This window comes from Macaca nemestrina, chromosome 20 (assembly GCF_043159975.1).
Source record: "Macaca nemestrina isolate mMacNem1 chromosome 20, mMacNem.hap1, whole genome shotgun sequence".
Lineage (NCBI taxonomy): Eukaryota > Metazoa > Chordata > Mammalia > Primates > Cercopithecidae > Macaca > Macaca nemestrina.
The window spans coordinates 31,274,312-31,418,490 of record NC_092144.1 but is presented as its reverse complement, the minus strand read 5'-3'; positions in this window follow the sequence as shown (position 1 = coordinate 31,418,490).

Below are 144,179 nucleotides of genomic sequence, written 5' to 3'. Positions count from 1 at the left end.
TTCTTGAGGGGAAAGCTGTAACTCTGTGAGATGATTTCACAGAACACAAAGAAGTTTCTCAGAAAGCTTCTTTCTCTTTGTTATCGTAGGATATTTCCTTTGGCCCTTTAGTCTTCAATTGTTTCCGAAATATCTGTTCTCAGATTCCACAGAAATAAGACTAGCAAAGAGATCCACGAAATACAGATATAACTCTGTGAGATGAATTAACAGAACACTAAGCAGTTTCTCAGAAGGCTTCTTTCCAGATTTCATCTGAGGATATTTCTTTTTCACCATAGCCTTCTATGGGCTTCCAAATATCACTTTGCCAATTCCACAAGAACTGTCTTAGCGAAAGGCTTCTTGAGGGGAAAGCTGTAACTCTGTGAGATGATTTCACAGAACACAAAGAAGTTTCTCAGAAAGCTTCTTTCTCTTTTTTATCGGAGGATATTTCCTTTGGCCCTATAGTCTTCAATGGGATCCGAAATATCTGTTCTCAGATTCCACAGAAATAAGGCTAGCAAAGAGATCAACGAAATACAGATGTAACTCTGTGAGATGAATTAACAGAACACTAAGCAGTTTTTCAGAAAGCTTCTTTCCAGATTTCATCTGAGGATACTTCCTTTTTCACCATAGCCCTCTATGGGCTTCCAAATATCACTTTGCCAATTCCACAAGAACAGTCTCAGCGAAAGGCTTCTTTAGGGAAAGCTGTAACTCTGTGAGATGATTTCACAGAACACAAAGAAGTTTCTCAGACAGCTTCTTTCTCTTTGTTATCGGAGGATATTTCCTTTGGCCCTATAGTCTTCAATGGGATCCGAAATATCTGTTCTCAGATTCCACAGAAATAAGGCTAGCAAAGAGATCCACGAAATACAGATGTAACTCTGTGAGATGAATTAACAGAACACTAAGCTGTTTCTCAGAGAGCTTCTTTCCAGATTTCATCTGAGGATATTTCCTTTTTCACCATAGCCCTCTATGGGCTTCCAAATATCACTTTGCCAATTACACAAGAACTGTCTTAGCGAAAGGCTTCTTGAGGGGAAAGCTGTAACTCTGTGAGATGATTTCACAGAACACAAAGAAGTTTCTCAGAAAGCTTCTTTCTCTTTGTTATCGGAGGATATTTCCTTTGGCCCCATAGTCTTCAATGGGATCCGAAATATCTGTTTTCAGAATCCACAGAAATAAGGCTAGCAAAGAGATCCACGAAATACAGATGTAACTCTGTGAGATGAATTAACAGAGCACTAAGCAGTTTCTCAGAAAGCTTCTTTCCAGATTTCATCTGAGGATATTTCCTTTTTCACCATAGCCCTCTATGGCCTTCCAAATATCACTTTGCCAATTCCACAAGAACTGTCTTAGAGAAAGGCTTCTTCAGGGGAAAGCTGTAACTCTGTGAGATGATTTCACAGAACACAAAGTAGTTTCTCAGAAAGCTTCTTTCTCTTTGTTACCGAAGGATAATTCCTTTGGCCCTATAGTCTTCAATGGGATCCGAAATATCTGTTCTCAGATTCCACAGAAATAAGGCTAGCAAAGAGATCCAAGAAATACACATGTAACTCTGTGAGATGAATTAACGGAGCACTAAGCAGTTTCTCAGAAAGCTTCTTTCCAGATTTCATCTGAGGATATTTCCTTTTTCACCATAGCCCTCTATGGGCTTCCAAATATCACTTTGCCAATTCCACAAGAACTGTCTTAGCGAAAGGCTTCTTCAGGGGAAAGCTGTAACTCTGTGAGATGATTTCACAGAACACAAAGAAGTTTCTCAGAAAACTTCTTTCTCTTTGTTATCGGAGGATATTTCCTTTGGCCCTATAGGCTTCAAAGGGATCCGAAATATCTCTTCTCAGATTCCACAGAAATAAGGCTAGCAAAGAGATCCACAAAATACAGATGTACTCTGTGACATGAATTAACAGAACACTAAGCTGTTTCTCAGAAAGCTTCTTTCAAGATTTCATCTGAGGATATTTCCTTTTTCACCATAGCCCTCTATGGGCTTCCAAATATCACTTTGCCAATTCCACAAGAACTGTCTCAGCGAAAGGCTTCTTGAGGGGAAAGCTGTAACTCTGTGAGATGATTTCACAGAACACAAAAACGTTTCTCAGAAAGCTTCTTTCTCTTTGTTATCGGAGGATATTTCCTTTGGCTCTATAGTCTTCAAAGGGATCCGAAATATCTGTTCTCAGATTCCACAGAAATAAGTGTAGCAAAGAGATCCACGAAATACAGATGTAACTCAGTGAGATGAATTTACAGAACACTAAGCAGTTTCTCAGAAAGCTTCTTTCCAGATTTCATCTGAGGATATTTCCTTTTTCACCATAGCCCTCTAGGGGCTTCCAAATATCACTTTGCCAATTCCACAAGAACTGTCTTAGCGAAAGGCTTCTTGAGGGGAAAGCTGTAACTCTGTGAGATGATTTCACAGAACACAAAGAAGTTTCTCAGAAAGCTTCTTTCTCTTTGTAATCGTAGGATATTTCCTTTGGCCCTGTAGTCTTCAAAGGGATCCGAAATATCTGTTGTCAGATTCCACAAAAATAAGGCTAGCAAAGAGATCCACGAAATGCAGATGTAACTCTGTGAGATGAATGAACAGAACACTAAGCAGATTCTCAGAAAGCTTCTTTCCAGATTTCATCTGTGGATATTTCCTTTTTCACCATAGCCCTCTAGTGGCTTCCGAATATCACCTTGCCAATTCCACAAGAACTGTCTTAGCGAAAGGCTTCTTGAGGGGAACGGTGTAACTCTGTGAGATGATTTCACAGAACACAAAGAAGTTTCTCAGAAAGCTTCTTTCTCTTTCTTATCGGAGGATATTTCCTTTGGCCCTATAGTCTTCAAAGGGATCCGAAATATCTGTTCTCAGATTCCACAGAAATAAGGCTAGCAAAGAGATCCACGAAATACAGATGTAACTCTGTGAGATGAATTAACAGAACACTAAGCAGTTTCTCAGAAAGCTTCTTTCCAGATTTCATCTGAGGATATTTCCTTTTTCACCATAGCCCTCTATGGGCTTCCAAATATCACTTTGCCAATTCCACAAGAACTCTCTTAGCGAAAGGCTTCTTGAGGGGAAAGCTGTAACTCTGTGAGATGATTTCACAGAACACAAAGAAGTTTCTCAGAAAGCTTCTTTCTCTTTGGTATTGGAGGATATTTCCTTTGGCCCTATAGTCTTCAAAGGGATCCGAAATATCTGTTCTCAGATTCCACAGAAATAAGGCTAGCAAAGAGATCCATGAAATACAGATGTAACTCTGTGAGATGAATTAAGAGAACACTCAGCAGTTTCTCAGAAAGCTTCTTTCCAGATTTCATCTGAGGATATTTCCTTTTTCACCATAGCCCTCTATGGGCTTCCAAATATCACTTTGACAATTCCACAAAAACTGTCTTAGCGAAAGGCTTCTTGAGGGGAAAGCTGTAACTCTGTGAGATGATTTCACAGAACACAAAGAAGTTTCTCAGAAAGCTTCTTTCTCTTTGGTATTGGAGGATATTTCCTTTGGCCCTATAGTCTTCAAAGGGATCCGAAATATCTACTCTCAGATACCACAGAAATAAGGCTAGCAAAGAGATTCACGAAATACAGATGTAACTCTGTGAGATGAATTAAGAGAACACTCAGCAGTTTCTCAGAAAGCTTCTTTCCAGATTTCATCTGAGGATATTTCCTTTTTCACCATAGCCCTCTATGGGCTTCCAAATATCACTTTGCCAATTCCACAAGACCTGTCTAGGCGAAAGGCTTCTTGAGGGGAAAGCTGTAACTCTGTGAGATGATTTCACAGAACACTAAGAAGTTTCTCAGAAAGCTTCTTTCTCTTTGTTATCGGAGGATATTTCCTTTGGCCCTATAGTCTTCAAAGGGATCCCAAATATCTCTTCTCAGATTCCACAGAAATAAGGCTAGCAAAGAGATCCACAAAATACAGATGTACTCTCTGAGATGAATTAACAGAACACTAAGCTGTTTCTCAGAAAGCTTCTTTCCAGATTTCATCTGAGGATACTTCCTTTTTCACCATAGCCCTCTATGGGCTTCCAAATATCACTTTGCCAATTCCACAAGAACAGTCTCAGGGAAAGGCTTCTTTAGGGAAAGCTGTAACTCTGTGAGATGATTTCACAGAACACAAAGAAGTTTCTCAGACAACTTCTTTCTCTTTGTTATCGGAGGATATTTCCTTTGGCCCTATAGTCTTCAATGGGATCCGAAATATCTGTTCTCAGATTCCACAGAAATAAGGCTAGCAAAGAGATCCACGAAATACAGATGTAACTCTGTGAGATGAATTAACAGAACACTAAGCTGTTTCTCAGAGAGCTTCTTTCCAGATTTCATCTGAGGATATTTCCTTTTTCACCATAGCCCTCTATGGGCTTCCAAATATCACTTTGCCAATTCCACAAGAACTGTCTTAGCGAAAGGCTTCTTGAGGGGAAAGCTGTAACTCTGTGAGATGATTTAACAGAACACAAAGAAGTTTCTCAGAAAGCTTCTTTCTCTTTGTTATCGGAGGATATTTCCTTTGGCCCCATAGTCTTCAATGGGATCCGAAATATCTGTTTTCAGAATCCACAGAAATAAGGCTAGCAAAGAGATCCACGAAATACAGATGTAACTCTGTGAGATGAATTAACAGAGCACTAAGCAGTTTCTCAGAAAGCTTCTTTCCAGATTTCACCTGAGGATATTTCCTTTTTCACCATAGCCCTCTATGGCCTTCCAAATATCACTTTGCCAATTCCACAAGAACTGTCTTAGAGAAAGGCTTCTTCAGGGGAAAGCTGTAACTCTGTGAGATGATTTCACAGAACACAAAGTAGTTTCTCAGAAAGCTTCTTTCTCTTTGTTACCGAAGGATAATTCCTTTGGCCCTATAGTCTTCAATGGGATCCGAAATATCTGTTCTCAGATTCCACAGAAATAAGGCTAGCAAAGAGATCCAAGAAATACACATGTAACTCTGTGAGATGAATTAACGGAGCACTAAGCAGTTTCTCAGAAAGCTTCTTTCCAGATTTCATCTGAGGATATTTCCTTTTTCACCATAGCCCTCTAGGGGTTCCAAATATCACTTTGCCAATTCCACAAGAACTGTCTTAGCGAAAGGCTTCTTCAGGGGAAAGCTGTAACTCTGTGAGATGATTTCACAGAACACAAAGAAGTTTCTCAGAAAACTTCTTTCTCTTTGTTATCGGAGGATATTTCCTTTGGCCCTATAGGCTTCAAAGGGATCCGAAATATCTCTTCTCAGATTCCACAGAAATAAGGCTAGCAAAGAGATCCACAAAATACAGATGTACTCTGTGACATGAATTAACAGAACACTAAGCTGTTTCTCAGAAAGCTTCTTTCCAGATTTCATCTGAGGATATTTCCTTTTTCACCATAGCCCTCTATGGGCTTCCAAATATCACTTTGCCAATTCCACAGGAACTGTCTCAGCGAAAGGCTTCTTGAGGGGAAAGCTGTAACTCTGTGAGATGATTTCAAAGAACACAAAAACGTTTCTCAGAAAGCTTCTTTCTCTTTGTTATCGGAGGATATTTCCTTTGGCTCTATAGTCTTCAAAGGGATCCGAAATATCTGTTCTCAGATTCCACAGAAATAAGTGTAGCAAAGAGATCCACGAAATACAGATGTAACTCAGTGAGATGAATTTACAGAACACTAAGCAGTTTCTCAGAAAGCTTCTTTCCAGATTTCATCTGAGGATATTTCCTTTTTCACCATAGACCTCTAGGGGCTTCCAAATATCACTTTGCCAATTCCACAAGAACTGTCTTAGCGAAAGGCTTCTTGAGGGGAAAGCTGTAACTCTGTGAGATGATTTCACAGAACACAAAGAAATTTCTCAGAAAGCTTCTTTCTCTTTGTAATCGTAGGATATTTCCTTTGGCCCTGTAGTCTTCAAAGGGATCCGAAATATCTGTTGTCAGATTCCACAAAAATAAGGCTAGCAAAGAGATCCACGAAATGCAGATGTAACTCTGTGAGATGAATGAACAGAACACTAAGCAGATTCTCAGAAAGCTTCTTTCCAGATTTCATCTGAGGATATTTCCTTTTTCACCATAGCCCTCTAGTGGCTTCCAAATATCACCTTGCCAATTCCACAAGAACTGTCTTAGCGAAAGGCTTCTTGAGGGGAACGGTGTAACTCTGTGAGATGATTTCACAGAACACAAAGAAGTTTCTCAGAAAGCTTCTTTCTCTTTCTTATCGGAGTATATTTCCTTTGGCCCTATAGTTTTCAAAGGGATCCGAAATATCTGTTCTCAGATTCCACAGAAATAAGGCTAGCAAAGAGATCCACGAAATACAGATGTAACTCTGTGAGATGAATTAACAGAACACTAAGCAGTTTCTCAGAAAGCTTCTTTCCATATTTCATCTGAGGATATTTCCTTTTTCACCATAGCCCTCTATGGGCTTCCAAATATCACTTTGCCAATTCCACAAGAACTCTCTTAGCGAAAGGCTTCTTGAGGGGAAAGCTGTAACTCTGTGAGATGATTTCACAGAACACAAAGAAGTTTCTCAGAAAGCTTCTTTCTCTTTGGTATTGGAGGATATTTCCTTTGGCCCTATAGTCTTCAAAGGGATCCGAAATATCTACTCTCAGATTCCACAGAAATAAGGCTAGCAAAGAGATCCATGAAATACAGATGTAACTCTGTGAGATGAATTAAGAGATCACTCAGCAGTTTCTCAGAAAGCTTCTTTCCAGATTTCATCTGAGGATACTTCCTTTTTCACCATAGCCCTCTATGGGCTTCCAAATATCACTTTGCCAATTCCACAAGAACTGTCTTAGCGAAAGGCTTCTTGAGGGGAAAGCTGTAACTCTGTGAGATGATTTCACAGAACACAAAGAAGTTTCTCAGAAAGCTTCTTTCTCTTTGGTATTGGAGGATATTTCCTTTGGCCCTATAGTCTTCAAAGGGATCCGAAATATCTACTCTCAGATTCCACAGAAATAAGGCTAGCAAAGAGATTCACGAAATACAGATGTAACTCTGTGAGATGAATTAAGAGAACACTCAGCAGTTTCTCAGAAAGCTTCTTTCCAGATTTCATCTGAGGATATTTCCTTTTTCACCATAGCCCTCTATGGGCTTCCAAATATCACTTTGCCAATTCCACAAGACCTGTCTAGGCGAAAGGCTTCTTGAGGGGAAAGCTGTAACTCTGTGAGATGATTTCACAGAACACAAAGAAGTTTCTCAGAAAACTTCTTTCTCTTTGTTATCGGAGGATATTTCCTTTGGCCCTATAGTCTTCAAAGGGATCCGAAATATCTCTTCTCAGATTCCACAGAAATAAGGCTAGCAAAGAGATCCACAAAATACAGATGTACTCTCTGAGATGAATTAACAGAACACTCAGCAGTTTCTCAGAAATCTTATTTCCAGATTTCATCTGAGGATATTTCCTTTTTCAGCATAGCCCTCTATGGGCTTCCAAATATCACTTTGCCAATTCCACAAGGACTGTCTTAGCGAAAGGCTTCTTGAGGGGAAAGGTGTAACTCTGTGAGATGATTTCACAGAACACAAAGAAGTTTCTCAGAAAGCTTCTTTCTCTTTGTTATCGGAGGATATTTCCTTTGGCCCTATAGTCTTCAAAGGGATCCGAAATATCAGTTCTCAGATTCCACAGAAATAAGGCTAGCAAAGAGATCCACGAAATACAGATGTAACTCTGTGAGATGAATTAACAGAACACTAAGCAGTTTCTCAGAAAGCTTCTTTCCAGAATTCATCTGAGGATATTTCCTTTTTCACCATAGCCCTCTATGGGCTTCCAAATATCACTTTGCCAATTCCACAAGAACTGTCTTAGCGAAAGGCTTCTTGAGGGGACAGCTGTAACTCTGTGAGATGATTTCACAGAACACAAAGAAGTTTCTCAGAAAGCTTCTTTCTCTTTGTTATCGGAGGATATATCCTTTGGCCCTATAGTCTTCAATGGGATCCGAAATATCTGTTCTCAGATTCCACAGAAATAAGGCTAGCAAAGAGATCCACGAAATACAGATGTAACTCTGTGAGATGAATTAACAAAACACTAAGCAGTTTCTCAGAAAGCTTCTTTCCAGATTTCATCTGAGGATATTTCCTTTTTCACCATAGCCCTCTATGTGCTTCCAAATATCACTTTGCCAATTCCACAAGAACTGTCTTAGCGAAAGGCTTCTTGAGGGGAAAGCTGTAACTCTGTGAGGTGATTTAACAGAACACAAAGAAGTTTCTCAGAAAGCTTCTTTCTCTTTGTTATCGGAGGATATTTCCTTTGGCCCTGTAGTCTTCAAAGTGATCCGAAATATCTGTTCTCAGATTCCACAGAAATAAGGCTAGCAAAGAGATCCACGAAATACAGATGAAACTCTGTGAGATGAATTAACAGAACACTAAGCAGTTTCTCAGAAATCTTATTTCCAGATTTCATCTGAGGATATTTCCTTTTTCACCATAGCCCTCTAGGGGCTTCCAAATATCACTTTGCCAATTCCACAAGAACTGTCTTAGCGAAAGTCTTCTTGAGGGGAAAGCTGTAACTCTGTGAGATGATTTCACAGAACACAAAGAAGTTTCTCAGAAAGCTTCTTTCTCTTTGTTATCGGAGGATATTTCCTTTGGCCCTATAGTCTTCAATGGGATCTGAAATATCTGTTCTCAGATTCCACAGAAATAAGGCTGGCAAGGAGATCCACGAAATACAGATGAAACTCTGTGAGATGAATTAACAGAACACTCAGCAGTTTCTCAGAAAGCTTCTTTCCAGATTTCATCTGAGGATATTTCCTTTTTCACCATAGCCCTCTATGGCCTTCCAAATATCACTTTGCCAATTCCACAAGAACTGTCTTAGCGAAAGGCTTCTTGAGGGGAAAGCTGTAACTCTGTGAGATGATTTCACAGAACACAAAGAAGTTTCTCAGAAAGCTTCTTTCTCTTTGGTATTGGAGGATATTTCCTTTGGCCCTATAGTCTTCAAAGGGATCCGAAATATCTACTCTCAGATTCCACAGAAATAAGGCTAGCAAAGAGATTCACGAAATACAGATGTAACTCTGTGAGATGAATTAAGAGAACACTCAGCAGTTTCTCAGAAAGCTTCTTTCCAGATTTCATCTGAGGATATTTCCTTTTTCACCATAGCCCTCTATGGGCTTCCAAATATCACTTTGCCAATTCCACAAGAACTGTCTAGGCGAAAGGCTTCTTGAGGGGAAAGCTGTAACTCTGTGAGATGATTTCACAGAACACAAAGAAGTTTCTCAGAAAACTTCTTTCTCTTTGTTATCGGAGGATATTTCCTTTGGCCCTATAGTCTTCAAAGGGATCCGAAATATCTCTTCTCAGATTCCACAGAAATAAGGCTAGCAAAGAGATCCACAAAATACAGATGTACTCTCTGAGATGAATTAACAGAACACTAAGCTGTTTCTCAGAAAGCTTCTTTCCAGATTTCATCTGAGGATATTTCCTTTTTCAGCATAGCCCTCTATGGGCTTCCAAATATCACTTTGCCAATTCCACAAGAACTGTCTAAGCGAAAGCCTTCTTGAGGGGAAAGCTGCAACTCTGTGAGATGTTTTCACAGAACACAAAAACGTTTCTCAGAAAGCTTCTTTCTCTTTGTTATCGGAGGATATTTCCTTTGGCTCTATAGTCTTCAAAGGGATCCGAAATATCTGTTCTCAGATTCCACAGAAATAAGTGTAGCAAAGAGATCCACGAAATACAGATGTAACTCTGTGAGATGAATTAACAGAACACTAAGCAGTTTCTCAGAAAGCTTCTTTCCAGATTTCATCTGAGGATATTTCCTTTTTCACCATAGCCCTCTAGGGGCTTCCAAATATCACTTTGCCAATTCCACAAGAACTATCTTAGCGAAAGGCTTCCTGAGGGGAAAGCTGTAACTCTGTGAGATGATTTCACAGAACACAAAGAAGTTTCTCAGAAAGCTTCTTTCTCCTTGGTATCGGAGGATATTTCCTTTGGCCCTATAGTCTTCAAAGGGATCCGAAATATCTGTTCTCAGACTCCACAGAAATAAGTCTAGCAAAGAGATCCACGAAATACAGATGTAACTCTGTGAGATGAATTAACAGAACACTAAGCAGTTTCTCAGAAAGCTTCTTTCCAGATTTCATCTGAGGATATTTCCTTTTTCACCATAGCCCTCTATGGGCTTCCAAATATCACTTTGCCAATTCCACAAGAACTGTCTTAGCGAAAGGCTTCTTGAGGGGAAAGCTGTAACTCTGTGAGATGATTTCACAGAACACAAAGAAGTTACTCAGTAAGCTTCTTTCTCTTTGTTATCGGAGGATATATCCTTTGGCCCTATAGTCTTCAATGGGATCCGAAATATCTGTTCTCAGATTCCAAAGAAATAAGGCTAGCAAAGAGATCCACGAAATACAGATGTAACTCTGTGAGATGAAACAACAGAACACTAAGCAGTTTCTCAGAAAGCTTCTTTCCAGATTTCATCTGAGGATATTTCCTTTTTCACCATAGCCCTCTATGGGCTTCCAAATATCACTTTGCCAATTCCACAAGAACTGTCTTAGCGAAAGGCTTCTTGAGGGGAAAGCTGTAACTCTGTGAGGTGATTTAACAGAACACAAAGAAGTTTCTCAGAAAGCTTCTTTCTCTTTGTTATCGGAGGATATTTCCTTTGGCCCTGTAGTCTTCAAAGGGATCCGAAATATCTGTTCTCAGATTCCACAGAAATAAGGCTAGCAAAGAGATCCACGAAATACAGATGTAACTCTGTGAGATGAATTAACAGAACACTCAGCAGTTTCTCAGAAATCTTATTTCCAGATTTCATCTGAGGATATTTCCTTTTTCACCATAGCCCTCTATGGGCTTCCAAATATCACTTTGCCAATTCCACAAGAACTGTCTTAGCGAAAGGCTTCTTGAGGGGAAAGCTGTAACTCTGTGAGGTGATTTAACAGAACACAAAGAAGTTTCTCAGAAAGCTTCTTTCTCTTTGTTATCGGAGGATATTTCCTTTGGCCCTGTAGTCTTCAAAGGGATCCGAAATATCTGTTCTCAGATTCCACAGAAATAAGGCTAGCAAAGAGATCCACGAAATACAGATGTAACTCTGTGAGATGAATTAACAGAACACTCAGCAGTTTCTCAGAAATCTTATTTCCAGATTTCATCTGAGGATATTTCCTTTTTCACCATAGCCCTCTATGGGCTTCCAAATATCACTTTGCCAATTCCACAAGAACTGTCTTAGCGAAAGGCTTCTTGAGGGGACAGCTGTAACTCTGTGAGATGATTTCACAGAACACAAAGAAGTTTCTCAGAAAGCTTCTTTCTCTTTGTTATCGGAGGATATATCCTTTGGCCCTATAGTCTTCAATGGGATCCGAAATATCTGTTCTCAGATTCCACAGAAATAAGGCTAGCAAAGAGATCCACGAAATACAGATGTAACTCTGTGAGATGAATTAACAAAACACTAAGCAGTTTCTCAGAAAGCTTCTTTCCAGATTTCATCTGAGGATATTTCCTTTTTCACCATAGCCCTCTATGGGCTTCCAAATATCACTTTGCCAATTCCACAAGAACTGTCTTAGCGAAAGGCTTCTTGAGGGGAAAGCTGTAACTCTGCGAGGTGATTTAACAGAACACAAAGAAGTTTCTCAGAAAGCTTCTTTCTCTTTGTTATCGGAGGATATTTCCTTTGGCCCTGTAGTCTTCAAAGGGATCCGAAATATCTGTTCTCAGATTCCACAGAAATAAGGCTAGCAAAGAGATCCACGAAATACAGATGAAACTCTGTGAGATGAATTAACAGAACACTAAGCAGTTTCTCAGAAATCTTATTTCCAGATTTCATCTGAGGATATTTCCTTTTTCACCATAGCCCTCTAGGGGCTTCCAAATATCACTTTGCCAATTCCACAAGAACTGTCTTAGCGAAAGGCTTCCTGAGGGGAAAGCTGTAACTCTGTGAGATGATTTCACAGAACACAAAGAAGTTTCTCAGAAAGCTTCTTTTTCCTTGGTATCGGAGGATATTTCCTTTGGCCCTATAGTCTTCAAAGGGATCCGAAATATCTGTTCTCAGACTCCACAGAAATAAGTCTAGCAAAGAGATCCACGAAATACAGATGTAACTCTGTGAGATGAATTAACAGAACACTAAGCAGTTTCTCAGAAAGCTTCTTTCCAGATTTCATCTGAGGATATTTCCTTTTTCACCATAGCCCTCTATGGGCTTCCAAATATCACTTTGCCAATTCCACAAGAACTGTCTTAGCGAAAGGCTTCTTGAGGGGAAAGCTGTAACTCTGTGAGATGATTTCACAGAACACAAAGAAGTTACTCAGTAAGCTTCTTTCTCTTTGTTATCGGAGGATATATCCTTTGGCCCTATAGTCTTCAATGGGATCCGAAATATCTGTTCTCAGATTCCAAAGAAATAAGGCTAGCAAAGAGATCCACGAAATACAGATGTAACTCTGTGAGATGAAACAACAGAACACTAAGCAGTTTCTCAGAAAGCTTCTTTCCAGATTTCATCTGAGGATATTTCCTTTTTCACCATAGCCCTCTATGGGCTTCCAAATATCACTTTGCCAATTCCACAAGAACTGTCTTAGCGAAAGGCTTCTTGAGGGGAAAGCTGTAACTCTGTGAGGTGATTTAACAGAACACAAAGAAGTTTCTCAGAAAGCTTCTTTCTCTTTGTTATCGGAGGATATTTCCTTTGGCCCTGTAGTCTTCAAAGGGATCCGAAATATCTGTTCTCAGATTCCACAGAAATAAGGCTAGCAAAGAGATCCACGAAATACAGATGTAACTCTGTGAGATGAATTAACAGAACACTCAGCAGTTTCTCAGAAATCTTATTTCCAGATTTCATCTGAGGATATTTCCTTTTTCACCATAGCCCTCTATGGGCTTCCAAATATCACTTTGCCAATTCCACAAGAACTGTCTTAGCGAAAGGCTTCTTGAGGGGAAAGCTGTAACTCTGTGAGGTGATTTAACAGAACACAAAGAAGTTTCTCAGAAAGCTTCTTTCTCTTTGTTATCGGAGGATATTTCCTTTAGCCCTGTAGTCTTCAAAGGGATCCGAAATATCTGTTCTCAGATTCCACAGAAATAAGGCTAGCAAAGAGATCCACGAAATACAGATGTAACTCTGTGAGATGAATTAACAGAACACTCAGCAGTTTCTCAGAAATCTTATTTCCAGATTTCATCTGAGGATATTTCCTTTTTCACCATAGCCCTCTATGGGCTTCCAAATATCACTTTGCCAATTCCACAAGAACTGTCTTAGCGAAAGGCTTCTTGAGGGGAAAGCTGTAACTCTGTGAGATGATTTCACAGAACACAAAGAAGTTTCTCAGAAAGCTTCTTTCTCTTTGTAATCGTAGGATATTTCCTTTGGCCCTGTAGTCTTCAAAGGTATCCGAAATATCTGATGTCAGATTCCACAAAAATAAGGCTAGCAAAGAGATCCACGAAATACAGATGTAACTCTGTGAGATGAATGAACAGAACACTAAGCAGATTCTCAGAAAGCTTCTTTCCAGATTTCACCTGAGGATATTTCCTTTTTCACCATAGCCCTCTATGGGCTTCCAAATATCACTTTGCCAATTCCACAAGAACTGTCTTAGCGAAAGGCTTCTTGAGGGGAAAGGTGTAACTCTGTGAGATGATTTCACAGAACACAAAGAAGTTTCTCAGAAAGCTTCTTTCTCTTTGTTATCGGAGGATATTTCCTTTGGCCCTATAGTCTTCAAAGGGATCCGAAATATCAGTTCTCAGATTCCACAGAAATAAGTCTAGCAAAGAGATCCACGAAATACAGATGTAACTCTGTGAGATGAATTAACAGAACACTAAGCAGTTTCTCAGAAAGCTTCTTTCCAGAATTCATCTGAGGATATTTCCTTTTTCACCATAGCCCTCTATGGGCTTCCAAATATCACTTTGCCAATTCCACAAGAACTGTCTTAGCGAAAGGCTTCTTGAGGGGACAGCTGTAACTCTGTGAGATGATTTCACAGAACACAAAGAAGTTTCTCAGAAAGCTTCTTTCTCTTTGTTATCGGAGGATATATCCTTTGGCCCTATAGTCTTCAATGGGATCCGAAATATATGTTCTCAGATTCCACAGAAATAAGGCTAGCAAAGAGATCCACGAAATACAGATGTAACTCTGTGAGATGAATTAACAAAACACTAAGCAGTTTCTCAGAAAGCTTCCTTCCAGATTTCATCTGAGGATATTTCCTTTTTCACCATACCCCTCTATGGGCTTCCAAATATCACTTTGCCAATTCCACAAGAACTGTCTTAGCGAAAGGCTTCTTGAGGGGAAAGGTGTAACTCTGTGAGATGATTTCACAGAACACAAAGAAGTTTCTCAGAAAGCTTCTTTCTCTTTGTTATCGGAGGATATTTCCTTTGGCCCTATAGTCTTCAATGGGATCTGAAATATCTGTTCTCAGATTCCACAGAAATAAGGCTGGCAAAGAGATCCACGAAATACAGATGAAACTCTGTGAGATGAATTAACAGAACACTCAGCAGTTTCTCAGAAAGCTTCTTTCCAGATTTCATCTGAGGATATTTCCTTTTTCACCATAGCCCTCTATGGCCTTCCAAATATCACTTTGCCAATTCCACAAGAACTGTCTTAGCGAAAGGCTTCTTGAGGGGAAAGCTGTAACTCTGTGAGATGATTTCACAGAACACAAAGAAGTTTCTCAGAAAGCTTCTTTCTCTTTGTTATCGTAGGATATTTCCTTTGGCCCTTTAGTCTTCAATTGTATCCGAAATATCTGTTCTCAGATTCCACAGAAATAAGACTAGCAAAGAGATCCACGAAATACAGATATAACTCTGTGAGATGAATTAACAGAACACTAAGCAGTTTCTCAGAAGGCTTCTTTCCAGATTTCATCTGAGGATATTTCCTTTTTCACCATAGCCTTCTATGGGCTTCCAAATATCACTTTGCCAATTCCACAAGAACTGTCTTAGCGAAAGGCTTCTTGAGGGGAAAGCTGTAACTCTGTGAGATGATTTCACAGAACACAAAGAAGTTTCTCAGAAAGCTTCTTTCTCTTTTTTATCGGAGGATATTTCCTTTGGCCCTATAGTCTTCAATGGGATCCGAAATATCTGTTCTCAGATTCCACAGAAATAAGGCTAGCAAAGAGATCAACGAAATACAGATGTAACTCTGTGAGATGAATTAACAGAACACTAAGCAGTTTTTCAGAAAGCTTCTTTCCAGATTTCATCTGAGGATACTTCCTTTTTCACCATAGCCCTCTATGGGCTTCCAAATATCACTTTGCCAATTCCACAAGAACTGTCTCAGCGAAAGGCTTCTTTAGGGAAAGCTGTAACTCTGTGAGATGATTTCACAGAACACAAAGAAGTTTCTCAGACAGCTTCTTTCTCTTTGTTATCGGAGGATATTTCCTTTGGCCCTATAGTCTTCAATGGGATCCGAAATATCTGTTCTCAGATTCCACAGAAATAAGGCTAGCAAAGAGATCCACGAAATACAGATGTAACTCTGTGAGATGAATTAACAGAACACTAAGCTGTTTATCAGAGAGCTTCTTTCCAGATTTCATCTGAGGATATTTCCTTTTTCACCATAGCCCTCTATGGGCTTCCAAATATCACTTTGCCAATTCCACAAGAACTGTCTTAACGAAAGGCTTCTTGAGGGGAAAGCTGTAACTCTGTGAGATGATTTAACAGAACACAAAGAAGTTTCTCAGAAAGCTTCTTTCTCTTTGTTATCGGAGGATATTTCCTTTGGCCCTATAGTCTTCAATGGGATCCGAAATATCTGTTTTCAGAATCCACAGAAATAAGGCTAGCAAAGAGATCCACGAAATACAGATGTAACTCTGTGAGATGAATTAACAGAGCACTAAGCAGTTTCTCAGAAAGCTTCTTTCCAGATTTCATCTGAGGATATTTCCTTTTTCACCATAGCCCTCTATGGCCTTCCAAATATCACTTTGCCAATTCCACAAGAACTGTCTTAGAGAAAGGCTTCTTCAGGGGAAAGCTGTAACTCTGTGAGATGATTTCACAGAACACAAAGTAGTTTCTCAGAAAGCTTCTTTCTCTTTGTTACCGAAGGATAATTCCTTTGGCCCTATAGTCTTCAATGGGATCCGAAATATCTGTTCTCAGATTCCACAGAAATAAGGCTAGTAAAGAGATCCAAGAAATACACATGTAACTCTGTGAGATGAATTAACAGAGCACTAAGCAGTTTCTCAGAAAGCTTCTTTCCAGATTTCATCTGAGGATATTTCCTTTTTCACCATAGCCCTCTATGGGCTTCCAAATATCACTTTGCCAATTCCACAAGAACTGTCTTAGCGAAAGGCTTCTTCAGGGGAAAGCTGTAACTCTGTGAGACGATTTCACAGAACACAAAGAAGTTTCTCAGAAAACTTCTTTCTCTTTGTTATCGGAGGATATTTCCTTTGGCCCTATAGTCTTCAAAGGGATCCGAAATATCTCTTCTCAGATTCCACAGAAATAAGGCTAGCAAAGAGATCCACAAAATACAGATATACTCTGTGAGATGAATTAACAGAACACTAAGCTGTTTCTCAGAAAGCTTCTTTCCAGATTTCATCTGAGGATATTTCCTTTTTCACCATAGCCCTCTATGGGCTTCCAAATATCACTTTGCCAATTCCACAAGAACTGTCTCAGCGAAAGGCTTCTTGAGGGGAAAGCTGTAACTCTGTGAGATGATTTCACAGAACACAAAAACGTTTCTCAGAAAGCTTCTTTCTCTTTGTTATCGGAGGATATTTCCTTTGCCTCTATAGTCTTCAAAGGGATCCGAAATATCTGTTCTCAGATTCCACAGAAATAAGTGTAGCAAAGAGATCCACGAAATACAGATGTAATTCAGTGAGATGAATTAACAGAACACTAAGCAGTTTCTCAGAAAGCTTCTTTCCAGATTTCATCTGAGGATATTTCCTTTTTCACCATAGCCCTCTATGGGCTTCCAAACATCACTTTGCCAATTCCACAAGAACTGTCTAAGCGAAAGGCTTCTTGAGGGGAAAGCTGTAACTCTGTGAGATGATTTCACAGAACACAAAGAAGTTTCTCAGAAAACTTCTTTCTCTTTGTTATCGGAGGATATTTCCTTTGGCCCTATAGTCTTCAAAGGGATCCGAAATATCTCTTCTCAGATTCCACAGAAATAAGGCTAGCAAAGAGATCCACAAAATACAGATGTACTCTCTGAGATGAATTAACAGAACACTAAGCTGTTTCTCAGAAAGCTTCTTTCCAGATTTCATCTGAGGATATTTCCTTTTTCACCATAGCCCTCTATGGGCTTCCAAATATCACTTTGCCAATTCCACAAGAACTGTCTAAGCGAAAGCCTTCTTGAGGGGAAAGCTGTAACTCTGTGAGATGTTTTCACAGAACACAAAAACGTTTCTCAGAAAGCTTCTTTCTCTTTGTTATCGGAGGATATTTCCTTTGGCTCTATAGTCTTCAAAGGGATCCGAAATATCTGTTCTCAGATTCCACAGAAATAAGTGTAGCAAAGAAATCCACGAAATACAGATGTAACTCTGTGAGATGAATTAACAGAACACTAAGCAGTTTCTCAGAAAGCTTCTTTCCAGATTTCATCTGAGGATATTTCCTTTTTCACCATAGCCCTCTAGGTGCTTCCAAATATCACTTTGCCAATTCCACAAGAACTGTCTTAGCGAAAGGCTTCCTGAGGGGAAAGCTGTAACTCTGTGAGATGATTTCACAGAACACAAAGAAGTTTCTCAGAAAGCTTCTTTCTCTTTGGTATCGGAGGATATTTCCTTTGGCCCTGTAGTCTTCAAAGGGATCCGAAATATCTGTTCTCAGACTCCACAGAAATAAGTCTAGCAAAGAGATCCACGAAATACAGATGTAACTCTGTGAGATGAATTAACAGAACACTAAGCAGTTTCTCAGAAAGCTTCTTTCCAGATTTCATCTGAGGATATTTCCTTTTTCACCATAGCCCTCTATGGGCTTCCAAATATCACTTTGCCAATTCCACAAGAACTGTCTTAGCGAAAGGCTTCTTGAGGGGACAGCTGTAACTCTGTGAGATGATTTCACAGAACACAAAGAAGTTACTCAGAAAGCTTCTTTCTCTTTCTTATCGGAGGATATATCCTTTGGCCCTATAGTCTTCAATGGGATCCGAAATATCTGTTCTCAGATTCCAAAGAAATAAGGCTAGCAAAGAGATCCACGAAATACAGATGTAACTCTGTGAGATGAAACAACAGAACACTAAGCAGTTTCTCAGAAAGCTTCTTTCCAGATTTCATCTGAGGATATTTCCTTTTTCACCATAGCCCTCTATGGGCTTCCAAATATCACTTTGCCAATTCCACAAGAACTGTCTTAGCGAAAGGCTTCTTGAGGGGAAAGCTGTAACTCTGTGAGGTGATTTAACAGAACACAAAGAAGTTTCTCAGAAAGCTTCTTTCTCTTTGTTATCGGAGGATATTTCCTTTGGCCCTATAGTCTTCAATGGGATCCGAAATATCTGTTCTCAGATTCCACAGAAATAAGACTAGCAAAGAGATCCACGAAATACAGATATAACTCTGTGAGATGAATTAACAGAACACTAAGCAGTTTCTCAGAAGGCTTCTTTCCAGATTTCATCTGAGGATATTTCCTTTTTCACCATAGACTTCTATGGGCTTCCAAATATCACTTTGCCAATTCCACAAGAACTGTCTTAGCGAAAGGCTTCTTGAGGGGAAAGCTGTAACTCTGTGAGATGATTTCACAGAACACAAAGAAGTTTCTCAGAAAGCTTCTTTCTCTTTGTTATCGGAGGATATTTCCTTTGGCCCTATAGTCTTCAATAGGATCAGAAATATCTGTTCTCAGATTCCACAGAAATAAGGGTAGCAAAGAGATCCACGAAATACAGATGTAACTCTGTGAGATGAATTAACAGAACACTAAGCAGTTTTTCAGAAAGCTTCTTTCCAGATTTCATCTGAGGATATTTCCTTTTTCACCATAGCCCTCTATGGGCTTCCAAATATCACTTTTCCAATTCCACAAGAACTGTCTTAGCGAAAGGCTTCTTGAGGGGAAAGCTGTAACTCTGTGAGATGATTTCACAGAACACAAAGAAGTTTCTCAGAAAGCTTCTTTCTCTTTGTAATCGTAGGATATTTCCTTTGGCCCTGTAGTCTTCAAAGGGATCCGAAATATCTGTTGTCAGATTCCACAAAAATAAGGCTAGCAAAGAGATCCACCAAATACAGATGTAACTCTGTGAGATGAATGAACAGAACACTAAGCAGATTCTCAGAAAGCTTCTTTCCAGATTTCATCTGAGGATATTTCCTTTTTCACCATAGCCCTCTATGGGCTTCCAAATATCACTTTGCCAATTCCACAAGAACTGTCCTAGCGAAAGGCTTCTTGAGGGGAAAGGTGTAACTCTGTGAGATGATTTCACAGAACACAAAGAAGTTTCTCAGAAAGCTTCTTTCTCTTTGTTATCGGAGGATATTTCCTTTGGCCCTGTAGTCTTCAATGGGATCCGAAATATCTTTTCTCAGATTCCACAGAAATAAGGCTAGCAAAGAGATCAACGAAATACAGATGTAACTCTGTGAGATGAATTAACAGAACACTAAGCAGTTTCTCAGAAAGCTTCTTTCCAGATTTCATCTGAGGATATTTCCTTTTCCACCATATCCCTCTATGGGCTTCCAAATATCACTTTGCCAATTCCACAAGAACTGTCTTAGCGAAAGGCTTCTTGAGGGGAAAGCTGTAACTCTGTGAGATGATTTCACAGAACACAAAGAAGTTTCTCAGAAAGCTTCTTTCTCTTTGTTATTGGAGGATAATTCCTTTGGCCCTATAGTCTTCAATGGGATCCGAAATATCTGTTCTCAGATTCCACAGAAATAAGGCTAGCAAAGAGATCCACGAAATACACATGTAACACTGTGAGATGAATTAACAGAGCACTAAGCAGTTTCTCAGAAAGCTTCTTTCCAGATTTCATCTGAGGATATTTCCTTTTTCAACATAGCCCTCTATGGGCTTGCAAATATCACTTTGCCAATTACACAAGAACTGTCTTAGCGAAAGGCTTCTTGAGGGGAAAGCTGTAACTCTGTGAGATGATTTCACAGAACACAAAGAAGTTTCTCAGAAAACTTCTTTCTCTTTGTTATCGGAGGATATTTCTTTTGGCCCTATAGTCTTCAAAGGGATCCGAAATATCTGTTCTCAGATTCCACAGAAATAAGGCTAGCAAAGAGATCCACAAAATACAGATGTACTCTGTGAGATGAATTAACAGAACACTAAGCTGTTTCTCAGAAAGCTTCTTTCCAGATTTCATTTGAGGATATTTCCTTTTTCACCAGAGCCCTCTATGGGCTTCCAAATATCACTTTGCCAATTCCACAAGAACTGTCTAAGCGAAAGGCTTCTTGAGGGGAAAGCTGTAACTCTGTGAGATGATTTCACAGAACACAAAAACGTTTCTCAGAAAGCTTCTTTCTCTTTGTTATCGGAGGATATTTCCTTTGACCCTATAGTCTTCAATGGGATCCGAAATATCTGTTCTCAGATTACACAGAAATAAGGCTGGCAAAGAGATCCACGAAATACAGATGTAACTCTGTGAGATGAATTAACAGAACACTCAGCAGTTTCTCAGAAAGCTTCTTTCCAGATTTCATCTGAGGATATTTCCTTTTTCACCATAGCCCTCTATGAGCTTCCAAATATCACTTTGCCAATTCCACAAGAACTGTCTTAGCGAAAGGATTCTTGAGGGGAAAGCTGTAACTCTGTGAGATGATTTCACAGAACACAAAGAAGTTTCTCAGAAAGCTTCTTTCTCTTTGTTACCGGAGGATATTTCCTTTGGCCCTTTAGTCTTCAATTGGATCCGAAATATCTGTTCTCAGATTCCACAGAAATAAGACTAGCAAAGAGATCCACGAAATACAGATATAACTCTGTGAGATGAATTAACAGAACACTAAGCAGTTTCTCAGAAGGCTTCTTTCCAGATTTCATCTGAGGATATTTCCTTTTTCACCATAGCCTTCTATGGGCTTCCAAATATCACTTTGCCAATTCCACAAGAACTGTCTTAGCGAAAGGCTTCTTGAGGGGAAAGCTGTAACTCTGTGAGATGATTTCACAGAACACAAAGAAGCTTCTCAGAAAGCTTCTTTCTCTTTGTTATCGGAGGATATTTCCTTTGGCCCTATAGTCTTCAAAGGGATCCGAAATATCTGTTCTCAGATTCCACAGAAATAAGGCTAGCAAAGAGATCCACGAAATACAGATGTAACTCTGTGAGATGAATTAACAGAACACTAAGCAGTTTTTCAGAAAGCTTCTTTCCAGATTTCATCTGAGGATATTTCCTTTTTCACCATAGCCCTCTATGGGCTTCCAAATATCACTTTGCCAATTCCACAAGAACTGTCTCAGCGAAAGGCTTCTTTAGGGAAAGCTGTAACTCTGTGAGATGATTTCACAGAACACAAAGAAGTTTCTCAGACAGCTTCTTTCTCTTTGTTATCGGAGGATATTTCCTTTGGCCCTATAGTCTTCAATGGGATCCGAAATATCTCTTCTCAGATTCCACAGAAATAAGGCTAGCAAAGAGATCCACGAAATACAGATGTAACTCTGTGAGATGAATTAACAGAACACTAAGCTGTTTCTCAGAAAGCTTCTTTCCAGATTTCATTTGAGGATATTTCCTTTTTCACCAGACCCTCTATGGGCTTCCAAATATCACTTTGCCAATTCCACAAGAACTGTCTAAGCGAAAGGCTTCTTGAGGGGAAAGCTGTAACTCTGTGAGATGATTTCACAGAACACAAAAACGTTTCTCAGAAAGCTTCTTTCTCTTTGTTATCGGAGGATATTTCCTTTGACCCTATAGTCTTCAATGGGATCCGAAATATCTGTTCTCAGATTCCACAGAAATAAGGCTGGCAAAGAGATACACGAAATACAGATGTAACTCTGTGAGATGAATTAACAGAACACTAAGCAGTTTCTCAGAAAGCTTCTTTCCAGATTTCATCTGAGGATATTTCCTTTTTCACCATAGCCCTCTATGAGCTTCCAAATATCACTTTGCCAATTCCACAAGAACTGTCTTAGCGAAAGGATTCTTGAGGGGAAAGCTGTAACTCTGTGAGATGATTTCACAGAACACAAAGAAGTTTCTCAGAAAGCTTCTTTCTCTTTGTTATCGTAGGATATTTCCTCTGGCCCTTTAGTCTTCAATTGGATCCGAAATATCTGTTCTCAGATTCCACAGAAATAAGACTAGCAAAGAGATCCACGAAATGCAGATATAACTCTGTGAGATGAATTAACAGAACACTAAGCAGTTTCTCAGAAGGCTTCTTTCCAGATTTCATCTGAGGATATGTCCTTTTTCACCATAGCCTTCTATGGGCTTCCAAATATCACTTTGCCAATTCCACAAGAACTGTCTTAGCGAAAGGCTTCTTGAGGGGAAAGCTGTAACTCTGTGAGATGATTTCACAGAACACAAAGAAGCTTCTCAGAAAGCTTCTTTCTCTTTGTTATCGGAGGATATTTCCTTTGGCCCTATAGTCTTCAAAGGGATCCGAAATATCTGTTCTCAGATTCCACAGAAATAAGGCTAGCAAAGAGATCCACGAAATACAGATGTAACTCTGTGAGATGAATTAACAGAAGACTAAGCAGTTTTTCAGAAAGCTTCTTTCCAGATTTCATCTGAGGATATTTCCTTTTTCACCATAGCCCTCTATGGGCTTCCAAATATCACTTTGCCAATTCCACAAGAACTGTCTCAGCGAAAGGCTTCTTTAGGGAAAGCTGTAACTCTGTGAGATGATTTCACAGAACACAAAGAAGTTTCTCAGACAGCTTCTTTCTCTTTGTTATCGGAGGATATTTCCTTTGGCCCTATAGTCTTCAATGGGATCCGAAATATCTGTTCTCAGATTCCACAGAAATAAGGCTAGCAAAGAGATCCACGAAATACAGATGTAACTCCGTGAGATGAATTAACAGAACACTAAGCTGTTTCTCAGAAAGCTTCTTTCCAGATTTCATCTGAGGATATTTCCTTTTTCACCATAGCCCTCTATGGGCTTCCAAATATCACTTTGCCAATTCCACAAGAACTGTCTTAGCGAAAGGCTTCTTGAGGGGAAAGCTGTAACTCTGTGAGATGATTTCACAGAACACAAAGAAGTTTCTCAGAAAGCTTCTTTCTCTTTGTTATCGGAGGATATTTCCTTTGGCCCTATAGTCTTCAAAGGGATCCGAAATATCTGTTCTCAGATTCAAAAGAAATAAGGCTAGCAAAGAGATCCACGAAATACAGATGTAACTCTGTGAGATTAATTAACACAACACTAAGCAATTTTTCAGAAAGCTTCTTTCCAGATTTCATCTGAGGATATTTCCTTTTTCACCATAGCCCTCTATGGGCTTCCAAATATCACTTTGCCAATTCCACAAGAACTGTCTTAGCGAAAGGCTTCTTGAGGGTAAAGCTGTAACTCTGTAAGATGTTTTCACAGAACACAAAGAAGTTTCTCAGAAAGCTTCTTTCTCTTTGTAATCGTAGGATATTTCCTTTGGCCCTGTAGTCTTCAAAGGGATCCGAAATATCTGTTGTCAGATTCCACAAAAATAAGGCTAGCAAAGAGATCCACGAAATACAGATGTAACTCTGTGAGATGAATGAACAGAACACTAAGCAGATTCTCAGAAAGCTTCTTTCCAGATTTCATCTGAGGATATTTCCTTTTTCACCATAGCCCTCTAGGGGCTTCCAAATATCACTTTGCCAATTCCACAAGAACTGTCTTAGCGAAAGGCTTCTTGAGGGGAAAGGTGTAACTCTGTGAGATGATTTCACAGAACACAAAGAAGTTTCTCAGAAAGCTTCTTTCTCTTTGTTATCGGAGGATATTTCCTTTGGCCCTATAGTCTTCAAAGGGATCCGAAATATCTGTTCTCAGATTCCACAGAAATAAGGCTAGCAAAGAGATCAACGAAATACAGATGTAACTCTGTGAGATGAATTAACAGTACACTAAGCAGTTTCTCAGAAAGCTTCTTTCCAGATTTCATCTGAGGATATTTCCTTTGCCACCATAGCCCTCTAAGGGCTTCCAAATATCACTTTGCCAATTCCACAAGAACTGTCTTAGCGAAAGGCTTCTTGAGGGGAAAGCTGTAACTCTGTGAGATGATTTCACAGAACACAAAGAAGTTTCTCAGAAAGCTTCTTTCTCTTTGTTATTGGAGGATATTTCCTTTGGCCCTATAGTCTTCAAAGGGATCCGAATATCTGCTCTCAGATTCCACAGAAATAAGGCTAGCAAAGAGATCCACGAAATACACATGTAACTCTGTGAGATGAATTAAGAGAACACTCAGCAGTTTCTCAGAAAGCTTCTTTCCAGATTTCATCTGAGGATATTTCCTTTTTCACCATAGCCCTCTATGGGCTTCCAAATATCACTTTGCCAATTCCACAAGAACTGTCTTAGCGAAAGGCTTCTTCAGGGGAAAGCTGTAACTCTGTGAGATGATTTCACAGAACACAAAGTAGTTTCTCAGAAAGCTTCTTTCTATTTGTTACCGAAGGATAATTCCTTTGGCCCTATAGTCTTCAATGGGATCCGAAATATCTGTTCTCAGATTCCACAGAAATAAGGCTAGCAAAGAGATCCACGAAATACACATGTGACACTGTGAGATGAATTAACAGAGCACTAAGCAGTTTCTCAGAAAGCTTCTTTCCAGATTTCATCTGAGGATATTTCCTTTTTCACCATAGCCCTCTATGGGCTTCCAAATATCACTTTGCCAATTCCACAAGAACTGTCTTAGCGAAAGGCTTCTTGAGGGGAAAGCTGTAACTCTGTGAGATGATTTCACAGAACACAAAGAAGTTTCTCAGAAAACTTCTTTCTCTTTGTTATCGGAGGATATTTCCTTTGGCCCTATAGTCTTCAAAGGGATCCGAAATATCTGTTCTCAGATTCCACAGAAATAAGGCTAGCAAAGAGATCCACAAAATACAGATGTACTCTGTGAGATGAATTAACAGAACACTAAGCTGTTTCTCAGAAAGCTTCTTTCCAGATTTCATTTGAGGATATTTCCTTTTTCACCAGAGCCCTCTATGGGCTTCCAAATATCACTTTGCCAATTCCACAAGAACTGTCTAAGTGAAAGGCTTCTTGAGGGGAAAGCTGTAACTCTGTGAGATGATTTCACAGAACACAAAAACGTTTCTCAGAAAGCTTCTTTCTCTTTGTTATCGGAGGATATTTCCTTTGGCCCTATAGTCTTCAATGGGATCCGAAATATCTGTTCTCAGATTCCACAGAAATAAGGCTGGCAAAGAGATCCACGAAATACAGATGTAACTCTGTGAGATGAATTAACAGAACACTCAGCAGTTTCTCAGAAAGCTTCTTTCCAGATTTCATCTGAGGATATTTCCTTTTTCACCATAGCCCTCTATGAGCTTCCAAATATCACTTTGCCAATTCCACAAGAACTGTCTAAGCGAAAGGCTTCTTGAGGGGAAAGCTGTAACTCTGTGAGATGATTTCACAGAACACAAAGAAGTTTCTCAGACAGCTTCTTTCTCTTTGTTATCGGAGGATATTTCCTTTGGCCCTATAGTCTTCAATGGGATCCGAAATATCTGTTCTCAGATTCCACAGAAATAAGGCTAGCAAAGAGATCCACGAAATACAGATGTAACTCTGTGAGATGAATTAACAGAACACTAAGCTGTTTCTCAGAAAGCTTCTTTCCAGATTTCATCTGAGGATATTTCCTTTTTCACCATAGCCCTCTATGGGCTTCCAAATATCACTTTGCCAATTCCACAAGAACTGTCTTAGCGAAAGGCTTCTTGAGGGGAAAGCTGTAACTCTGTGAGATGATTTCACAGAACACAAAGAAGTTTCTCAGAAAGCTTCTTTCTCTTTGTTATCGGAGGATATTTCCTTTGGCCCTATAGTCTTCAAAGGGATCCGAAATATCTGTTCTCAGATTCCACAGAAATAAGGCTAGCAAAGAGATCCACGAAATACAGATGTAACTCTGTGAGATTAATTAACACAACACTAATCAATTTTTCAGAAAGCTTCTTTCCAGATTTCATCTGAGGATATTTCCTTTTTCACCATAGCCCTCTATGGGCTTCCAAATATCACTTTGCCAATTCCACAAGAACTGTCTTAGCGAAAGGCTTCTTGAGGGGAAAGCTGTAACTCTGTAAGATGTTTTCACAGAACACAAAGAAGTTTCTCAGAAAGCTTCTTTCTCTTTGTAATCGTAGGATATTTCCTTTGGCCCTGTAGTCTTCAAAGGGATCCGAAATATCTGTTGTCAGATTCCACAAAAATAAGGCTAGCAAAGAGATCCACGAAATACAGATGTAACTCTGTGAGATGAATGAACAGAACACTAAGCAGATTCTCAGAAAGCTTCTTTCCAGATTTCATCTGAGGATATTTCCTTTTTCACCATAGCCCTCTAGGGGCTTCCAAATATCACTTTGCCAATTCCACAAGAACTGTCTTAGCGAAAGGCTTTTTGAGGGGAAAGGTGTAACTCTGTGAGATGATTTCACAGAACACAAAGAAGTTTCTCAGAAAGCTTCTTTCTCTTTGTTATCGGAGGATATTTCCTTTGGCCCTATAGTCTTCAAAGGGATCCGAAATATCTGTTCTCAGATTCCACAGAAATAAGGCTAGCAAAGAGATCAACGAAATACAGATGTAACTCTGTGAGATGAATTAACAGAACACTAAGCATTTTCTCAGAAAGCTTCTTTCCAGATTTCATCTGAGGATATTTCCTTTTCCACCATAGCCCTCTATGGGCTTCCAAATATCACTTTGCCAATTCCACAAGAACTGTCTTAGCGAAAGGCTTCTTGAGGGGAAAGCTGTAACTCTGTGAGATGATTTAACAGAACACAAAGAAGTTTCTCAGAAAGCTTCTTTCTCTTTGTTATTGGAGGATATTTCCTTTGGTCCTATAGTCTTCAAAGGGATCCGAAATATCTGCTCTCAGATTCCACAGAAATAAGGCTAGCAAAGAGATCCACGAAATACACATGTAACTCTGTGAGATGAATTAAGAGAACACTCAGCAGTTTCTCAGAAAGCTTCTTTCCAGATTTCATCTGAGGATATTTCCTTTTTCACCATAGCCCTCTATGGGCTTCCAAATATCACTTTGCCAATTCCACAAGAACTGTCTTAGCGAAAGGCTTCTTGAGGGGAAAGCTGTAACTCTGTGAGATGATTTAACAGAACACAAAGAAGTTTCTCAGAAAGCTTCTTTCTCTTTGTTATCGGAGGATATTTCCTTTGGCCCTATAGTCTTCAATGGGATCCGAAATATCTGTTTTCAGATTCCACAGAAATAAGGCTAGCAAAGAGATCCACGAAATACAGATGTAACTCTGTGAGATGAATTAACAGAGCACTAAGCAGTTTCTCAGAAATCTTCTTTCCTGATTTCATCTGAGGATATTTCCTTTTTCACCATAGCCCTCTATGGGCTTCCAAATATCACTTTGCCAATTCCACAAGAACTGTCTTAGCGAAAGGCTTCTTGAGGGGAAAGCTGTAACTCTGTGAGATGATTTCGCAGAACACAAAGAAGTTTCTCAGAAAGCTTCTTTCTCTTTGTTATCGTAGGATATTTCCTTTGGCCCTTTAGTCTTCAACTGGATCCGAAATATCTGTTCTCAGATTCCACAGAAATAAGGCTAGCAAAGAGATCCACGAAATACAGATATAACTCTGTGAGATGAATTAAGAGAACACTAAGCAGTTTCTCAGAAGGCTTCTTTCCAGATTTCATCTGAGGATATTTCCTTTTTCACCATAGCCTTCTATGGGCTTCCAAATATCACTTTGCCAATTCCACAAGAACTGTCTTAGCGAAAGGCTTCTTGAGGGGAAAGCTGTAACTCTGTGAGATGATTTCACAGAACACAAAGAAGTTTCTCAGAAAGCTTCTTTCTCTTTGTTATCGGAGGATATTTCCTTTGGCCCTATAGTCTTCAAAGGGATCCGAAATATCTGTTCTCAGATTCCACAGAAATAAGGCTAGCAAAGAGATCCACGAAATACAGATGTAACTCTGTGAGATTAATTAACAGAACACTAAGCAGTTTTTCAGAAAGCTTCTTTCCAGATTTCATCTGAGGATATTTCCTTTTTCACCATAGCCCTCTATGGGCTTCCAAATATCACTTTGCCAATTCCACAAGAACTGTCTTAGCGAAAGGCTTCTTGAGGGGAAAGCTGTAACTCTGTGAGATGTTTTCACAGAACACAAAGAAGTTTCTCAGAAAGCTTCTTTCTCTTTGTAATCGTAGGATATTTCCTTTGGCCCTGTAGTCTTCAAAGGGATCCGAAATATCTGTTGTCAGATTCCACAAAAATAAGGCTAGCAAAGAGATCCACGAAATACAGATGTAACTCTGTGAGATGAATGAACAGAACACTAAGCAGATTCTCAGAAAGCTTCTTTCCAGATTTCATCTGAGGATATTTCCTTTTTCACCATAGCCCTCTAGGGGCTTCCAAATATCACTTTGCCCATTCCACAAGAACTGTCTTAGCGAAAGGCTTCTTGAGGGGAAAGGTGTAACTCTGTGAGATGATTTCACAGAACACAAAGAAGTTTCTCAGAAAGCTTCTTTCTCTTTGTTATCGGAGGATATTTCCTTTGGCCCTATAGTCTTCAAAGGGATCCGAAATATCTGTTCTCAGATTCCACAGAAATAAGGCTAGCAAAGAGATCCACGAAATACAGATGTAACTCTGTGAGATGAATTAACAGAACACTAAGCAGTTTCTGAGAAAGCTTCTTTCCAGATTTCATCTGAGGATATTTCCTTTTCCACCATAGCCCTCTATGGGCTTCCAAATATCACTTTGCCAATTCCACAAGAACTGTCTTAGCGAAAGGCTTCTTGAGGGGAAAGCTGTAACTCTGTGAGATGATTTCACAGAACACAAAGAAGTTTCTCAGAAAGCTTCTTTCTCTTTGTTATTGGAGGATATTTCCTTTGGCCCTATAGTCTTCAAAGGGATCCGAAATATCTGCTCTCAGATTCCACAGAAATAAGGCTAGCAAAGAGATCCACGAAATACACATGTAACTCTGTGAGATGAATTAAGAGAACACTCAGCAGTTTCTCAGAAAGCTTCTTTCCAGATTTCATCTGAGGATATTTCCTTTTTCACCATAGCCCTCTATGGGCTTCCAAATATCACTTTGCCAATTCCACAAGAACTGTCTTAGCGAAAGGCTTCTTCAGGGGAAAGCTGTAACTCTGTGAGATGATATCACAGAACACAAAGTAGTTTCTCAGAAAGCTTCTTTCCCTTTGTTATCGAAGGATAATTCCTTTGGCCCTATAGTCTTCAAAGGGATCCGAAATATCTGTTCTCAGATTCCATAGAAATAAGGCTAGCAAAGAGATCCACGAAATACACATGTAACTCTGTGAGATGAATTAACAGAGCACTAAGCAGTTTCTCAGAAAGCTTCTTTCCAGATTTCATCTGAGGATATTTCCTTTTTCACCATAGCCCTCTATGGGCTTCCAAATATCACTTTGCCAATTCCACAAGAACTGTCTTAGCGAAAGGCTTCTTGAGGGGAAAGCTGTAACTCTGTGAGATGATTTCACAGAACACAAAGAAGTTTCTCAGAAAACTTCTTTCTCTTTGTTATCGGAGGATATTTCCTTTGGCCCTATAGTCTTCAAAGGGATCCGAAATATCTGATCTCAGATTCCACAGAAATAAGGCTAGCAAAGAGATCCACAAAATACAGATGTACTCTGTGAGATGAATTAACAGAACAATAAGCTGTTTCTCAGAAAGCTTCTTTCCAGATTTCATCTGAGGATATTTCCTTTTTCACCAGAGCCCTCTATGGGCTTCCAAATATCACTTTGCCAATTCCACAAGAACTGTCTAAGCGAAAGGCTTCTTGAGGGGAAAGCTGTAACTCTGTGAGATGATTTCACAGAACACAAAAACGTTTCTCAGAAAGCTTCTTTCTCTTTGTTATCGGAGGATATTTCCTATGGCCCTTTAGTCTTCAATTGGATCCCAAATATCTGTTCTCAGATTCCACAGAAATAAGACTAGCAAGGAGATCCACGAAATACCGATATATCTCTGTGAGATGAATTAACAGAACACTAAGCAGTTTCTCAGAAGGCTTCTTTCCAGATTTCATCTGAGGATATTTCGTTTTTCACCATAGCTTTCTATGGGCTTCCAAATATCACTTTGCCAATTCCACAAGAACTGTCTTAGCGAAAGGCTTCTTGAGGGGAAAGCTGTAACTCTGTGAGATGATTTAGGAGAACAGAAAGAAGTTTCTCAGAAAGCTTCTTTCTCTTTGTTATCGGAGGATATTTCCTTTGGCCCTATAGTCTTCAATGGGATCCGAAATATTTGTTTTCAGATTCCACAGAAATAAGGCTAGCAAAGAGATCCACGAAATACAGATGTAACTCTGTGAGATGAATTAACAGAACACTAAGCAGTTTCTCAGAAAGCTTCTTTCCACATTTCATCTGAGGATATTTCCTTTTTCACCATAGCCCTCTATGGGCTTCCAAATATCACTTTGCCAATTCCACAAGAACTGTCTTAGCGAAAGGCTTCTTGAGGGGAAAGCTGTAACTCTGTGAGATGATTTCACAGAACACAAAGAAGTTTCTCAGAAAGCTTCTTTGTCTTTATTATAGTAGGATATTCCCTTTGGCCCTGTAGTCTTCAAAGGGATCCGAAATATCTGTTGTCAGATTCCACAAAAATAAGGCTAGCAAAGAGATCCACGAAATACAGATGTAACTCTGTGAGATGAATGAACAGAACACTAAGCAGATTCTCAGAAAGCTTCTTTCCAGATCTCATCTGAGGATATTTCCTTTTTCACCATAGCCCTCTAGGGGCTTCCAAATATCACTTTGCCAATTCCACAAGAACTGTCTTAGCGAAAGGCTTCTTGAGGGGAAAGCTGTAACTCTTTGAGATGATTTCACAGAACACAAAGAAGTTTCTCAGAAAGCTTCTTTCTCTTTGTTATCGGAGGATATTTCCTTTGGCCCTATAGTCTTCAAAGGGATCCGAAATATCTGTTCTCATATTCCAGAGAAATAAGTCTAGCAAAGAGATCCACGAAATACAGATGTAACTCTGTGAGATGAATTAACAGAACACTAAGCAATTTCTCAGAAAGCTTCTTTCCAGATTTCATCTGAGGATATTTCCTTTTTCACCATAGCCCTCTATGGGCTTCCAAATATCGCTTGCCAATTCCACAAGAACTGTCTTAGGGAAAGGCTTCTTTAGGGGACAGTTGTAACTCTGTGAGATGATTTCACAGAACACAAAGAAGTTTCTCAGAAAGCTTCTTTCTCTTTGTTATCGGAGGATATTTCCTTTGGCCCTATAGTCTTCAAAGGGATCCAAAATATCTGTTCTCAGATTCCACAGAAATAAGGCTAGCAAAGAGATCCACGAAATACAGATGTAACTCTGTGAGATGAATTAACAGAACACTAAGCAGTTTCTCAGAAAGCTTCTTTCCAGATTTCATCTGAGGATATTTCCTTTTTCACCATAGCCCTCTATGGGCTTCCAAATATCACTTTGCCAATTCCACAAGAACTGTCTTAGCGAAAGGCTTCTTGAGGGGAAAGCTGTAACTCTGTGAGATGACTTCACAGAACACAAACAAGTTTCTCAGAAAGCTTCTTTCTCTTTGTTACCGGAGGATATTTCCTTTGGCCCTATAGTCTTCAAAGGGATCCGAAATATCTCCTCTCAGATTCCACAGAAATAAGGCTAGCAAAGAGATTCACGAAATACAGATGTAACTCTGTGAGATGAATTAACAGAACACTCAGCAGTTTCTCAGAAAGCTTCTTTCCAGATTTCATCTGAGGATATTTCCTTTTTCACAATAGCCCTCTATGGGCTTCCAAATATAACTTTGCCAATTCCACAAGAACTGTCTTAGCGAAAGGCTTCTTGAGGGGAAAGCTGTAACTCTGTGAGATGATTTCACAGAACACAAAGTAGTTTCTCAGGAAGCTTCTTCCTCTTTGTTACCGAAGGATATTTCCTTTGGCCCTATATTCTTCAATGGGATCCGAAATATCTGTTCTCAGATTCAACAGAAATAAGGCTAGCAATGAGATCCACGAAATACAGATTTAACTCTGTGAGATGAATTAACAGAACACTAAGCAGTTTCTCAGAAAGCTTCTTTCCAGATTTCATCTGAGGATATTTCCTTTTTCACCATAGCCCTCTAAGGGCTTCCAAATATCACTTTGCCAATTCCAGAAGAACTGTCTAAGCGAAAGGCTTCTTGAGGGGAAAGCTGTAACTCTGTGAGATGATTTCACAGAACACAAAGAAGTTTCTCAGAAAACTTCTTTCTCTTTATTATCGGATGTTATTTCCATTGGCCGTATAGTCTTCAAAGGGATCCGATATATCTGTTCTCAGATTCCTCAGAAATAAGGCTAGCAAAGAGATCCACGAAATACAGATGTACTCTGTGAGATGAATGAACAGAACACTAAGCAGTTTCTCAGAAAGCTTCTTTCCAGATTTCATCTGAGGATATTTCCTTTTTCACCATAGCCCTCTATGGGCTTCCAAATATCACTTTGCCAATTCCACAAAAACTGTCTAAACGAAAAGCTTCTTAAGGGGAAAGCTGTAACTCTATGAGATGATTTCACAGAACACAAAAACGTTTCTCAGAAAGCTTCTTTCTCTTTGTTATCGGAGGATATTTCCTTTGGCTCTATAGTCTTCAAAGGGATCCGAAATATCTGTTCTCAGATTCCACAGAAATAAGTGTAGCAAAGAGATCCACGAAATACAGATGTAACACTGTGAGATGAATTAACAGAACACTAAGCAGTTTCTCAGAAAGCTTCTTTCCAGATTTCATCTGAGGATATTTCCTTTTTCACCATAGCCCTCTATGGGCTTCCAAATATCACTTTGCGCATTCCACAAGAACTGTCTTAGCGACAGGCTTCTTGAGGGGAAAGCTGTAACTCTTTGAGATGATTTCACAGAACACAGAGAAGTTTCTCAGAAAGCTTCTTTCTCTTTGTTATCGGAGGATATTTCCTTTGGCCCTATAGTCTTCAAAGGGATCCGAAATATCTGTTCTCAGATTCCACAGAAATAAGGCTAGCAAAGAGATCCACGAAATACAGATGTAACTCTGTGAGATGAATTAACAGAACACTAAACTGTTTCTCAGTAAGATTCTTTCCAGATTTCATCTGAGGATATTTCCTTTTTCACCATAGCCCTCTATGGGCTTCCAAATATCACTTTGCCAATTCCACAAGAACTGTCTAAGCGAAAGGCTTCTTGAGGGGAAAGATGTAACTCTGTGAGATGATTTCACAGAACACAAAAACGTTTCTCAGAAAGCTTCTTTCTCTTTGTTATCGGAGGATATTTCCTTTCGCCCTATAGTCTTCAAAAGGATCCGAAATATCTGTTCTCAAATTCCACAGAAATAAGTCTAGCAAAGAGATCCACGAAATACAGATGTAACTCTGTGAGATGAATTAACAGAAGACTAAGCAGTTTCTCAGAAAGCTTCTTTCCAGATTTCATCTGAGGATATTTCCTTTTTCACCATAGCCCTCTTTGGGCTACCAAATATCGCTTTGCCAATTCCAGAAGAACTGTCTTAGCGAAAGGCTTCTTGAGGGGAAAGCTGTAACTCTGTGAGATGATTTCACAGAACACAAAGAAGTTTCTCAGAAAGCTTCTTTCTCTTTGTTATCGGAGATTATTTCCTTTGGCCCTATAGTCTTCAATGGGATCCGAAATATCTGTTCTCAGATTCCACAGAAATAAGGCTAGCAAAGAGAACCACGAAATACAGATGTAACTCTGTGAGATGAAATAACAGAACACTAAGCAGTTTCTCAGAAAGCTTCTTTCCAGATTTCATCTGAGGATATTTCCTTTTTCACCATAGCCCTCTAAGGGCTTCCAAATATCACTTTGCCAATTCCATAAGAACTGTCTTAGCGAAAGGCTTCTTGAGGGGAAAGCTGTAACTCTGTGAGATGATTTCACAGAACACAAAGAAGTTTCTCAGAAAGCTTCTTTCTCTTTGTTACCGGAGGATATTTCCTTTGGCCCTATAGTCTTCAAAGGGATCCGAAATATCTATTCTCAGATTCAACAGAAATAAGGCTAGCAAAGAGATCCACGAAATACAGATGTAACTCTGTGAGATGAATTAGCAAAACACTAAGCAGTTTCTCAGAGAGCTTCTTTCCAGATTTCATCTGAGGATATTTCCTTTTTCACCATAGCCCTCTATGGGCTTCCAAATATCACTTTGCCAATTCCACAAGAACTGTCTTAGCGAAAGGCTTCTTGAGGGGAAAGCTGTAACTCTGTGAGATGATTTCACAGAACACAAAGAAGTTTCTCAGAAAGCTTCTTTCTCTTTGTAATCGTAGGATATTTCCTTTGGCCCTGTAGTCTTCAAAGGGATCCGAAATATCTGTTCTCAGATTCCACAGAAATAAGGCTAGCAAACAGATCCACGAAATACAGATGTAACTCTGTGAGATGAATTAACAGAACACTAAGCAGTTTTTCAGAAAGCTTCTTTCCAGATTTCATCTGAGGATATTTCCTTTTTCACCATAGCCCTCTATGGGCTTCCAAATATCACTTTGCCCATTCCACAAGAACTGTCTTAGCGACAGGCTTCTTGAGGGGAAAGCTGTAACTCTTTGAGATGATTTCACAGAACACAAAGAAGTTTCTCAGAAAGCTTCTTTCTCTTTGTTATCGGAGGATATTTCCTTTGGCCCTATAGTCTTCAAAGGGATCCGAAATATCTGTTCTCAGATTCCACAGAAATAAGGCTAGCAAAGAGATTCACGAAATACAGATGTAACTCTGTGAGATGAATTAACAGAACACTAAACTGTTTCTCAGTAAGCTTCTTTCCAGATTTCATCTGAGGATATTTCCTTTTTCACCATAGCCCTCTATGGGCTTCCAAATATCACTTTGCCAATTCCACAAGAACTGTCTAAGCGAAAGGCTTCTTGAGGGGAAAGCAGTAACTCTGTGAGATGATTTCACAGAACACAAAAACGTTTCTCAGAAAGCTTCTTTCTCTTTGTTATCGGAGGATATTTCCTTTCGCCCTATAGTCTTCAAAAGGATCCGAAATATCTGTTCTCAAATTCCACAGAAATAAGTCTAGCCAAGAGATCCACGAAATACAGATGTAACTCTGTGAGATGAATTAACAGAAGACTAAGCAGTTTCTCAGAAAGCTTCTTTCCAGATTTCATCTGAGGATATTTCCTTTTTCACCATAGCCCTCTTTGGGCTACCAAATATCGCTTTGCCAATTCCAGAAGAACTGTCTTAGCGAAAGGCTTCTTGAGGGGAAAGCTGTAACTCTGTGAGATGATTTCACAGAACACAAAGAAGTTTCTCAGAAAGCTTCTTTCTCTTTGTTATCGGAGATTATTTCCTTTGGCCCTATAGTCTTCAATGGGATCCGAAATATCTGTTCTCAGATTCCACAGAAATAAGGCTAGCAAAGAGAACCACGAAATACAGATGTAACTCTGTGAGATGAAATAACAGAACACTAAGCAGTTTCTCAGAAAGCTTCTTTCCAGATTTCATCTGAGGATATTTCCTTTTTCACCATAGCCCTCTAAGGGCTTCCAAATATCACTTTGCCAATTCCATAAGAACTGTCTTAGCGAAAGGCTTCTTGAGGGGAAAGCTGTAACTCTGTGAGATGATTTCACAGAACACAAAGAAGTTTCTCAGAAAGCTTCTTTCTCTTTGTTACCGGAGGATATTTCCTTTGGCCCTACAGTCTTCAAAGGGATCCGAAATATCTGTTCTCAGATTCAACAGAAATAAGGCTAGCAAAGAGATCCACGAAATACAGATGTAACTCTGTGAGATGAATTAGCAAAACACTAAGCAGTTTCTCAGAGAGCTTCTTTCCAGATTTCATATGAGGATATTTCCTTTTTCACCATAGCCCTCTATGGGCTTCCAAATATCACTTTGCCAATTCCACAAGAACTGTCTTAGCGAAAGGCTTCTTGAGGGGAAAGCTGTAACTCTGTGAGATGATTTCACAGAACACAAAGAAGTTTCTCAGAAAGATTCTTTCTCTTTGTAATCGTAGGATATTTCCTTTGGCCCTGTAGTCTTCAAAGGGATCCGAAATATCTGTTCTCAGATTCCACAGAAATAAGGGTAGCAAAGAGATCCACGAAATACAGATGTAACTCTGTGAGATGAATTAACAGAACACTAAGCAGTTTTTCAGAAAGCTTCTTTCCAGATTTCATCTGAGGATATTTCCTTTTTCACCATAGCCCTCTATGGGCTTCCAAATATCACTTTGCCAATTCCACAAGAACTGTCTTAGCAAAAGGCTTCTTGAGGGGAAAGCTGTAACTCTGTGAGATGATTTCACAGAACACAAAGAAGTTTCTCAGAAAGCTTCTTTCTCTTTGTAATCGTAGGATATTTCCTTTGGCCCTGTAGTCTTCAAAGGGATCCGAAATATCTGTTGTCAGATTCCACAAAAATAAGGCTAGCAAAGAGATCCACGAAATAAAGATGTAACTCTGTGAGATGAATGAACAGAACACTAAGCAGATTCTCAGAAAGCTTCTTTCCACATTTCATCTGAGGATATTTCCTTTTTCACCATAGCCCTCTAGGGGCTTCCAAATATCACTTTGCCAATTCCACAAGAACTGTCTTAGCGAAAGGCTTCTTGAGGGGAAAGCTGTAACTCTGTGAGATGATTTCACAGAACACAAAGAAGTTTCTCAGAAAGCTTCTTTCTCTTTGTTATCGTAGGATATTTCCTTTGGCCCTTTAGTCTTCAATTGGATCCGAAATATCTGTTCTCAGATTCTACAGAAATAAGACTAGCAAAGAGATCCACGAAATACAGATATAACTCTGTGAGATGAATTAAGAGAACACTAAGCAGTTTCTCAGAAGGCTTCTTTCCAGATTTCATCTGAGGATATTTCCTTTTTCACCATAGCCTTCTATGGGCTTCCAAATATCACTTTGCCAATTCCACAAGAACTGTCTTAGCCAAAGGCTTCTTGAGGGGAAAGCTGTAACTCTGTGAGATGATTTCACAGAACACAAAGAAGTTTCTCAGAAAGCTTCTTTCTCTTTGTTATCGGAGGATATTTCCTTTGGCCCTATAGTCTTCAAAGGGATCCTAAATATCTGTTCTCAGATTCCACAGAAATAAGGCTAGCAAAGAGATCCACGAAATACAGATGTAACTCTGTGAGATGAATTAACAGAACACTAAGCAGTTTTTCAGAAAGCTTCTTTCCAGATTTCATCTGAGGATATTTCCTTTTTCACCATAGCCCTCTATGGGCTTCCAAATATCACTTTGCCAATTCCACAAGAACTGTCTTAGCGAAAGGCTTCTTGAGGGGAAAGCTGTAACTCTGTGAGATGTTTTCACAGAACACAAAGAAGTTTCTCAGAAAGCTTCTTTCTCTTTGTAATCGTAGGATATTTCCTTTGGCCCTGTAGTCTTCAAAGGGATCCGAAATATCTGTTGTCAGATTCCACAAAAATAAGGCTAGCAAAGAGATCCACGAAATACAGATGTAACTCTGTGAGATGAATGAACAGAACACTAAGCAGATTCTCAGAGAGCTTCTTTCCAGATTTCATCTGAGGATATTTCCTTTTTCACCATAGCCCTCTAGGGGCTTCCAAATATCACTTTGCCAATTCCACAAGAACTGTCTTAGCGAAAGGCTTCTTGAGGGGAAAGGTGTAACTCTGTGAGATGATATCACAGAACACAAAGAAGTTTCTCAGAAAGCTTCTTTCTCTTTGTTATCGGAGGATATTTCCTTTGGCCCTATAGTCTTCAAAGGGATCCGAAATATCTGTTCTCAGATTCCACAGAAATAAGGCTAGCAAAGAGATCCACGAAATACAGATGTAACTCTGTGAGATGAATTAACAGAACACTAAGCAGTTTCTCAGAAAGCTTCTTTCCAGATTTCAACTGAGGATATTTCCTTTTCCACCATAGCCCTCTAAGGGCTTCCAAATATCACTTTGCCAATTCCACAAGAACTGTCTTAGCGAAAGGCTTCTTGAGGGGAAAGCTGTAACTCTGTGAGAGGATTTCACAGAACACAAAGAAGTTTCTCAGAAAGCTTCTTTCTCTTTGTTATTGGAGGATATTTCCTTTGGCCCTATAGTCTTCAAAGGGATCCGAAATATCTGCTCTCAGATTCCACAGAAATAAGGCTAGCAAAGAGATCCACGAAATACACATGTAACTCTGTGAGATGAATTAAGAGAACACTCAGCAGTTTCTCAGAAAGCTTCTTTCCAGATTTCATCTGAGGATATTTCCTTTTTCACCATAGCCCTCTATGGGCTTCCAAATATCACTTTGCCAATTCCACAAGAACTGTCTTAGCGAAAGGCTTCTTGAGGGGAAAGCTGTAACTCAGTGAGATGATATCACAGAACACAAAGTAGTTTCTCAGAAAGCTTCTTTCTCTTTGTTACCGAAGGATAATTCCTTTGGCCCTATAGTCTTCAATGGGATCCGAAATATCTGTTCTCAGATTCCACAGAAATAAGGCTAGCAAAGAAATCCACGAAATACACATGTAACTCTGTGAGATGAATTAACAGAGCAGTAAGCAGTTTCTCAGAAAGCTTCTTTCCAGATTTCATCTGAGGATATTTCCTTTTTCACCATAGCCCTCTATGGGCTTCCAAATATCACTTTGCCAATTCCACAAGAACTGTCTTAGCGAAAGGCTTCTTGAGGGGAAAGCTGTAACTCTGTGAGATGATTTCACAGAACACAAAGAAGTTTCTCAGAAAGCTTCTTTCTCTTTGTTATCGGAGGATATTTCCTTTGGCCCTATAGTCTTCAAAGGGATCCGAAATATCTGTTCTCAGATTCCACAGAAATAAGGCTAGCAAAGAGATCCACACAATACAGATGTACTCTGTGAGATGAATTAACAGAACAATAAGCTGTTTCTCAGAAAGCTTCTTTCCAGATTTCATCTGAGGATATTTCCTTTTTCACCATAGCCCTCTAAGGGCTTCCAAATATCACTTTGCCAATTCCAGAAGAACTGTCTAAGCGAAAGGCTTCTTGAGGGGAAAGCTGTAACTCTGTGAGATGATTTCACAGAACACAAAGAAGTTTCTCAGAAAACTTCTTTCTCTTTATTATCGGATGTTATTTCCATTGGCCGTATAGTCTTCAAAGGGATCCGATATATCTGTTCTCAGATTCCTCAGAAATAAGGCTAGCAAAGAGATCCACGAAATACAGATGTACTCTGTGAGATGAATGAACAGAACACTAAGCAGTTTCTCAGAAAGCTTCTTTCCAGATTTCATCTGAGGATATTTCCTTTTTCACCATAGCCCTCTATGGGCTTCCAAATATCACTTTGCCAATTCCACAAAAACTGTCTAAACGAAAAGCTTCTTAAGGGGAAAGCTGTAACTCTATGAGATGATTTCACAGAACACAAAAACGTTTCTCAGAAAGCTTCTTTCTCTTTGTTATCGGAGGATATTTCCTTTGGCTCTATAGTCTTCAAAGGGATCCGAAATATCTGTTCTCAGATTCCACAGAAATAAGTGTAGCAAAGAGATCCACGAAATACAGATGTAACACTGTGAGATGAATTAACAGAACACTAAGCAGTTTCTCAGAAAGCTTCTTTCCAGATTTCATCTGAGGATATTTCCTTTTTCACCATAGCCCTCTATGGGCTTCCAAATATCACTTTGCCCATTCCACAAGAACTGTCTTAGCGACAGGCTTCTTGAGGGGAAAGCTGTAACTCTTTGAGATGATTTCACAGAACACAGAGAAGTTTCTCAGAAAGCTTCTTTCTCTTTGTTATCGGAGGATATTTCCTTTGGCCCTATAGTCTTCAAAGGGATCCGAAATATCTGCTCTCAGATTCCACAGAAATAAGGCTAGCAAAGAGATCCACGAAATACAGATGTAACTCTGTGAGATGAATTAACAGAACACTAAACTGTTTCTCAGTAAGATTCTTTCCAGATTTCATCTGAGGATATTTCCTTTTTCACCATAGCCCTCTATGGGCTTCCAAATATCACTTTGCCAATTCCACAAGAACTGTCTAAGCGAAAGGCTTCTTGAGGGGAAAGATGTAACTCTGTGAGATGATTTCACAGAACACAAAAACGTTTCTCAGAAAGCTTCTTTCTCTTTGTTATCGGAGGATATTTCCTTTCGCCCTATAGTCTTCAAAAGGATCCGAAATATCTGTTCTCAAATTCCACAGAAATAAGTCTAGCAAAGAGATCCACGAAATACAGATGTAACTCTGTGAGATGAATTAACAGAAGACTAAGCAGTTTCTCAGAAAGCTTCTTTCCAGATTTCATCTGAGGATATTTCCTTTTTCACCATAGCCCTCTTTGGGCTACCAAATATCGCTTTGCCAATTCCAGAAGAACTGTCTTAGCGAAAGGCTTCTTGAGGGGAAAGCTGTAACTCTGTGAGATGATTTCACAGAACACAAAGAAGTTTCTCAGAAAGCTTCTTTCTCTTTGTTATCGGAGATTATTACCTTTGGCCCTATAGTCTTCAATGGGATCCGAAATATCTGTTCTCAGATTCCACAGAAATAAGGCTAGCAAAGAGAACCACGAAATACAGATGTAACTCTGTGAGATGAAATAACAGAACACTAAGCAGTTTCTCAGAAAGCTTCTTTACAGATTTCATCTGAGGATATTTCCTTTTTCACCATAGCCCTCTAAGGACTTCCAAATATCACTTTGCCAATTCCATAAGAACTGTCTTAGCGAAAGGCTTCTTGAGGGGAAAGCTGTAACTCTGTGAGATGATTTCACAGAACACAAAGAAGTTTCTCAGAAAGCTTCTTTCTCTTTGTTACCGGAGGATATTTCCTTTGGCCCTATAGTCTTCAAAGGGATCCGAAATATCTATTCTCAGATTCAACAGAAATAAGGCTAGCAAAGAGATCCACGAAATACAGATGTAACTCTGTGAGATTAATTAGCAAAACACTAAGCAGTTTCTCAGAGAGCTTCTTTCCAGATTTCATCTGAGGATATTTCCTTTTTCACCATAGCCCTCTATGGGCTTCCAAATATCACTTTGCCAATTCCACAAGAACTGTCTTAGCGAAAGGCTTCTTGAGGGGAAAGCTGTAACTCTGTGAGATGATTTCACAGAACACAAAGAAGTTTCTCAGAAAGCTTCTTTCTCTTTGTAATCGTAGGATATTTCCTTTGGCCCTGTAGTCTTCAAAGGGATCCGAAATATCTGTTCTCAGATTCCACAGAAATAAGGCTAGCAAAGAGATCCACGAAATACAGATGTAACTCTGTGAGATGAATTAACAGAACACTAAGCAGTTTTTCAGAAAGCTTCTTTCCAGATTTCATCTGAGGATATTTCCTTTTTCACCATAGCCCTCTATGGGCTTCCAAATATCACTTTGCCCATTCCACAAGAACTGTCTTAGCGACAGGCTTCTTGAGGGGAAAGCTGTAACTCTTTGAGATGATTTCACAGAACACAAAGAAGTTTCTCAGAAAGCTTCTTTCTCTTTGTTATCGGAGGATATTTCCTTTGGCCCTATAGTCTTCAAAGGGATCCGAAATATCTGTTCTCAGATTCCACAGAAATAAGGCTAGCAAAGAGATTCACGAAATACAGATGTAACTCTGTGAGATGAATTAACAGAACACTAAACTGTTTCTCAGTAAGCTTCTTTCCAGATTTCATCTGAGGATATTTCCTTTTTCACCATAGCCCTCTATGGGCTTCCAAATATCACTTTGCCAATTCCACAAGAACTGTCTAAGCGAAAGGCTTCTTGAGGGGAAAGCAGTAACTCTGTGAGATGATTTCACAGAACACAAAAACGTTTCTCAGAAAGCTTCTTTCTCTTTGTTATCGGAGGATATTTCCTTTCGCCCTATAGTCTTCAAAAGGATCCGAAATATCTGTTCTCAAATTCCACAGAAATAAGTCTAGCAAAGAGATCCACGAAATACAGATGTAACTCTGTGAGATGAATTAACAGAAGACTAAGCAGTTTCTCAGAAAGCTTCTTTCCAGATTTCATCTGAGGATATTTCCTTTTTCACCATAGCCCTCTTTGGGCTACCAAATATCGCTTTGCCAATTCCAGAAGAACTGTCTTAGCGAAAGGCTTCTTGAGGGGAAAGCTGTAACTCTGTGAGATGATTTCACAGAACACAAAGAAGTTTCTCAGAAAGCTTCTTTCTCTTTGTTATCGGAGATTATTTCCTTTGGCCCTATAGTCTTCAATGGGATCCGAAATATCTGTTCTCAGATTCCACAGAAATAAGGCTAGCAAAGAGAACCACGAAATACAGATGTAACTCTGTGAGATGAAATAACAGAACACTAAGCAGTTTCTCAGAAAGCTTCTTTCCAGATTTCATCTGAGGATATTTCCTTTTTCACCATAGCCCTCTAAGGGCTTCCAAATATCACTTTACCAATTCCATAAGAACTGTCTTAGCGAAAGGCTTCTTGAGGGGAAAGCTGTAACTCTGTGAGATGATTTCACAGAACACAAAGAAGTTTCTCAGAAAGCTTCTTTCTCTTTGTTACCGGAGGATATTTCCTTTGGCCCTACAGTCTTCAAAGGGATCCGAAATATCTGTTCTCAGATTCAACAGAAATAAGGCTAGCAAAGAGATCCACGAAATACAGATGTAACTCTGTGAGATGAATTAGCAAAACACTAAGCAGTTTCTCAGAGAGCTTCTTTCCAGATTTCATCTGAGGATATTTCCTTTTTCACCATAGCCCTCTATGGGCTTCCAAATATCACTTTGCCAATTCCACAAGAACTGTCTTAGCGAAAGGCTTCTTGAGGGGAAAGCTGTAACTCTGTGAGATGATTTCACAGAACACAAAGAAGTTTCTCAGAAAGCTTCTTTCTCTTTGTAATCGTAGGATATTTCCTTTGGCCCTGTAGTCTTCAAAGGGATCCGAAATATCTGTTCTCAGATTCCACAGAAATAAGGCTAGCAAAGAGATCCACGAAATACAGATGTAACTCTGTGAGATGAATTAACAGAACACTAAGCAGTTTTTCAGAAAGCTTCTTTCCAGATTTCATCTGAGGATATTTCCTTTTTCACCATAGCCCTCTATGGGCTTCCAAATATCACTTTGCCAATTCCACAAGAACTGTCTTAGCAAAAGGCTTCTTGAGGGGAAAGCTGTAACTCTGTGAGATGATTTCACAGAACACAAAGAAGTTTCTCAGAAAGCTTCTTTCTCTTTGTAATCGTAGGATATTTCCTTTGGCCCTGTAGTCTTCAAAGGGATCCGAAATATCTGTTGTCAGATTCCACAAAAATAAGGCTAGCAAAGAGATCCACGAAATACAGATGTAACTCTGTGAGATGAATGAACAGAACACTAAGCAGATTCTCAGAAAGCTTCTTTCCACATTTCATCTGAGGATATTTCCTTTTTCACCATAGCCCTCTAGGGGCTTCCAAATATCACTTTGCCAATTCCACAAGAACTGTCTTAGCGAAAGGCTTCTTGAGGGGAAAGCTGTAACTCTGTGAGATGATTTCACAGAACACAAAGAAGTTTCTCAGAAAGCTTCTTTCTCTTTGTTATCGTAGGATATTTCCTTTGGCCCTTTAGTCTTCAATTGGATCCGAAATATCTGTTCTCAGATTCCACAGAAATAAGACTAGCAAAGAGATCCACGAAATACAGATATAACTCTGTGAGATGAATTAAGAGAACACTAAGCAGTTTCTCAGAAGGCTTCTTTCCAGATTTCATCTGAGGATATTTCCTTTTTCACCATAGCCTTCTATGGGCTTCCAAATATCACTTTGCCAATTCCACAAGAACTGTCTTAGCCAAAGGCTTCTTGAGGGGAAAGCTGTAACTCTGTGAGATGATTTCACAGAACACAAAGAAGTTTCTCAGAAAGCTTCTTTCTCTTTGTTATCGGAGGATATTTCCTTTGGCCCTATAGTCTTCAAAGGGATCCGAAATATCTGTTCTCAGATTCCACAGAAATAAGGCTAGCAAAGAGATCCACGAAATACAGATGTAACTCTGTGAGATGAATTAACAGAACACTAAGCAGTTTTTCAGAAAGCTTCTTTCCAGATTTCATCTGAGGATATTTCCTTTTTCACCATAGCCCTCTATGGGCTTCCAAATATCACTTTGCCAATTCCACAAGAACTGTCTTAGCGAAAGGCTTCTTGAGGGGAAAGCTGTAACTCTGTGAGATGTTTTCACAGAACACAAAGAAGTTTCTCAGAAAGCTTCTTTCTCTTTGTAATCGTAGGATATTTCCTTTGGCCCTGTAGTCTTCAAAGGGATCCGAAATATCTGTTGTCAGATTCCACAAAAATAAGGCTAGCAAAGAGATCCACGAAATACAGATGTAACTCTGTGAGATGAATGAACAGAACACTAAGCAGATTCTCAGAGAGCTTCTTTCCAGATTTCATCTGAGGATATTTCCTTTTTCACCATAGCCCTCTAGGGGCTTCCAAATATCACTTTGCCAATTCCACAAGAACTGTCTTAGCGAAAGGCTTCTTGAGGGGAAAGGTGTAACTCTGTGAGATGATTTCACAGAACACAAAGAAGTTTCTCAGAAAGCTTCTTTCTCTTTGTTATCGGAGGATATTTCCTTTGGCCCTATAGTCTTCAAAGGGATCCGAAATATCTGTTCTCAGATTCCACAGAAATAAGGCTAGCAAAGAGATCCACGAAATACAGATGTAACTCTGTGAGATGAATTAACAGAACACTAAGCAGTTTCTCAGAAAGCTTCTTTCCAGATTTCAACTGAGGATATTTCCTTTTCCACCATAGCCCTCTAAGGGCTTCCAAATATCACTTTGCCAATTCCACAAGAACTGTCTTAGCGAAAGGCTTCTTGAGGGGAAAGCTGTAACTCTGTGAGAGGATTTCACAGAACACAAAGAAGTTTCTCAGAAAGCTTCTTTCTCTTTGTTATTGGAGGATATTTCCTTTGCCCCTATAGTCTTCAAAGGGATCCGAAATATCTGCTCTCAGATTCCACAGAAATAAGGCTAGCAAAGAGATCCACGAAATACACATGTAACTCTGTGAGATGAATTAAGAGAACACTCAGCAGTTTCTCAGAAAGCTTCTTTCCAGATTTCATCTGAGGATATTTCCTTTTTCACCATAGCCCTCTATGGGCTTCCAAATATCACTTTGCCAATTCCACAAGAACTGTCTTAGCGAAAGGCTTCTTGAGGGGAAAGCTGTAACTCAGTGAGATGATATCACAGAACACAAAGTAGTTTCTCAGAAAGCTTCTTTCTCTTTGTTACCGAAGGATAATTCCTTTGGCCCTATAGTCTTCAATGGGATCCGAAATATCTGTTCTCAGATTCCACAGAAATAAGGCTAGCAAAGAGATCCACGAAATACACATGTAACTCTGTGAGATGAATTAACAGAGCAGTAAGCAGTTTCTCAGAAAGCTTCTTTCCAGATTTCATCTGAGGATATTTCCTTTTTCACCATAGCCCTCTATGGGCTTCCAAATATCACTTTGCCAATTCCACAAGAACTGTCTTAGCGAAAGGCTTCTTGAGGGGAAAGCTGTAACTCTGTGAGATGATTTCACAGAACACAAAGAAGTTTCTCAGAAAGCTTCTTTCTCTTTGTTATCGGAGGATATTTCCTTTGGCCCTATAGTCTTCAAAGGGATCCGAAATATCTGTTCTCAGATTCCACAGAAATAAGGCTAGCAAAGAGATCCACAAAATACAGATGTACTCTGTGAGATGAATTAACAGAACAATAAGCTGTTTCTCAGAAAGCTTCTTTCCAGATTTCATCTGAGGATATTTCCTTTTTCACCAGAGCCCTCTATGGGCTTCCAAATATCACTTTGCCAATTCCACAAGAACTGTCTAAGCGAAAGGCTTCTTGAGGGGAAAGCAGTAACTCTGTGAGATGATTTCACAGAACACAAAAACGTTTCTCAGAAAGCTTCTTTCTCTTTGTTATCGGAGGATATTTCCTTTGGCCCTATAGTCTTCAATGGGATCCGAAATATCTGTTTTCAGATTCCACAGAAATAAGGCTAGCAAAGAGATCCACGAAATACAGATGTAACTCTGTGAGATGAATTAACAGAACACTAAGCAGTTTCTCAGAAAGCTTCTTTCCAGATTTCATCTGAGGATATTTCCTTTTTCACCATAGCCCTCTATGGGCTTCCAAATATCACTTTGCCAATTCCACAAGAACTGTCTTAGCGAAAGGCTTCTTGAGGGGAAAGCTGTAACTCTGTGAGATGATTTCACAGAACACAAAGAAGTTTCTCAGAAAGCTTCTTTCTCTTTGTTATCGGAGGATATTCCCTTTGGCCCTGTAGTCTTCAAAGGGATCCGAAATATCTGTTGTCAGATTCCACAAAAATAAGGCTAGCAAAGAGATCCACGAAATACAGATGTAACTCTGTGAGATGAATGAACAGAACACTAAGCAGATTCTCAGAAAGCTTCTTTCCAGATTTCATCTGAGGATATTTCCTTTTTCACCATAGCCCTCTAGGGGCTTCCAAATATCACTTTGCCAATTCCACAAGAACTGTCTTAGCGAAAGGCTTCTTGAGGGGAAAGCTGTAACTCTGTGAGATGATTTCACAGAACACAAAGAAGTTTCTCAGAAAGCTTCTTTCTCTTTGTTATCGGAGGATATTTCCTTTGGCCCTATAGTCTTCAAAGGGATCCGAAATATCTGTTCTCATATTCCAGAGAAATAAGTCTAGCAAAGAGATCCACGAAATACAGATGTAACTCTGTGAGATGAATTAACAGAACACTAAGCAATTTCTCAGAAAGCTTCTTTCCAGATTTCATCTGAGGATATTTCCTTTTTCACCATAGCCCTCTATGGGCTTCCAAATATCACTTTGCCAATTCCACAAGAACTGTCTTAGCGAAAGGCTTCTTTAGGGGACAGCTGTAACTCTGTGAGATGATTTCACAGAACACAAAGAAGTTTCTCAGAAAGCTTCTTTCTCTTTGTTATCGGAGGATATTTCCTTTGGCCCTATAGTCTTCAAAGGGATCCGAAATATCTGTTCTCAGATTCCACAGAAATAAGGCTAGCAAAGAGATCCACGAAATACAGATGTAACTCTGTGAGATGAATTAACAGAACACTAAGCAGTTTCTCAGAAAGCTTCTTTCCAGATTTCATCTGAGGATATTTCCTTTTTCACCATAGCCCTCTATGGCCTTCCAAATATCACTTTGCCAATTCCACAAGAACTGTCTTAGCGACAGGCTTCTTGAGGGGAAAGGTGTAACTCTGTGAGATGATTTCACAGAACACAAAGAAGTTTCTCAGAAAGCTTCTTCCTCTTTGTTATCGGTGGATATTTCCTTTGGCCCTATAGTCTTCAAAGGGATCCAAAATATCTGTTCTCAGATTCCACAGAAATAAGGCTAGCAAAGAGATCCACGAAATACAGATGTAACTCTGTGAGATGAATTAACAGAACACTAAGCAGTTTTTCAGAAAGCTTCTTTCCAGATTTCATCTGAGGATATTTCCTTTTTCACCATAGCCCTCTATGGGCTTCCAAATATCACTTTGCCAATTCCACAAGAACTGTCTTAGCGAAAGGCTTCTTGAGGGGAAAGCTGTAACTCTGTGAGATGTTTTCACAGAAAACAAAGAAGTTTCTCAGAAAGCTTCTTTCTCTTTGTAATCGTAGGATATTTCCTTTGGCCTTGTAGTCTTCAAAGGGATCCGAAATATCTGTTGTCAGATTCCACAAAAATAAGGCTAGCAAAGAGATCCACGAAATACAGATGTAACTCTGTGAGATGAATGAACAGAACACTAAGCAGATTCTCAGAGAGCTTCTTTCCAGATTTCATCTGAGGATATTTCCTTTTTCACCATAGCCCTCTAGGGGCTTCCAAATATCACTTTGCCAATTCCACAAGAACTGTCTTAGCGAAAGGCTTCTTGAGGGGAAAGGTGTAACTCTGTGAGATGATTTCACAGAACACAAAGAAGTTTCTCAGAAAGCTTCTTTCTCTTTGTTATCGGAGGATATTTCCTTTGGCCCTATAGTCTTCAAAGGGATCCGAAATATCTGTTCTCAGATTCCACAGAAATAAGGCTAGCAAAGAGATCCACGAAATACAGATGTAACTCTGTGAGATGAATTAACAGAACACTAAGCAGTTTCTCAGAAAGCTTCTTTCCAGATTTCAACTGAGGATATTTCCTTTTCCACCATAGCCCTCTAAGGGCTTCCAAATATCACTTTGCCAATTCCACAAGAACTGTCTTAGCGAAAGGCTTCTTGAGGGGAAAGCTGTAACTCTGTGAGAGGATTTCACAGAACACAAAGAAGTTTCTCAGAAAGCTTCTTTCTCTTTGTTATTGGAGGATATTTCCTTTGGCCCTATAGTCTTCAAAGGGATCCGAAATATCTGCTCTCAGATTCCACAGAAATAAGGCTAGCAAAGAGATCCACGAAATACACATGTAACTCTGTGAGATGAATTAAGAGAACACTCAGCAGTTTCTCAGAAAGCTTCTTTCCAGATTTCATCTGAGGATATTTCCTTTTTCACCATAGCCCTCTATGGGCTTCCAAATATCACTTTGCCAATTCCACAAGAACTGTCTTAGCGAAAGGCTTCTTGAGGGGAAAGCTGTAACTCAGTGAGATGATATCACAGAACACAAAGTAGTTTCTCAGAAAGCTTCTTTCTCTTTGTTACCGAAGGATAATTCCTTTGGCCCTATAGTCTTCAATGGGATCCGAAATATCTGTTCTCAGATTCCACAGAAATAAGGCTAGCAAAGAGATCCACGAAATACACATGTAACTCTGTGAGATGAATTAACAGAGCAGTAAGCAGTTTCTCAGAAAGCTTCTTTCCAGATTTCATCTGAGGATATTTCCTTTTTCACCATAGCCCTCTATGGGCTTCCAAATATCACTTTGCCAATTCCACAAGAACTGTCTTAGCGAAAGGCTTCTTGAGGGGAAAGCTGTAACTCTGTGAGATGATTTCACAGAACACAAAGAAGTTTCTCAGAAAGCTTCTTTCTCTTTGTTATCGGAGGATATTTCCTTTGGCCCTATAGTCTTCAAAGGGATCCGAAATATCTGTTCTCAGATTCCACAGAAATAAGGCTAGCAAAGAGATCCACACAATACAGATGTACTCTGTGAGATGAATTAACAGAACAATAAGCTGTTTCTCAGAAAGCTTCTTTCCAGATTTCATCTGAGGATATTTCCTTTTTCACCAGAGCCCTCTATGGGCTTCCAAATATCACTTTGCCAATTCCACAAGAACTGTCTAAGCGAAAGGCTTCTTGAGGGGAAAGCAGTAACTCTGTGAGATGATTTCACAGAACACAAAAACGTTTCTCAGAAAGCTTCTTTCTCTTTGTTATCGGAGGATATTTCCTTTGGCCCTATAGTCTTCAATGGGATCCGAAATATCTGTTTTCAGATTCCACAGAAATAAGGCTAGCAAAGAGATCCACGAAATACAGATGTAACTCTGTGAGATGAATTAACAGAACACTAAGCAGTTTCTCAGAAAGCTTCTTTCCAGATTTCATCTGAGGATATTTCCTTTTTCACCATAGCCCTCTATGGGCTTCCAAATATCACTTTGCCAATTCCACAAGAACTGTCTTAGCGAAAGGCTTCTTGAGGGGAAAGCTGTAACTCTGTGAGATGATTTCACAGAACACAAAGAAGTTTCTCAGAAAGCTTCTTTCTCTTTGTTATCGGAGGATATTCCCTTTGGCCCTGTAGTCTTCAAAGGGATCCGAAATATCTGTTGTCAGATTCCACAAAAATAAGGCTAGCAAAGAGATCCACGAAATACAGATGTAACTCTGTGAGATGAATGAACAGAACACTAAGCAGATTCTCAGAAAGCTTCTTTCCAGATTTCATCTGAGGATATTTCCTTTTTCACCATAGCCCTCTAGGGGCTTCCAAATATCACTTTGCCAATTCCACAAGAACTGTCTTAGCGAAAGGCTTCTTGAGGGGAAAGCTGTAACTCTGTGAGATGATTTCACAGAACACAAAGAAGTTTCTCAGAAAGCTTCTTTCTCTTTGTTATCGGAGGATATTTCCTTTGGCCCTATAGTCTTCAAAGGGATCCGAAATATCTGTTCTCATATTCCAGAGAAATAAGTCTAGCAAAGAGATCCACGAAATACAGATGTAACTCTGTGAGATGAATTAACAGAACACTAAGCAATTTCTCAGAAAGCTTCTTTCCAGATTTCATCTGAGGATATTTCCTTTTTCACCATAGCCCTCTATGGGCTTCCAAATATCACTTTGCCAATTCCACAAGAACTGTCTTAGCGAAAGGCTTCTTTAGGGGACAGCTGTAACTCTGTGAGATGATTTCACAGAACACAAAGAAGTTTCTCAGAAAGCTTCTTTCTCTTTGTTATTGGAGGATATTTCCTTTGGCCCTATAGTCTTCAAAGGGATCCGAAATATCTGTTCTCAGATTCCACAGAAATAAGGCTAGCAAAGAGATCCACGAAATACAGATGTAACTCTGTGAGATGAATTAACAGAACACTAAGCAGTTTCTCAGAAAGCTTCTTTCCAGATTTCATCTGAGGATATTTCCTTTTTCACCATAGCCCTCTATGGGCTTCCAAATATCACTTTGCCAATTCCACAAGAACTGTCTTAGCGACAGGCTTCTTGAGGGGAAAGGTGTAACTCTGTGAGATGATTTCACAGAACACAAAGAAGTTTCTCAGAAAGCTTCTTCCTCTTTGTTATCGGTGGATATTTCCTTTGGCCCTATAGTCTTCAAAGGGATCCAAAATATCTGTTCTCAGATTCCACAGAAATAAGGCTAGCAAAGAGATCCACGAAATACAGATGTAACTCTGTGAGATGAATTAACAGAACACTAAGCAGTTTTTCAGAAAGCTTCTTTCCAGATTTCATCTGAGGATATTTCCTTTTTCACCATAGCCCTCTATGGGCTTCCAAATATCACTTTGCCAATTCCACAAGAACTGTCTTAGCGAAAGGCTTCTTGAGGGGAAAGCTGTAACTCTGTGAGATGTTTTCACAGAACACAAAGAAGTTTCTCAGAAAGCTTCTTTCTCTTTGTAATCGTAGGATATTTCCTTTGGCCCTGTAGTCTTCAAAGGGATCCGAAATATCTGTTGTCAGATTCCACAAAAATAAGGCTAGCAAAGAGATCCACGAAATACAGATGTAACTCTGTGAGATGAATGAACAGAACACTAAGCAGATTCTCAGAGAGCTTCTTTCCAGATTTCATCTGAGGATATTTCCTTTTTCACCATAGCCCTCTAGGGGCTTCCAAATATCACTTTGCCAATTCCACAAGAACTGTCTTAGCGAAAGGCTTCTTGAGGGGAAAGGTGTAACTCTGTGAGATGATTTCACAGAACACAAAGAAGTTTCTCAGAAAGCTTCTTTCTCTTTGTTATCGGAGGATATTTCCTTTGGCCCTATAGTCTTCAAAGGGATCCGAAATATCTGTTCTCAGATTCCACAGAAATAAGGCTAGCAAAGAGATCCACGAAATACAGATGTAACTCTGTGAGATGAATTAACAGAACACTAAGCAGTTTCTCAGAAAGCTTCTTTCCAGATTTCAACTGAGGATATTTCCTTTTCCACCATAGCCCTCTAAGGGCTTCCAAATATCACTTTGCCAATTCCACAAGAACTGTCTTAGCGAAAGGCTTCTTGAGGGGAAAGCTGTAACTCTGTGAGAGGATTTCACAGAACACAAAGAAGTTTCTCAGAAAGCTTCTTTCTCTTTGTTATTGGAGGATATTTCCTTTGGCCCTATAGTCTTCAAAGGGATCCGAAATATCTGCTCTCAGATTCCACAGAAATAAGGCTAGCAAAGAGATCCACGAAATACACATGTAACTCTGTGAGATGAATTAAGAGAACACTCAGCAGTTTCTCAGAAAGCTTCTTTCCAGATTTCATCTGAGGATATTTCCTTTTTCACCATAGCCCTCTATGGGCTTCCAAATATCACTTTGCCAATTCCACAAGAACTGTCTTAGCGAAAGGCTTCTTGAGGGGAAAGCTGTAACTCAGTGAGATGATATCACAGAACACAAAGTAGTTTCTCAGAAAGCTTCTTTCTCTTTGTTACCGAAGGATAATTCCTTTGGCCCTATAGTCTTCAATGGGATCCGAAATATCTGTTCTCAGATTCCACAGAAATAAGGCTAGCAAAGAGATCCACGAAATACACATGTAACTCTGTGAGATGAATTAACAGAGCAGTAAGCAGTTTCTCAGAAAGCTTCTTTCCAGATTTCATCTGAGGATATTTCCTTTTTCACCATAGCCCTCTATGGGCTTCCAAATATCACTTTGCCAATTCCACAAGAACTGTCTTAGCGAAAGGCTTCTTGAGGGGAAAGCTGTAACTCTGTGAGATGATTTCACAGAACACAAAGAAGTTTCTCAGAAAGCTTCTTTCTCTTTGTTATCGGAGGATATTTCCTTTGGCCCTATAGTCTTCAAAGGGATCCGAAATATCTGTTCTCAGATTCCACAGAAATAAGGCTAGCAAAGAGATCCACACAATACAGATGTACTCTGTGAGATGAATTAACAGAACAATAAGCTGTTTCTCAGAAAGCTTCTTTCCAGATTTCATCTGAGGATATTTCCTTTTTCACCATAGCCCTCTAAGGGCTTCCAAATATCACTTTGCCAATTCCAGAAGAACTGTCTAAGCGAAAGGCTTCTTGAGGGGAAAGCTGTAACTCTGTGAGATGATTTCACAGAACACAAAGAAGTTTCTCAGAAAACTTCTTTCTCTTTATTATCGGATGTTATTTCCATTGGCCGTATAGTCTTCAAAGGGATCCGATATATCTGTTCTCAGATTCCTCAGAAATAAGGCTAGCAAAGAGATCCACGAAATACAGATGTAACTCTGTGAGATGAATTAACAGAACACTAAACTGTTTCTCAGTAAGATTCTTTCCAGATTTCATCTGAGGATATTTCCTTTTTCACCATAGCCCTCTATGGGCTTCCAAATATCACTTTGCCAATTCCACAAGAACTGTCTAAGCGAAAGGCTTCTTGAGGGGAAAGATGTAACTCTGTGAGATGATTTCACAGAACACAAAAACGTTTCTCAGAAAGCTTCTTTCTCTTTGTTATCGGAGGATATTTCCTTTCGCCCTATAGTCTTCAAAAGGATCCGAAATATCTGTTCTCAAATTCCACAGAAATAAGTCTAGCAAAGAGATCCACGAAATACAGATGTAACTCTGTGAGATGAATTAACAGAAGACTAAGCAGTTTCTCAGAAAGCTTCTTTCCAGATTTCATCTGAGGATATTTCCTTTTTCACCATAGCCCTCTTTGGGCTACCAAATATCGCTTTGCCAATTCCAGAAGAACTGTCTTAGCGAAAGGCTTCTTGAGGGGAAAGCTGTAACTCTGTGAGATGATTTCACAGAACACAAAGAAGTTTCTCAGAAAGCTTCTTTCTCTTTGTTATCGGAGATTATTTCCTTTGGCCCTATAGTCTTCAATGGGATCCGAAATATCTGTTCTCAGATTCCACAGAAATAAGGCTAGCAAAGAGAACCACGAAATACAGATGTAACTCTGTGAGATGAAATAACAGAACACTAAGCAGTTTCTCAGAAAGCTTCTTTCCAGATTTCATCTGAGGATATTTCCTTTTTCACCATAGCCCTCTAAGGGCTTCCAAATATCACTTTGCCAATTCCATAAGAACTGTCTTAGCGAAAGGCTTCTTGAGGGGAAAGCTGTAACTCTGTGAGATGATTTCACAGAACACAAAGAAGTTTCTCAGAAAGCTTCTTTCTCTTTGTTATCGGAGGATATTTCCTTTGGCCCTACAGTCTTCAAAGGGATCCGAAATATCTGTTCTCAGATTCAACAGAAATAAGGCTAGCAAAGAGATCCACGAAATACAGATGTAACTCTGTGAGATGAATTAGCAAAACACTAAGCAGTTTCTCAGAGAGCTTCTTTCCAGATTTCATCTGAGGATATTTCCTTTTTCACCATAGCCCTCTATGGGCTTCCAAATATCACTTTGCCAATTCCACAAGAACTGTCTTAGCGAAAGGCTTCTTGAGGGGAAAGCTGTAACTCTGTGAGATGATTTCACAGAACACAAAGAAGTTTCTCAGAAAGCTTCTTTCTCTTTGTAATCGTAGGATATTTCCTTTGGCCCTGTAGTCTTCAAAGGGATCCGAAATATCTGTTCTCAGATTCCACAGAAATAAGGCTAGCAAAGAGATCCACGAAATACAGATGTAACTCTGTGAGATGAATTAACAGAACACTAAGCAGTTTTTCAGAAAGCTTCTTTCCAGATTTCATCTGAGGATATTTCCTTTTTCACCATAGCCCTCTATGGGCTTCCAAATATCACTTTGCCAATTCCACAAGAACTGTCTTAGCAAAAGGCTTCTTGAGGGGAAAGCTGTAACTCTGTGAGATGATTTCACAGAACACAAAGAAGTTTCTCAGAAAGCTTCTTTCTCTTTGTAATCGTAGGATATTTCCTTTGGCCCTGTAGTCTTCAAAGGGATCCGAAATATCTGTTGTCAGATTCCACAAAAATAAGGCTAGCAAAGAGATCCACGAAATACAGATGTAACTCTGTGAGATGAATGAACAGAACACTAAGCAGATTCTCAGAAAGCTTCTTTCCACATTTCATCTGAGGATATTTCCTTTTTCACCATAGCCCTCTAGGGGCTTCCAAATATCACTTTGCCAATTCCACAAGAACTGTCTTAGCGAAAGGCTTCTTGAGGGGAAAGCTGTAACTCTGTGAGATGATTTCACAGAACACAAAGAAGTTTCTCAGAAAGCTTCTTTCTCTTTGTTATCGTAGGATATTTCCTTTGGCCCTTTAGTCTTCAATTGGATCCGAAATATCTGTTCTCAGATTCCACAGAAATAAGACTAGCAAAGAGATCCACGAAATACAGATATAACTCTGTGAGATGAATTAAGAGAACACTAAGCAGTTTCTCAGAAGGCTTCTTTCCAGATTTCATCTGAGGATATTTCCTTTTTCACCATAGCCTTCTATGGGCTTCCAAATATCACTTTGCCAATTCCACAAGAACTGTCTTAGCCAAAGGCTTCTTGAGGGGAAAGCTGTAACTCTGTGAGATGATTTCACAGAACACAAAGAAGTTTCTCAGAAAGCTTCTTTCTCTTTGTTATCGGAGGATATTTCCTTTGGCCCTATACTCTTCAAAGGGATCCGAAATATCTGTTCTCAGATTCCACAGAAATAAGGCTAGCAAAGAGATCCACGAAATACAGATGTAACTCTGTGAGATGAATTAACAGAACACTAAGCAGTTTTTCAGAAAGCTTCTTTCCAGATTTCATCTGAGGATATTTCCTTTTTCACCATAGCCCTCTATGGGCTTCCAAATATCACTTTGCCAATTCCACAAGAACTGTCTTAGCGAAAGGCTTCTTGAGGGGAAAGCTGTAACTCTGTGAGATGTTTTCACAGAACACAAAGAAGTTTCTCAGAAAGCTTCTTTCTCTTTGTAATCGTAGGATATTTCCTTTGGCCCTGTAGTCTTCAAAGGGATCCGAAATATCTGTTGTCAGATTCCACAAAAATAAGGCTAGCAAAGAGATCCACGAAATACAGATGTAACTCTGTGAGATGAATGAACAGAACACTAAGCAGATTCTCAGAGAGCTTCTTTCCAGATTTCATCTGAGGATATTTCCTTTTTCACCATAGCCCTCTAGGGGCTTCCAAATATCACTTTGCCAATTCCACAAGAACTGTCTTAGCGAAAGGCTTCTTGAGGGGAAAGGTGTAACTCTGTGAGATGATTTCACAGAACACAAAGAAGTTTCTCAGAAAGCTTCTTTCTCTTTGTTATCGGAGGATATTTCCTTTGGCCCTATAGTCTTCAAAGGGATCCGAAATATCTGTTCTCAGATTCCACAGAAATAAGGCTAGCAAAGAGATCCACGAAATACAGATGTAACTCTGTGAGATGAATTAACAGAACACTAAGCAGTTTCTCAGAAAGCTTCTTTCCAGATTTCAACTGAGGATATTTCCTTTTCCACCATAGCCCTCTAAGGGCTTCCAAATATCACTTTGCCAATTCCACAAGAACTGTCTTAGCGAAAGGCTTCTTGAGGGGAAAGCTGTAACTCTGTGAGAGGATTTCACAGAACACAAAGAAGTTTCTCAGAAAGCTTCTTTCTCTTTGTTATTGGAGGATATTTCCTTTGGCCCTATAGTCTTCAAAGGGATCCGAAATATCTGCTCTCAGATTCCACAGAAATAAGGCTAGCAAAGAGATCCACGAAATACACATGTAACTCTGTGAGATGAATTAAGAGAACACTCAGCAGTTTCTCAGAAAGCTTCTTTCCAGATTTCATCTGAGGATATTTCCTTTTTCACCATAGCCCTCTATGGGCTTCCAAATATCACTTTGCCAATTCCACAAGAACTGTCTTAGCGAAAGGCTTCTTGAGGGGAAAGCTGTAACTCAGTGAGATGATATCACAGAACACAAAGTAGTTTCTCAGAAAGCTTCTTTCTCTTTGTTACCGAAGGATAATTCCTTTGGCCCTATAGTCTTCAATGGGATCCGAAATATCTGTTCTCAGATTCCACAGAAATAAGGCTAGCAAAGAGATCCACGAAATACACATGTAACTCTGTGAGATGAATTAACAGAGAAGTAAGCAGTTTCTCAGAAAGCTTCTTTCCAGATTTCATCTGAGGATATTTCCTTTTTCACCATAGCCCTCTATGGGCTTCCAAATATCACTTTGCCAATTCCACAAGAACTGTCTTAGCGAAAGGCTTCTTGAGGGGAAAGCTGTAACTCTGTGAGATGATTTCACAGAACACAAAGAAGTTTCTCAGAAAGCTTCTTTCTCTTTGTTATCGGAGGATATTTCCTTTGGCCCTATAGTCTTCAAAGGGATCCGAAATATCTGTTCTCAGATTCCACAGAAATAAGGCTAGCAAAGAGATCCACAAAATACAGATGTACTCTGTGAGATGAATTAACAGAACAATAAGCTGTTTCTCAGAAAGCTTCTTTCCAGATTTCATCTGAGGATATTTCCTTTTTCACCAGAGCCCTCTATGGGCTTCCAAATATCACTTTGCCAATTCCACAAGAACTGTCTAAGCGAAAGGCTTCTTGAGGGGAAAGCAGTAACTCTGTGAGATGATTTCACAGAACACAAAAACGTTTCTCAGAAAGCTTCTTTCTCTTTGTTATCGGAGGATATTTCCTTTGGCCCTATAGTCTTCAATGGGATCCGAAATATCTGTTTTCAGATTCCACAGAAATAAGGCTAGCAAAGAGATCCACGAAATACAGATGTAACTCTGTGAGATGAATTAACAGAACACTAAGCAGTTTCTCAGAAAGCTTCTTTCCAGATTTCATCTGAGGATATTTCCTTTTTCACCATAGCCCTCTATGGGCTTCCAAATATCACTTTGCCAATTCCACAAGAACTGTCTTAGCGAAAGGCTTCTTGAGGGGAAAGCTGTAACTCTGTGAGATGATTTCACAGAACACAAAGAAGTTTCTCAGAAAGCTTCTTTCTCTTTGTTATCGGAGGATATTCCCTTTGGCCCTGTAGTCTTCAAAGGGATCCGAAATATCTGTTGTCAGATTCCACAAAAATAAGGCTAGCAAAGAGATCCACGAAATACAGATGTAACTCTGTGAGATGAATGAACAGAACACTAAGCAGATTCTCAGAAAGCTTCTTTCCAGATTTCATCTGAGGATATTTCCTTTTTCACCATAGCCCTCTAGGGGCTTCCAAATATCACTTTGCCAATTCCACAAGAACTGTCTTAGCGAAAGGCTTCTTGAGGGGAAAGCTGTAACTCTGTGAGATGATTTCACAGAACACAAAGAAGTTTCTCAGAAAGCTTCTTTCTCTTTGTTATCGGAGGATATTTCCTTTGGCCCTATAGTCTTCAAAGGGATCCGAAATATCTGTTCTCATATTCCAGAGAAATAAGTCTAGCAAAGAGATCCACGAAATACAGATGTAACTCTGTGAGATGAATTAACAGAACACTAAGCAATTTCTCAGAAAGCTTCTTTCCAGATTTCATCTGAGGATATTTCCTTTTTCACCATAGCCCTCTATGGGCTTCCAAATATCACTTTGCCAATTCCACAAGAACTGTCTTAGCGAAAGGCTTCTTTAGGGGACAGCTGTAACTCTGTGAGATGATTTCACAGAACACAAAGAAGTTTCTCAGAAAGCTTCTTTCTCTTTGTTATCGGAGGATATTTCCTTTGGCCCTATAGTCTTCAAAGGGATCCGAAATATCTGTTCTCAGATTCCACAGAAATAAGGCTAGCAAAGAGATCCACGAAATACAGATGTAACTCTGTGAGATGAATTAACAGAACACTAAGCAGTTTCTCAGAAAGCTTCTTTCCAGATTTCATCTGAGGATATTTCCTTTTTCACCATAGCCCTCTATGGCCTTCCAAATATCACTTTGCCAATTCCACAAGAACTGTCTTAGCGACAGGCTTCTTGAGGGGAAAGGTGTAACTCTGTGAGATGATTTCACAGAACACAAAGAAGTTTCTCAGAAAGCTTCTTCCTCTTTGTTATCGGTGGATATTTCCTTTGGCCCTATAGTCTTCAAAGGGATTCAAAATATCTGTTCTCAGATTCCACAGAAATAAGGCTAGCAAAGAGATCCACGAAATACAGATGTAACTCTGTGAGATGAATTAACAGAACACTAAGCAGTTTCTCAGAAAGCTTCTTTCCAGATTTCATCTGAGGATATTTCCTTTTTCACCTTAGCCCTCTATGGGCTTCCAAATATCGCTTGCCAATTCCACAAGAACTGTCTTAGCGAAAGACTTCTTGAGGGGACAGCTGTAACTCTGTGAGATGATTTCACAGAACACAAAGAAGTTTCTCAGAAAGTTTCTTTCTCTTTGTTATCGGAGGATATTTCCTTTGGCCCTATAGTCTTCAATAGGATCCGAAATATCTGTTCTCAGATTCCACAGAAATAAGTCTAGCAAAGAGATCCACGAAATACAGATGTAACTCTGTGAGATGAATTAACAAAACACTAAGCAGTTTCTCAGAGAGCTTCCTTCCAGATTTCATCTGAGGATATTTCCTTTTTCACCATAGCCCTCTATGGGCTTCCAAATATCACTTTGCCAATTCCAGAAGAACTGTCTAAGCGAAAGGCTTCTTGAGGGGAAAGCTGTAACTCTGTGAGATGATTTCACAGAACACAAAGAAGTTTCTCAGAAAACTTCTTTCTCTTTGTTATCGGAGGTTATTTCCTTTGGCCGTATAGTCTTCAAAGGGATCCGAAATATCTGTTCTCAGATTCCACAGAAATAAGGCTAGCAAAGAGATCCACGAAATACAGATGTACTCTGTGAGATGAATTAACTGAACACTAAGCTGTTTCTCAGAAAGCTTCTTTCCAGATTTCATCTGAGGATATTTCCTTTTTCACCATAGCCCTCTATGGGCTTCCAAATATCACTTTGCCAATTCCACAAAAACTGTCTAAACGAAAAGCTTCTTAAGGGGAAAGCTGTAACTCTATGAGATGATTTCACAGAACACAAAAACGTTTCTCAGAAAGCTTCTTTCTCTTTGTTATCGCAGGATATTTCCTTTGGCTCTATAGTCTTCAAAGGGATCCGAAATATCTGTTCTCAGATTCCACAGAAATAAGTGTAGCAAAGAGATCCACGAAATACAGATGTAACTCTGTGAGATGAATTAACAGAACACTAAGCAGTTTCTCAGAAATCTTCTTTCCAGATTTCATCTGAGGATATTTCCTTTTTCACCATAGCCCTCTATGGGCTTCCAAATATCACTTTGCCCATTCCACAAGAACTGTCTTAGCGACAGGCTTCTTGAGGGGAAAGCTGTAACTCTTTGAGATGATTTCACAGAACACAAAGAAGTTTCTCAGAAAGCTTCTTTCTCTTAGTTATCGGAGGATATTTCCTTTGGCCCTATAGTCTTCAAAGGGATCCGAAATATCTGTTCTCAGATTCCACAGAAATAAGGCTAGCAAAGAGATCCACGAAATACAGATGTAACTCTGTGAGATGAATTAACAGAACACTAAACTGTTTCTCAGTAAGCTTCTTTCCAGATTTCATCTGAGGATATTTCCTTTTTCACCATAGCCCTCTATGGGCTTCCAAATATCACTTTGCCAATTCCACAAGAACTGTCTAAGCGAAAGGCTTCTTGAGGGGAAAGCTGTAACTCTGTGAGATGATTTCACAGAACACAAAAACGTTTCTCAGAAAGCTTCTTTCTCTTTGTTGTCGGAGGATATTTCCTTTCGCCCTATAGTCTTCAAAAGGATCCGAAATATCTGTTCTGAAATTCCACAGAAATAAGTCTAGCAAAGAGATCCACGAAATACAGATGTAACTCTGTGAGATGAATTAACAGAAGACTAAGCAGTTTCTCAGAAAGCTTCTTTCCAGATTTCATCTGAGGATATTTCCTTTTTCACCATAGCCCTCTATGGGCTACGAAATATCGCTTTGCCAATTCCAGAAGAACTGTCTTAGCGAAAGGCTTCTTGAGGGGAAAGCTGTAACTCTGTGAGATGATTTCACAGAACACAAAGAAGTTTCTCAGAAAGCTTCTTTCTCTTTGTTATCGGAGATTATTTCCTTTGGCCCTATAGTCTTCAATGGGATCCGACATATCTGTTCTCAGATTCCACAGAAATAAGGCTAGCAAAGAGAACCACGAAATACAGATGTAACTCTCTGAGATGAAATAACAGAACACTAAGCAGTTTCTCAGAAAGCTTCTTTCCAGATTTTATCTGAGGATATTTCCTTTTTCACCATAGCCCTCTAAGGGCTTCCAAATATCACTTTGCCAATTCCATAAGAACTGTCTTAGCGAAAGGCTTCTTGAGGGGAAAGCTGTAACTCTGTGAGATGATTTCACAGAACACAAAGAAGTTTCTCAGAAAGCTTCTTTCTCTTTGTTATCGGAGGATATTTCCCTTGGCCCTATAGTCTTCAAAGGGATCCGAAATATCTGTTCTCAGATTCAACAGAAATAAGGCTAGCAAAAAGATCCATGAAATACAGATGTAACTCTGTGAGATGAATTAACAAAACACTAAGCAGTTTCTCAGAGAGCTTCTTTCCAGATTTCATCTGAGGATATTTCCTTTTTCACCAGAGCCCTCTATGGGCTTCCAAATATCACTTTGCCAATTCCACAAGAACTGTCTTAGCGAAAGGCTTCTTGAGGGGAAAGCTGTAACTCTGTGAGATGATTTCACAGAACACAAAGAAGTTTCTCAGAAAGCTTCTTTCTCTTTGTAATCGTAGGATATTTCCTTTGGCCCTGTAGTCTTCAAAGGGATCCGAAATATCTGTTGTCACATTCCACAAAAATAAGGCTAGCAAACAGATCCACGAAATACAGATGTAACTCTGTGAGATGAATGAACAGAACACTAAGCAGATTCTCAGAAAGCTTCTTTCCAGATTTCATCTGAGGATATTTCCTTTTTCACCATAGCCCTTTATGGCCTTCCAAATATCACTTTGCCAATTCCACAAGAACTGTCTTAGCGACAGGCTTCTTGAGGGGAAAGGTGTAACTCTGTGAGATGATTTCACAGAACACAAAGAAGTTTCTCAGAAAGCTTCTTCCTCTTTGTTATCGGTGGATATTTCCTTTGGCCCTATAGTCTTCAAAGGGATCCAAAATATCTGTTCTCAGATTCCACAGAAATAAGGCTAGCAAAGAGATCCACGAAATACAGATGTAACTCTGTGAGATGAATTAACAGAACACTAAGCAGTTTCTCAGAAAGCTTCTTTCCAGATTTCATCTGAGGATATTTCCTTTTTCACCATAGCCCTCTATGGGCTTCCAAATATCGCTTGCCAATTCCACAAGAACTGTCTTAGCGAAAGACTTCTTGAGGGGACAGCTGTAACTCTGTGAGATGATTTCACAGAACACAAAGAAGTTTCTCAGAAAGCTTCTTTCTCTTTGTTATCGGAGGATATTTCCTTTGGCCCTATACTCTTCAATAGGATCCGAAATATCTGTTCTCAGATTCCACAGAAATAAGTCTAGCAAAGAGATCCACGAAATACAGATGTAACTCTGTGAGATGAATTAACAAAACACTAAGCAGTTTCTCAGAGAGCTTCCTTCCAGATTTCATCTGAGGATATTTCCTTTTTCACCATAGCCCTCTATGGCTTTCCAAATATCACTTTGCCAATTCCACAAGAACTGTCTTAGCGACAGGCTTCTTGAGGGGAAAGGTGTAACTCTGTGAGATGATTTCACAGAACACAAAGAAGTTTCTCAGAAAGCTTCTTCCTCTTTGTTATCGGTGGATATTTCCTTTGGCCCTATAGTCTTCAAAGGGATCCAAAATATCTGTTCTCAGATTCCACAGAAATAAGGCTAGCAAAGAGATCCACGAAATACAGATGTAACTCTGTGAGATGAATTAACAGAACACTAAGCAGTTTCTCAGAAAGCTTCTTTCCAGATTTCATCTGAGGATATTTCCTTTTTCACCATAGCCCTCTATGGGCTTCCAAATATCGCTTGCCAATTCCACAAGAACTGTCTTAGCGAAAGACTTCTTGAGGGGACAGCTGTAACTCTGTGAGATGATTTCACAGAACACAAAGAAGTTTCTCAGAAAGCTTCTTTCTCTTTGTTATCGGAGGATATTTCCTTTGGCCCTATAGTCTTCAATAGGATCCGAAATATCTGTTCTCAGATTCCACAGAAATAAGTCTAGCAAAGAGATCCACGAAATACAGATGTAACTCTGTGAGATGAATTAACAAAACACTAAGCAGTTTCTCAGAGAGCTTCCTTCCAGATTTCATCTGAGGATATTTCCTTTTTCACCATAGCCCTCTATGGGCTTCCAAATATCACTTTGCCAATTCCAGAAGAACTGTCTAAGCGAAAGGCTTCTTGAGGGGAAAGCTGTAACTCTGTGAGATGATTTCACAGAACACAAAGAAGTTTCTCAGAAAACTTCTTTCTCTTTGTTATCGGAGGTTATTTCCTTTGGCCGTATAGTCTTCAAAGGGATCCGAAATATCTGTTCTCAGATTCCTCAGAAATAAGGCTAGCAAAGAGATCCACGAAATACAGATGTACTCTGTGAGATGAATTAACTGAACACTAAGCTGTTTCTCAGAAAGCTTCTTTCCAGATTTCATCTGAGGATATTTCCTTTTTCACCATACCCCTCTATGGGCTTCCAAATATCACTTTGCCAATTCCACAAAAACTGTCTAAACGAAAAGCTTCTTAAGGGGAAAGCTGTAACTCTATGAGATGATTTCACAGAACACAAAGAAGTTTCTCAGAAAGCTTCTTTCTCTTTGTTATCGGAGGATATTTCCTTTGGCTCTATAGTCTTCAAAGGGATCCGAAATATCTGTTCTCAGATTCCACAGAAATAAGTGTAGCAAAGAGATCCACGAAATACAGATGTAACACTGTGAGATGAATTAACAGAACACTAAGCAGTTTCTCAGAAAGCTTCTTTCCAGATTTCATCTGAGGATATTTCCTTTTTCACCATAGCCCTCTATGGGCTTCCAAATATCACTTTGCCCATTCCACAAGAACTGTCTTAGCGACAGGCTTCTTGAGGAGAAAGCTGTAACTCTTTGAGATGATTTCACAGAACACAAAGAAGTTTCTCAGAAAGCTTCTTTCTCTTTGTTATCGGCGGATATTTCCTTTGGCCCTATACTCTTCAAAGGGATCCGAAATATCTCTTCTCAGATTCCACAGAAATAAGGCTAGCAAAGAGATCCACGAAATACAGATGTAACTCTGTGAGATGAATTAACAGAACACTAAACTGTTTCTCAGTAAGCTTCTTTCCAGATTTCATCTGAGGATATTTCCTTTTTCACCATAGCCCTCTAAGGGCTTCCAAATATCACTTTGCCAATTCCATAAGAACTGTCTTAGCGAAAGGCTTCTTGAGGGGAAAGCTGTAACTCTGTGAGATGATTTCACAGAACACAAAGAAGTTTCTCAGAAAGCTTCTTTCTCTTTGTTACCGGAGGATGTTTCCTTTGGCCCTATAGTCTTCAAAGGGATCCGAAATATCTCTTCTCAGATTCAACAGAAATAAGGCTAGCAAAGAGATCCACGAAATACAGATGTAACTCTGTGAGATGAATTAACAAAACACTAAGCAGTTTCTCAGAGAGCTTCTTTCCAGATTTCGTCTGAGGATATTTCCTTTTTCACCATAGCCCTCTATGGGCTTCCAAATATCACTTTGCCAATTCCACAAGAACTGTCTTAGCGAAAGGCTTCTTGAGGGGAAAGCTGTAACTCTGTGAGATGATTTCACAGAACACAAAGAGGTTTCTCAGAAAGCTTCTTTCTCTTTGTAATCGTAGGATATTTCCTTTGGCCCTGTAGTCTTCAAAGGGATCCGAAATATCTGTTGTCAGATTCCAAAAAATAAGGCTAGCAAACAGATCCACGAAATACAGATGTAACTCTGTGAGATGAATGAACAGAACACTAAGCAGATTCTCAGAAAGCTTCTTTCCAGATTTCATCTGAGGATATTTCCTTTTTCACCATAGCCCTCTATGGCCTTCCAAATATCACTTTGCCAATTCCACAAGAACTGTCTTAGCGACAGGCTTCTTGAGGGGAAAGGTGTAACTCTGTGAGATGATTTCACAGAACACAAAGAAGTTTCTCAGAAAGCTTCTTCCTCTTTGTTATCGGTGGATATTTCCTTTGGCCCTATAGTCTTCAAAGGGATCCAAAATATCTGTTCTCAGATTCCACAGAAATAAGGCTAGCAAAGAGATCCACGAAATACAGATGTAACTCTGTGAGATGAATTAACAGAACACTAAGCAGTTTCTCAGAAAGCTTCTTTCCAGATTTCATCTGAGGATATTTCCTTTTTCACCATAGCCCTCTATGGGCTTCCAAATATCGCTTGCCAATTCCACAAGAACTGTCTTAGCGAAAGACTTCTTGAGGGGACAGCTGTATCTCTGTGAGATGATTTCACAGAACACAAAGAAGTTTCTCAGAAAGCTTCTTTCTCTTTGTTATCGGAGGATATTTCCTTTGGCCCTATAGTCTTCAATAGGATCCGAAATATCTGTTCTCAGATTCCACAGAAATAAGTCTAGCAAAGAGATCCACGAAATACAGATGTAACTCTGTGAGATGAATTAACAAAACACTAAGCAGTTTCTCAGAGAGCTTCCTTCCAGATTTCATCTGAGGATATTTCCTTTTTCACCATAGCCCTCTATGGGCTTCCAAATATCACTTTGCCAATTCCACAAGAACTGTCTTAGCGAAAGGCTTCTTGAGGGGAAAGCTGTAACTCTGTGAGATGATTTCACAGAACACAAAGAAGCTTCTCAGAAAGCTTCTTTCTCTTTGTTATCGGAGATTACTTCCTTTGGCCCTATAGTCTTCAATGGGATCCGAAATATCTGTTCTCAGATTCCACAGAAATAAGGCTAGCAAAGAGATCCACGAAATACAGATGTAACTCTGTGAGATGAATTAACAGAACACTAAGCAGTTTCTCAGAAAGCTTCTTTCCAGATTTCATCTGAGGATATTTCCTTTTTCACCATAGGCCTCTAAGGGCTTCCAAATATCACTTTGCCAATTCCACAAGAACTGTCTTAGCGAAAGGCTTCCTGAGGGGAAAGCTGTAACTCTGTGAGATGATTTCACAGAACACAAAGAAATTTCTCAGAAAGTTTCTTTCTCTTTGTTATCGGAGGATATTTCCTTTGGCCCTATAGTCTTCAAAGGGATCCGAAATATCTGTTTTCAGATTCCACAGAAATAAGGCTAGCAAAGAGATCCACGAAATACAGATGTAACTCTGTGAGACGAATTAACAGAGCACTAAGCAGTTTCTCAGAAAGCTTCTTTCCAGATTTCATCTGAGGATATTTCCTTTTTCACCATAGCCCTCTATGGGCTTCCAAATATCACTTTGCCAATTCCACAAGAACTGTCTTAGCGAAAGGCTTCTTGAGGGGAAAGCTGTAAGTCTGTGAGATGATTTCACAGAACACAAAGTAGTTTCTCAGAAAGCTTCTTCCTCTTTGTTACCGAAGGATATTTCCTTTGGCCCTATAGTCTTCAATGGGATCCGAAATATCTGTTCTCAGATTCAACAGAAATAAGGCTAGCAATGAGATCCACGAAATACAGATGTAACTCTGTGAGATGAATTAACAGAACACTAAGCAGTTTCTCAGAAAGCTTCTTTCCAGATTTCATCTGAGGATATTTCCTTTTTCACCATAGCCCTCTATGGGCTTCCAAATATCACTTTGCCAATTCCAGAAGAACTGTCTAAGCGAAAGGCTTCTTGAGGGGAAAGCTGTAACTCTGTGAGATGATTTCACAGAACACAAAGAAGTTTCTCAGAAAACTTCTTTCTCTTTGTTATCGGAGGATATTTCCTTTGGCCGTATAGTCTTCAAAGGGATCCGAAATATCTGTTCTCAGATTCCACAGAAATAAGGCTAGCAAAGAGATCCACGAAATACAGATGTACTCTGTGAGATGAATTAACTGAACACTAAGCTGTTTCTCAGAAAGCTTCTTTCCAGATTTCATCTGAGGATATTTCCTTTTTCACCATAGCCCTCTATGGGCTTCCAAATATCACTTTGCCAATTCCACAAAAACTGTCTAAACGAAAAGCTTCTTAAGGGGAAAGCTGTAACTCTATGAGATGATTTCACAGAACACAAAAACGTTTCTCAGAAAGCTTCTTTCTCTTTGTTATCGGAGGATATTTCCTTTGGCTCTATAGTCTTCAAAGGGATCCGAAATATCTGTTCTCAGATTCCACAGAAATAAGTGTAGCAAAGAGATCCACGAAATACAGATGTAACACTGTGAGATGAATTAACAGAACACTAAGCAGTTTCTCAGAAAGCTTCTTTCCAGATTTCATCTGAGGATATTTCCTTTTTCGCCATAGCCCTCTATGGGCTTCCAAATATCACTTTGCCAATTCCACAAGAACTGTCTAAGCGAAAGGCTTCTTGAGGGGAAAGCTGTAACTCTGTGAGATGATTTCACAGAACACAAAAACGTTTCTCAGAAAGCTTCTTTCTCTTTGTTATCGGAGGATATTTCCTTTCGCCCTATAGTCTTCAAAAGGATCCGAAATATCTGTTCTCAAATTCCACAGAAATAAGTCTAGCAAAGAGATCCATGAAATACAGATGTAACTCTGTGAGATGAATTAACAGAACACTAAGCAGTTTCTCAGAAAGCTTCTTTCCAGATTTCATCTGAGGATATTTCCTTTTTCACCATAGCCCTCTATGGGCTACCAAATATCGCTTTGCCAATTCCACAAGAACTGTCTTAGCGAAAGGCTTCTTGAGGGGAAAGCTGTAACTCTGTGAGATGATTTCACAGAACACAAAGAAGTTTCTCAGAAAGCTTCTTTCTCTTTGTTACGGGGATTACTTCCTTTGGCCCTATAGTCTTCAAAGGGATCCGAAATATCTGTTCTCAGATTCCACAGAAATAAGGCTAGCAAAGAGAACCACGAAATACAGATGTAACTCTGTGAGATGAAATAACAGAACACTAAGCAGTTTCTCAGAAAGCCTCTTTCCAGATTTCATCTGAGGATATTTCCTTTTTCACCATAGCCCTCTAAGGGCTTCCAAATATCACTTTGCCAATTCCATAAGAACTGTCTTAGCGAAAGGCTTCTTGAGGGGAAAGCTGTAACTCTGTGAGATGATTTCACAGAACACAAAGAAGTTTCTCAGAAAGCTTCTTTCTCTTTGTTACCGGAGGATATTTCCTTTGGCCCTATAGTCTTCAAAGGGATCCGAAATATCTGTTCTCAGATTCAACAGAAATAAGGCTAGCAAAGAGATCCACGAAATACAGATGTAACTCTGTGAGATGAATGAACAGAACACTAAGCAGATTCTCAGAAAGCTTCTTTCCAGATTTCATCTGAGGATATTTCCTTTTTCACCATAGCCCTCTATGGGCTTCCAAATATCGCTTGCCAATTCCACAAGAACTGTCTTAGCGAAAGACTTCTTGAGGGGACAGCTGTAACTCTGTGAGATGATTTCACAGAACACAAAGAAGTTTCTCAGAAAGCTTCTTTCTCTTTGTTATCGGAGGATATTTCCTTTGGCCCTATAGTCTTCAATAGGATCCGAAATATCTGTTCTCAGATTCCACAGAAATAAGTCTAGCAAAGAGATCCACGAAATACAGATGTAACTCTGTGAGATGAATTAACAAAACACTAAGCAGTTTCTCAGAGAGCTTCCTTCCAGATTTCATCTGAGGATATTTCCTTTTTCACCATAGCCCTCTATGGGCTTCCAAATATCACTTTGCCAATTCCACAAGAACTGTCTTAGCGAAAGGCTTCTTGAGGGGAAAGCTGTAACTCTGTGAGATGATTTCACAGAACACAAAGAAGTTTCTCAGAAAGCTTCTTTCTCTTTGTTATCGGAGATTACTTCCTTTGGCCCTATAGTCTTCAATGGGATCCGAAATATCTGTTCTCAGATTCCACAGAAATAAGGCTAGCAAAGAGATCCACAAAATACAGATGTAACTCTGTGAGATGAATTAACAGAACACTAAGCAGTTTCTCAGAAAGCTTCTTTCCAGATTTCATCTGAGGATATTTCCTTTTTCACCATAGCCCTCTATGGGCTTCCAAATATCACTTTGCCAATTCCACAAGAACTGTCTTAGCGAAAGGCTTCTTGAGGGGAAAGCTGTAACTCTGTGAGATGATTTCACAGAACACAAAGAAGTTTCTCAGAAAGCTTCTTTCTCTTTGTTATTGGAGGATATTTCCTTTGGCCCTAGAGTCTTCAAAGGGATCCGATATATCTGCTCTCAGATTCCACAGAAATAAGGCTAACAAAGAGATCCACGAAATACAGATGTAACTCTGTGAGATGAATTAACAGAACACTCAGCAGTTTCTTAGAAAGCTTCTTTCCAGATTTCATCTGAGGATATTTTCTTTTTCACCATAGCCCTCTATGGGCTTCCAAATATCACTTTGCCAATTCCACAAGAACTGTCTTAGCGAAAGGCTTCTTGAGGGGAAAGCTGTAACTCTGTGAGATGATTTCACAGAACACAAAGTAGTTTCTCAGAAAGCTTCTTTCTCTTTGTTACCGAAGGATATTTCCTTTGGCCCTATAGTCTTCAATGGGATCCGAAATATCTGTTCTCAGATACAACAGAAATAAGTGTAGCAAAGAGATCCACGAAATAGAGATGTAACTCTGTGAGATGAATTAACAGAACACTAAGCAGTTTCTCAGAAAGCTTCTTTCCAGATTTCATCTGAGGATATTTCCTTTTTCACCATAGCCCTCTAGGGGCTTCCAAATATCACTTTGCCAATTCCACAAGAACTGTCTTAGCGAAAGGCTTCTTGAGGGGAAAGATGTAACTCTGTGAGATGATTTCACAGAACACAAAGAAGTTTCTCAGAAAGCTTCTTTCTCTTTGTTATCGGAGGATATTTCCTTTGGCCCTATAGTCTTCAAAGGGATCCGAAATATCTGTTCTCAGATTCCACAGAAATAATTCTAGCAAGGAGATCCACGAAATACAGATGTAACTCTGTGAGATGAATTAACAGAACACTAAGCAGTTTCTCAGGAAGCTTCTTTCCAGATTTCATCTGAGGATATTTCCTTTTTCACCATAGCCCTCTATGGGCTTCCAAATATCGCTTTGCCAATTCCACAAGAACTGTCTTAGCGAAAGGCTTCTTGAGGGGACAGCTGTAACTCTGTGAGATGATTTCACAGAACACAAAGAAGTTTCTCAGAAAGCTTCTTTCTCTTTGTTATCGGAGGATATTTCCTTTGGCCCTATAGTCTTCAAAGGGATCCGAAATATCTGTTCTCAGATTCCACAGAAATAAGGCTAGCAAAGAGATCCACGAAATACAGATGTAACTCTGTGAGATGAATTAACAGAACACTAAGCAGTTTCTCAGAAAGCTTCCTTCCAGATTTCATCTGAGGATATTTCCTTTTTCACCATAGGCCTCTAAGGGCTTCCAAATATCACTTTGCCAATTCCACAAGAACTGTCTTAGCGAAAGGCTTCTTGAGGGGAAAGCTGTAACTCTGTGAGATGACTTCACAGAACACAAAGAAGTTTCTCAGAAAGCTTCTTTCTCTTTGTTACCGGAGGTTATTTCCTTTGGCCGTATAGTCTTCAAAGGGATCCGAAATATCTGTTCTCAGATTCCACAGAAATAAGGCTAGCAAAGAGATCCACGAAATACAGATGTACTCTGTGAGATGAATTAACTGAACACTAAGCTGTTTCTCAGAAAGCTTCTTTCCAGATTTCATCTGAGGATATTTCCTTTTTCACCATAGCCCTCTATGGGCTTCCAAATATCACTTTGCCAATTCCATAAAAACTGTCTTAACGAAAAGCTTCTTAAGGGGAAAGCTGTAACTCTATGAGATGATTTCACAGAACACAAAAACGTTTCTCAGAAAGCTTCTTTCTCTTTGTTATCGGAGGATATTTCCTTTGGCTCTATAGTCTTCAAAGGGATCCGAAATATCTGTTCTCAGATTCCACAGAAATAAGTGTAGCAAAGAGATTCACGAAATACAGATGTAACACTGTGAGATGAATTAACAGGACACTAAGCAGTTTCTCAGAAAGCTTCTTTCCAGATTTCATCTGAGGATATTTCCTTTTTCACCATAGCCCTCTATGGGCTTCCAAATATCACTTTGTCCATTCCACAAGAACTGTCTTAGCGACAGGCTTCTTGAGGGGAAAGCTGTAACTCTTTGAGATGATTTCACAGAACACAAAGAAGTTTCTCAGAAAGCTTCTTTCTCTTTGTTATCGGAGGATATTTCCTTTGGCCCTATAGTCTTCAAAGGGATCCGAAATATCTGTTCTCAGATTCCACAGAAATAAGGCTAGCAAAGAGATCCAGGAAATACAGATGTAACTCTGTGAGATGAATTAACAGAACACTAAGCTGTTTCTCAGTAAGCTTCTTTCCACATTTCATCCGAGGATATTTCCTTTTTCACCATAGCCCTCTATGGGCTTCCAAATATCACTTTGCCAATTCCACAAGAACTGTCTAAGCGAAAGGCTTCTTGAGGGGAAAGCTGTAACTCTGTGAGATGATTTCACAGAACACAAAAACGTTTCTCAGAAAGCTTCTTTCTCTTTGTTATCGGAGGATATTTCCTTTGGCCCTATAGTCTTCAAAAGGATCCGAAATATCTGTTCTCAAATTCCACAGAAATAAGTCTAGCAAAGAGATCCACGAAATACAGATGTAACTCTCTGAGATGAATTAACAGAACACTAAGCAGTTTCTCAGAAAGCTTCTTTCCAGATTTCATCTGAGGATATTTCCTTTTTCACCATAGCCCTCTATGGGCTACCAAATATCGCTTTGCCAATTCCAGAAGAACTGTCTTAGCGAAAGGCTTCTTGAGGGGAAAGCTGTAACTCTGTGAGATGATTTCACAGAACACAAAGAAGTTTCTCAGAAAGCTTCTTTCTCTTTGTTATCGGAGATTATTTCCTTTGGCCCTATAGTCTTCAATGGGATCCGAAATATCTGTTCTCAGATTCCACAGAAATAAGGCTAGCAAAGAGAACCACGAAATACAGATGTAACTCTGTGAGATGAAATAACAGAACACTAAGCAGTTTCTCAGAAAGCTTCTTTCCAGATTTCATCTGAGGATATTTCCTTTTTCACCATAGCCCTCTAAGGTCTTCCAAATATCACTTTGCCAATTCCATAAGAACTGTCTTAGCGAAAGGCTTCTTGAGGGGAAAGCTGTAACTCTGTGAGATGATTTAACAGAACACAAAGAAGTTTCTCAGAAAGCTTCTTTCTCTTTGTTACCGGAGGATATTTCCTTTGGCCCTATAGTCTTCAATGGGATCCGAAATATCTGTTCTCAGATTCAACAGAAATAAGGCTAGCAAAGAGATCCACGAAATACAGATGTAACTCTGTGAGATGAATTAAAAAAACACTAAGCAGTTTCTCAGAGAGCTTCTTTCCAGATTTCATCTGAGGATATTTCCTTTTTCACCATAGCCCTCTATGGGCTTCCAAATATCACTTTTCCAATTCCACAAGAACTGTCTTAGCGAAAGGCTTCTTGAGGGGAAAGCTGTAACTCTGTGAGATGATTTCACAGAACACAAAGAAGTTTCTCAGAAAGCTTCTTTCTCTTTGTAATCGTAGGATATTTCCTTTGGCCCTGTAGTCTTCAAAGGGATCCGAAATATCTGTTGTCAGAATCCACAAAAATAAGGCTAGCAAAGAGATCCACGAAATACAGATGTAACTCTGTGAGATGAATGAACAGAACACTAAGCAGATTCTCAGAAATCTTCTTTGCAGATTTCATCTGAGGATATTTCCTTTTTCACCATAGCCCTCTATGGCCTTCCAAATATCACTTTGCCAATTCCACAAGAACTGTCTTAGCGACAGGCTTCTTGAGGGGAAAGGTGTAACTCTGTGAGATGATTTCACAGAACACAAAGAAGTTTCTCAGAAAGCTTCTTCCTCTTTGTTATCGGTGGATATTTCCTTTGGCCCTATAGTCTTCAAAGGGATCCGAAATATCTGTTCTCAGATTCCACAGAAATAAGGCTAGCAAAGAGATCCACGAAATACAGATGTAACTCTGTGAGATGAATTAACAGAACACTAAGCAGTTTCTCAGAAAGCTTCTTTCCAGATTTCATCTGAGGATATTTCCTTTTTCACCATAGCCCTCTATGGGCTTCCAAATATCGCTTGCCAATTCCACAAGAACTGTCTTAGCGAAAGACTTCTTGAGGGGACAGCTGTAACTCTGTGAGATGATTTCACAGAACACAAAGAAGTTTCTCAGAAAGCTTCTTTCTCTTTGTTATCGGAGGATATTTCCTTTGGCCCTATAGTCTTCAATAGGATCCGAAATATCTGTTCTCAGATTCCACAGAAATAAGTCTAGCAAAGAGATCCACGAAATACAGATGTAACTCTGTGAGATGAATTAACAAAACACTAAGCAGTTTCTCAGAGAGCTTCCTTCCAGATTTCATCTGAGGATATTTCCTTTTTCACCATAGCCCTCTATGGGCTTCCAAATATCACTTTGCCAATTCCACAAGAACTGTCTTACCGAAAGGCTTCTTGAGGGGAAAGCTGTAACTCTGTGAGATGATTTCACAGAACACAAAGAAGTTTCTCAGAAAGCTTCTTTCTCTTTGTTATCGGAGATTACTTCCTTTGGCCCTATAGTCTTCAATGGGATCCGAAATATCTGTTCTCAGATTCCACAGAAATAAGGCTAGCAAAGAGATCCACGAAATACCGATGTAACTCTGTGAGATGAATTAACAGAACACTAAGCAGTTTCTCAGAAAGCTTCTTTCCAGATTTCATCTGAGGATATTTCCTTTTTCACCATAGGCCTCTAAGGGCTTCCAAATATCACTTTGCCAATTCCACAAGAACTGTCTTAGCGAAAGGCTTCCTGAGGGGAAAGGTGTAACTCTGTGAGATGATTTCACAGAACACAAAGAAGTTTCTCAGAAAGCTTCTTTCTCTTTGTTATCGGAGGATATTTCCTTTGGCCTTATAGTCTTCAAAGGGATCCGAAATATCTGTTCTCAGATTCCACAGAAATAAGTCTAGCAAAGAGATCCACGAAATGCAGATGTAACTCTGTGAGATGAATTAACAGAACACTAAGCAGTTTCTCAGAAAGCTTCTTTCCAGATTTCATCTGAGGATATTTCCTTTTTCACCATAGCCCTCTATGGGCTTCCAAATATCACTTTGCCAATTCCACAAGAACTGTCTTAGCGAAAGGCTTCTTGAGGGGACAGCTGTAACTCTGTGAGATGATTTCACAGAACACAAAGAAGTTACTCAGAAAGCTTCTTTCTCTTTGTTATCGGAGGATATATCCTTTGGCCCTATAGTCTTCAACGGGATCCGAAATATCTGTTCTCAGATTCCACAGAAATAAGGCTAGCAAAGAGATCCACGAAATACAGATGTAACTCTGTGAGATGAATTAACAGAACACTAAGCAGTTTCTCAGAAAGCTTCTTTCCAGATTTCATCTGAGGATATTTCCTTTTTCAGCATAGCCCTCTATGGGCTTCCAAATATCACTTTGCCAATTCCACAAGAACTGTCTTAGCGAAAGGCTTCTTGAGGGGAAAGCTGTAACTCTGTGAGATGATTTCACAGAACACAAAGAAGTTTCTCAGAAAACTTCTTTCTCTTTGTTATCGGAGGATATTTCCTTTGGCCCTATAGTCTTCAAAGGGATCCGAAATATCTGTTCTCAGATTCCACAGAAATAAGGCTAGCAAAGAGATCCACGAAATACAGATGTACTCTGTGAGATGAATTAACTGAACACTAAGCTGTTTCTCAGAAAGCTTCTTTCCAGATTTCATCTGAGGATATTTCCTTTTTCACCATAGCCCTCTATGGGCTTCCAAATATCACTTTGCCAATTCCACAAGAACTGTCTTAGCGAAAGGCTTCTTGAGGGGAAAGCTGTAACTCTGTGAGATGATTTCACAGAACACAAAGAAGTTACTCAGAAAGCTTCTTTCTCTTTGTTATCGGAGGATATATCCTTTGGCCCTATAGTCTTCAACGGGATCCGAAATATCTGTTCTCAGATTCCACAGAAATAAGGCTAGCAAAGAGATCCACGAAATACAGATGTAACTCTGTGAGATGAATTAACAGAACACTAAGCAGTTTCTCAGAAAGCTTCTTTCCAGATTTCATCTGAGGATATTTCCTTTTTCACCATAGCCCTCTATGGGCTTCCAAATATCACTTTGCCAATTCCACAAGAACTGTCTTAGCGAAAGGCTTCTTGAGGGGAAAGCTGTAACTCTGTGAGATGATTTCACAGAACACAAAGTAGTTTCTCAGAAAGCTTCTTCTCTTTGTTACCGAAGGATATTTCCTTTGGCCCTATAGTCTTCAATGGGATCCGAAATATCTGTTCTCAGATTCAACAGAAATAAGGCTAGCAATGAGATCCACGAAATACAGATGTAACTCTGTGAGATGAATTAACAGAACACTAAGCAGTTTCTCAGAAAGCTTCTTTCCAGATTTCATCTGAGGATATTTCCTTTTTCAACATAGCCCTCTATGGGCTTCCAAATATCACTTTGCCAATTCCAGAAGAACTGTCTAAGCGAAAGGCTTCTTGAGGGGAAAGCTGTAACTCTGTGAGATGATTTCACAGAACACAAAGAAGTTTCTCAGAAAACTTCTTTCTCTTTGTTATCGGAGGATATTTCCTTTGGCCCTATAGTCTTCAAAGGGATCCGAAATATCTGTTCTCAGATTCCACAGAAATAAGGCTAGCAAAGAGATCCACGAAATACAGATGTACTCTGTGAGATGAATTAACTGAACACTAAGCTGTTTCTCAGAAAGCTTCTTTCCAGATTTCATCTGAGGATATTTCCTTTTTCACCATAGCCCTCTATGGGCTTCCAAATATCACTTTGCCAATTCCACAAAAACTGTCTAAACGAAAAGCTTCTTAAGGGGAAAGCTGTAACTCTATGAGATGATTTCACAGAACACAAAAACGTTTCTCAGAAAGCTTCTTTCTCTTTGTTATCGGAGGATATTTCCTTTGGCTCTATAGTCTTCAAAGGGATCCGAAATATCTGTTCTCAGATTCCACAGAAATAAGTGTAGCAAAGAGATCCACGAAATACAGATGTAACACTGTGAGATGAATTAACAGAACACTAAGCAGTTTCTCAGAAAGCTTCTTTCCAGATTTCATCTGAGGATATTTCCTTTTTCACCATAGCCCTCTATGGGCTTCCAAATATCACTTTGCCCATTCCACAAGAACTGTCTTAGCGACAGGCTTCTTGAGGGGAAAGCTGTAACTCTTTGAGATGATTTCACAGAACACAAAGAAGTTTCTCGGAGAGCTTCTTTCTCTTTGTTATCGGAGGATATTTCCTTTGGCCCTATAGTCTTCAAAGGGATCCGAAATATCTGTTCTCATATTCCACAGAAATAAGGCTAGCAAAGAGATCCACGAAATACAGATGTAACTCTGTGAGATGAATTAACAGAACACTAAGCAGTTTCTCAGAAAGCTTCTTTCCAGATTTCATCTGAGGATATTTCCTTTTTCACCATAGCCCTCTATGGGCTTCCAAATATCGCTTGCCAATTCCACAAGAACTGTCTTAGCGAAAGACTTCTTGAGGGGACAGCTGTAACTCTGTGAGATGATTTCACAGAACACAAAGAAGTTTCTCAGAAAGCTTCTTTCTCTTTGTTATCGGAGGATATTTCCTTTGGCCCTATAGTCTTCAATAGGATCCGAAATATCTGTTCTCAGATTCCACAGAAATAAGTCTAGCAAAGAGATCCACGAAATACAGATGTAACTGTGTGAGATGAATTAACAAAACACTAAGCAGTTTCTCAGAGAGCTTCCTTCCAGATTTCATCTGAGGATATTTCCTTTTTCACCATAGCCCTCTATGGGCTTCCAAATATCACTTTGCCCATTCCACAAGAACTGTCTTAGCGAAAGGCTTCTTGAGGGGAAAGCTGTAACTCTGTGAGATGATTTCACAGAACACAAAGAAGTTTCTCTGAAAGCTTCTTTCTCTTTGTTATCGGAGATTACTTCCTTTGGCCCTATAGTCTTCAATGGGTTCCGAAATATCTGTTCTCAGATTCCACAGAAATAAGGCTAGCAAAGAGATCCACGAAATACCGATGTAACTCTGTGAGATGAATTAACAGAACACTAAGCAGTTTCTCAGAAAGCTTCTTTCCAGATTTCATCTGAGGATATTTCCTTTTTCACCATAGGCCTCTAAGGGCTTCCAAATATCACTTTGCCAATTCCACAAGAACTGTCTTAGCGAAAGGCTTCCTGAGGGGAAAGGTGTAACTCTGTGAGATGATTTCACAGAACACAAAGAAGTTTCTCAGAAAGCTTCTTTCTCTTTCTTATCGGAGGATATTTCCTTTGGCCTTATAGTCTTCAAAGGGATCCGAAATATCTGTTCTCAGATTCCACAGAAATAAGTCTAGCAAAGAGATCCACGAAATACAGATGTAACTCTGTGAGATGAATTAACAGAACACTAAGCAGTTTCTCAGAAAGCTTCTTTCCAGATTTCATCTGAGGATATTTCCTTTTTCACCATAGCCCTCTATGGGCTTCCAAATATCACTTTGCCAATTCCACAAGAACTGTCTTAGCGAAAGGCTTCTTGAGGGGAAAGCTGTAACTCTGTGAGATGATTTCACAGAACACAAAGAAGATACTCAGAAAGCTTCTTTCTCTTTGTTATCGGAGGATATATCCTTTGGCCCTATAGTCTTCAATGGGATCCGAAAAATCTGTTCTCAGATTCCACAGAAATAAGGCTAGCAAAGAGATCCACGAAATACAGATGTAACTCTGTGAGATGAATTAACAGAACACTAAGCAGTTTCTCAGAAAGCTTCTTTCCAGATTTCATCTGAGGATATTTCCTTTTTCACCAAAGCCCTCTATGGGCTTGCAAATATCACTTTACCAATTCCACAAGAACTGTCTTAGCGAAAGGCTTCTTGAGGGGAAAGCTGTAACTCTCTGAGGTGATTTAAGAGAACACAAAGAAATTTCTCAGAAAGCTTCTTTCTCTTTGTTATCGGAGGATATTTCCTTTGGCCCTATAGTCTTCAAAGGGATCCGAAATATCTGTTTTCAGATTCCACAGAAATAAGGCTAGCAAAGAGATCCACGAAATACAGATGTAACTCTGTGAGATGAATTAACAGAGCACTAAGCAGTTTCTCAGAAAGCTTCTTTTCAGATTTCATCTGAGGATATTTCCTTTTTCACCATAGCCCTCTATGGGCTTCCAAATATCACTTTGCCAATTCCACAAGAACTGTCTTAGCGAAAGGCTTCCTGAGGGGACAGCTGTAACTCTGTGAGATGATTTCACAGAACACAAAGAAGTTTCTCAGACAGCTTCTTTCTCTTTGTTATCGGAGGATATTTCCTTTGGCCCTATAGTCTTCAATGGGATCCGAAATATCTGTTCTCAGATTCCACAGAAATAAGGCTAGCAAAGAGATCCAAGAAATACAGATGTATCTCTGTGAGATGAATTAACAGAACACTAAGTTGTTTCTCAGAAAGCTTCTTTCCAGATTTCATCTGAGGATATTTCCTTTTTCACCATAGCCATCTATGGGCTTCCAAATATCACTTTGCCAATTCCACAAGAACTGTCTCAGCAAAAGACTTCTTGAGGGGAAAGCTGTAACTCTGTGAGATGATTTAACAGAACACAAAGAAGTTTCTCAGAAAGCTTCTTTCTCTTTGTTATCGGAGGATATTTCCTTTGCCCCTATAGTCTTCAATGGGATCCGAAATATCTGTTTTCAGATTCCACAGAAATAAGGCTAGCAAAGAGATCCACGAAATACAGATGTAACTCTGTGAGATGAATTAACAGAGCACTAAGCAGTTTCTCAGAAAGCTTCTTTCCAGATTTCATCTGAGGATATTTCCTTTTTCACCATAGCCCTCTACAGGCTTCCAAATATCACTTTGCCAATTCCACAAGAACTGTCTTAGCGAAAGGCTTCTTGAGGGGAAAGCTGTAACTCTGTGAGATGATTTCACAGAACACAAAGAAGTTTCTCAGAAAGCTTCTTTCTCTTTGTAATCGTAGGATATTTCCTTTGGCCCTGTAGTCTTCAAAGGGATCCGAAATATCTGTTGTCAGATTCCACAAAAATAAGACTAGCAAAGAGATCCACGAAATACAGATGTAACTCTGTGAGATGAATGAACAGAACACTAAGCAGATTCTCAGAAAGCTTCTTTCCAGATTTCATGTGAGGATATTTCCTTTTTCACCATAGCCCTCTAGGGGCTTCCAAATATCACTTTGCCAATTCCACAAGAACTGTCTTAGCGAAAGGCTTCTTGAGGGGAAAGGTGTAACTCTGTGAGATGATTTCACAGAACACAAAGAAGTTTCTCAGAAAGCTTCTCTCTTTGTTATCGGAGGATATTTACTTTGGCCCTATAGTCTTCAAAGGGATCCGAAATATCTGTTCTCAGATTCCACACAAATAAGTCTAGCAAAGAGATCCACGAAATACAGATGTAACTCTGTGAGATGAATTAACAGAACACTAAGCAGTTTCTCAGAAAGCTTCTTTCCAGATTTCATCTGAGGATATTTCCTTTTTCACCATAGCCCTCTATGGGCTTCCAAATATCACTTTGCCAATTCCACAAGAACTGTCTTAGCGAAAGGCTTCTTGAGGGGAAAGCTGTAACTCTGTGAGATGATTTCACAGAACACAAAGTAGTTTCTCAGAAAGCTTCTTCCTCTTTGTTACCGAAGGATATTTCCTTTGGCCCTATAGTCTTCAATGGGATCCGAAATATCTGTTCTCAGATTCAACAGAAATAAGGCTAGCAATGAGATCCACGAAATACAGATGTAACTCTGTGAGATGAATTAACAGAACACTAAGCAGTTTCTCAGAAAGCTTCTTTCCAGATTTCATCTGAGGATATTTCCTTTTTCACCATAGCCCTCTATGGGCTTCCAAATATCACTTTGCCAATTCCAGAAGAACTGTCTAAGCGAAAGGCTTCTTGAGGGGAAAGCTGTAACTCTGTGAGATGATTTCACAGAACACAAAGAAGTTTCTCAGAAAACTTCTTTCTCTTTGTTATCGGAGGATATTTCCTTTGGCCCTATAGTCTTCTAAGGGATCCGAAATATCTGTTCTCAGATTCCACAGAAATAAGGCTAGCAAAGAGATCCACGAAATACAGATGTACTCTGTGAGATGAATTAACTGAACACTAAGCTGTTTCTCAGAAAGCTTCTTTCCAGATTTCATCTGAGGATATTTCCTTTTTCACCATAGCACTCTATGGGCTTCCAAATATCACTTTGCCAATTCCACAAAAACTGTCTAAACGAAAAGCTTCTTAAGGGGAAAGCTGTAACTCTATGAGATGATTTCACAGAACACAAAAACGTTTCTCAGAAAGCTTCTTTCTCTTTGTTATCGGAGGATATTTCCTTTGGCTCTATAGTCTTCAAAGGGATCCGAAATATCTGTTCTCAGATTCCACAGAAATAAGTGTAGCAAAGAGATCCACGAAATACAGATGTAACACTGTGAGATGAATTAACAGAACACTAAGCAGTTTCTCAGAAAGCTTCTTTCCAGATTTCATCTGAGGATATTTCCTTTTTCACCATAGCCCTCTATGGGCTTCCAAATATCACTTTGCCCATTCCACAAGAACTGTCTTAGCGACAGGCTTCTTGAGGGGAAAGCTGTAACTCTTTGAGGTGATTTCACAGAACACAAAGAAGTTTCTCAGAAAGCTTCTTTCTCTTTGTTATCGGAGGATATTTCCTTTGGCCCTATAGTCTTCAAAGGGATCCGAAATATCTGTTCTCAGATTCCACAGAAATAAGGCTAGCAAAGAGATCCACGAAATACAGATGTAACTCTGTGAGATGAATTAACAGAACACTAAGCAGTTTCTCAGAAAGCTTCTTTCCAGATTTCATCTGAGGATATTTCCTTTTTCACCATAGCCCTCTATGGGCTTCCAAATATCGCTTGCCAATTCCACAAGAACTGTCTTAGCGAAAGACTTCTTGAGGGGACAGCTGTAACTCTGTGAGATGATTTCACAGAACACAAAGATGTTTCTCAGAAAGCTTCTTTCTCTTTGTTATCGGAGGATATTTCCTTTGGCCCTATAGTCTTCAATAGGATCCGAAATGTCTGTTCTCAGATTCCACAGAAATAAGTCTAGCAAAGAGATCCACGAAATACAGATGTAACACTGTGAGATGAATTAACAAAACACTAAGCAGTTTCTCAGAGAGCTTCCTTCCAGATTTCATCTGAGGATATTTCCTTTTTCACCATAGCCCTCCATGGGCTTCCAAATATCACTTTGCCAATTCCACAAGAACTGTCTTAGCGAAAGGCTTCTTGAGGGGAAAGCTGTAACTCTGTGAGATGATTTCACAGAACACAAAGAAGTTTCTCAGAAAGCTTCTTTCTCTTTGTTATCGGAGATTACTTCCTTTGGCCCTATAGTCTTCAATGGGATCCGAAATATCTGTTCTCAGATTCCACAGAAATAAGGCTAGCAAAGAGATCCACGAAATACAGATGTAACTCTGTGAGATGAATTAACAGAACACTAAGCAGTTTCTCAGAAAGCTTCTTTCCAGATTTCATCTGAGGATATTTCCTTTTTCACCATAGGCCTCTAAGGGCTTCCAAATATCACTTTGCCAATTCCACAAGAACTGTCTTAGCGAAAGGCTTCCTGAGGGGAAAGGTGTAACTCTGTGAGATGATTTCACAGAACACAAAGAAGTTTCTCAGAAAGCTTCTTTCTCTTTGTTATCGGAGGATATTTCCTTTGGCCTTATAGTCTTCAAAGGGATCCGAAATATCTGTTCTCAGATTCCACAGAAATAAGTCTAGCAAAGAGATCCACGAAATACACATGTAACTCTGTGAGTTGAATTAACAGAACAGTCAGCAGTTTCTCAGAAAGCTTCTTTCCAGATTTCATCTGAGGATATTTCCTTTTTCACCATAGCCCTCTATGGGCTTCCAAATATCACTTTGCCAATTCCACAAGAACTGTCTTAGCGAAAGGCTTCTTGAGGGGAAAGCTGTAACTCTGTGAGATGATTTAACAGAACACAAAGAAATTTCTCAGAAAGCTTCTTTCTCTTTGTTATCGGAGGATATTTCCTTTGGCCCTATAGTCTTCAAAGGGATCCGAAATATCTGTTTTCAGATTCCACAGAAATAAGGCTAGCAAAGAGATCCACGAAATACAGATGTAACTCTGTGAGATGAATTAACAGAGCACTAAGCAGTTTCTCAGAAAGCTTCTTTCCAGATTTCATCTGAGGATATTTCCTTTTTCACCATAGCCCTCTATGGGCTTCCAAATATCACTTTGCCAATTCCACAAGAACTGTCTTAGCGAAAGGCTTCTTGAGGGGAAAGCTGTAACTCTGTGAGATGATTTCACAGAACACAAAGTAGTTTCTCAGAAAGCTTCTTCCTCTTTGTTACCGAAGGATATTTCCTTTGGCCCTATAGTCTTCAATGGGATCCGAAATATCTGTTCTCAGATTCAACAGAAATAAGGCTAGCAATGAGATCCACGAAATACAGATGTAACTCTGTGAGATGAATTAACAGAACACTAAGCAGTTTCTCAGAAAGCTTCTTTCCAGATTTCATCTGAGGATATTTCCTTTTTCACCATAGCCCTCTATGGGCTTCCAAATATCACTTTGCCAATTCCACAAGAACTGTCTTAGCGAAAGGCTTCCTGAGGGGACAGCTGTAACTCTGTGAGATGATTTCACAAAACACAAAGAAGTTTCTCAGACAGCTTCTTTCTCTTTGTTATCGGAGGATATTTCCTTTGGCCCTATAGTCTTCAATGGGATCCGAAATATCTGTTCTCAGATTCCACAGAAATAAGGCTAGCAAAGAGATCCAAGAAATACAGATGTATCTCTGTGAGATGAATTAACAGAACACTAAGTTGTTTCTCAGAAAGCTTCTTTCCAGATTTCATCTGAGGATATTTCCTTTTTCACCATAGCCATCTATGGGCTTCCAAATATCACTTTGCCAATTCCACAAGAACTGTCTTAGTAAAAGGCTTCTTGAGGGGAAAGCTGTAACTCTGTGAGATGATTTAACAGAACACAAAGAAGTTTCTCAGAAAGCTTCTTTCTCTTTGTTATCGGAGGATATTTCCTTTGCCCCTATAGTCTTCAATGGGATCCGAAATATCTGTTTTCAGATTCCACAGAAATAAGGCTAGCAAAGAGATCCACGAAATACAGATGTAACTCTGTGAGATGAATTAACAGAGCACTAAGCAGTTTCTCAGAAAGCTTCTTTCCAGATTTCATCTGAGGATATTTCCTTTTTCACCATAGCCCTCTACAGGCTTCCAAATATCACTTTGCCAATTCCACAAGAACTGTCTTAGCGAAAGGCTTCTTGAGGGGAAAGCTGTAACTCTGTGAGATGATTTCACAGAACACAAAGAAGTTTCTCAGAAAGCTTCTTTCTCTTTGTAATCGTAGGATATTTCCTTTGGCCCTGTAGTCTTCAAAGGGATCCGAAATATCTGTTGTCAGATTCCACAAAAATAAGACTAGCAAAGAGATCCACGAAATACAGATGTAACTCTGTGAGATGAATGAACAGAACACTAAGCAGATTCTCAGAAAGCTTCTTTCCAGATTTCATCTGAGGATATTTCCTTTTTCACCATAGCCCTCTAGGGGCTTCCAAATATCACTTTGCCAATTCCACAAGAACTGTCTTAGCGAAAGGCTTCTTGAGGGGAAAGGTGTAACTCTGTGAGATGATTTCACAGAACACAAAGATGTTTCTCAGAAAGCTTCTTTCTCTTTGTTATCGGAGGATATTTCCTTTGGCCCTATAGTCTTCAATAGGATCCGAAATATCTGTTCTCAGATTCCACAGAAATAAGTCTAGCAAAGAGATCCACGAAATACAGATGTAACTCTGTGAGATGAATTAACAAAACACTAAGCAGTTTCTCAGAGAGCTTCCTTCCAGATTTCATCTGAGGATATTTCCTTTTTCACCATAGCCCTCCATGGGCTTCCAAATATCACTTTGCCAATTCCACAAGAACTGTCTTAGCGAAAGGCTTCTTGAGGGGAAAGCTGTAACTCTGTGAGATGATTTCACAGAACACAAAGAAGTTTCTCAGAAAGCTTCTTTCTCTTTGTTATCGGAGATTACTTCCTTTGGCCCTATAGTCTTCAATGGGATCCGAAATATCTGTTCTCAGATTCCACAGAAATAAGGCTAGCAAAGAGATCCACGAAATACAGATGTAACTCTGTGAGATGAATTAACAGAACACTAAGCAGTTTCTCAGAAAGCTTCTTTCCAGATTTCATCTGAGGATATTTCCTTTTTCACCATAGGCCTCTAAGGGCTTCCAAATATCACTTTGCCAATTCCACAAGAACTGTCTTAGCGAAAGGCTTCCTGAGGGGAAAGGTGTAACTCTGTGAGATGATTTCACAGAACACAAAGAAGTTTCTCAGAAAGCTTCTTTCTCTTTGTTATCGGAGGATATTTCCTTTGGCCTTATAGTCTTCAAAGGGATCCGAAATATCTGTTCTCAGATTCCACAGAAATAAGTCTAGCAAAGAGATCCACGAAATACACATGTAACTCTGTGAGTTGAATTAACAGAACAGTCAGCAGTTTCTCAGAAAGCTTCTTTCCAGATTTCATCTGAGGATATTTCCTTTTTCACCATAGCCCTCTATGGGCTTCCAAATATCACTTTGCCAATTCCACAAGAACTGTCTTAGCGAAAGACTTCTTGAGGGGAAAGCTGTAACTCTGTGAGATGATTTAACAGAACACAAAGAAATTTCTCAGAAAGCTTCTTTCTCTTTGTTATCGGAGGATATTTCCTTTGGCCCTATAGTCTTCAAAGGGATCCGAAATATCTGTTTTCAGATTCCACAGAAATAAGGCTAGCAAAGAGATCCACGAAATACAGATGTAACTCTGTGAGATGAATTAACAGAGCACTAAGCAGTTTCTCAGAAAGCTTCTTTCCAGATTTCATCTGAGGATATTTCCTTTTTCACCATAGCCCTCTATGGGCTTCCAAATATCACTTTGCCAATTCCACAAGAACTGTCTTAGCGAAAGGCTTCTTGAGGGGAAAGCTGTAACTCTGTGAGATGATTTCACAGAACACAAAGTAGTTTCTCAGAAAGCTTCTTCCTCTTTGTTACCGAAGGATATTTCCTTTGGCCCTATAGTCTTCAATGGGATCCGAAATATCTGTTCTCAGATTCAAAAGAAATAAGGCTAGCAATGAGATCCACGAAATACAGATGTAACTCTGTGAGATGAATTAACAGAACACTAAGCAGTTTCTCAGAAAGCTTCTTTCCAGATTTCATCTGAGGATATTTCCTTTTTCACCATAACCCTCTATGGGCTTCCAAATATCACTTTGCCAATTCCACAAGAACTGTCTTAGCGAAAGGCTTCCTGAGGGGACAGCTGTAACTCTGTGAGATGATTTCACAAAACACAAAGAAGTTTCTCAGACAGCTTCTTTCTCTTTGTTATCGGAGGATATTTCCTTTGGCCCTATAGTCTTCAATGGGATCCGAAATATCTGTTCTCAGATTCCACAGAAATAAGGCTAGCAAAGAGATCCAAGAAATACAGATGTATCTCTGTGAGATGAATTAACAGAACACTAAGTTGTTTCTCAGAAATCTTCTTTCCAGATTTCATCTGAGGATATTTCCTTTTTCACCATAGCCATCTATGGGCTTCCAAATATCACTTTGCCAATTCCACAAGAACTGTCTTAGCAAAAGGCTTCTTGAGGGGAAAGCTGTAACTCTGTGAGATGATTTAACAGAACACAAAGAAGTTTCTCAGAAAGCTTCTTTCTCTTTGTTATCGGAGGATATTTCCTTTGCCCCTATAGTCTTCAATGGGATCCGAAATATCTGTTTTCAGATTCCACAGAAATAAGGCTAGCAAAGAGATCCACGAAATACAGATGTAACTCTGTGAGATGAATTAACAGAGCACTAAGCAGTTTCTCAGAAAGCTTCTTTCCAGATTTCATCTGAGGATATTTCCTTTTTCACCATAGCCCTCTACAGGCTTCCAAATATCACTTTGCCAATTCCACAAGAACTGTCTTAGCGAAAGGCTTCTTGAGGGGAAAGCTGTAACTCTGTGAGATGATTTCACAGAACACAAAGAAGTTTCTCAGAAAGCTTCTTTCTCTTTGTAATCGTAGGATATTTCCTTTGGCCCTGTAGTCTTCAAAGGGATCCGAAATATCTGTTGTCAGATTCCACAAAAATAAGACTAGCAAAGAGATCCACGAAATACAGATGTAACTCTGTGAGATGAATGAACAGAACACTAAGCAGATTCTCAGAAAGCTTCTTTCCAGATTTCATCTGAGGATATTTCCTTTTTCACCATAGCCCTCTAGAGGCTTCCAAATATCACTTTGCCAATTCCACAAGAACTGTCTTAGCGAAAGGCTTCTTGAGGGGAAAGGTGTAACTCTGTGAGATGATTTCACAGAACACAAAGAAGTTTCTCAGAAAGCTTCTCTCTTTGTTATCGGAGGATATTTCCTTTGGCCCTATAGTCTTCAAAGGGATCCGAAATATCTGTTCTCAGATTCCACACAAATAAGTCTAGCAAAGAGATCCACGAAACACAGATGTAACTCTGTGAGATGATTTAACAGAACACTAAGCAGTTTCTCAGAAAGCTTCTTTCCAGATTTCATCTGAGGATATTTCCTTTTTCACCATAGCCCTCTATGGGCTTCCAAATATCGCATTGCCAATTCCACAAGAACTGTCTTAGCGAAAGGCTTCTTGAGGGGACAGCTGTAACTCTGTGAGATGATTTCACAGAACACAAAGAAGTTACTCAGAAAGCTTCTTTCTCTTTGTTATCGGAGAATATATCCTTTGGCCCTATAGTCTTCAATGGGATCCGAAATATCTGTTCTCAGATTCCACAGAAATAAGGCTAGCAAAGAGATCCACGAAATACAGATGTAACTCTGTGAGATGAATTAACGGAACACTAAGCAGTTTCTCAGAAAGCTTCTTTCCAGATTTCATCTGAGGATATTTCCTTTTTCACCATAGCCCTCTATGGGCTTCCAAATATCACTTTGCCAATTCCACAAGAACTGTCTTAGCGAAAGGCTTCTTGAGGGGAAAGCTGTAACTCTGTGAGATGATTTCACAGAACACAAAGTAGTTTCTCAGAAAGCTTCTTCCTCTTTGTTACCGAAGGATATTTCCTTTGGCCCTATAGTCTTCAATGGGATCCGAAATATCTGTTCTCAGATTCAACAGAAATAAGGCTAGCAAAGAGAACCACGAAATACAGATGTAACTCTGTGAGATGAAATAACAGAACACTAAGGAGATTCTCAGAAAGCTTCTTTCCAGATTTCATCTGAGGATATTTCCTTTTTCACCATAGCCCTCTATGGCCTTCCAAATATCACTTTGCCAATTCCACAAGAACTGTCTTAGCGACAGGCTTCTTGAGGGGAAAGGTGTAACTCTGTGAGATGATTTCACAGAACACAAAGAAGTTTCTCAGAAAGCTTCTTTCTCTTTGTTATCGGTGGATATTTCCTTTGGCCCTATAGTCTTCAAAGGGATCCGAAATATCTGTTCTCAGATTCCACAGAAATAAGGCTAGCAAAGAGATCCACGAAATACAGATGTAACTCTGTGAGATGAATTAACAGAACACTAAGCAGTTTCTCAGAAAGCTTCTTTCCAGATTTCATCTGAGGATATTTCCTTTTTCACCATAGCCCTCTATGGGCTTCCAAATATCGCTTGCCAATTCCACAAGAACTGTCTTAGCGAAAGACTTCTTGAGGGGACAGCTGTAACTCTGTGAGATGATTTCACAGAACACAAAGAAGTTTCTCAGAAAGCTTCTTTCTCTTTGTTATCGGAGGATATTTCCTTTGGCCCTATAGTCTTCAATAGGATCCGAAACATCTGTTCTCAGATTCCACAGAAATAAGTCTAGCAAAGAGATCCACGAAATACAGATGTAACTGTGTGAGATGAATTAACAAAACACTAAGCAGTTTCTCAGAGAGCTTCCTTCCAGATTTCATCTGAGGATATTTCCTTTTTCACCATAGCCCTCTATGGGCTTCCAAATATCACTTTGCCAATTCCACAAGAACTGTCTTAGCGAAAGGCTTCTTGAGGGGAAAGCTGTAACTCTGTGAGATGATTTCACAGAACACAAAGAAGTTTCTCTGAAAGCTTCTTTCTCTTTGTTATCGGAGATTACTTCCTTTGGCCCTATAGTCTTCAATGGGATCCGAAATATCTGTTCTCAGATTCCACAGAAATAAGGCTAGCAAAGAGATCCACGAAATACCGATGTAACTCTGTGAGATGAATTAACAGAACACTAAGCAGTTTCTCAGAAAACTTCTTTCCAGATTTCATCTGAGGATATTTCCTTTTTCACCATAGGCCTCTAAGGGCTTCCAAATATCACTTTGCCAATTCCACAAGAACTGTCTTAGCGAAAGGCTTCCTGAGGGGAAAGGTGTAACTCTGTGAGATGATTTCACAGAACACAAAGAAGTTTCTCAGAAAGCTTCTTTCTCTTTGTTATCGGAGGATATTTCCTTTGGCCTTATAGTCTTCAAAGGGATCCGAAATATCTGTTCTCAGATTCCACACAAATAAGTCTAGCAAAGTGATCCACGAAATACAGATGTAACTCTGTGAGATTAATTAACAGAACACTAAGCAGTTTCTCAGAAAGCTTCTTTCCAGATTTCATCTGAGGATATTTCCTTTTTCACCATAGCCCTCTATGGGCTTCCAAATATCACTTTGCCAATTCCACAAGAACTGTCTTAGCGAAAGGCTTCTTGAGGGGACAGCTGTAACTCTGTGAGATGATTTCACAGAACACAAAGAAGTTACTCAGAAAGCTTCTTTCTCTTTGTTATCGGAGGATATATCCTTTGGCCCTATAGTCTTCAAGGGGATCCGAAATATCTGTTCTCAGATTCCACAGAAATAAGGCTAGCAAAGAGATCCACGAAATACAGATGTAACTCTGTGAGATGAATTAACAGAACACTAAGCAGTTTCTCAGAAAGCTTCTTTCCAGATTTCATCTGAGGATATTTCCTTTTTCACCATAGCCCTCTATGGGCTTGCAAATATCACTTTGCCAATTCCACAAGAACTGTCTTAGCGAAAGGCTTCTTGAGGGGAAAGCTGTAACTCTGTGAGGTGATTTAAGAGAACACAAAGAAGTTTCTCAGAAAGCTTCTTTCTCTTTGTTATCGGAGGATATTTCCTTTGGCCCTATAGTCTTCAAAGGGATCCGAAATATCTGTTCTCAGATTCCACAGAAATAAGGCTAGCAAAGAGATCCACGAAATACAGATGTAACTCTGTGAGATGAATTAACAGAACAGTCAGCAGTTTCTCAGAAATCTTATTTCCAGATTTCATCTGAGGATATTTCCTTTTTCACCATAGCCCTCTATGGGCTTCCAAATATCACTTTGCCAATTCCACAAGAACTGTCTTAGCGAAAGGCTTCTTGAGTGGAAAGCTGTAACTCTGTGAGATGATTTAACAGAACACAAAGAAATTTCTCAGAAAGCTTCTTTCTCTTTGTTATCGGAGGATATTTCCTTTGGCCCTATAGTCTTCAAAGGGATCCGAAATATCTGTTTTCAGATTCCACAGAAATAAGGCTAGCAAAGAGATCCACGAAATACAGATGTAACTCTGTGAGATGAACTAAGAGAACACTAAGCAGTTTCTCAGAAAGCTTCTTTCCAGATTTCATCTGAGGATATTTCCTTTTTCACCATAGCCCTCTATGGGCTTCCAAATATCACTTTGCCAATTCCACAAGAACTGTCTTAGCGAAAGGCTTCCTGAGGGGACAGCTGTAACTCTGTGAGATGATTTCACAGAACACAAAGAAGTTTCTCAGACAGCTTCTTTCTCTTTGTTATCGGAGGATATTTCCTTTGGCCCTATAGTCTTCAATGGGATCCGAAATATCTGTTCTCAGATACCACAGAAATAAGGCTAGCAAAGAGATCCAAGAAATACAGATGTATCTCTGTGAGATGAATTAACAGAACACTAAGTTGTTTCTCAGAAAGCTTCTTTCCAGATTTCATCTGAGGATATTTCCTTTTTCACCATAGCCATCTATGGGCTTCCAAATATCACTTTGCCAATTCCACAAGAACTGTCTTAGCGAAAGGCTTCTTGAGGGGAAAGCTGTAACTCTGTGAGATGATTTAACAGAACACAAAGAAGTTTCTCAGAAAGCTTCTTTCTCTTTGTTATCGGAGGATATTTCCTTTGCCCCTATAGTCTTCAATGGGATCCGAAATATCTGTTTTCAGATTCCACAGAAATAAGGCTAGCAAAGAGATCCACGAAATACAGATGTAACTCTGTGAGATGAATTAACAGAGCACTAAGCAGTTTCTCAGAAAGCTTCTTTCCAGATTTCATCTGAGGATATTTCCTTTTTCACCATAGCCCTCTACAGGCTTCCAAATATCATTGTGCCAATTCCACAAGAACTGTCTTAGCGAAAGGCTTCTTGAGGGGAAAGCTGTAACTCTGTGAGATGATTTCACAGAACACAAAGAAGTTTCTCAGAAAGCTTCTTTCTCTTTGTAATCGTAGGATATTTCCTTTGGCCCTGTAGTCTTCAAAGGGATCCGAAATATCTGTTGTCAGATTCCACAGAAATAAGTCTAGCAAAGAGATCCACGAAATACAGATGTAACTCTGTGAGATGAATTAACAGAACACTAAGCAGTTTCTCAGAAAGCTTCTTTCCAGATTTCATCTGAGGATATTTCCTTTTTCACCATAGCCCTCTATGGGCTTCCAAATATCGCTCGCCAATTCCACAAGAACTGTCTTAGCGAAAGACTTCTTGACGGGACAGCTGTAACTCTGTGAGATGATTTCACAGAACACAAAGAAGTTTCTCAGAAAGCTTCTTTCTCTTTTTTATCGGAGGATATTTCCTTTGGCCCTATAGTCTTCAAAGGGATCCGAAATATCTGTTCTCAGATTCCACAGAAATAAGGCTAGCAAAGAGATCCACGAAATACAGATGTAACTCTGTGAGATGAATTAACAGAACACTAAGCAGTTTCTCAGAAAGCTTCTTTCCAGATTTCATCTGAGGATATTTCCTTTTTCACCATAGCCCGCTATGGACTTCCAAATATCACTTTGCCAATTCCAGAAGAACTGTCTTACGAAAGGCTTCTTGAGGGGAAAGCTGTAACTCTGTGAGATGATTTCACAGAACACAAAGAAGTTTCTCAGAAAGCTTCTTTCTCTTTGTTATCGGAGGATATTTCCTTTGCCCCTATAGTCTTCAATGGGATCCGAAATATCTGTTTTCAGATTCCACAGAAATAAGGCTAGCAAAGAGATCCACGAAATACAGATGTAACTCTGTGAGATGAATTAACAGAGCACTAAGCAGTTTCTCAGAAAGCTTCTTTCCAGATTTCATCTGAGGATATTTCCTTTTTCACCATAGCCCTCTACAGGCTTCCAAATATCATTGTGCCAATTCCACAAGAACTGTCTTAGCGAAAGGCTTCTTGAGGGGAAAGCTGTAACTCTGTGAGATGATTTCACAGAACACAAAGAAGTTTCTCAGAAAGCTTCTTTCTCTTTGTAATCGTAGGATATTTCCTTTGGCCCTGTAGTCTTCAAAGGGATCCGAAATATCTGTTGTCAGATTCCACAGAAATAAGTCTAGCAAAGAGATCCACGAAATACAGATGTAACTCTGTGAGATGAATTAACAGAACACTAAGCAGTTTCTCAGAAAGCTTCTTTCCAGATTTCATCTGAGGATATTTCCTTTTTCACCATAGCCCTCTATGGGCTTCCAAATATCGCTCGCCAATTCCACAAGAACTGTCTTAGCGAAAGACTTCTTGACGGGACAGCTGTAACTCTGTGAGATGATTTCACAGAACACAAAGAAGTTTCTCAGAAAGCTTCTTTCTCTTTTTTATCGGAGGATATTTCCTTTGGCCCTATAGTCTTCAAAGGGATCCGAAATATCTGTTCTCAGATTCCACAGAAATAAGGCTAGCAAAGAGATCCACGAAATACAGATGTAACTCTGTGAGATGAATTAACAGAACACTAAGCAGTTTCTCAGAAAGCTTCTTTCCAGATTTCATCTGAGGATATTTCCTTTTTCACCATAGCCCGCTATGGACTTCCAAATATCACTTTGCCAATTCCAGAAGAACTGTCTTACGAAAGGCTTCTTGAGGGGAAAGCTGTAACTCTGTGAGATGATTTCACAGAACACAAAGAAGTTTCTCAGAAAGCTTCTTTCTCTTTGTTATCGGAGGATATTTCCTTTGGCCCTATAGTCTTCAAAGGGATCCGAAATATCTGTTCTCAGATTCCACAGAAATAAGGCTAGCAAAGAGATCCACGAAATACAGATGTAACTCTGTGAGATGAATTAACAGAACACTAAGCAGTTTCTCAGAAAGCTTCTTTCCAGATTTCATCTGAGGATATTTCCTTTTTCACCATAGCCCTCTATGGGCTTCCAAATATTGAACTGTCTTAGCGAAAGGCTTCTTGAGGGGACAGCTGTAACTTTGTGAGATGATTTCACAGAACACAAAGAAGTTTCTCAGAAAGCTTCTTTCTCTTTGTTATCGGAGGATATTTCCTTTGGCCCTATAGTCTTCAAAGGGATCCGAAATATCTGTTCTCAGATTCCACAGAAATAAGGCTAGCAAAGAGATCCACGAAATACAGATGTAACTCTGTGAGATGAATTAACAGAACACTAAGCAGTTTCTCAGAAAGCTTCTTTCCAGATTTCATCTGAGGATATTTCCTTTTTCACCATAGCCCTCTACGGGCTTCCAAATATCACTTTGCCAATTCCACAAGAACTGTCTTAGCGAAAGGCTTCTTGAGGGGAAAGCTGTAACTCTGTGAGATGATTTCACAGAACACAAAGAAGTTTCTCAGAAAGCTTCTTTCTCTTTGTTTTTGGAGGATATTTCCTTTGGCCCTATAGTCTTCAAAGGGATCCGAAATATCTGTTCTCAGATTCAACAGAAATAAGGCTAGCAAAGAGATCCACGAAATACAGATGTAACTCTGTGAGATGAATTAACAGAACACTAAGCAGTTTCTCAGAAAGCTTCTTTCCAGATTTCATCTGAGGATATTTCCTTTTCCACCGTAGCCCTCTATGGGCTTCCAAATATCACTTTGCCAATCCACAAGAACTGTCTTAGCGAAAGGCTTCTTGAGGGGAAAGCTGTAACTCTGTGAGATGATTTCACAGAACAAAAAGAAGTTTCTCAGAAAACTTCTTTCTCTTTGTTATCGGATGATATTTCCTTTGGCCCTATAGTCTTCAAAGGGATCCGATATATCTGCTCTCAGATTCCACAGAAATAAGGCTAGCAAAGAGATCCACGAAATGCAGATGTAACTCTGTGAGATGAATTAACAGAACACTCAGCAGTTTCTCAGAAAGCTTCTTTCCAGATTTCATCTGAGGATATTTCCTTTTTCACCATAGCCCTCTATGGGCTTCCAAATATCACTTTGCTAATTCCACAAGAACTGTCTTAGCGAAAGGCTTCTTGAGGGGAAAGCTGTAACTCTGTGAGATGATTTCACAGAACACAAAGTAGTTTCTCAGAAAGCTTCTTTCTCTTTGTTACCGAAGGATATTTCCTTTGGCCCTATAGTCTTCAATGGGATCCGAAATATCTGTTCTCAGATTCCACAGAAAAAAGGCTAGCAAAGAGATCCACGAAATACAGATGTAACTCTGTGAGATGAATTAACAGAACACTAAGCAGTTTCTCAGAAAGCTTCTTTCCAGATTTCATCTGAGGATATTTCCTTTTCCACCATAGCCCTCTATGGGCTTCCAAATATCACTTTGCCAATTCCACAAGAACTGTCTTAGCGAAAGACTTCTTGAGGGGAAAGCTGTAACTCTGTGAGATGATTTCACAGAACAAAAAGAAGTTTCTCAGAAAACTTCTTTCTCTTTGTTATCGGATGATATTTCCTTTGGCCCTATAGTCTTCAAAGGGATCCGAGATATCTGTTCTCAGATTCCACAGAAATAAGGCTAGCAAAGAGATCCACGAAATACAGATGTACTCTGTGAGATGAATTAACAGAGCACTAAGCAGTTTCTCAGAAAGCTTCTTTCCAGATTTCATCTGAGGATATTTCCTTTTTCACCATAGCCCTCTATGGGCTTCCAAATATCACTTTGCCCATTCCACAAGAACTGTCTTAGCGACAGGCTTCTTGAGGGGAAAGCTGTAACTCTGTGAGATGATTTCACAGAACACAAAAACGTTTCTCAGAAAGCTTCTTTCTCTTTGTTATCGGTGGATATTTCCTTTGGCTCTATAGTCTTCAAAGGGATCCGAAATATCTGTTCTCAGATTCCACAGAAATAAGTGTAGCAAAAAAATCCACGAAATACAGATGTAACTCTGTGAGATGAACTAACAGAACAGTAAGCCGTTTCTCAGAAAGCTTCTTTCCAGATTTCATCTGAGGATATTTCCTTTTTCACCATAGCCCTCTATGGGCTTCCAAATATCACTTTGCCAATTCCACAAGAACTGTCTTAGCGACAGGCTTCTTGAGTGGAAAGCTGTAACTCTTTGAGATGATTTCACAGAACACAAAGAAGTTTCTCAGAAAGCTTCTTTCTCTTTGTTATCGGAGGATATTTCCTTTGGCCCTATAGTCTTCAAAGGGATCCGAAATATCTGTTCTCAGATTCCACAGAAATAAGGCTAGCAAAGAGATCCACGAAATACAGATGTAACTCTGTGAGATGAATGAACAGAACACTAAGCAGTTTCTCAGAAAGCTTCTTTCCAGATTTCATCTGAGGATATTTCCTTTTTCACCATAGCCCTCTATGGGCTTCCAAATATCACTTTGCCAATTCCACAAGAACTGTCTTAGCGAAAGGCTTCTTGTGGGGAAAGCTGTAACTCTGTGAGATGATTTCACAGAACACAAAGAAGTTTCTCAGAAAGCTTCTTTCTCTTTGTAATCGTAGGATATTTCCTTTGGCCCTGTAGTATTCAAAGGGATCCGAAATATCTGTTGTCAGATTCCACAAAAATAAGGCTAGCAAAGAGATCCACGAAATACAGATGTAACTCTGTGAGATGAATGAACAGAACACTAAGCAGATTCTCAGAAAGCTTCTTTCCAGATTTCATCTGAGGATATTTCCTTTTTCACCATAGCCCGCTATGGACTTCCAAATATCACTTTGCCAATTCCAGAAGAACTGTCTTACGAAAGGCTTCTTGAGGGGAAAGCTGTAACTCTGTGAGATGATTTCACAGAACACAAAGAAGTTTCTCAGAAAGCTTCTTTCTCTTTGTTATCGGAGGATATTTCCTTTGGCCCTATAGTCTTCAAAGGGATCCGAAATATCTGTTCTCAGATTCCACAGAAATAAGGCTAGCAAAGAGATCCACGAAATACAGATGTAACTCTGTGAGATGAATTAACAGAACACTAAGCAGTTTCTCAGAAAGCTTCTTTCCAGATTTCATCTGAGGATATTTCCTTTTTCACCATAGCCCTCTATGGGCTTCCAAATATTGAACTGTCTTAGCGAAAGGCTTCTTGAGGGGACAGCTGTAACTTTGTGAGATGATTTCACAGAACACAAAGAAGTTTCTCAGAAAGCTTCTTTCTCTTTGTTATCGGAGGATATTTCCTTTGGCCCTATAGTCTTCAAAGGGATCCGAAATATCTGTTCTCAGATTCCACAGAAATAAGGCTAGCAAAGAGATCCACGAAATACAGATGTAACTCTGTGAGATGAATTAACAGAACACTAAGCAGTTTCTCAGAAAGCTTCTTTCCAGATTTCATCTGAGGATATTTCCTTTTTCACCATAGCCCTCTACGGGCTTCCAAATATCACTTTGCCAATTCCACAAGAACTGTCTTAGCGAAAGGCTTCTTGAGGGGAAAGCTGTAACTCTGTGAGATGATTTCACAGAACACAAAGAAGTTTCTCAGAAAGCATCTTTCTCTTTGTTTTTGGAGGATATTTCCTTTGGCCCTATAGTCTTCAAAGGGATCCGAAATATCTGTTCTCAGATTCAACAGAAATAAGGCTAGCAAAGAGATCCACGAAATACAGATGTAACTCTGTGAGATGAATTAACAGAACACTAAGCAGTTTCTCAGAAAGCTTCTTTCCAGATTTCATCTGAGGATATTTCCTTTTCCACCGTAGCCCTCTATGGGCTTCCAAATATCACTTTGCCAATTCCACAAGAACTGTCTTAGCGAAAGGCTTCTTGAGGGGAAAGCTGTAACTCTGTGAGATGATTTCACAGAACAAAAAGAAGTTTCTCAGAAAACTTCTTTCTCTTTGTTATCGGATGATATTTCCTTTGGCCCTATAGTCTTCAAAGGGATCCGATATATCTGCTCTCAGATTCCACAGAAATAAGGCTAGCAAAGAGATCCACGAAACGCAGATGTAACTCTGTGAGATGAATTAACAGAACACTCAGCAGTTTCTCAGAAAGCTTCTTTCCAGATTTCATCTGAGGATATTTCCTTTTTCACCATAGCCCTCTATGGGCTTCCAAATATCACTTTGCTAATTCCACAAGAACTGTCTTAGCGAAAGGCTTCTTGAGGGGAAAGCTGAAACTCTGTGAGATGATTTCACAGAACACAAAGTAGTTTCTCAGAAAGCTTCTTTCTCTTTGTTACCGAAGGATATTTCCTTTGGCCCTATAGTCTTCAATGGGATCCGAAATATCTGTTCTCAGATTCCACAGAAATAAGGCTAGCAAAGAGATCCACGAAATACAGATGTAACTCTGTGAGATGAATGAACAGAACACTAAGCAGTTTCTCAGAAAGCTTCTTTCCAGATTTCATCTGAGGATATTTCCTTTTCCACCATAGCCCTCTATGGGCTTCCAAATATCACTTTGCCAATTCCACAAGAACTGTCTTAGCGAAAGACTTCTTGAGGGGAAAGCTGTAACTCTGTGAGATGATTTCACAGAACAAAAAGAAGTTTCTCAGAAAACTTCTTTCTCTTTGTTATCGGATGATATTTCCTTTGGCCCTATAGTCTTCAAAGGGATCCGAGATATCTGTTCTCAGATTCCACAGAAATAAGGCTAGCAAAGAGATCCACGAAATACAGATGTACTCTGTGAGATGAATTAACAGAGCACTAAGCAGTTTCTCAGAAAGCTTCTTTCCAGATTTCATCTGAGGATATTTCCTTTTTCACCATAGCCCTCTATGGGCTTCCAAATATCACTTTGCCGATTTCACAAGAACTGTCTTAGCGAAAGGCTTCTTGAGGGGAAAGCTGTAACTCTGTGAGATGATTTCACAGAACACAAAAACGTTTCTCAGAAAGCTTCTTTCTCTTTGTTATCGGTGGATATTTCCTTTGGCTCTATAGTCTTCAAAGGGATCCGAAATATCTGTTCTCAGATTCCACAGAAATAAGTGTAGCAAAGAGATCCACGAAATACAGATGTAACTCTGTGAGATGAACTAACAGAACAGTAAGCAGTTTCTCAGAAAGCTTCTTTCCAGATTTCATCTGAGGATATTTCCTTTTTCACCATAGCCCTCTATAGGCTTCCAAATATCACTTTGCCAATTCCACAAGAACTGTCTTAGCGACAGGCTTCTTGAGGGGAAAGCTGTAACTCTTTGAGATGATTTCACAGAACACAAAGAAGTTTCTCAGAAAGCTTCTTTCTCTTTGTTATCGGAGGATATTTCCTTTGGCCCTATAGTCTTCAAAGGGATCCGAAATATCTGTACTCAGATTCCACAGAAATAAGGCTAGCAAAGAGATCCACGAAATACAGATGTAACTCTGTGAGATGAATGAACAGAACACTAAGCAGTTTCTCAGAAAGCTTCTTTCCAGATTTCATCTGAGGATATTTCCTTTTTCACCATAGCCCTCTATGGGCTTCCAAATATCACTTTGCCAATTCCACAAGAACTGTCTTAGCGAAAGGCTTCTTGTGGGGAAAGCTGTAACTCTGTGAGATGATTTCACAGAACACAAAGAAGTTTCTCAGAAAGCTTCTTTCTCTTTTTTATCGGAGGATATTTCCTTTGGCCCTATAGACTTCAAAGGGATCCGAAATATCTGTTCTCAGATTCCACAGAAATAAGGCTAGCAAAGAGATCCACGAAATACAGATGTAACTCTGTGAGATGAATTAACAGAACACTAAGCAGTTTCTCAGAAAGCTTCTTTCCAGATTTCATCTGAGGATATTTCCTTTTTCACCATAGCCCTCTATGGGCTTCGAAATATCGCTTGCCAATTCCACAAGAACTGTCTTAGCGAAAGGCTTCCTGAGAGGAAAGGTGTAACTCTGTGAGATGATTTCACAGAACACAAAGAAGTTTCTCAGAAAGCTTCTTTCTCTTTGTTATCGGAGGATATTTCCTTTGGCCCTATAGTCTTCAAAGGGATCCGAAATATCTGTTCTCAGATTCCACAGAAATAAGTGTAGCAAAGAGATCCACGAAATACAGATGTAACTCTGTGAGATGAATTAACAGAACACTAAGCAGTTTCTCAGAAAGCTTCTTTCCAGATTTCATCTGAGGATATTTCCTTTTTCACCATAGCCCTCTATGGGCTTCCAAATATCACTTTGCCAATTCCACAAGAACTGTCTTAGCGACAGGCTTCTTGAGGGGAAAGCTGTAACTCTTTGAGATGATTTCACAGAACACAAAGAAGTTTCTCAGAAAGCTTCTTTCTCTTTGTTATCGGAGGATATTTCCTTTGGCCCTATAGTCTTCAAAGGGATCCGAAATATCTGTTCTCAGATTCCACAGAAATAAGGCTAGCAAAGAGATCCACGACATACAGATGTAACTCTGTGAGATGAATGAACAGAACACTAAGCAGTTTCTCAGAAAGCTTCTTTCCAGATTTCATCTGAGGATATTTCCTTTTTCACCATAGCCCTCTATGGGCTTCCAAATATCACTTTGCCAATTCCACAAGAACTGTCTTAGCGAAAGGCTTCTTGTGGGGAAAGCTGTAACTCTGTGAGATGATTTCACAGAACACAAAGAAGTTTCTCAGAAAGCTTCTTTCTCTTTGTAATCGTAGGATATTTCCTTTGGCCCTGTAGTATTCAAAGGGATCCGAAATATCTGTTGTCAGATCCCACAAAAATAAGGCTAGCAAAGAGATCCACGAAATACAGATGTAACTCTGTGAGATGAATGAACAGAACACTAAGCAGATTCTCAGAAAGCTTCTTTCCAGATTTCATCTTAGGATATTTCCTTTTTCACCATAGCCCTCTAGGGGCTTCCAAATATCACTTTGCCAATTCCACAAGAACTGTCTTAGCGAAAGGCTTCTTGAGGGGACAGCTGTAACTCTGTGAGATGATTTCACAGAACACAAAGTAGTTTCTCATAAAGCTTCTTCCTCTTTGTTACCGAAGGATATTTCCTTTGGCCCTATAGTCTTCAATGGGATCCGAAATATCTGTCCTCACATTCAACAGAAATAAGGCTAGCAAAGAGATCCACGAAATACAGATGTAACTCTGTGAGATGAATTAACAGAACACTAAGCAGTTTCTCAGAAAGCTTCTTTCCAGATTTCATCTGAGGATATTTCCTTTTTCACCATATCCCTCTAGGGGCTTCCAAATATCACTTTGCCAATTCCACAAGAACTGTCTAAGCGAAAGGCTCCTTGAGGGGAAAGCTGTAACTCTGTGAGATGATTTCACAGAACACAAAGAAGTTTTTCAGAAAACTTCTTTCTCTTTGTTATCGGAGGATATATCCTTTGGCCGTATAGTCTTCAAAGGGATCCGAAATATCTGTTCTCAGATTCCACAGAAATAAGGCTAGCAAAGAGATCCACGCAATACAGATGTAACTCTGTGAGATGAATTAACAGAACACTAAGCTGTTTCTCAGAAAGCTTCTTTCCAGATTTCATCTGAGGATATTTCTATTTTCACCATAGCCCTCTATGGGCTTCCAAATATCACTTTGCCAATTCCACAAGAACTGTCTAAGCGAAAGGCTTCTTGAGGGGAAAGCTGTAACTCTGTGAGATGATTTCACAGAACACAAAGAAGTTTCTCAGAAAGCTTCTTTCTCTTTGTTATCGGAGGATATTTCCTTTCGCCCTATAGTCTTCAAAGGGATCCGAAATATCTGTTCTCAAATTCCACAGAAATAAGGCTAGCAAAGAGATCCACGAAATACAGATGTAACTCTGTGAGATGAATTAACAGAACACTAAGCAGTTTCTCAGAAAGCTTCTTTCCAGATTTCATCTGAGGATATTTCCTTTTTCACCATAGCCCTCTATGGGCTTCCAAATATCGCTTGCCAATTCCACAAGAACTGTCTTAGCGAAAGGCTTCTTGAGGGGACAGCTGTAACTCTGTGAGATGATTTCACAGAACACAAAGAAGTCTCTCAGAAAGCTTCTTTCTCTTTGTTATCGGAGGATATTTCCTTTGGCCCTATAGTCTTCAAAGGGATCCGAAATATCTGTTCTCAGATTCCACAGAAATAAGTCTAGCAAAGAGATCCACGAAATACAGATGTAACTCGGTGAGATGAATTAACAGAACACTAAGCAGTTTCTCAGAAAGCTTCTTTCCAGATTTCATCTGAGGATAATTCCTTTTTCACCATAGCCCTCTATGGGCTACCAAATATCACTTTGCCAATTCCACAAGAACTGTCTTAGCGAAAGGCTTCTTGAGGGGAAAGCTGTAACTCTGTGAGATGATTTCACAGAACACAAAGAAGTTTTCAGAAAGCTTCTTTCTCTTTGTTATTGGAGGATACTTCCTTTGGCCCTAGAGTCTTCAAAGGGATCCGAAAAATCTGCTCTCAGATTCCACAGAAATAAGGCTAGCAAAGAGATCCACGAAATACAGATGTAACACTGTGAGATGAATTAACAGGACACTCAGCAGTTTCTCAGAAAGCTTTTTTCCAGATTTCATCTGAGGATATTTCCTTTTTCACCATAGCCCTCTAGGGGCTTCCAAATATCACTTTGCCAATTCCACAAGAACTGTCTTAGCGAAAGGCTTCCTGAGGGGAAAGGTGTAACTCTGTGAGATGATTTCACAGAACACAAAGAAGTTTCTCAAAAAGCTTCTTTCTCTTTTTTATCGGAGCATATTTCCTTTGGCCCTATAGTCTTCAAAGGGATCCGAAATATCTGTTCTCAGATTCCACAGAAATAAGGCTAGCAAAGAGATCCACGAAATACAGATGTAACTCTGTGAGATGAATTAACAGAACACTAAGCTGTTTCTCAGAAAGCTTCTTTCCAGATTTCATCTGAGGATATTTCCTTTTTCACCATAGCCCTCTAAGGGCTTCCAAATATCGCTTGCCAATTCCACAAGAACTGTCTTAGCGAAAGGCTTCTTGAGGGGACAGCTGTAACTCTGTGAGATGATTTCACAGAACACAAAGAAGTTTCTCAGAAATCTTCTTTCTCTTTGTTATCGGAGGATATTTCCTTTGGCCCTATAGTCTTAAAAGGGATCCGAAATATCTGTTCTCAGATTCCACAGAAATAAGGCTAGCAAAGAGATCCACGAAATGCAGATGTAACTCTGTGAGATGAATTAACAGAACACTCAGCAGTTTCTCAGAAAACTTCTTTCCAGATTTCATCTGAGGATATTTCCTTTTTCACCATAGCCCTCTATGGGCTTCCAAATATCACTTTGCCAATTCCACAAGAACTGTCTTAGCGAAAGGCTTCTTGAGGGGAAAGCTGTAACTCTGTGAGATGATTTCACAGAACACAAAGTAGTTTCTCAGAAAGCTTCTTTCTCTTTGTTACCGAAGGATATTTCCTTTGGCCCTATAGTCTTCAATGGGATCCGAAATATCTGTTCTCAGATTCCACAGAAATAAGGCTAGCAAAGAGATCCACGAAATACAGATGTAACTCTGTGAGATGAATTAACAGAACACTAAGCAGTTTCTCAGAAAGCTTCTTTCCAGATTTCATCTGAGGATATTTCCTTTTCCACCATAGCCCTCTATGGGCTTCCAAATATCACTTTGCCAATTCCACAAGAACTGTCTTAGCGAAAGGCTTCTTGAGGGGAAAGCTGTAACTCTGTGAGATGATTTCACAGAACACAAAAACGTTTCTCAGAAAGCTTCTTTCTCTTTGTTATCGGTGGATATTTCCTTTGGCTCTATAGTCTTCAAAGGGATCCGAAATATCTGTTCTCAGATTCCACAGAAATAAGTGTAGCAAAGAGATCCACGAAATACAGATGTAACTCTGTGAGATGAATTAACAGAACACTAAGCAGTTTCTCAGAAAGCTTCTTTCCAGATTTCATCTGAGGATATTTCCTTTTTCACCATAGCCCTCTATGGGCTTCCAAATATCACTTTGCCAATTCCACAAGAACTGTCTTAGCGACAGGCTTCTTGAGGGGAAAGCTGTAACTCTTTGAGATGATTTCACAGAACACAAAGAAGTTTCTCAGAAAGCTTCTTTCTCTTTGTTATCGGAGGATATTTCCTTTGCCCCTATAGTCTTCAAAGGGATCCGAAATATCTGTTCTCAGATTCCACAGAAATAAGGCTAGCAAAGAGATCCACGAAATACAGATGTAACTCTGTGAGATGAATGAACAGAACACTAAGCAGTTTCTCAGAAAGCTTCTTTCCAGATTTCATCTGAGGATATTTCCTTTTTCACCATAGCCCTCTATGGGCTTCCAAATATCACTTTGCCAATTCCACAAGAACTGTCTTAGCGAAAGGCTTCTTGTGGGGAAAGCTGTAACTCTGTGAGATGATTTCACAGAACACAAAGAAGTTTCTCAGAAAGCTTCTTTCTCTTTGTAATCGTAGGATATTTCCTTTGGCCCTGTAGTATTCAAAGGGATCCGAAATATCTGTTGTCAGATTCCACAAAAATAAGGCTAGCAAAGAGATCCACGAAATACAGATGTAACTCTGTGAGATGAATGAACAGAACACTAAGCAGATTCTCAGAAAGCTTCTTTCCAGATTTCATCTTAGGATATCTCCTTTTTCACCATAGCCCTCTAGGGGCTTCCAAATATCACTTTGCCAATTCCACAAGAACTGTCTTAGCGAAAGGCTTCTTGAGGGGAAAGCTGTAACTCTGTGAGATGATTTCACAGAACACAAAGTAGTTTCTCATAAAGCTTCTTCCTCTTTGTTATCGAAGGATATTTCCTTTGGCCCTATAGTCTTCAATGGGATCCGAAATATCTGTCCTCAGATTCAACAGAAATAAGGCTAGCAAAGAGATCCACGAAATACAGATGTAACTCTGTGAGATGAATTAACAGAACACTAAGCAGTTTCTCAGAAAGCTTCTTTCCAGATTTCATCTGAGGATATTTCCTTTTTCACCATATCCCTCTATGGGCTTCCAAATATCACTTTGCCAATTCCACAAGAACTGTCTAAGCGAAAGGCTCCTTGAGGGGAAAGCTGTAACTCTGTGAGATGATTTCACAGAACACAAAGAAGTTTTTCAGAAAACTTCTTTCTCTTTGTTATCGGAGGATATATACTTTGGCCGTATAGTCTTCAAAGGGATCCGAAATATCTGTTCTCAGATTCCACAGAAATAAGGCTAGCAAAGAGAACCACGAAATACAAATGTACTCTGTGAGATGAATTAACTGAACACTAAGCTGTTTCTCAGAAAGTTTCTTTCCAGATTTCATCTGAGGATATTTCCTTTTTCACCATAGCCCTCTATGGGCTTCCAAATATCACTTTGCCAATTCCACAAAAACTGTCTAAGCGAAAAGCTTCTTAAGGGGAAAGCTGTAACTCTGTGAGATGATTTCACAGAACACAAAAAAGTTCCTCAGAAAGCTTCTTTCTCTTTGTTATCGGAGGATATTTCCTTTGGCTCTATAGTCTTCAAAGGGATCCGAAATATCTGTTCTCAAATTCCACAGAAATAAGGCTAGCAAAGAGATCCACGAAATACAGATGTAACTCTGTGAGATGAATTAACAGAACACTAAGCAGTTTCTCAGAAAGCTTCTTTCCAGATTTCATCTGAGGATATTTCCTTTTTCACCATAGCCCTCTAAGGGCTACCAAATATCGCTTTGCCAATTCCACAAGAACTGTCTTAGCGAAAGGCTTCTTGAGGGGAAAGCTGTAACTCTGTGAGATGATTTCACAGAACACAAAGAAGTTTCTCAGAAAGCTTCTTTCTCTTTGTTATCGGAGATTATTTCCTTTCGCCCTATAGTCTTCAAAGGGATCCGAAATATCTCTTCTCAGATTCCACAGAAATAAGGCTAGCAAAGAGATCCACGAAATACAGATGTAACTCTGTGAGATGAAATAACAGAACACTAAGCAGTTTCTCAGAAAGCTTCTTTCCAGATTTCATCTGAGGATATTTCCTTTTTAACCATAGCCCTCTAAGGGCTTCCAAATATCACTTTGCCAATTCCACAAGAACTGTCTTAGCGAAAGGCTTCTTGAGGGGAAAGCTGTAACTCTGTGAGATGATTTCACAGAACACAAAGAAGTTTCTCAGAAAGCTTCTTTCTCTTTGTTACCGGAGGATATTTCCTTTGGCCCTATAGACTTCAAAGGGATCCGAAATATCTGTTCTCAGATTCCACAGAAATAAGGCTAGCAAAGAGATCCACGAAATACAGATGTAACTCTGTGAGATGAATTAACACAACACTAAGCAGTTTCTCAGAAAGCTTCTTTCCAGATTCCATCTGAGGATATTTCCTTTTTCACCATAGCCCTCTATGGGCTTCCAAATATCACTTTGCCAATTCCACAAGAACTGTCTTAGCGACAGGCTTCTTGAGGGGAAAGCTGTAACTCTTTGAGATGATTTCACAGAACACAAAGAATTTTCTCAGAAAGCTTCTTTCTCTTTGTTATCGGAGGATATTTCCTTTGGCCCTATAGTCTTCAAAGGGATCCGAAATATCTGTTCTCAGATTCCACAGAAATAAGGCTAGCAAAGAGATCCACGAAATACAGATGTAACTCTGTGAGATGAATTAACACAACACTAAGCAGTTTCTCAGAAAGCTTCTTTCCAGATTCCATCTGAGGATATTTCCTTTTTCACCATAGCCCTCTATGGGCTTCCAAATATCACTTTGCCAATTCCAGAAGAACTGTCTTAGTGAAAGGCTTCCTGAGAGGAAAGGTGTAACTCTGTGAGATGATTTCACAGAACACAAAGAAGTTTCTCAAAAAGCTTCTTTCTCTTTTTTATCGGAGGATATTTCCTTTGGCCCTATAGTCTTCAAAGGGATCCGAGATATCTGTTCTCAGATTCCACAGAAATAAGGCTAGCAAAGAGATCCACGAAATACAGATGTAACTCTGTGAGATGAATTAACAGAACACTAAGCAGTTTCTCAGAAAGCTTCTTTCCAGATTTCATCTGAGGATATTTCCTTTTTCACCATAGCCCTCTATGGGCTTCCAAATATCGCTTGCCAATTCCAGAAGAACTGTCTTAGCGAAAGGCTTCTTGAGGGGACAGCTGTAACTCTGTGAGATGATTTCACAGAACACAAAGTAGTTTCTCAGAAAGCTTCTTTCTCTTTGTTACCGAAGGATATTTCCTTTGGCACTATAGTCTTCAAAGGGATCCGAAATATCTGTTCTCAGATTCCACAGAAATAAGTGTAGCAAAGAGATCCACGAAATACAGATGTAACTCTGTGAGATGAATTAACAGAACAGTAAGCAGTTTCTCAGAAAGCTTCTTTCCAGATTTCATCTGAGGATATTTCCTTTTTCACCATAGCCCTCTATGGGCTTCCAAATATCACTTTGCCAATTCCACAAGAACTGTCTTAGCGACAGGCTTCTTGAGGGGAAAGCTGTAACTCTTTGAGATGATTTCACAGAACACAAAGAAGTTTCTCAGAAAGCTTCTTTCTCTTTGTTATCGGAGGATATTTCCTTTTGCCCTATAGTCTTCAAAGGGATCCGAAATATCTGTTCTCAGATTCCACAGAAATAAGGCTAGCAAAGAGATCCACGAAATACAGATGTACCTCTGTGAGATGAATGAACAGAACACTAAGCAGTTTCTCAGAAAGCTTCTTTCCAGATTTCATCTGAGGATATTTCCTTTTTCACCATAGCCCTCTATGGGCTTCCAAATATCACTTTGCCAATTCCACAAGAACTCTCTTAGCGAAAGGCTTCTTGTGGGGAAAGCTGTAACTCTGTGAGATGATTTCACAGAACACAAAGAAGTTTCTCAGAAAGCTTCTTTCTCTTTGTAATCGTAGGATATTTCCTTTGGCCCTGTAGTATTCAAAGGGATCCGAAATATCTGTTGTCAGATCCCACAAAAATAAGGCTAGCAAAGAGATCCACGAAATACAGATGTAACTCTGTGAGATGAATGAACAGAACACTAAGCAGATTCTCAGAAAGCTTCTTTCCAGATTTCATCTTAGGATATTTCCTTTTTCACCATAGCCCTCTAGGGGCTTCCAAATATCACTTTGCCAATTCCACAAGAACTGTCTTAGCGAAAGGCTTCTTGAGGGGAAAGCTGTAACTCTGTGAGATGATTTCACAGAACACAAAGTAGTTTCTCATAAAGCTTCTTCCTCTTTGTTACCGAAGGATATTTCCTTTGGCCCTATAGTCTTCAATGGGATCCGAAATATCTGTCCTCAGATTCAACAGAAATAAGGCTAGCAAAGAGATCCACGAAATACAGATGTAACTCTGTGAGATGAATTAACAGAACACTAAGCAGTTTCTCAGAAAGCTTCTTTCCAGATTTCATCTGAGGATATTTCCTTTTTCACCATATCCCTCTATGGGCTTCCAAATATCACTTTGCCAATTCCACAAGAACTGTCTAAGCGAAAGGCTCCTTGAGGGGAAAGCTGTAACTCTGTGAGATGATTTCACAGAACACAAAGAAGTTTTTCAGAAAACTTCTTTCTCTTTGTTATCGGAGGATATATCCTTTGGCCGTATAGTCTTCAAAGGGATCCGAAATATCTGTTCTCAGATTCCACAGAAATAAGGCTAGCAAAGAGATCCACGAAATACAAATGTACTCTGTGAGATGAATTAACTGAACACTAAGCTGTTTCTCAGAAAGTTTCTTTCCAGATTTCATCTGAGGATATTTCCTTTTTCACCATAGCCCTCTATGGGCTTCCAAATATCACTTTGCCAATTCCATAAAAACTGTCTAAGCGAAAAGCTTCTTAAGGGGAAAGCTGTAACTCTGTGAGATGATTTCACAGAACACAAAAACGTTTCTCAGAAAGCTTCTTTCTCTTTGTTATCGGAGGATATTTCCTTTGGCTCTATAGTCTTCAAAGGGATCCGAAATGTCTGTTCTCAGATTCCACAGAAATAAGTGTAGCAAAGAGATCCAAGAAATACAGATGTAACTCTGTTAGATGAATTAACAGAACACTAAGCAGTTTCTCAGAAAGCTTCTTTCCAGATTTCATCTGAGGATATTTCCTTTTTCACCATAGCCCTCTATGGGCTTCCAAATATCACTTTGCCCATTCCACAAGAACTGTCTTAGCGACAGGCTTCTTGAGGGGAAAGCTGCAACTCTTTGAGATGATTTCACAGAATACAAAGAAGTTTCTCAGAAAGCTTCTTTCTCTTTGTTATCGGAGGATATTTCCTTTGGCCCTATAGTCTTCAAAGGGATCCGAAATATCTGTTCTCGATTCCACAGAAATAAGGCTAGCAAAGAGATCCACGAAATACAGATGTAACTCTGTGAGATGAATGAACAGAACACTAAGCAGTTTCTCAGAAAGCTTCTTTCCAGATTTCATCTGAGGATATTTCCTTTTTCACCATAGCCCTCTATGGGCTTCCAAATATCACTTTGCCAATTCCACAAGAACTGTCTTAGCGAAAGGCTTCTTGTGGGGAAAGCTGTAACTCTGTGAGATGATTTCACAGAACACAAAGAAGTTTCTCAGAAAGCTTCTTTCTCTTTGTAATCGTAGGATATTTCCTTTGGCCCTGTAGTATTCAAAGGGATCCGAAATATCTGTTGTCAGATCCCACAAAAATAAGGCTAGCAAAGAGATCCACGAAATACAGATGTAACTCTGTGAGATGAATGAACAGAACACTAAGCAGATTCTCAGAAAGCTTCTTTCCAGATTTCATCTTAGGATATTTCCTTTTTCACCATAGCCCTCTAGGGGCTTCCAAATATCACTTTGCCAATTCCACAAGAACTGTCTTAGCGAAAGGCTTCTTGAGGGGAAAGCTGTAACTCTGTGAGATGATTTCACAGAACACAAAGTAGTTTCTCATAAAGCTTCTTCCTCTTTGTTACCGAAGGATATTTCCTTTGGCCCTATAGTCTTCAATGGGATCCGAAATATCTGTCCTCAGATTCAACAGAAATAAGGCTAGCAAAGAGATCCACGAAATACAGATGTAACTCTGTGAGATGAATTAACAGAACACTAAGCAGCTTCTCAGAAAGCTTCTTTCCAGATTTCATCTGAGGATATTTCCTTTTTCACCATATCCCTCTATGGGCTTCCAAATATCACTTTGCCAATTCCACAAGAACTGTCTAAGCGAAAGGCTCCTTGAGGGGAAAGCTGTAACTCTGTGAGATGATTTCACAGAACACAAAGAAGTTTTTCAGAAAACTTCTTTCTCTTTGTTATCGGAGGATATATCCTTTGGCCGTATAGTCTTCAAAGGGATCCGAAATATCTGTTCTCAGATTCCACAGAAATAAGGCTAGCAAAGAGATCCACGAAATACAAATGTACTCTGTGAGATGAATTAACTGAACACTAAGCTGTTTCTCAGAAAGTTTCTTTCCAGATTTCATCTGAGGATATTTCCTTTTTCACCATAGCCCTCTATGGGCTTCCAAATATCACTTTGCCAATTCCACAAAAACTGTCTAAGCGAAAAGCTTCTTAAGGGGAAAGCTGTAACTCTGTGAGATGATTTCACAGAACACAAAAACGTTTCTCAGAAAGCTTCTTTCTCTTTGTTATCGGAGGATATTTCCTTTGGCTCTATAGTCTTCAAAGGGATCCGAAATGTCTGTTCTCAGATTCCACAGAAATAAGTGTAGCAAAGAGATCCAAGAAATACAGATGTAACTCTGTTAGATGAATTAACAGAACACTAAGCAGTTTCTCAGAAAGCTTCTTTCCAGATTTCATCTGAGGACATTTCCTTTTTCACCATAGCCCTCTATGGGCTTCCAAATATCACTTTGCCCATTCCACAAGAACTGTCTTAGCGAAAGGCTTCTTGAGGGGAAAGCTGCAACTCTTTGAGATGATTTCACAGAATACAAAGAAGTTTCTCAGAAAGCTTCTTTCTCTTTGTTATCGGAGGATATTTCCTTTGGCCCTATAGTCTTCAAAGGGATCCGAAATATCTGTTCTCGATTCCACAGAAATAAGGCTAGCAAAGAGATCCACGCAATACAGATGTAACTCTGTGAGATGAATTAACAGAACACTAAGCTGTTTCTCAGAAAGCTTCTTTCCAGATTTCATCTGAGGATATTTCTATTTTCACCATAGCCCTCTATGGGCTTCCAAATATCACTTTGCCAATTCCACAAGAACTGTCTAAGCGAAAGGCTTCTTGAGGGGAAAGCTGTAACTCTGTGAGATGATTTCACAGAACACAAAGAAGTTTCTCAGAAAGCTTCTTTCTCTTTGTTATCGGAGGATATTTCCTTTCGCCCTATAGTCTTCAAAAGGGATCCGAAATATCTGTTCTCAAATTCCACAGAAATAAGGCTAGCAAAGAGATCCACGAAATACAGATGTAACTCTGTGAGATGAATTAACAGAACACTAAGCAGTTTCTCAGAAAGCTTCTTTCCAGATTTCATCTGAGGATATTTCCTTTTTCACCATAGCCCTCTATGGGCTTCCAAATATCGCTTGCCAATTCCACAAGAACTGTCTTAGCGAAAGGCTTCTTGAGGGGACAGCTGTAACTCTGTGAGATGATTTCACAGAACACAAAGAAGTTTCTCAGAAAGCTTCTTTCTCTTTGTTATCGGAAGATATTTCCTTTGGCCCTAGAGTCTTCAAAGGGATCCGAAATATCTGCTCTCAGATTCCACAGAAATAAGGCTAGCAAAGAGATCCACGAAATACAGATGTAACACTGTGAGAAGAATTAACAGGACACTCAGCAGTTTCTCAGAAAGCTTCTTTCCAGATTTCATCTGAGGATATTTCCTTTTTCACCATAGCCCTCTAGGGGCTTCCAAATATCACTTTGCCAATTCCACAAGAACTGTCTTAGCGAAAGGCTTCCTGAGGGGAAAGGTGTAACTCTGTGAGATGATTTCACAGAACACAAAGAAGTTTCTCAAAAAGCTTCTTTCTCTTTTTTATCGGAGCATATTTCCTTTGGCCCTATAGTCTTCAAAGGGATCCGAAATATCTGTTCTCAGATTCCACAGAAATAAGGCTAGCAAAGAGATCCACGAAATACAGATGTAACTCTGTGAGATGAATTAACAGAACACTAAGCTGTTTCTCAGAAAGCTTCTTTCCAGATTTCATCTGAGGATATTTCCTTTTTCACCATAGCCCTCTATGGGCTTCCAAATATCGCTTGCCAATTCCACAAGAACTGTCTTAGCGAAAGGCTTCTTGAGGGGACAGCTGTAACTCTGTGAGATGATTTCACAGAACACAAAGAAGTTTCTCAGAAATCTTCTTTCTCTTTGTTATCGGAGGATATTTCCTTTGGCCCTATAGTCTTAAAAGGGATCCGAAATATCTGTTCTCAGATTCCACAGAAATAAGGCTAGCAAAGAGATCCACGAAATGCAGATGTAACTCTGTGAGATGAATTAACAGAACACTAAGCTGTTTCTCAGAAAGCTTCTTTCCAGATTTCATCTGAGGATATTTCCTTTTTCACCATAGCCCTCTATGGGCTTCCAAATATCACTTTGCCAATTCCACAAGAACTGTCTTAGCGAAAGGCTTCTTGAGGGGAAAGCTGTAACTCTGTGAGATGATTTCACAGAACACAAAGTAGTTTCTCAGAAAGCTTCTTTCTCTTTGTTACCGAAGGATATTTCCTTTGGCCCTATAGTCTTTAATGGGATCCGAAATATCTGTTCTCAGATTACACAGAAATAAGGCTAGCAAAGAGATCCACGAAATACAGATGTAACTCTGTGAGATGAATTAACAGAACACTAAGCAGTTTCTCAGAAAGCTTCTTTCCAGATTTCATCTGAGGATATTTCCTTTTCCACCATAGCCCTCTATGGGCTTCCAAATATCACTTTGCCAATTCCACAAGAACTGTCTTAGCGAAAGGCTTCTTGAGGGGAAAGCTGTAACTCTGTGAGATGATTTCACAGAACAAAAAGAAGTTTCTCAGAAAACTTCTTTCTCTTTGTTATCGGATGATATTTCCTTTGGCCCTATAGTCTTCAAAGGGATCCGAGATATCTGTTCTCAGATTCCACAGAAATAAGGCTAGCAAAGAGATCCACGAAATACAGATGTACTCTGTGAGATGAATTAACAGAGCACTAAGCAGTTTCTCAGAAAGCTTCTTTCCAGATTTCATCTGAGGATATTTCCTTTTTCACCATAGCCCTCTATGGGCTTCCAAATATCACTTTGCCAATTCCAAAAGAACTGTCTAAGCGAAAGGCTTCTTGAGGGGAAAGCTGTAACTCTGTGAGATGATTTCACAGAACACAAAAACGTTTCTCAGAAAGCTTCTTTCTCTTTGTTATCGGTGGATATTTCCTTTGGCTCTATAGTCTTCAAAGGGATCCGAAATATCTGTTCTCAGATTCCACAGAAATAAGTGTAGCAAAGAGATCCACGAAATACAGATGTAACTCTGTGAGATGAATTAACAGAACAGTAAGCAGTTTCTCAGAAAGCTTCTTTCCAGATTTCATCTGAGGATATTTCCTTTTTCACCATAGCCCTCTATGGGCTTCCAAATATCACTTTGCCAATTCCACAAGAACTGTCTTAGCGACAGGCTTCTTGAGGGGAAAGCTGTAACTCTTTGAGATGATTTCACAGAACACAAAGAAGTTTCTCAGAAAGCTTCTTTCTCTTTGTTATCGGAGGATATTTCCTTTGGCCCTATAGTCTTCAAAGGGATCCGAAATATCTGTTCTCAGATTCCACAGAAATAAGGCTAGCAAAGAGATCCACGAAATACAGATGTAACTCTGTGAGATGAATGAACAGAACACTAAGCAGTTTCTCAGAAAGCTTCTTTCCAGATTTCATCTGAGGATATTTCCTTTTTCACCATAGCCCTCTATGGGCTTCCAAATATCACTTTGCCAATTCCACAAGAACTGTCTTAGCGAAAGGCTTCTTGTGGGGAAAGCTGTAACTCTGTGAGATGATTTCACAGAACACAAAGAAGTTTCTCAGAAAGCTTCTTTCTCTTTGTAATCGTAGGATATTTCCTTTGGCCCTGTAGTATTCAAAGGGATCCGAAATATCTGTTGTCAGATTCCACAAAAATAAGGCTAGCAAAGAGATCCACGAAATACAGATGTAACTCTGTGAGATGAATGAACAGAACACTAAGCAGATTCTCAGAAAGCTTCTTTCCAGATTTCATCTTAGGATATTTCCTTTTTCACCATACCCCTCTAGGGGCTTCCAAATATCACTTTGCCAATTCCACAAGAACTGTCTTAGCGAAAGGCTTCTTGAGGAGAAAGCTGTAACTCTGTGAGATGATTTCACAGAACACAAAGTAGTTTCTCATAAAGCTTCTTCCTCTTTGTTACCGAAGGATATTTCCTTTGGCCCTATAGTCTTCAATGGGATCCGAAATATCTGTCCTCAGATTCAACAGAAATAAGGCTAGCAAAGAGATCCACGAAATACAGATGTAACTCTGTGAGATGAATTAACAGAACACTAAGCAGTTTCTCAGAAAGCTTCTTTCCAGATTTCATCTGAGGATATTTCCTTTTTCACCATATCCCTCTATGGGCTTCCAAATATCACTTTGCCAATTCCACAAGAACTGTCTAAGCGAAAGGCTCCTTGAGGGGAAAGCTGTAACTCTGTGAGATGATTTCACAGAACACAAAGAAGTTTTCCAGAAAACTTCTTTCTCTTTGTTATCGGAGGATATATACTTTGGCCGTATAGTCTTCAAAGGGATCCGAAATATCTGTTCTCAGATTCCACAGAAATAAGGCTAGCAAAGAGATCCACGAAATACAAATGTACTCTGTGAGATGAATTAACTGAACACTAAGCTGTTTCTCAGAAAGTTTCTTTCCAGATTTCATCTGAGGATATTTCCTTTTTCACCATAGCCCTCTATGGGCTTCCAAATATCACTTTGCCAATTCCACAAAAACTGTCTAAGCGAAAAGCTTCTTAAGGGGAAAGCTGTAACTCTGTGAGATGATTTCACAGAACACAAAAACGTTTCTCAGAAAGCTTCTTTCTCTTTGTTATCGGAGGATATTTCCTTTGGCTCTATAGTCTTCAAAGGGATCCGAAATGTCTGTTCTCAGATTCCACAGAAATAAGTGTAGCAAAGAGATCCAAGAAATACAGATGTAACTCTGTTAGATGAATTAACAGAACACTAAGCAGTTTCTCAGAAAGCTTCTTTCCAGATTTCATCTGAGGATATTTCTTTTTTCACCATAGCCCTCTATGGGCTTCCAAATGTCACTTTGCCAATTCCACAAGAACTGTCTAAGCGAAAGGCTTCTTGAGGGGAAAGCTGTAACTCTGTGAGATGATTTCACAGAACACAAAGAAGTTTCTCAGAAAGCTTCTTTCTCTTTGTTATCGGAGGATATTTCCTTTCGCCCTATAGTCTTCAAAGGGATCCGAAATATCTGTTCTCAAATTCCACAGAAATAAGGCTAGCAAAGAGATCCACGAAATACAGATGTAACTCTGTGAGATGAATTAACAGAACACTAAGCAGTTTCTCAGAAAGCTTCTTTCCAGATTTCATCTGAGGATATTTCCTTTTTCACCATAGCCCTCTAAGGGCTACCAAATATCGCCATGCCAATTCCACAAGAACTGTCTTAGCGAAAGGCTTCTTGAGAGGAAAGCTGTAACTCTGTGAGATGATTTCACAGAACACAAAGAAGTTTCTCAGAAAGCTTCTTTCTCTTTGTTATCGGAGATTATTTCCTTTCGCCCTATAGTCTTCAAAGGGATCCGAAATATCTGTTCTCAGATTCCACAGAAATAAGGCTAGCAAAGAGATCCACGAAATACAGATGTAACTCTGTGAGATGAAATAACAGAACACTAAGCAGTTTCTCAGAAAGCTTCTTTCCAGATTTCATCTGAGGATATTTCCTTTTTAACCATAGCCCTCTAAGGGCTTCCAAATATCACTTTGCCAATTCCACAAGAACTGTCTTAGCGAAAGGCTTCTTGAGGGGAAAGCTGTAACTCTGTGAGATGATTTCACAGAACACAAAGAAGTTTCTCAGAAAGCTTCTTTCTCTTTGTTACCGGAGGATATTTCCTTTGGCCCTATAGACTTCAAAGGGATCCGAAATATCTGTTCTCAGATTCCACAGAAATAAGGCTAGCAAAGAGATCCACGAAATACAGATGTAACTCTGTGAGATGAATTAACAGAACACTAAGCAGTTTCTCAGAAAGCTTCTTTCCAGATTCCATCTGAGGATATTTCCTTTTTCACCCTAGCCCTCTATGGGCTTCCAAATATCACTTTGCCAATTCCACAAGAACTGTCTTAGCGAAAGGCTTCCTGAGAGGAAAGGTGTAACTCTGTGAGATGATTTCACAGAACACAAAGAAGTTTCTCAAAAAGCTTCTTTCTCTTTTTTATCGGAGGATATTTCCTTTGGCCCTATAGTCTTCAAAGGGATCCGAAATATCTGTTCTCAGATTCCACAGAAATAAGGCTAGCAAAGAGATCCACGAAATACAGATGTAACTCTGTGAGATGAATTAACAGAACACTAAGCAGTTTCTCAGAAAGCTTCTTTCCAGATTTCATCTGAGGATATTTCCTTTTTCACCATAGCCCTCTATGGGCTTCCAAATATCGCTTGCCAATTCCACAAGAACTGTCTTAGCGAAAGGCTTCTTGAGGGGACAGCTGTAACTCTGTGAGATGATTTCACAGAACACAAAGAAGTTTCTCAGAAAGCTTCTTTCTCTTTGTTATCGGAGGATATTTCCTTTGGCCCTATAGTCTTCAAAGGGATCCGAAATATCTGTTCTCAGATTCCACAGAAATAAGTCTAGCAAAGAGATCCACGAAATACAGATGTAACTCTGTGAGATGAATTAACAGAACACTAAGCAGTTTCTCAGAAAGCTTCTTTCCAGATTTCATCTGAGGATAATTCCTTTTTCACCATAGCCCTCTATGGGCTACCAAATATCACTTTGCCAATTCCACAAGAACTGTCTTAGCGAAAGGCTTCTTGAGGGGAAAGCTGTAACTCTGTGAGATGATTTCACAGAACACAAAGAAGTTTCTCAGAAAGCTTCTTTCTCTTTGTTATTGGAGGATACTTCCTTTGGCCCTAGAGTCTTCAAAGGGATCCGAAATATCTGCTCTCAGATTCCACAGAAATAAGGCTAGCAAAGAGATCCACGAAATACAGATGTAACTCTGTGAGATGAATTAACAGGACACTCAGCAGTTTCTCAGAAAGCTTCTTTCCAGATTTCATCTGAGGATATTTCCTTTTTCACCATAGCCCTCTAGGGGCTTCCAAATATCACTTTGCCAATTCCACAAGAACTGTCTTAGCGAAAGGCTTCCTGAGGGGAAAGGTGTAACTCTGTGAGATGATTTCACAGAACACAAAGAAGTTTCTCAAAAAGCTTCTTTCTCTTTTTTCTCGGAGGATATTTCCTTTGGCCCTATAGTCTTCAAAGGGATCCGAAATATCGGTTCTCAGATTCCACAGAAATAAGGCTAGCAAAGAGATCCACGAAATACAGATGTAACTCTGTGAGATGAATTAACAGAACACTAAGCAGTTTCTCAGAAAGCTTCTTTCCAGATTTCATCTGAGGATATTTCCTTTTTCACCATAGCCCTCTATGGGCTTCCAAATATCGCTTGCCAATTCCACAAGAACTGTCTTAGCGAAAGGCTTCTTGAGGGGAAAGCTGTAACTCTGTGAGATGATTTCACAGAACACAAAGAAGTTTCTCAGAAAGCTTCTTTCTTTTTGTTATCGGAGGATATTTCCTTTGGCCCTATAGTCTTAAAAGGGATCCGAAATATCTGTTCTCAGATTCCACAGAAATAAGGCTAGCAAAGAGATCCACGAAATGCAGATGTAACTCTGTGAGATGAATTAACAGAACACTAAGCAGTTTCTCAGAAAGCTTCTTTCCAGATTTCATCTGAGGATATTTCCTTTTTCACCATAGCCCTCTATGGGCTTCCAAATATCACTTTGCCAATTCCACAAGAACTGTCTTAGCGAAAGGCTTCTTGAGGGGAAAGCTGTAACTCTGTGAGATGATTTCACAGAACACAAAGAAGTTTCTCAGAAAGCTTCTTTCTCTTTGTTATTGGAGGATACTTCCTTTGGCCCTAGAGTCTTCAAAGGGATCCGAAATATCTGCTCTCAGATTCCACAGAAATAAGGCTAGCAAACAGATCCACGAAATACAGATGTAACTCTGTGAGATGAATTATCAGAACACTCAGCAGTTTCTCAGAAAGCTTCTTTCCAGATTTCATCTGAGGATATTTCCTTTTTCACCATAGCCCTCTATGGGCTTCCAAATATCACTTTGCCAATTCCACAAGAACTGTCTTAGCGAAAGGCTTCTTGAGGGGAAAGCTGTAACTCTGTGAGAAGATTTCACAGAACACAAAGAAGTTTCTCAGAAAACTTCTTTCTCTTTGTTAATGGAGGATATTTCCTTTGGCCCTATAGTCTTCAAAGGGATCCGAAATATCTGTTCTCAGATTCCACAGAAATAAGGCTAGCAAAGAGATCCACAAAATACAGATGTACTCTGTGAGATGAATTAACAGAACACTAAGCAGTTTCTCAGAAAGCTTCTTTCCAGATTTCATCTGAGGATATTTCCTTTTTCACCATAGCCCTCTTTGGGCTTCCAAATATCACGTTGCCAATTCCACAAGAACTGTCTTAGCGACAGGCGTCTTGAGGGGAAAGCTGTAACTCTGTGAGATGATTTCACAGAACACAAAGAAGTTTCTCAGAAAGCTTCTTTCTCTTTGTTATCGGAGGATATTTCCTTTGGCCCTATAGTCTTCAAAGGGATCCGAAATATCTGTTCTCAGATTCCACAGAAATAAGGCTAGCAAAGAGATCCACGAAATACAGATGTAACTCTGTGAGATGAATTAACAGAACTCTAAGCTGTTTCTCAGAAAGCTTCTTTCCAGATTTCATCTGAGGATATTTCCTTTTTCAACATAGCCCTCTATGGGCTTCCAAATATCACTTTGCCAATTCCACAAGAACTGTCTTAGCGAAAGGCCTCTTGAGGGGAAAGCTGTAACTCTGTGAGATGATTTCACAGAACACAAAGAATTTTCTCAGAAAGCTTCTTTCTCTTTGTTATCGGAGATTATTTCCTTTCGCCCTATAGTCTTCAATGGGATCAGAAATATCTGTTCTCAGATTCCACAGAAATAAGGCTAGCAAAGAGATCCACGAAATACAGATGTAACTGTGAGATGAAATAACAAAACACTAAGCAGTTTCTCAGAAAGCTTCTTTCCAGATTTCATCTGAGGATATTTCCTTTTTCACCATAGCCCTCTAAGGGCTTCCAAATATCACTTTGCCAATTCCACAAGAACTGTCTTAGCGAAAGTCTTCTTGAGGGGAAAGCTGTAACTCTGTGAGATGATTTCACAGAACACAAAGAAGTTTCTCAGAAAGCTTCTTTCTCTTTGTTACCGGAGGATATTTCCTTTGGCCCTATAGTCTTCAAAGGGATCCGAAATATCTGTTCTCAGATTCCACAGAAATAAGGCTAGCAAAGAGATCCACGAAATACAGATGTAACTCTGTGAGATGAATTAACAGAACACTAAGCAGTTTCTCAGAAAGCTTCTTTCCATATTTCATCTGAGGATATTTCCTTTTTCACCATAGCCGTCTATGGGCTTCCAAATATCACTTTGCCAATTCCACAAGAACTGTCTTAGCGAAAGGCTTCCTGAGGGGAAAGGTGTAACTCTGTGAGATGATTTCACAGAACACAAAGAAGTTTCTCAAAAAGCTTCTTTCTCTTTTTTATCGGAGGATATTTCCTTTGGCCCTATAGTCTTCAAAGGGATCCGAAATATCTGTTCTCAGATACCACAGAAATAAGGCTAGCAAAGAGATCCACGAAATACAGATGTAACTCTGTGAGATGAATTAACAGAACACTCAGCAGTTTCTCAGAAAGCTTCTTTCCAGATTTCATCTGAGGATATTTCCTTTTTCACCATAGCCCTCTATGGGCTTCCAAATATCGCTTGCCAATTCCACAAGAACTGTCTTAGCGAAAGGCTTCTTGAGGGGACAGCTGTAACTCTGTGAGATGATTTCACAGAACACAAAGAAGTTTCTCAGAAAGCTTCTTTCTCTTTGTTATCGGAGGATATTTCCTTTGGCCCTATAGTCTTCAAAGGGATCCGAAATATCTGTTCTCAGATTCCACAGAAATGAGGATAGCAAAGAGATCCACGAAATACAGATGTAACTCTGTGAGATGAATTAACAGAACACTAAGCAGTTTCTCAGAAAGCTTCTTTCCAGATTTCATCTGAGGATATTTCCTTTTTCACCATAGCCCTCTAAGGGCTTCCAAATATCACTTTGCCAATTCCACAAGAACTGTCTTAGCGAAAGGCTTCTTGAGGGGAAAGCTGTAACTCTGTGAGAAGATTTCACAGAACACAAAGAAGTTTCTCAGAAAACTTCTTTCTCTTTGTTAATGGAGGATATTTCCTTTGGCCCTATAGTCTTCAAAGGGATCCGAAATATCTGTTCTCAGATTCCACAGAAATAAGGCTAGCAAAGAGATCCACAAAATACAGATGTACTCTGTGAGATGAATTAACAGAACACTAAGCAGTTTCTCAGAAAGCTTCTTTCCAGATTTCATCTGAGGACATTTCCTTTTTCACCATAGCCCTCTATGGGCTTCCAAATATCACGTTGCCAATTCCACAAGAACTGTCTTAGCGACAGGCTTCTTGAGGGGAAAGCTGTAACTCTGTGAGATGATTTCACAGAACACAAAGAAGTTTCTCAGAAAGCTTCTTTCTCTTTGTTATCGGAGGATATTTCCTTTGGCCCTATAGTCTTCAAAGTGATCCGAAATATCTGTTGTCAGATTCCACAGAAATAACGCTACCAAAGAGATCCACGAAATACAGATGTAACTCTGTGAGATGAATTAACAGAACTCTAAGCTGTTTCTCAGAAAGCTTCTTTCCAGATTTCATCTGAGGATATTTCCTTTTTCACCATAGCCCTCTTTGGGCTTCCAAATATCACGTTGCCAATTCCGCAAGAACTGTCTTAGCGACAGGCTTCTTGAGGGGAAAGCTGTAACTCTGTGAGAAGATTTCACAGAACACAAAGAAGTTTCTCAGAAAACTTCTTTCTCTTTGTTAATGGAGGATATTTCCTTTGGCCCTATAGTCTTCAAAGGGATCCGAAATATCTGTTCTCAGATTCCACAGAAATAAGGCTAGCAAAGAGATCCACAAAATACAGATGTACTCTGTGAGATGAATTAACAGAACACTAAGCTGTTTCTCAGAAAGCTTCTTTCCAGATTTCATCTGAGAATATTTCCTTTTTCACCATAGCCCTCTAGGGGCTTCCAAATATCACTTTGCCAATTCCACAAGAACTGTCTTAGCGAAAGGCTTCTTGAGGGGAAAGCTGTAACTCTGTGAGATGATTTCACAGAACACAAAGTAGTTTCTCAGAAAGCTTCTTTCTCTTTGTTACCGAAGGATATTTCCTTTGCCCCTATAGTCTTCAATGGGATCCGAAATATCTGTTCTCAGATTCCACAGAAATAAGGCTAGCAAAGAGATCCACGAAATACAGATGTAACTCTGCGAGATGAATGAACAGAACACTAAGCAGTTTCTCAGAAAGCTTCTTTCCAGATTTCATCCGAGGATATTTCCTTTTTCACCATAGCCCTCTATGGGCTTCCAAATATCACTTTGCCAATTCCACAAGAACTGTCTTAGCGAAAGGCTTCTTGAGGGGAAAGCTGTAACTCTGTGAGAAGATTTCACAGAACACAAAGAAGTTTCTCAGAAAACTTCTTTCTCTTTGTTAATGGAGGATATTTCCTTTGGCCCTATAGTCTTCAAAGGGATCCGAAATATCTGTTTTCAGATTCCACAGAAATAAGGCTAGCAAAGAGATCCACAAAATACAGATGTACTCTGTGAGATGAATTAAGAGAACACTAAGTAGTTTCTCAGAAAGCTTCTTTCCAGATTTCATCTGAGGATATTTCCTTTTTCACCATAGCCCTCTTTGGGCTTCCAAATATCACGTTGCCAATTCCACAAGAACTGTCTTAGCGAAAGGCTTCTTGAGGGGAAAGCTGTAACTCCGTGAGATGATTTCACAGAACACAAAGAAGTTTCTCAGAAAGCTTCTTTCTCTTTGTTATCGGAGAATATTTCCTTTGGCGCTATAGTCTTCAAAGGGATCCGAAATATCTGTTCTCAGATTCCACAGAAATAAGGCTAGCAAAGAGATCCACGAAATACAGATGTAACTCTGTGAGATGAATTAACAGAACTCTAAGCAGTTTCTCAGAAAGCTTCTTTCCAGATTTCATCTGAGGATATTTCCTTTTTCACCATAGCCCTCTATGGGCTTCCAAATATCACTTTGCCAATTTCACAAGAACTGTCTTAGCGAAAGGCTTCTTGAGGGGAAAGCTGTAATTCTGTGAGATGATTTCACAGAACACAAAGAAGTTTCTCAGAAAGCTTCTTTCTCTTTGTAATCGTAGGATATTTCCTTTGGCCCTGTAGTCTTCAAAGGGATCCGAAATATCTGTTTTCAGATTCCACAAAAATAAGGCTAGCAAAGAGATCCACGAAATACAGATGTAACTCTGTGAGATGAATGAACAGAACACTAAGCAGATTCTCAGAAAGCTTCTTTCCAGATTTCATCTGAGGATATTTCCTTTTTCACCATAGCCCTCTAGGGGCTTCCAAATATCACTTTGCCAATTCCACAAGAACTGTCTTAGCGAAAGGCTTCTTGAGGGGAAAGCTGTAACTCTGTGAGATGATTTCACAGAACACAAAGAAGTTTCTCAGAAAGCTTCTTTCTCTTTGTATCGGAGGATATTTCCTTTGGCCCTATAATCTTCAAAGGGATCCGAAATATCTGCTCTCAGATTCCACAGAAATAAGTCTAGCAAAGAGATCCACGAAATACAGAGGTAACTCTGTGAGATGAATTAACAGAACACTAAGCAGTTTCCCAGAAAGGTTCTTTCCAGATTTCATCTGAGGATATTTCCTTTTTCACCATAGCCCTCTATGGGCTTCCAAATATCACTTTGCCAATTCCACAAGAACTGTCTTAGTGAAAGGCTTCTTGAGGGGAAAGCTGTAATTCTGTGAGATGATTTCACAGAACACAAAGAAGTTTCTCAGAAAGCTTCTTTCTCTTTGTAATCGTAGGATATTTCCTTTGGCCCTGTAGTCTTCAAAGGGATCCGAAATATCTGTTGTCATATTCCACAAAAATAAGGCTAGCAAAGAGATCCACGAAATACAGATGTAACTCTGTGAGATGAATGAACGGAACACTAAGCAGTTTCTCAGAAAGCTTCTTTCCAGATTTCATCTGAGGATATTTCCTTTTTCACCATAGCCCTCTATGGGCTTCCAAATATCACTTTGCCAATTCCACAAGAACTGTCTTAGCGAAAGGCTTCTTGAGGGGAAAGCTGTAACTCTGTGAGATGATTTCACAGAACACAAAGAAGTTTCTCAGAAAACTTCTTTCTCTTTGTTATCGGAGGATATTTCCTTTGGCCCTATAGTCTTCAAAGGGATCCGAAATATCTGTTCTCAGATTCCACAGAAATAAGGCTAGCAAAGAGATCCATAAAATACAGATGTACTCTGTGAGATGAATTAACAGAACACTAAGCTGTTTCTCAGAAAGCTTCTTTCCAGATTTCATCTGAGGATATTTCCTTTTTCACCATAGCCCTCTATGGGCTTCCAAATATCACTTTGCCAATTCCACAAGAACTGTCTAAGCGAAAGGCTTCTTGAGGGGAAAGCTGTAACTCTGTGAGATGATTTCACAGAACACAATAACGTTTCTCAGAAAGCTTCTTTCTCTTTGTTATCGGAGGATATTTCCTTTGGCTCTATAGTCTTCAAAGGGATCCGAAATATCTGTTCTCAGATTCCACAGAAATAAGTGTAGCAAAGAGATCCACGAAATACAGATGTAACTCTGTGAGATGAATTAACAGAACACTAAGCAGTTTCTCAGAAAGCTTCTTTCCAGATTTCATCTGAGGATATTTCCTTTTTCACCATAGCTTTCTATGGGCTTCCAAATATCACTTTGCCAATTCCACAAGAACTGTCTTAGCGAAAGGCTTCTTGAGGGGAAAGCTGTAACTCTGTGAGATGATATAACAGAACACAAAGAAGTTTCTCAGAAAGCTTCTTTCTCTTTGTTACCGGAGGATATTTCCTTTGGCCCTATAGTTTTCAAAGGGATCCGAAATATCTGTTCTCAGATTCAACAGAAATAAGGCTAGCAAAGAGATCCACGAAATACAGATGTAACTCTGTGAGATGAATTAACACAACACTAAGCAGATTCTCAGAAAGCTTCTTTCCAGATTTCATCTGAGGATATTTCCTTTTTCACCGTAGCCCTCTATGGGCTTCCAAATATCACTTTGCCAATTCCACAAGAACTGTCTTAGTGAAAGGCTTCCTGAGGGGAAAGCTGTAATTCTGTGAGATGATTTCACAGAACACAAAGAAGTTTCTCAGAAAGCTTCTTTCTCTTTGTAATCGTAGGATATTTCCTTTGGCCCTGTAGTCTTCAAAGGGATCCGAAATATCTGTTGTCAGATTCCACAAAAATAAGGCTAGCAAAGAGATCCACGAAATACAGATGTAACTCTGTGAGATGAATGAACAGAACACTAAGCAGTTTCTCAGAAAGCTTCTTTCCAGATTTCATCTGAGGATATTTCCTTTTTCACCATAGCCCTCTATGGGCTTCCAAATATCACTTTGCCAATTCCACAAGAACTGTCTTAGCGAAAGGCTTCTTGATGGGAAAGCTGTAACTCTGTGAGATTATTTCACAGAACACAAAGAAGTTTCTCAGAAAACTTCTTTCTCTTTGTTATCGGAGGATATTTCCTTTGGCCCTATAGTCTTCAAAGGGATCCGAAATATCTGTTCTCAGATTCCACCGAAATAAGTGTAGCAAAGAGATCCACGAAATACAGATGTAACTCTGTGAGATGAATTAACAGAACACTAAGCAGTTTCTCAGAAAGCTTCTTTCCAGATTTCATCTGAGGATATTTCCTTTTTCACCCTAGCCCTCTTTGGGCTTCCAAATATCACTTTGCCAATTCCACAAGAACTGTCTTAGCGACAGGCTTCTTGAGGGGAAAGGTGTAACTCTGTGAGATGATTTCAGAGAACACAAAGAAGTTTCTCAGAAAGCTTCTTTCTCTTTGTTATCGGAGGATATTTCCTTTGGCCCTATAGTCTTCAAAGGGATCCGAAATATCTGTTCTCAGATTCCACAGAAATAAGGCTAGCAAAGAGATCCACGAAATACAGATGTAACTCTGTGAGATGAATTAACAGAACACTAAGCTGTTTCTCAGAAACCTTCTTTCCAGATTTCATCTGAGGATATTTCCTTTTTCAGCATAGCCCTCTATGGGCTTCCAAATATCGCTTGCCAATTCCACAAGAACTGTCTTAGCGAAAGGCTTCTTGAGGGGAGAGCTGTAACTCTGTGAGATGATTTCACAGAACACAAAGAAGTTTCTCAGAAAGCTTCTTTCTCTTTGTAATCGTAGGATATTTCCTTTGGCCCTGTAGTCTTCAAAGGGATCCGAAATATCTGTTGTCAGATTGCACAAAATTAAGGCTAGCAAAGAGATCCACGAAATACAGAAGTAACTCTGTGAGATGAACTAACAGAACACTAACCAGATTCTCAGAAAGCTTCTTTCCAGATTTCATCTGAGGATATTTCCTTTTTCACCATAGCCCTCTAGGGGCTTCCAAATATCACTTTGCCAATTCCACAAGAACTGTCTTAGCGAAAGGCTTCTTGAGGGGAAAGGTGTAACTCTGTGAGATGATTTCACAGAACACAAAGAAGTTAATCAGAAACCTTCTTTCTCTTTGTTACCGGAGGATATTTCCTTTGGCCTATAGTCTTCAAAGGGATTCGAAATATCTGTTCTCAGATTCAACAGAAATAAGGCTAGCAAAGAGATCCACGAAATACAGATGTAACTCTGTGAGATGAATTAACACAACACTAAGCAGTTTCTCAGAAAGCTTCTTTCCAGATTTCATCTGAGGATATTTCCTTTTTCACCATAGCCCTCCAGGGGATTCCAAATATCACTTTGCCAATTCCACAAGAACTGTCTTAGCGAAAGGCTTCCTAAGGGGAAAGGTGTAACTCTGTGAAATGATTTCACAGAACACAAAGAAGTTTCTCAGAAAGCTTCTTTCTCTTTGTTATCGGAGGATATTTCCTTTGGCCCTATAGTCTTCAAAGGGATCCGAAATACCTGCTCTCAGATTCCACAGAAATAAGGCTAGCGAAGAGATCCACGAAAAACAGATGTACTCTGTGAGATGAATTAACAGAACACTAAGCTGTTTCTCAGAAAGCTTCTTTCCAGATTTCATCTGAGGATACTTCCTTTTTCACCATAGCCCTCTATGGGCTTCCAAATATCACTTTGCCAATTCCACAAGAACTGTCTTAGCGAAAGGCTCCTTGAGGGGGAAGGTGTAACTCTATGAGATGATTTCACAGAACACAAAGAAGTTTCTCAGAAAGCTTCTTTCTCTTTGTTATCGGAGGATATTTCCTTTGGCCCTATAGTCTTCAAAGGGATCCGAAATATCTGTTCTCAGATTCCACAGAAATAAGGCTTGCAAAGACATCCACGAAATACAGATGTAACTCTGTGAGATGAAATAACAGAACATTCAGCAGTTTCTCAGAAAGCTTCTTTCCAGATTTCATCTGAGGATATTTCCTTTTTCACCATAGCCCTCTATGGGCTTCCAAATATCACTTTGCCAATTCCACAAGACCTGTCCTAGCGAAAGGCTTCTTGAGGGGAAAGCTGTAACTCTGTGAGATGATTTCACAGAACACAAAGAAGTTTTTCAGAAAGCTTCTTTCTCTTTGTTATCGGAGAATATTTCCTTTGGCTTTGTAGTCTTCAATGGGAACCGAAATATCTGTTCTCAGATTCCACAGAAATAAGGCTAGCAAAGAGATCCACCAAATAGAGATGTAACTCTGTGAGATGAATTAACAGAAAACTAAGGAGTTTCTCAGAAAGCTTCTTTCCAGATTTCATCTGAGGATATTTCCTTTTTCACCATAGCCCTCTATGGGCTTCCAAATATCACTTTGCCAATTCCACAAGAACTGTCTTAGCGAAAGGCTTCTTGAGGGGAAAGCTGTAACTCTGTGAGATGATTTAACAGAACACAAAGAAGTTTCTCAGAAAGCTTCTTTCTCTTTGTTATCGGAGGATATTTCCTTTGGCCCTATAGTCTTCAATGGGATCCGAAATATCTGTTTTCAGATTCCACAGAAATAAGGCTAGCAAAGAGATCCACGAAATACAGATGTAACTCTGTGAGATGAACTAACAGAACACTAAGCAGTTTCTCAGAAAGCTTCTTTCCAGATTTCATCTGAGGATATTTCCTTTTTCACCATAGCCCTCTATGGGCTTCCAAATATCACTTTGCCAATTCCACAAGAACTGTCTTAGCGAAAGGCTTCTTGAGGGAAAAGCTGTAACTCTGTGAGATGATTTCACAGAACACAAAGAAGTTTCTCAGAAAGCTTCTTTCTCTTTGTTATCGGAGATTATTTCCTTTCGCCCTATAGTCTTCAATGGGATCCGAAATATCTGTTCTCAGATTCCACAGAAATAAGGCTAGCAAAGAGATCCACGAAATACAGATGTAACTCTGTGAGATGAATTAACACAACACTAAGCAGTTTCTCAGAAAGCTTCTTTCCAGATTTCATCTGAGGATATTTCCTTTTTCACCATAGCCCTCTATGGGCTTCCAAATATCACTTTGCCAATTCCACAAGAACTGTCTTAGCGAAAGGCTTCTTGAGGGGAAAGCTGTAAATCTGTGAGATGATTTCACAGAACACAAAGAAGTTTCTCAGAAAACTTCTTTCTCTTTGTTATCGGAGGATATTTCCTTTGGCCCTATAGTCTTCAAAGGGATCCGAAATATCTGTTCTCAGATTCCACAGAAATAAGGCTAGCAAAGACATCCACAAAATACAGATGTACACTGTGAGATGAATTAACAGAACACTAAGCAGTTTCTCAGAAAGCTTCTTTCCAGTTTTCATCTGAGGATACTTCCTTTTTCACCATAGCCCTCTATGGGCTTCCAAATATCACTTTGCCAATCCCACAAGAACTGTCTAAGCGAAAGGCTTCTTGAGGGGAAGGTTTAACTCTGTGAGATGATTTCACAGAACACAATAACGTTTCTCAGAAAGCTTCTTTCTCTTTGTTATCGGAGGATATTTCCTTTGGCTCTATAGTCTTCAAAGGGATCCGAAATATCTGTTCTCAGATTCCACAGAAATAAGGCTAGCAAAGAGATCCACGAAATACAGATGTAACTCTGTGAGATGAATTAACAGAACACTAAGCTGTTTCTCAGAAACCTTCTTTCCAGATTTCATCTGAGGATATATCCTTTTTCACCATAGCCCTCTATGGGCTTCCAAATATCGCTTGCCAATTCCACAAGAACTGTCTTAGCGAAAGGCTTCTTGAGGGGACAGCTGTAACTCTGTGAGATGATTTAACAGAACACAAAGAAGTTTCTCAGAAAGCTTCTTTCTCTTTGTTATCGGAGAATATTTCCTTTGGCCCTATAGTCTTCAATGGGATCCGAAATATCTGTTTTCAGATTCCACAGAAATAAGGCTAGCAAAGAGATCCACGAAATACAGATATAACTCTGTGAGATGAATTAACAGAGCACTAAGCAGTTTCTCAGAAAGCTTCTTTCCAGATTTCATCTGAGGATATTTCCTTTTTCACCATAGCCCTCTATGGGCTTCCAAATATCACTTTGCCAATTCCACAAGAACTGTCTTAGCGACAGGCTTCTTGAGGGGAAATCTGTAACTCTGTGAGATGATTTCACAGAACACAAAGAAGTTTCTCAGAAAGCTTCTTTCTCTTTGTAATCGTAGGATATTTCCTTTGGCCCTGTAGTCTTCAAAGGGATCCGAAATATCTGTTCTCAGATTCCACAGAAATAAGGCTAGCAAAGAGATCCACGAAATAGAGATGTAACTCTGTGAGATGAATTAACAGAACACTAAGCAGTTTCTCAGAAAGCTTCTTTCCAGATTTCATCTGAGGATATTTCCTTTTTCACCATAGCCCTCTATGGGCTTCCAAATATCACTTTGCCAATTCCAAAAGAACTGTCTTATCGAAAGGATTCTTGAGGGGAAAGCTGTAACTCTGTGAGATGATTTCACAGAACACAAAGAAGTTTCTCAGAAAGCTTCTTTCTCTTTGTTACCGGAGGATATTTCCTTTGGCCCTATAGTTTTCAAAGGGATCCGAAATATCTGTTCTCAGATTCAACAGAAATAAGGCTAGCAAAGAGATCCACGAAAAACAGATGTAACTCTGTGAGATGAATTAACACAACACTAAGCAGATTCTCAGAAAGCTTCTTTCCAGATTTCATCTGAGGATATTTCCTTTTTCACCATAGCCCTCTTTGGGCTTCCAAATATCACTTTGCCAATTCCACAAGAACTGTCTTAGCGAAAGGCTTCTTGAGGGGAGAGCTGTAACTCTGTGAGATGATTTCACAGAACACAAAGAAGTTTCTCAGAAAGCTTCTTTCTCTTTGTAATCGTAGGATATTTCCTTTGGCCCTGTAGTCTTCAAAGGGATCCGAAATATCTGTTGTCAGATTGCACAAAATTAAGGCTAGCAAAGACATCCACGAAATACAGATGTAACTCTGTGAGATGAATGAACAGAACACTAAGCAGATTCTCAGAAAGCTTCTTTCCAGATTTCATCTGAGGATATTTCCTTTTTCACCATAGCCCTCTAGGGGCTTCCAAATATCACTTTGCCAATTCCACAAGAACTGTCTTAGCGAAAGGCTTCTTGAGGGGAAAGGTGAAACTCTGTGAGATGATTTCACAGAACACAAAGAAGTTTCTCAGAAAGCTTCTTTCTCTTTGTTACCGGAGGATATTTCCTTTGGCCTATAGTCTTCAAAGGGATTCGAAATATCTGTTCTTAGATTCAACAGAAATTAGGCTAGCAAAGAGATCCACGAAATACAGATGTAACTCTGTGAGATGAATTAACAGAACACTAAGCAGTTTCTCAGAAAGCTTCTTTCCAGATTTCATCTGAGGATATTTCCTTTTTCACCATAGCCCTCTAGGGGCTTCCAAATATCACTTTGCCAATTCCACAAGAACTGTCTTAGCGAAAGGCTTCCTAAGGGGAAAGGTGTAACTCTGTGAGATGATTTCACAGAACACAAAGAAGTTTCTCAGAAAGCTTCTTTCTCTTTGTTATCGGAGGATATTTCCTTTGGCCCTATAGTCTTCAAAGGGATCCGAAATACCTGCTCTCAGATTCCACAGAAATAAGTCTAGCAAAGAGATCCACGAAATACAGATGTAACTCTGTGAGATGAATTAACAGAACACTAAGCAGTTTCTCAGAAAGCTTCTTTCCAGATTTCATCTGAGGATATTTCCTTTTTCACCATTGGCCTCTATGGGCTTCCAAATATCACTTTGCCAATTCCACAAGAACTGTCTTCGCGAAAGGCTTCTTGAGGGGAAAGCTGTAACTGTGAGATGATTTCACAGAACACAAAGAAGTTTCTCAGTAAACTTCTTTCTCTTTGTTATCGGAGGATATTTCCTTTGGCCCTATAGACTTCAAAGGGATACGAAATATCTGTTCTCAGATTCCAGACAAATAAGGCTAGCGAAGAGATCCACGAAAAACAGATGTACTCTGTGAGATGAATTAACAGAACACTAAGCTGTTTCTCAGAAAGCTTCTTTCCAGATTTCATCTGAGGATACTTCCTTTTTCACCATAGCCCTCTATGGGCTTCCAAATATCACTTTGCCAATTCCACAAGAACCGTCTTAGCGAAAGGCTCCTTGAGGGGAAAGGTGTAACTCTATGAGATGATTTCACAGAACACAAAGAAGTTTCTCAGAAAGCTTCTTTCTCTTTGTTATCGGAGGATATTTCCTTTGGCCCTATAGTCTTCAAAGGGATCCGAAATATCTGTTCTCAGATTCCACAGAAATAAGGCTTGCAAAGACATCCACGAAATACAGATGTAACTCTGTGAGATGAAATAACAGAACACTCAGCAGTTTCTCAGAAAGCTTCTTTCCAGATTTCATCTGAGGATATTTCCTTTTTCACCATAGCCCTCTATGGGCTTCCAAATATCACATTGCCAATTCCACAAGAACTGTCTTAGCGAAAGGCTTCTTGAGGGGAAAGCTGTAACTCTGTGAGATGATTTCACAGAACACAAAGTAGTTTCTCAGAAAGCTTCTTTCTCTTTGTTACCGAAGGATATTTCCTTTGGCCCTATAGTCTTCAATGGGATCCGAAATATCTGTTCTCAGATTCAACAGAAATAAGGCTTGCAAAGAGATCCACGAAATACAGATGTAACTCTGTGAGATGAATTAACAGAACACTAAGCAGTTTCTCAGAAAGCTTCTTTCCAGATTTCATCTGAGGATACTTCCTTTTTCACCATACCCGTCTATGGGCTTCCAAATATCACTTTGCCAATTCCACAAGAACTGTCTTAGCGAAAGGCTTCTTGAGGGAAAAGCTGTAACTCTGTGAGATGATTTCACAGAACACAAAAACGTTTCTCAGAAAGCTTCTTTCTCTTTGTTATCGGAGGATATTTCCTTTGGCCCTACAGTCTTCAAAGGGATCCGAAATATCTGTTCTCAGATTCCACAGGTAAAGGCTAGCAAAGAGATCCACGAAATACAGATGTAACTCTGTGAGATGAACTAACAGAACACTAAGCAGTTTCTCAGAAAGCTTCTTTCCAGATTTCATCTGAGGATATTTCCTTTTTCAGCATAGCCCTCTATGGGCTTCCAAATATCACTTTGCCAATTCCACAAGAACTGTCCTAGCGAAGGGCTTCTTGAGGGGAAAGCTGTAACTCTGTGAGATGATTTCACAGAACACAAAGAAGTTTTTCAGAAAGCTTCTTTCTCTTTGTTATCGGAGAATATTTCCTTTGGCCCTATAGTCTTCAATGGGAACCGAAATATCTGTTCTCAGATTCCACAGAAATAAGGCTATCAAACAGATCCACCAAATAGAGATGTAACTCTGTGAGATGAATTAACAGAAAACTAAGGAGTTTCTCAGAAAGCTTCTTTCCAGATTTCATCTGAGGATATTTCTTTTTTCACCATAGCCACCTATGGGCTTCCAAATATCACTTTGCCAATTCCACAAGAACTGTCTTAGCGAAAGGCTTCTTGAGGGGAAAGCTGTAACTCTGTGAGATGATTTAACAGAACACAAAGAAGTTTCTCAGAAAGCTTCTTTCTCTTTGTTGTCGGAGGATATTTTCTTTGGCCCTATAGTCTTCAATGGGATCCGAAATATCTGTTTTCAGATTCCACAGAAATAAGGCTAGCAAAGAGATCCACGAAATACAGATGTAACTCTGTGAGATGAACTAACAGAACACTAAGCAGTTTCTCAGAAAGCTTCTTTCCAGATTTCATCTGAGGATATTTCCTTTTTCACCATAGCCCTCTATGGGCTTCCAAATATCACTTTGCCAATTCCACAAGAACTGTCTTAGCGAAAGGCTTCTTGAGGGGAAAGCTGTAACTCTGTGAGATGATTTCACAGAACACAAAGAAGTTTCTCAGAAAGCTTCTTTCTCTTTGTTATCGGAGATTATTTCCTTTCGCCCTATAGTCTTCAATGGGATCCGAAATATCTGTTCTCAGATTCCACAGAAATAAGGCTAGCAAAGAGATCCACGAAATAAAGATGTAACTCTGTGAGATGAATTAACACAACACTAAGCAGTTTCTCAGAAAGCTTCTTTCCAGATTTCATCTGAGGATATTTCCTTTTTCACCATAGCCATCTATGGGCTTCCAAATATCACTTTGCCAATTCCACAAGAACTGTCTTAGCGAAAGGATTCTTGAGGGGAAAGCTGTAACTCTGAGAGATGATTTCACAGAACACAAAGAAGTTTCTCAGAAAGCTTCTTTCTCTTTGTTACCGGAGGATATTTCCTTTGGCCCTATAGTTTTCAAAGGGATCCGAAATATCTGTTCTCAGATTCAACAGAAATAAGGCTAGCAAAGAGATCCACGAAATACAGATGTAACTCTGTGAGATGAATTAACAGAACACTAAGCAGTTTCTCAGAAAGCTTCTTTCCAGATTTCATCTGAGGATATTTCCTTTTTCACCATAGCCCTCTATGGGCTTCCAAATATCACTTTGCCAATCCCACAAGAACTGTCTAAGCGAAAGGCTTCTTGAGGGGAAGGTGTAACTCTGTGAGATGATTTCACAGAACACAATAACGTTTCTCAGAAAGCTTCTTTCTCTTTGTTATCGGAGGATATTTCCTTTGGCTCTATAGTCTTCAAAGGGATACGAAATATCTGTTCTCAGATTCCACAGAAATAAGGCTAGCAAAGAGATACACGAAATACAGATGTAACTCTGTGAGATGAATTAACAGAACACTAAGCTGTTTCTCAGAAACCTTCTTTCCAGATTTCATCTGAGGATATATCCTTTTTCACCATAGCCCTCTATGGGCTTCCAAATATCGCTTGCCAATTCCACAAGAACTGTCTTAGCGAAAGGCTTCTTGAGGGGACAGCTGTAACTCTGTGAGATGATTTAACAGAACACAAAGAAGTTTCTCAGAAAGCTTCTTTCTCTTTGTTATCGGAGAATATTTCCTTTGGCCCTATAGTCTTCAATGGGATCCGAAATATCTGTTTTCAGATTCCACAGAAATAAGGCTAGCAAAGAGATCCACGAAATACAGATGTAACTCTGTGAGATGAATTAACAGAGCACTAAGCAGTTTCTCAGAAAGCTTCTTTCCAGATTTCATCTGAGGATATTTCCTTTTTCACCATAGCCCTCTACGGGCTTCCAAATATCACTTTGCCAATTCCACAAGAACTGTCTTAGCGACAGGCTTCTTGAGGGGAAATCTGTAACTCTGTGAGATGATTTCACAGAACACAAAGAAGTTTCTCAGAAAGCTTCTTTCTCTTTGTAATCGTAGGATATTTCCTTTGGCCCTGTAGTCTTCAAAGGGATCCGAAATATCTGTTCTCAGATTCCACAGAAATAAGGCTATCAAAGAGATCCACGAAATAGAGATGTAACTCTGTGAGATGAATTAACAGAACACTAAGCAGTTTCTCAGAAAGCTTCTTTCCAGATTTCATCTGAGGATATTTCCTTTTTCACCATAGCCCTCTATGGGCTTCCAAATATCACTTTGCCAATTCCAAAAGAACTGTCTTAGCGAAAGGATTCTTGAGGGGAAAGCTGTAACTCTGTGAGATGATTTCACAGAACACAAAGAAGTTTCTCAGAAAGCTTCTTTCTCTTTGTTACCGGAGGATATTTCCTTTGGCCCTATAGTTTTCAAAGGGATCCGAAATATCTGTTCTCAGATTCAACAGAAATAAGGCTAGCAAAGAGATCCACGAAATACAGATGTAACTCTGTGAGATGAATTAACACAACACTAAGCAGATTCTCAGAAAGCTTCTTTCCAGATTTCATCTGAGGATATTTCCTTTTTCACCGTAGCCCTCTATGGGCTTCCAAATATCACTTTGCCAATTCCACAAGAACTGTCTTAGTGAAAGGCTTCTTGAGGGGAAAGCTGTAATTCTGTGAGATGATTTCACAGAACACAAAGAAGTTTCTCAGAAAGCTTCTTTCTCTTTGTAATCGTAGGATATTTCCTTTGGCCCTGTAGTCTTCAAAGGGATCCGAAATATCTGTTGTCAGATTCCACAAAAATAAGGCTAGCAAAGAGATCCACGAAATACAGATGTAACTCTGTGAGATGAATGAACAGAACACTAAGCAGTTTCTCAGAAAGCTTCTTTCCAGATTTCATCTGAGGATATTTCCTTTTTCACCATAGCCCTCTATGGGCTTCCAAATATCACTTTGCCAATTCCACAAGAACTGTCTTAGCGAAAGGCTTCCTAAGGGGAAAGGTGTAACTCTGTGAGATGATTTCACAGAACACAAAGAAGTTTCTCAGAAAGCTTCTTTCTCTTCGTTATCGGAGGATATTTCCTTTGGCCCTATAGTCTTCAATGGGATCCGAAATACCTGCTCTCAGATTCCACAGAAATAAGTCTAGCAAAGAGATCCACGAAATACAGATGTAACTCTGTGAGATGAATTAACAGAACACTAAGCAGTTTCTCAGAAAGCTTCTTTCCAGATTTCATCTGAGGATATTTCCTTTTTCACCATAGGCCTCTATGGGCTTCCAAATATCACTTTGCCAATTCCACAATAACTGTCTTCGCGAAAGGCTTCTTGAGGGGAAAGCTGTAACTGTGAGATGATTTCACAGAACACAAAGAAGTTTCTCAGAAAACTTCTTTCTCTTTGTTATCGGAGGATATTTCCTTTGGCCCTATAGTCTTCAAAGGGATCCGAAATATCTGTTCTCAGATTCCAGAGAAATAAGGCTAGCGAAGAGATCCACGAAAAACAGATGTACTCTGTGAGATGAATTAACAGAACACTAAGCTGTTTCTCAGAAAGCTTCTTTCCAGATTTCATCTGAGGATATTTCCTTTTTCACCGTAGCCCTCTATGGGCTTCCAAATATCACTTTGCCAATTCCACAAGAACTGTCTTAGCGAAAGGCTTCTTGAGGGGAAAGCTGTAACTCTGTGAGATGATATAACAGAACACAAAGAAGTTTCTCAGAAAGCTTCTTTCTCTTTGTTATCGGAGGATATTTCCTTTGGCCCTATAGTCTTCAAAGGGATCCGAAATATCTGTTTTCAGATTCCACAGAAATAAGGCTTGCAAAGAGATCCACGAAATACAGATGTAACTCTGTGAGATGAATTAACAGAACACTAAGCAGTTTCTCAGAAAGCTTCTTTCCAGATTTCATCTGAGGATACTTCCTTTTTCACCATAGCCCTCTATGGGCTTCCAAATATCACTTTGCCAATTCCACAAGAACTGTCTTAGCGAAAGGCTTCTTGAGGGAAAAGCTGTAACTCTGTGAGATGATTTCACAGAACACAAAAACGTTTCTCAGAAAGCTTCTTTCTCTTTGTTATCGGAGGATATTTCCTTTGGCCCTACAGTCTTCAAAGGGATCCGAAATATCTGTTCTCAGATTCCACAGGTAAAGGCTAGCAAAGAGATCCACGAAATACAGATGTAACTCTGTGAGATGAACTAACAGAACACTAAGCAGTTTCTCAGAAAGCTTCTTTCCAGATTTCATCTGAGGATATTTCCTTTTTCAGCATAGCCCTCTATGGGCTTCCAAATATCACTTTGCCAATTCCACAAGAACTGTCCTAGCGAAAGGCTTCTTGAGGGGAAAGCTGTAACTCTGTGAGATGATTTCACAGAACACAAAGAAGTTTTTCAGAAAGCTTCTTTCTCTTTGTTATCGGAGAATATTTCCTTTGGCCCTATAGTCTTCAATGGGAACCGAAATATCTGTTCTCAGATTCCACAGAAATAAGGCTATCAAACAGATCCACCAAATAGAGATGTAACTCTGTGAGATGAATTAACAGAAAACTAAGGAGTTTCTCAGAAAGCTTCTTTCCAGATTTCATCTGAGGATATTTCTTTTTTCACCATAGCCACCTATGGGCTTCCAAATATCACTTTGCCAATTCCACAAGAACTGTCTTAGCGAAAGGCTTCTTGAGGGGAAAGCTGTAACTCTGTGAGATGATTTAACAGAACACAAAGAAGTTTCTCAGAAAGCTTCTTTCTCTTTGTTGTCGGAGGATATTTCCTTTGGCCCTATAGTCTTCAATGGGATCCGAAATATCTGTTTTCAGATTCCACAGAAATAAGGCTAGCAAAGAGATCCACGAAATACAGATGTAACTCTGTGAGATGAACTAACAGAACACTAAGCAGTTTCTCAGAAAGCTTCTTTCCAGATTTCATCTGAGGATATTTCCTTTTTCACCATAGCCCTCTATGGGCTTCCAAACATCACTTTGCCAATTCCACAAGAAGTGTCTTAGCGAAAGGCTTCTTGAGGGGAAAGCTGTAACTCTGTGAGATGATTTCACAGAACACAAAGAAGTTTCTCAGAAAGCTTCTTTCTCTTTGTTATCGGAGATTATTTCCTTTCGCCCTATAGTCTTCAATGGGATCCGAAATATCTGTTCTCAGATTCCACAGAAATAAGGCTAGCAAAGAGATCCACGAAATACAGATGTAACTCTGTGAGATGAATTAACACAACACTAAGCAGTTTCTCAGAAAGCTTCTTTCCAGATTTCATCTGAGGATATTTCCTTTTTCACCATAGCCCTCTATGGGCTTCCAAATATCACTTTGCCAATTCCAGAAGAACTGTCTTAGCGAAAGGATTCTTGAGGGGAAAGCTGTAACTCTGAGAGATGATTTCACAGAACACAAAGAAGTTTCTCAGAAAGCTTCTTTCTCTTTGTTACCGGAGGATATTTCCTTTGGCCCTGTAGTTTTCAAAGGGATCCGAAATATCTGTTCTCAGATTCAACAGAAATAAGGCTAGCAAAGAGATCCACGAAATACAGATGTAACTCTGTGAGATGAATTAACACAACACTAAGCAGATTCTCAGAAAGCTTCTTTCCAGATTTCATCTGAGGATATTTCCTTTTTCACCATAGCCCTCTATGGGCTTCCAAATATCACTTTGCCAATTCCACAAGAACTGTCTTAGTGAAAGGCTTCTTGAGGGGAAAGCTGTAATTCTGTGAGATGATTTCACAGAACACAAAGAAGTTTCTCAGAAAGCTTCTTTCTCTTTGTAATCGTAGGATATTTCCTTTGGCCCTGTAGTCTTCAAAGGGATCCGAAATATCTGTTGTCAGATTCCACAAAAATAAGGCTAGCAAAGAGATCCACGAAATACAGATGTAACTCTGTGAGATGAATGAACAGAACACTAAGCAGTTTCTCAGAAAGCTTCTTTCCAGATTTCTTCTGAGGATATTTCCTTTTTCACCATAGCCCTCTATGGGCTTCCAAATATCACTTTGCCAATTCCACAAGAACTGTCTTAGCGAAAGGCTTCTTGAGGGGAAAGCTGTAACTCTGTGAGATGATTTCACAGAACACAAAGAAGTTTCTCAGAAAACTTCTTTCTCTTTGTTATCGGAGGATATTTCCTTTGGCCCTATAGTCTTCAAAGGGATCCGAAATATCTGTTCTCAGATTCCACAGAAATAAGGCTAGCAAAGAGATCCACAAAATACAGATGTACACTGTGAGATGAATTAACAGAACACTAAGATGTTTCTCAGAAAGCTTCTTTCCAGTTTTCATCTGAGGATATTTCCTTTTTCACCATAGCCCTCTAGGGGCTTCCAAATATCACTTTGCCAATCCCACAAGAACTGTCTAAGCGAAAGGCTTCTTGAGGGGAAAGGTGTAACTCTGTGAGATGATTTCACAGAACACAATAACGTTTCTCAGAAAGCTTCTTTCTCTTTGTTATCGGAGGATATTTCCTTTGGCTCTATAGTCTTCAAAGGGATCCGAAATATCTGTTCTCAGATTCCACAGAAATAAGGCTAGCAAAGAGATCCACGAAATACAGATGTAACTCTGTGAGATGAATTAACAGAACACTAAGCAGTTTCTCAGAAAGCTTCTTTCCAGATTTCATCTGAGGATATTTCCTTTTTCACCATAGCCCTCTTTGGGCTTCCAAATATCACTTTGCCAATTCCACAAGAACTGTCTTAGCGACAGGCTTCTTGAGGGGAAAGCTGTAACTCTGTGAGATGATTTCAGAGAACACAAAGAAGTTTCTCAGAAAGCTTCTTTCTCTTTGTTATCGGAGGATATTTCCTTTGGCCCTATAGTCTTCAAAGGGATCCGAAATATCTGTTCTCAGATTCCACAGAAATAAGGCTACAAAGAGATCCACGAAATACAGATGTAACTCTGTGAGATGAATTAACAGAACACTAAGCTGTTTCTCAGAAACCTTCTTTCCAGATTTCATCTGAGGATATTTCCTTTTTCACCATAGCCCTCTATGGGCTTCCAAATATCGCTTGCCAATTCCACAAGAACTGTCTTAGCGAAAGGCTTCTTGAGGGGACAGCTGTAACTCTGTGAGATGATTTAACAGAACACAAAGAAGTTTCTCAGAAAGCTTCTTTCTCTTTGTTATCGGAGAATATTTCCTTTGGCCCTATAGTCTTCAATGGGATCCGAAATATCTGTTTTCAGATTACACAGAAATAAGGCTAGCAAAAAGATCCACGAAATACAGATGTAACTCTGTGAGATGAATGAACAGAACACTAAGCAGATTCTCAGAAAGCTTCTTTCCAGATTTCATCTGAGGATATTTCCTTTTTCACCATAGCCCTCTATGGGCTTCCAAATATCACTTTGCCAATTCCACAAGAACTGTCTTAGCGAAAGGCTTCTTGAGGGGAAAGCTGTAACTCTGTGAGATGATTTCACAGAACACAAAGAAGTTTCTCAGAAAGCTTCTTTCTCTTTGTTACCGGAGGATATTTCCTTTGGCCCTATAGTCTTCAAAGGGATTCGAAATATCTGTTCTCAGATTCAACAGAAATAAGGCTAGCAAAGAGATCCACGAAATACAGATGTAACTCTGTGAGATGAATTAACACAACACTAAGCAGTTTCTCAGAAAGCTTCTTTCCAGATTTCATCTGAGGATATTTCCTTTTTCACCATAGCCCTCTTTGGGCTTCCAAATATCACTTTGCCAATTCCACAACAACTGTCTTAGCGAAAGGCTTCCTGAGGGGAAAGGTGTAACTCTGTGAGATGATTTCACAGAACACAAAGAAGTTTCTCAGAAAGCTTCTTTCTCTTTGTTATCAGAGGATATTTCCTTTGGCCCTATAGTCTTCAAAGGGATCCGAAATATCTGCTCTCAGATTCCACAGAAATAAATCTAGCAAAGAGATCCACGAAATACAGATGTAACTCTGTGAGATGAATTAACAGAACACTAAGCAGTTTCTCAGAAAGCTTCTTTCCAGATTTCATCTGAGGATATTTCCTTTTTCACCATAGCCCTCTTTGGGCTTCCAAATATCACTTTGCCAATTCCACAAGAACTGTCTTAGCGACAGGCTTCTTGAGGGGAAAGCTGTAACTCTGTGAGATGATTTCAGAGAACACAAAGAAGTTTCTCAGAAAGCTTCTTTCTCTTTGTTATCGGAGGATATTTCCTTTGGCCCTATAGTCTTCAAAGGGATCCGAAATATCTGTTCTCAGATTCCACAGAAATAAGGCTAGCAAAGAGATCCACGAAATACAGATGTAACTCTGTGAGATGAATTAACAGAACACTAAGCTGTTTCTCAGAAACCTTCTTTCCAGATTTCATCTGAGGATATTTCCTTTTTCAGCATAGCCCTCTATGGGCTTCCAAATATCGCTTGCCAATTCCACAAGAACTGTCTTAGCGAAAGGCTTCTTGAGGGGAGAGCTGTAACTCTGTGAGATGATTTCACAGAACACAAAGAAGTTTCTCAGAAAGCTTCTTTCTCTTTGTAATCGTAGGATATTTCCTTTGGCCCTGTAGTCTTCAAAGGGATCCGAAATATCTGTTGTCAGATTGCACAAAATTAAGGCTAGCAAAGAGATCCACGAAATACAGAAGTAACTCTGTGAGATGAACTAACAGAACACTAAGCAGATTCTCAGAAAGCTTCTTTCCAGATTTCATCTGAGGATATTTCCTTTTTCACCATAGCCCTCTAGGGGCTTCCAAATATCACTTTGCCAATTCCACAAGAACTGTCTTAGCGAAAGGCTTCTTGAGGGGAAAGGTGTAACTCTGTGAGATGATTTCACAGAACACAAAGAAGTTAATCAGAAACCTTCTTTCTCTTTGTTACCGGAGGATATTTCCTTTGGCCTATAGTCTTCAAAGGGATTCGAAATATCTGTTCTCAGATTCAACAGAAATAAGGCTAGCAAAGAGATCCACGAAATACAGATGTAACTCTGTGAGATGAATTAACAGAACACTAAGCAGTTTCTCAGAAAGCTTCTTTCCAGATTTCATCTGAGGATATTTCCTTTTTCACCATAGCCCTCCAGGGGATTCCAAATATCACTTTGCCTATTCCACAAGAACTGTCTTAGCGAAAGGCTTCCTAAGGGGAAAGGTGTAACTCTGTGAGATGATTTCACAGAACACAAAGAAGTTTCTCAGAAAGCTTCTTTCTCTTTGTTATCGGAGGATATTTCCTTTGGCCCTATAGTCTTCAAAGGGATCCGAAATACCTGCTCTCAGATTCCACAGAAATAAGTCTAGCAAAGAGATCCACGAAATACAGATGTAACTCTGTGAGATGAATTAACAGTACACTAAGCAGTTTCTCAGAAAGCTTCTTTCCAGATTTCATCTGAGGATATTTCCTTTTTCACCATAGGCCTCTATGGGCTTCCAAATATCACTTTGCCAATTCCACAAGAACTGTCTTCGCGAAAGGCTTCTTGAGGGGAAAGCTGTAACTGTGAGATGATTTCACAGAACACAAAGAAGTTTCTCAGAAAATTTCTTTCTCTTTGTTATCGGAGGATATTTCCTTTGGCCCTATAGTCTTCAAAGGGATCCGAAATATCTGTTCTCAGATTCCAGAGAAATAAGGCTAGCGAAGAGATCCACGAAAAACAGATGTACTCTGTGAGATGAATTAACAGAACACTAAGCTGTTTCTCAGAAAGCTTCTTTCCAGATTTCATCTGAGGATACTTCCTTTTTCACCATAGCCCTCTATGGGCTTCCAAATATCACTTTGCCAATTCCACAAGAACTGTCTTAGCGAAAGGCTCCTTGAGGGGAAAGGTGTAACTCTATGAGATGATTTCACAGAACACAAAGAAGTTTCTCAGAAAGCTTCTTTCTCTTTGTTATCGGAGGATATTTCCTTTGGCCCTATAGTCTTCAAAGGGATCCGAAATATCTGTTCTCAGATTCCACAGAAATAAGGCTTGCAAAGACATCCACGAAATACAGATGTAACTCTGTGAGATGAAATAACAGAACATTCAGCAGTTTCTCAGAAAGCTTCTTTCCAGATTTCATCTGAGGATATTTCCTTTTTCACCATAGCCCTCTATGGGCTTCCAAATATCACTTTGCCAATTCCACAAGACCTGTCCTAGCGAAAGGCTTCTTGAGGGGAAAGCTGTAACTCTGTGAGATGATTTCACAGAACACAAAGAAGTTTTTCAGAAAGCTTCTTTCTCTTTGTTATCGGAGAATATTTCCTTTGGCCCTGTAGTCTTCAATGGGAACCGAAATATCTGTTCTCAGATTCCACAGAAATAAGGCTAGCAAAGAGATCCACCAAATAGAGATGTAACTCTGTGAGATGAATTAACAGAAAACTAAGGAGTTTCTCAGAAAGCTTCTTTCCAGATTTCATCTGAGGATATTTCCTTTTTCACCATAGCCCTCTATGGGCTTCCAAATATCACTTTGCCAATTCCACAAGAACTGTCTTAGCGAAAGGCTTCTTGAGGGGAAATCTGTAACTCTGTGAGATGATTTCACAGAACACAAAGAAGTTTCTCAGAAAGCTTCTTTCTCTTTGTAATCGTAGGATATTTCCTTTGGCCCTGTAGTCTTCAAAGGGATCCGAAATATCTGTTCTCAGATTCCACAGAAATAAGGCTATCAAAGAGATCCACGAAATAGAGATGTAACTCTGTGAGATGAATTAACAGAACACTAAGCAGTTTCTCAGAAAGCTTCTTTCCAGATTTCATCTGAGGATATTTCCTTTTTCACCATAGCCCTCTATGGGCTTCCAAATATCACTTTGCCAATTCCAAAAGAACTGTCTTAGCGAAAGGATTCTTGAGGGGAAAGCTGTAACTCTGTGAGATGATTTCACAGAACACAAAGAAGTTTCTCAGAAAGCTTCTTTCTCTTTGTTACCGGAGGATATTTCCTTTGGCCCTATAGTTTTCAAAGGGATCCGAAATATCTGTTCTCAGATTCAACAGAAATAAGGCTAGCAAAGAGATCCACGAAATACAGATGTAACTCTGTGAGATGAATTAACACAACACTAAGCAGATTCTCAGAAAGCTTCTTTCCAGATTTCATCTGAGGATATTTCCTTTTTCACCGTAGCCCTCTATGGGCTTCCAAATATCACTTTGCCAATTCCACAAGAACTGTCTTAGTGAAAGGCTTCTTGAGGGGAAAGCTGTAATTCTGTGAGATGATTTCACAGAACACAAAGAAGTTTCTCAGAAAGCTTCTTTCTCTTTGTAATCGTAGGATATTTCCTTTGGCCCTGTAGTCTTCAAAGGGATCCGAAATATCTGTTGTCAGATTCCACAAAAATAAGGCTAGCAAAGAGATCCACGAAATACAGATGTAACTCTGTGAGATGAATGAACAGAACACTAAGCAGTTTCTCAGAAAGCTTCTTTCCAGATTTCATCTGAGGATATTTCCTTTTTCACCATAGCCCTCTATGGGCTTCCAAATATCACTTTGCCAATTCCACAAGAACTGTCTTAGCGAAAGGCTTCCTAAGGGGAAAGGTGTAACTCTGTGAGATGATTTCACAGAACACAAAGAAGTTTCTCAGAAAGCTTCTTTCTCTTTGTTATCGGAGGATATTTCCTTTGGCCCTATAGTCTTCAAAGGGATCCGAAATACCTGCTCTCAGATTCCACAGAAATAAGTCTAGCAAAGAGATCCACGAAATACAGATGTAACTCTGTGAGATGAATTAACAGTACACTAAGCAGTTTCTCAGAAAGCTTCTTTCCAGATTTCATCTGAGGATATTTCCTTTTTCACCATAGGCCTCTATGGGCTTCCAAATATCACTTTGCCAATTCCACAAGAACTGTCTTCGCGAAAGGCTTCTTGAGGGGAAAGCTGTAACTGTGAGATGATTTCACAGAACACAAAGAAGTTTCTCAGAAAACTTCTTTCTCTTTGTTATCGGAGGATATTTCCTTTGGCCCTATAGTCTTCAAAGGGATCCGAAATATCTGTTCTCAGATTCCAGAGAAATAAGGCTAGCGAAGAGATCCACGAAAAACAGATGTACTCTGTGAGATGAATTAACAGAACACTAAGCTGTTTCTCAGAAAGCTTCTTTCCAGATTTCATCTGAGGATACTTCCTTTTTCACCATAGCCCTCTATGGGCTTCCAAATATCACTTTGCCAATTCCACAAGAACTGTCTTAGCGAAAGGCTCCTTGAGGGGAAAGGTGTAACTCTATGAGATGATTTCACAGAACACAAAGAAGTTTCTCAGAAAGCTTCTTTCTCTTTGTTATCGGAGGATATTTCCTTTGGCCCTATAGTCTTCAAAGGGATCCGAAATATCTGTTCTCAGATTCCACAGGTAAAGGCTAGCAAAGAGATCCACGAAATACAGATGTAACTCTGTGAGATGAACTAACAGAACACTAAGCAGTTTCTCAGAAAGCTTCTTTCCAGATTTCATCTGAGGATATTTCCTTTTTCAGCATAGCCCTCTATGGGCTTCCAAATATCACTTTGCCAATTCCACAAGAACTGTCCTAGCGAAAGGCTTCTTGAGGGGAAAGCTGTAACTCTGTGAGATGATTTCACAGAACACAAAGAAGTTTTTCAGAAAGCTTCTTTCTCTTTGTTATCGGAGAATATTTCCTTTGGCCCTATAGTCTTCAATGGGAACCGAAATATCTGTTCTCAGATTCCACAGAAATAAGGCTATCAAACAGATCCACCAAATAGAGATGTAACTCTGTGAGATGAATTAACAGAAAACTAAGGAGTTTCTCAGAAAGCTTCTTTCCAGATTTCATCTGAGGATATTTCTTTTTTCACCATAGCCACCTATGGGCTTCCAAATATCACTTTGCCAATTCCACAAGAACTGTCTTAGCGAAAGGCTTCTTGAGGGGAAAGCTGTAACTCTGTGAGATGATTTAACAGAACACAAAGAAGTTTCTCAGAAAGCTTCTTTCTCTTTGTTGTCGGAGGATATTTCCTTTGGCCCTATAGTCTTCAATGGGATCCGAAATATCTGTTTTCAGATTCCACAGAAATAAGGCTAGCAAAGAGATCCACGAAATACAGATGTAACTCTGTGAGATGAACTAACAGAACACTAAGCAGTTTCTCAGAAAGCTTCTTTCCAGATTTCATCTGAGGATATT